Here is a 112483-nt window from a genome sequence, read left to right on the forward strand (position 1 = left end):
TATCATGAGTTTTGGTGGGGACAATCTATATTCAGGGCTGGGGTTGTAACTCAGTGGTAGAGCACTTGCCTAGCACATGTGAGGCACTATCCTCAGCACCAAACAAAAATAAATAAATAAAATAAAACTATATTCAAACTAGCACCAGTATATGGGAGCCTGTAATTTTCATCATAAGGACCCTGCCTGCAACTAGCTAACAGCATATATCCCCACCACCCCCTGAATGAATTACATATTCTCCTAACTTAGTTCTGGCAACTCTTAGTTGTGATTTCTCAACAAACACATACCCTCCTGCATTTCACACCCATCTCTCAATACATACTTAAGAAGTGGAAGGAGGCAATGTGGACATTCAAATAGAAGACATGGTGTGTTGGTGGCAAATATAACCCTGGTGACCTGGCCTGAGTCTGAGGAGGGCCAGGATGGAGAGTCCCATCACAGCTCTTCCGAATCCTGTGAACACCCTCAGGGAGGGGGAGCCCCATTATAGGCTGTCAGGAGCTGCCACATAGGAACCGAGCGCCTCTTAGCCCTGAGTAATGAGAATGTGGAGATGTGGCAAGCCAGCCGTTGGCTGTGTGTGTGTGGACTATGGAGCACTGAGCGTACAAAGTGGCCTGTACTGACGACGTTGCCCCTCTGTTTGGGCAGGCCTCGCTCTGGTCTTTTTGCTGCTCTGCCATGATCCCCAGTCAGCACATGAAATGGGCATGGCCTTCCCAGATGTCAGTCCGTCTGCCGACAGCAAACATCACGAAGCTAGACTCAACCCCCTAAAACCTGACCCCTTGCCTCATTTGAATGGCTTCTTCCCAAAAAAAGCTTCAGCATGTGTGCCTCTCTCTCTTTCCATGGACCCCCCAAAGTCAGAGGAGCCCAGTTCACCTGGAGTGATCCTGAGTGTTTAGTCGTGGAACACGACAATAGGCAGGGTGAAGAGGGGTTTCCTCCATATATGGCCCACTGTAGGATCTCTGTTCTTGAGCACAGTAGAGCTACTCCTTGTTCTTTCCCTTGGGATCTCTGGGAAGGTGCCACCTCTCTTGGAAACCCACTCATCCCAGCCTCCAAAGCACCACACACTTGACCTCTTTTTTTTTTTTTTGGCCAAGGCCATTTCCTTGTAAGTTCCCATAGGTGAGATGTTTGTAAGTTTGTACTATGTTGAAAAAGGATCTAGAGGAGAGAGGAGTTGCCTCTGTGTAACAGCTGAGATAATTCTCCAGTGGAGAAGGAGAACATGCTATGTCCCTAATCCCTTCTATTTTCCTGGATATCTTCCCAGGGGCATCCCACAGTTCTCCAGAGCCTCAGGCAGTGGAAAGTCACACAACTGGTTAGACTAAATTAATGGCGATATTTCCTAATCAGGCTTCTTTTTTTTCCTTTATACCTTTATTCAATTCATTTATTTATTTATTTTATGTGGTGCTGAGAATCAAACCCAGTGCCTCATACTTGCTAAGGAAGTGCTGTGAGATTGAACCCAGGGGCACTGAGCTACAGTCCCAGCCCTTAGGCTTCTCTTTTTCTGTCACTCCCTTCAATGTTGGGCTACCAGGCCCTGAACACTCCCCCTAGATAACCTTCACCATTCATATTCCTGTGCCTCTCAAATCTTCAGCATCATCTCCATCTCAGATCCCTTCTGCCCATGTCCTGGATACCTCCATATACATGTCCCATGAATACCTTAAACTCAACATGTCCTGAGCAAAGCATATCATCTTCTTCCCAGAGTTGTCCCTGTCAGAGTCAATGAAATGATCATGTGTCCAGTGTTCCAAGGAGGAAGCCTGGTCATCATCGTGGGTTCCTTTCTCTCTCTTCCTCTCCTCCCCACATCTGCTTCCTAGTGATTCTACTTCCTACAGTCTCTCAATCCTTCCATTTCTCTCCATTTCCAGTGCTACCACCCTGGCTAGGCCACCATTATTTCTGACTGGACACCAAATAGCTTTCTCATTGGACTTCCCACACCCTCTGTCTTCTTCTTTGTAGCCACAGTGATTTCTCGAAAACTTTGGCCATGTCTATTCCCTATATAAACCCCTTGAATGATGTACCCTAGGACAACAGCTGGTTCCTGTTAGGCCTCTCCTTTGCTTGTCCTCTTATTTGTACTTACTGTTCTGGACAGCCTCACTTTGGTTCAGTTCCTTAACCCACCATGCCTCTCGCCTCTGAGGCTTTGTAAACTTGTGGTTTCCCTGGAATGCTACCCCTGCCTGTTTATGTAACAAACTGCTACTCATCCTTCAGGTCTCGACTCACCCAGAGGGTCCTTTGCTAATTCCAAAAGTCTGGGCCACATCCCTTACTACAAACACCCAAGGTGCCAGGGCTCCCCTAAAAGGGATTTGTTTGAGATCACTAAATCTAAGTCTTCCTCCCTCACGTGTGCCCCCAGGGCCAATCCCTTGACAATTATTACCTGGGTGGCTCTTGGTTTCACAGCACTTTGTCCTGTTCTGTAGGCTCCCCAGACCGACAAGACAAATGGAACTACATGAGTCTATGACTGCTTGGGCTAAGAGGACCCCATGCCACCGGCTCTGGGCATTCTGAGCGGGCTGCTTCCTTGGAGAGATTTCCTAAAACCTCAGACTAAACACCAAGACCTTCCTTCCCACCTGCCCTGCCCCTGCTGCAGTCCTTGGGCCGCCACCATCTGGCTGTTTACTGCCCCCAAGTGTCCAATGACATAATGAAGCTTTCTTAGGTTTCTGCCAAACAGTCTTGAATACAGTGGGTGCCAGGGAGATACTATTAAACTGACCCTGGGTCTTTGGTGGCACAGCTTCTGGTGGCGACATCCTCTGCTCCGCTGTTTATTGCTTTTTTCCTGGTACTGGAAATTGAGCCCACAGGCAGTCTACCACTGAGCTACACACACCTATTTTGAGACAGGATCTTGCTAAATTGTCCAGGCTGGCCTTGAACTTGTAATCCTTCTACTTCAGTCTCCCAAATTGCTGGTATTACAGACCTGTGCCACCACGCTCAACAAAACATTCCCTTTTGACAGGCTTACAACTGTCTGACACCTACCTCCTTCCTTTCTAGTCTCTGCCACTTTTCCATGCCCTGGTTTGGGTGTGGTTTCCCAGACACAACATGAAGGGAAGTACAGTGAGGGACTAGCATAATCGAGATCAAAAGGTTCCCTGACTGGTGACCTCCCTAGAGAAGGCAGCCCCCACCAGGTGGGCCCATCTGGACCTCTTGTTCACATGCTTCCAGCAGCTGCCTGCTGCCAGGCATAATAGCGCACAACTATATTCCCAGCAGCTTGGGAGTCTGAGGAAAAAGGATCCCAAATTCAAGGCCAGCTCAGCAACTTAAAAAAAGGCTGGGTGTGTGGCTCCGTGGTTAGGCACTCGGAGTTCAATCCCCAGCACCTGCCTGCTGCCTCCCTGCCACCCCTGCCAGTGGTACTCCTTCCAGCAATGAGGCACAGAAGGAAAACAAAACAATAATGTGTATTCAGTACTGTGTTGCTTTTTCTTCTGAAAATTGAAGGGCCCTGTTGGCTGCCAGGCAGGTGTTAAATTAAGAGGCAGGCAGAGCAGCATATGCCTATAATCCCAGCTCCTCCCAGTTCCTTAGGAGGCTGAGGCAGGATTGTAAATTCAAGGCCAACCCTAGCAATTTAGTGAGACTCTCAGCAACTCAGCGTGAACCTATCTCAAAAAAACAAAAAGGACCGAGGATGTAGCTCAGTGGAAAAGTGCTCCTGGGTTCAATCTCCAGTACAAAAAAAAAAAAAAAAAAAGAAAGAAAAAGAAAGGAGAGAAGGAAAGAAGATTCTCCCTGTTTCTCCACCACCACCCAATATTTTTCATTTGACCTGATAACAAGAAATTAAAACTCTGAATGGCTGGACAAAGGAAGAGGAAAGGGAAAAGCTTGAGGGAAAGTACAAACCAAGACATAAACTCAATCTCTAAATTCACTCTTTTGTGGGGAGTAGGGGGAGGAAAAGGGGTTTAAACGCAAGAGTACTTTACCACTGAGGTACATTCTTTTTTATTTTTTTTTTAGACAGGGTCTAAGTTGCTGTAGCTGTCCCAAACTTGGGATCTTTCTTCCTTAGTCTCCTGAGTTGTTGGGATTATAGCTGTGTACCACTGCACAGTTCACTCTTTTATTAATGAAAATAATTTTGTCGACTTTCAGCCATTTCAACATCATATTTATTTATTTGTTCAGTGGTCTCCTAGTCGGTGCCAGGCACTGTGTTAGGACACAGTGGGGAGTAAAAACAGAATTAACCCTGTATTGTGGAGACAGATCAATGTAAGACTGAAATGGTGAAGACATAGAGCAAATTGGGCTGAGAGGCACATTGTGTTACTGTGACAGCCCCATCTAACCAGCGATTATTACTAGAGCTGTTGGTTCAGCTGATACCTTAAGGAAGGAAAGGACTTGCTTATGCAATTTGGATGTTTTTGTCAAGTTTTTGGTTTTAAATGTCAGGTGTGGAAAGCTGAGGTCACCAGATCCCTCCACTCACAGCACACAACTGTTAAAGTTCACTTAGTATCTTTTATCTCTATTTCTCATTCTGTTTTCCCCAAAGGCAGATAATAATGTACTTATCAGACAATCTGCTATTTTCTGGCTTTCAGACAGCTGATAGGTTATCTTGCCAAATGGGTATGATGACAAGATACTGGATCAAGTAAAAGGGCATTGAAAGTTGGACAAGGGAAAAAAGGATGAGCTGGAGATCTAGTTCAGTTGGTACAGTGCTTTTCTTGTATGCCCAAGGCTGTGTTCAATCCCCAGCACCACAAAAAAAAGGGGGCGGGGAAGGAGAGATGGATTGGGGGAAGTAGTTATTGGATTTGAGATCCTGATGACTTCTAAGCAGCAAAGAGGAAGGAACAGGGATTATAGTGGAAGAGATCTTGGTGATGACAAAATCCAAGATGAGGTTGGTAAAGCAGAATAGTGGTCGCTATAGAGATGATCAGGGCGTTGGTCATTGCCATAATCTAGAATACTTTAAGTCCATTAAGTCCTCAAATCTCTATAAGGGTAGAGAATAGGAGTCAAGGGCTAATACACATGAAGAATAAGGGAGTTAGATTGGGGATGTAGCTCTGTGGTAGACCACTGTCTAGCACATTTAAGGCTATGGGTTCCATCTTTAGCAGCCCCCCCCACCTCAAAAAAAAAGGTGGTGGTGGTAGGACTATTTGGCTGTAAGGGATAGAAAACATCTTATTGGGTCACAGTGGTGCATGCCTGTAATCTCAGCAGCTTGGGAGGCTGAGGCAGGATGATCATAATTTCAAAGACATTTTCAGCAAAAGCGAGGTGCTAACCAATTCAGTGAGACCCTGTCTCTAAATAAAATAGGGCTGGGGATGTGGCCCCATGGTCAAGTGCCCCTGAGTTCAATCCCTGACACCCTGCCCCCCCCAAAAAAAAAGAGGAGCTAGAAAACATCAAAATTAATAGGACTTAAGGCAAAAGTTCTTCTCCTACACTTACTACAAACAGTAATAGTCTGCCCAAGGCCTGAATAGCCCTCCTCAGTGTCAAGAGATAAGTCTGCTTCTCCCTATTACTCTGCTTTGCATAGCAACAATTCTCCAAGCTACCTCATGGTCCAAGGCTGCTGGACTTCTATTCCAGAGAGCAGGAAGCAAGAGAACGTACCTCGTTTTAAAGAACACTTGGAAACTGTATATATGTCATTTCTTCCATCAATTTTGTCACAGCAGCCACAATCCCAGCTAAAATTCTGTAGGTTCTATTTCTAGAAGGGGGAAACCAGATATTGGGGACCAACTGGCAGCCTCTTCCACAGGGAATGATGGGGCAGTAGAACAAAGAACAGGGTGATGGTGATATAGCAGAATGGCAGCAGCCTTAAGTGGAAGGGGGATGAAGTCTAGAAGTGGGATACATAGGAACCTAACCTTCAGCTCCCAGTAAAAGCCACCCCTGGGAGGGGCTGCAACATGAAGGCAGAAGCACAAAACAGCTACCCATAGTGGTTTGCTAGAGGACCTTTGGGTTGGGGAAGGGACATAGGAACTGGGTCAGGACCAGCAAGGGCAAGTTTGTAAGACTACTGGATGAAAACAGGAATGAGGGGCTAGGGTTGTAGCTCAGTTGTAGAGCACTTGCCTTGGATATGTGAGGTACTGGGTTCAATCTTCAGCATACTAAAAAAAAAAAAAAGATATTAAAAAACAAACAGGATTGAGAAGTTAAATGGTCTTGGTATCTGAGACAGGTAGGTCTTGCTTGGCCAAGGTGATCCAAACTAGAAATGGTTCCACCTCTAAAACCTCTAAAACCACAATTTTAGGGACTGGATTGTGGCTCAGCAGTAGAGTGCTCGCCTAGTGTGTGTGAGGCCCTGGGTTCGATCCTCAGCACCACATAAAAATAAAGGTATTATGTCCAACTACAACTAAAAATAAATATTTTAAAAATATATAAATAAATTAAACCACAATTTTAGCCATTAGAGCTAATCAGCAGGCTACCTCACAGGTTGTCCAACTCTTGTATCACCTGACCTCTAAGCCTCGGTACCATCCCCAAACTGCACATTCGATGTTACAAGGTTAACAAAATATTTATTCCTTCCCACAAGTAGAAGGAATGTTCAAATGCCAAAAATGATCCATAGGAGGGCAATACAGCTTAGGGCAGGTCACTGTGCAAAACAATGAGAAAAAGATGTTACTTCTACACACACACACTTTTTTTCAGTGAGGGAGCGGGTGCGGGGGAACTCATGTAAGGCCAGTGCTCTTCCATTGAGTTACATCCCCACACTCACAATTTACACCATCAATCTCTTCTTTAGGTACTATCCCCTATCAGAAGCACATGCCCAGCCTTCTTCCTCTCCCCACCCACCCTGGTGCTCTCAGAAATCTAAGACTCCAGTCTTTTTTTTTTTTTATTGTTGGTTGTTCAAAACATTACATAGTTCTTGATATATCATATTTCACACTTTGATTCAAGTGGGTTATGAACTCCAATTTTTACCCTGTATACAGATTGCAGAATCACATCAGTTACACATCTATTGATTTACATATTGCCATACTAGTGTCTGTTGTATTCTGCTGCCTTTCTAAGACTCCAGTCTTCACTTTCAGGAAAACTCCTTTAATTAAGATGCCCAACATTTTAGGGGGGCAAATGACCTATATCAGAAATGTCAGTGAGCTCTACATGTGTGTCAGCAAAGGGAACAAGGAACAATGGAAAACAGCTGCCAGCAAAAGACTGCAGGATGGTAGGAAGCAGATGAAGCAGAGTGAGCATGGCCCTGCCCGCCCCCCCCCCACAAGTTATGTGCCAACTCCTTGCAATTTAGTTATACTTTGCCAATTTTTTTGAGAATTAATGCAGATACACAGAAAATGCCCAGCACCTGTTCAGCTTGGTGGTGCTATATCCAGGTATTATCATTTTGGGCAATACTGGGGAATGTAGGGGTGCTCTGTCACTGCAACAACATCCCTAACCCTTTATTATTATTTTGTAAATATTCATTTTTTCAGTTTTAGGTGGACACTGTATCTTTATTTTCTTGTGGTGCTACCCAGTGCCTCGGGTATGGTAGGCAAGCACTCTATCACTGAGCCAAAACCCCAGCCCCAGACTGTTATTATTTTTTAATGTTCTGAGACAGGGTCTTCCTAAGGTGTCTAGGCTGGCCTCAAATTTGTGATCTTCCTGCATCAGCCTCCTGAGTCACTGAAATTACCAGTGTGCACCACTACACTTAGCTTATTTCAAGTTGTTAGATCATAAAATGCTGCTTGGCACAAAAGATAATCAACAAACATTAATAAAATGAACAAAGAGGTAGTATTAGAATAAACTAAGGGCTCTGATCTAAGGATGATAGTCACAACTGCTATCAGAGAGCTAAATTAGGAGAAACATCAAGAATACTGGGTTTAAGGGAAGGCAGGTAGAACACATTTGTAATCGCAGCAGCTCAGAAGGCTGAGGCAGAAGTATCGTGAGTTCAAAGCCAGCCTTAGCAAAAAGCAAGGCACTAAGCAATTCAGTGTGACCCTGTCTCTAAATAAAATACAAAACAGGGCTGGAGATGTGGCTCAGTGGTTGAGTACCCTGGAGTTCAATCCTTGGTACCAAAAGAAAAAAAAAAAAAAACAAGTACTGAGTTTAGAGGGTGGCACCAGGCCAGCCCTGAGACACAGCCAGAAATCCTGTCAAAGAAAATTCTGTAAGCAACAATTCTCACAGCACAGCTCACTTGAAAAGGAATCCAGGAAGCTTCTGCTACTAACAATGATAATGGACAGGGCCCATTGCATGCTGTTCCCAGATCCTACACCAAAATGAAAAAAGGGGGACATAAACTTCCCTCAGAGCCCAGGAGGGAAATGAGGCAGGATGCGGTGATTGCTGAGGAAGTGGGAAGGCAAGAGAACCCCAGCGCTTGCACCCTAACTTTCGCTTATCAGCTCTTTGCCCCAAGCCACAGGCTGCTTCCTAAACACAAGGAAGGGCAAATGATGTTAGAAGATAGAACTAAGGACAGCTCTACAGACAAGTTTCCAGCAGGCAGATGAGTAAATCAGCTGAGCTTTTCTTTGCATTTTGGTCCTTGTCTGAGATACTTTTGGAAGTCATGAAGGGTAATCCTGAAGGTGACAGAGCAGCAAACACAGAGGGATAAGTTGTAAGGGCAGGTGAGCCTGTCCAGTTGGCTCAGTAGCCTGCTTCCTGGGTCCAGTTTCGGGCATTGATGAAGAGCTGAAGCCACGGGGAGGTGGTAAGAGTGTCAAATGGAGGGGGTCGCCATGCCCACTGCCATGGCCTCACAGCCCTCTCAGGATGAGGCATAAGAGCCAGGTGGCGGCCATCATGGGAGCAGACACCAGCCACACCCCTTGGAGAACCATTGGGATTCAGTGGGTATTGCTCTGTGGGGTTCCCCTCATCATCGGCCCAGTGCAGGGGAGCCAGGCCTTTGGCCTCAATCTGGGCTTGGAGTTCTGGAGAAGAAAATGCCATGTAACCTGGGAGGGAAGAAAGAAAATGAAAGTCAAGTTCCTTCAGGCCCTTTATCCATTCCCAGCTCTCAGTCCTCTCCCCGCCTTCCCAGGCCTGACCTTCTCCATGGGCGCTCCATACTGGCAGCACAGCACCTTCCATCCCTTGAAGCATCAGGGCTGGCCCAGGCCCCACACGCACAGTGGCCCAGCGAGACTCAAAACGCCCAGACAGGTTGTGACGCAGCATGAGGCCGGGCTGGGTTGGCCAGGAGTCATGATCCATATCCCCGACTTCTTCATCAGGGTTGCCACCCACCCAGCCCAGCAAAGCCAGCAACTGACAGCCATTACACACGCCCAGGCTAAAGGTGTCTGGCCGCTTCCGGAAACGCCTCAGCTCAGCCCCGGCCTGTGAATGAAAAGTCACAGCAGCTGCCCATCCTAGAAGGGAACATGGAAGTCAGGTGAGATGTGGGAGGCCTCAGAAAAAGAGAAGCCAAGAATGAAGGGAAACGGCTGCTCTTTGACTCCAGCAGGTACCCCTCTCTGCAGAGCCTGGGGCATGAGAGGGAAGAAATGGGCTTGTCTGCTTAAATCTGATGTTACCAACTCCTGGGACACAGATGGCCAGTGATTTTCTTTTTGCTTGGCCAACAGAACATTAAAAGTTTTTACTTGGGTTGGGGTTGTGGCTCAGTGGTAGAGCGCCTGCCTAGCATTTGTGAAGCCCTAGGTTCAATCCTCACTAGGTTCAATCCTCAGCACCATGGATAAAAAGACAAATAAAATAAAGGTACTGTGTCCATCCAGAATTAAAAAAAAAAAAATGCATCATATATGTTTTTATTGAGTTGCTCAACACTTAAAAATAAGATCTCATACAAAAACCTGAATTTTCAGCTTTTCTTTAAACAGTAAGGGTCTGGTTATGTTGAGCCACCTTTTCAATAGCTGCTTCAGCCGAGCAGCAGCTGCCCCTTTAGATAGGACATAAATTGTCCAGATTAGCAAGACCCCACCCAGATAACCTGCCCCATTTATTAACCTCAGGCCTTCTGCTGACACCTGACAACTGAACTCATTCGCTCACTCTCCCCTTGGCTTTGTGGAGGTGAGAGATTTGAGGAATGTGGCAGAGGAGCACCTACCTTTGGCAGAGCCCAGGACGTCTGCATAGCTGAAACCACCCACAAAGGCCACACCACGGAATGTGTCTAGCCCAATGGCCCCAGAACAGAGGTCCTGCATGGTCACGTCCCACACCTAGCAGGTCAGAGAAGGCAAATGTCAGGGTACCCAGTCCGAGGCTAGATCAAGGCCTCTAGCTCTGTTGGCCAACCTACTCACCTCAAACCCAGCCAAGTGGAAAGCATCAGCCATCTCCCGGTCTCCATTACTACCCTCTTCTCGCAAGACGGCGACTCGCGGGGCAGGACCACCTGGAAGGAGGAGTGTCTCTGGTCTAGACAGTTACCTCCCCACCTGAACTCCCCAGACACCTTTTCCAGAGCAGGCCCAGGCACCCAGGTCTTGGGCTCCACACCCAGGCTGACGGCCTAGGAAACCAAATGTTGTTGTGCACACTCCCTCACCAAGCTCATGGGGCACAGAGGCCTTGGGGAAAGAGGGGGGCAGGCAATAGCTGGGCCCCATCCGCTCCCTTAGACCCTGTTCCTCTTCTGCCACATAGTGTGGCTCTGCCTGCAGCCGGTCCAGTTGGAAACTTGTTTCCTCCCAGAGGGCTCGCAGTTGCCCAACTGGCTCCTCCACAACCACAGTCCCGTTCACTGATACCCGAACCTGAAAAGGGCAAGTAAATCAAGAGCTAAGAGAAAGGACAGCCCCTCCATGGCTGGCAGAGAGGCCTACAGCTTCCTCGCTCAGACTGCCCACTAAGCCCCACTCTCCCTGGCTTCCTCACCATGGCATGGGGACCAGCTTCGCCTGTGTGGCCCAGCTCCAGGCAGTGGAGGCCAGCATTCCTGTAACGCTGCAACACTCCAGCCAGGTCTGGCTTCTGCACCTCCAGCACCAGGCCTGGCTCCTCAGAAAACAGCACTGGCAACGCTGGGAGAGCAATGGAGGCAAGTCAGGGTGTTTAGGGTGCTGCCAGAGATTTAGAGGCAGCAACCAGAGCTGTGGTGAGGACTTGGATGGTGGGAAGAGGAAGTTGCATCAGGGACTGTGGGGGGTCTTCAAGGGGTGCAATAAGGAACATAGTGGGTGCCATTTAGTTCAGCTGTCAGGAGATAGCTCAGAAGAGACAGTCGAAGAAGACCCAGGGAAAATGGGTTGAGGACATTCTATTCTTTATCAGGAGATGAGGTCTGCAGGGTAGAGAAGGCAGCCAGACCTGACTCTAAATCTAGTTTCTTACCATCGACCCCAGGCGCAGCTACATCCACTTCTATCCCACAATTCCCAGCAAAGGCCATCTCGAGCAAACAGGTGACAAGGCCTCCATCGCTGACATCATGGCCTGAGCAGAGGAGGCGGTCTGAAGGAAAGTAAAAAAAGTTCAGTGATCTTGGGGCCCAGCCTGATGGCTCCACTTAACTACTTCTGGAGAGTCCATGACAGTGTGTGAGAAGGTAACACACATGGGGAACAGAGAAGGATCCAAGTCCCTAAGCCCCACGTAGTTAGCTGGTGAGCACCTGCTGCCATGTGCACCACCTCTCCAGCCTCACCTTTTAGAAGCCCCTGGGTGATCCTGAAGGCATGAACCAGGTTCTCAGGAAGATCCAGGTTGGGAGGCTGTTCCCCGAGCTGTGAAAAACACTGGGCCAGAGCTGTGCCCCCCAGCCGGTGCTGCCCAGGGCTCAGAGGCACATACAGCAGATGGCCTGAAGAGACAGAGATGGGGGGAGATGGATAGTTCAGGAGTACCCTTCCCTGAGGTGCTCATAGCATTGCCATTCCCAACATGCAAAAAGATGCCCCAGACCATTAGTTCCAGAAAGTACCACAGCCCAGTGCTGAGATGAGGGAGCCCCCAAACTAAGACCAAGGTCAGAGCACATTGCACATACCTCTCCCTCTAGGATGTTTGAGGTCTGGGGTCACAGTGGCTGTGATATCTGGACAAACAGCATAAGCTGAGATGACCAGTGACCCTACAGAGCAAGGAAGACCAAAAAAAGAGTGAGATTCCAGCCCAGCCCAATGGTCCCTTCTCCATCCCCCTCTCCTGAGGACCCCAGCCTCACCAGGAGCCCGCACAGTCTCAGTGCCGACCCGGGCAGCCATGCTGAGGGAATCCTTGCCACCATCCACTGCCACACCCAGTGCTGCCATCACAGCCACCATAGCCTCACAGGCATCAGCTAGAGCTGCACCTTCCCCTGGGAGCTTGGCTGCCCACATCCAGTTCCCACTGCACTTCACATCCTAGGAGAGTAGAGATAAACATCAGAGTGGAAGAGACATGCAGACTGGGGTATAGAGGGACTGGGTGGTCGTGAGCATGAAATGAAAGGCAAGCGATGAATGTGGAAGTGTCCCAAAGGCCTGGAACTCTAGGGTAGAAGCTGTCAGGGAACTCACCCGGAGATCAGTGACCAGAGCAAACACCAGGTTGGTGAGGGCTTCAGCCACAGCCAGCCGGGCAGCCACCTTGGGGTCCAGCAGGCTCTTGACTGGCTGCTCTCCCAGGGCTGTGGCAGCCCCTATGAGTTCCTGGTGACTCAGTGCTACGACAGCTACATCAGCCAGAGGAGTGTGCAAAGGCCCAACACACTGCTGTTGGGCCACCAGGCCACCCACAGAGCGGTCCACCTGTGGTATGAAATACAATTGGCAAGAGGGCAAAGACCAGAGAGCTAGGGGCTCGGGTTGTATGTAGCTCAGTAGTTGAGGGCTTGCCTCGCATGCATGAGTCACTGGGTTTAATCCTCAGCACCGCATACAAAAGTAAATAAATAAAATAAAGATATTTTTTAAAAAAGAACAGAGAGCTCAGGTTGTCCATTTTTTCCTGAGGGAGACAGAACAGTGGGAAACCTGGCTTCCCTCCAACATGCAGATAAGAGCTCCACACAGAGGGTAGGCAGCAAGAAGACCAGGGCATGGGGTGGAGGTGAAGGTATCCCTGTTCTTCCCCCAAGATTCTAGGGCTGTGGTGGTCCTAAGGGGAGGAAAGAAAGCAGAGGGCTGAAGGGGTGAAGCAGGGGTGCAGGGAAGACCTTGGTGGTGAGATAGCGCTTGCTGGCCACAGAGGGTAATCTCAGAACCCGCTCCAGAGCCTGGCGCACACTCAGCCCCTGAGGCAAGGCCAGGGGCTGCAACACAGGAGAATCCCTCTGGAGGAAGAACTCCTACAACAGAAACGGCAACAGGGGAATGTGAGTACCCGCGGAAGGCTGGGTGCAAGCAGATGATGAGGGTCCCGAGAGGAGGGCCACAAGAGAAACACATCCCATCCCACATACCTTCTGAGGCATCTTGCCCAATACCCATTCGAGCTCCAGGTCCACAGGGGTTGGGGGAGGTTTAGGGGGGGCATCCCCCTGGCCATTTCTCCCCATGGGACACTCACGATCATCCACCAGCACGATCTATGGACCACAGGGACACCACCCAGAGGGAATGAGACTATGAGCACCAGCAGGGAATGCTTCCAGAGATTAGGGCAGAGATGGTCCTTCCACCCCTTGTTTATCTTCCTCTGTAATTTCTACCTTCCCCCTGCTTCCTACATCTGTTCCCCATACGTTCTTTGTCACCATCTCCCATCCTTCTCCCTTGACAGTTCTTGCTCTAGCCCAAGAAGCCAGGCAGCTTGAACCTACCAGTAATGTCTGCTTTTGACTCTTGGAGCCAACTCACCCTCTTGTCTCCAGTAATGGTACCCACAAAGCAAGCCAGACAGCGTTCCCGGGCACTGACACGACTCAGGAAGTCCCGGTGGGGGGGCCTCAACAGAAGTGCATTTGACTCCTGGTACTCGGCCCCCCAGATTTCCAAGGCATTCAGGGTTGGGTCACCCAGCTACACAGACATAGCAGAAAGCAAAGAGAAGAATCACTAGGCCTTCCCCCACCTCACACTGTTGCTAGGAATTGGGGATCATAAAGGAAGGATGTCTGGGGCTGGTAGAGGGGGGACTGCCAGACTTCAGGGGATGAGACCAACCTGGAAGCGGCTGGTGTAAATGATGGCCCCTGCTGGGTCACTCAGTTCCTTTAGGACATTGCCTGGTGAAAGGATTGCAGGGAAAGGTGGCAATCTGGTCATGGTCAGCTCCAGGCAAAAAAAGGGCAGTCCCAAACCTCCAAAGGAGCACCTAATTGTGTCCCTGCAGGAATTGCTGCTATAGTCTCACTACCAATTGTCACAGGGCAGCAGGCTCCACCCACTCCAACCCCGAACTGGTCCAGAACATACAGCATGAAGGACTTAAGAGCTGGGTGGTTGGTTGCAGATGCTCAATGTCTCTCCCTAAACCAAATTTGGCAGGAGTTAGTAGGCCCAGCACTTTGTCCCAACTGCTTCCCTCACCATTGCCACCAGCACCCTGATCATGGAGGCTGCAGATGGGGTTTTCCATGGGGGCTTCCACACAAGCCCGGATAACACGGTTCATTTTCTGTTCCATTTCTGGGTCTCCCCGCTGCACAGCCCCAAAATCCAGGTCACTGGCATTATCTCCCTGCACCTGAAGGAACATAAAGCATAGCTCAGCTCAGGGAGGCTGGGCTCCCTCAAATCCCACACACATAGGACCCAGCAACATCAAGGAGTCTGAATCTTTAGCTATTCCCACTCACCTGCACAGATGAAGCTGCTCCACCTCCAACTCCAATCCTATAGACAGGACCCCCAACCTTTACAACATCCATGCCTGCAAGGAAGAAGCGTAGAAACAGAACACAGGGAAAACCATCACAAGCCTCTAAAGCAAGGTAGTATAAGGACAAAGAAAGTTTATGTGAGGGGTACATGATCTTAATACTCCACTGGGCTGATGGGAGACTGAATTAGAACAACATCTACAGAGGATAATGTGGCCCTAACAATCAAAATTACAAATACATGTAGCTCAGTGGTAGAGCACTTGTCTAGCACGGACAAGGTCCTGGGTTTGACCCCCAGTACAGCAAAAATAAATACATACATACATACATACATACATACAAATGCTTCTGTTCTTTGGGAAAATACACTTCAAGGAATATTTTTTTTTTTTTGGTACCAGGGATCGAACCCTGGAGACACTTAACCATGAGCCACTCCTCAGCTCTTTCTATATTTCATTTAGAGAGAGGATCTCGCTAAGTTGCTTAGGGCCCCACTAAGTTGCTGAGACTGGCTTTGAACTTGCAATACTCCTGCCTCAGCCTCCCCAGACACTAGTGTTTCAGGCAAGAGTCACTATGCCGGGCATACTTCAAGGAATTTATTCTATGAATTTACTCATAAGGATACAAAATTTGCCTACCTATAAGAGTAAACATTGTAAACTGGGCGCAGTGGTGCATGCCTGTTATCCTAACAGCCTGGAGATGAAGGCAGAAGATCACAAGTGCAAAGCGAACCTCAGCAATTTAGCAAGGATCTAAACAACTTATAAAAACTCTGAGACCTTATCTCTAAAAAAAAAAGAAAGAAAACTGGAGATGTGGCTCAGTGGTTAAGTGCCCTGGGTTCAATCCCTGATACCAAAAAGTAAATAAGTAAATAAATAAAAATTTAAAATAAGGGTTGAGGGATGTAACTCAGTAGCAGAATATCCCTGGGTACAATCCTCAATAAGTTCTAGATGAAGTAAAGAAAAGAAGAACAAATATTCATATGGATCTACTTGCATATGCAGCAAACACTTCTAGCAGGATACAAAAGTAACTGAATAAAATTGATTGTCTCTAGAGAGGGAAACTGGGGTCTGGAGGTCAGGGGAAGGAGTTTTCAACGCATAACATTCCTTGCCTTTTGAGTTTTGAGCCATGTGACCGGATCACTTAGTCAGAAAATGGGACCTGGACTTTTATCTTGATTCCACCATAGCTCTTAGCACAGTGCTCTGCACACAATGAGTACTCAATAAATGTTTGCTTAATTGAACTGAACCAGCAAATAAAAGTCCCTGGCATATAGCAAATAGCGAACAAACATTAACTGCCTCAATTTAGCAGGGTGTGATCCAGAAGCATAGGGGTAGGGGTGAGAAGGGCCTCTCCCCTACATAAATAAAGTAGGGAGGAGACAGAGACAACAAAGGCTGAGACTGCTTGCTAACATAAACTACTCTCCTGCCTTGAAAACCTGTACTGGAGGAGAGACATGAACCAAGGAATTAAAAACTAATCAATAAATGTCCCCTCAATTCCCTCCCTGAAACTTTCCTGTGCTGACCGAATACAGGGAAAAGTAGCAGGTTTTTACCTGGCTCTGGAGGTTCCTTGCCCACATGCTCAGCTTCCATGGACCCAATGCCCCCACTAAACATAATGGGTTTGATCCACTCACGCCGCTGACCATTAGGGAGCTGGAGGCCGAAAGAGCGGGCAAAGCCTGGAGTGTGGACATCAGAAAGAAGGGGTTAGGAACCAATCACACAGACCCCTAGCCTTTGCCCAATACCACAGTCCATGGGTCACACACTCACCCACAAGCCCTTGGGGGACTACGTGTTCATTATCCCTCTACACGCCCAGCCTTACCAGCCAACACTGGTTCCCCAAACTTGTTGCCATAGTCAGATGCCCCATTACTGGCTTCGATGGCAACCTCCAAGGGCCTGGCAAAGTTCCCAGGGTACTGGAAGCTTGAATCCTCCCAGGGAAGATTATAACCTGAGAGGAAAGAAGAAAGTTGAATGGACTATAAAGATATAAGATGGAGTTGGGCATGATGGTGCACACCCATAATCCCAGCAACTTAGGAGGCCTCATGAGAAGAGAAGTTTGCAAGTTCAGGGTCAGCCTTGGCAACTGAGACCCATTCTCAAAAAAATAAAAAAGATGAATTGGGGATATAGCTCAGTTGGTAGAGTGCTTGCCTCGTATGTGCAAGGACCTGGGTTCAATCCTCAACACTACAAAAATAAATAAATAAAAAGGGCTGATAATGTAGCTCAGAGATAGAGCACGCCCTTGGCTTTGATCCCCAGTACCTAAAAACAACAAAAAAGAAGCAGGATGGAAGAACCAGCATCATTGGGCAAGTCTAAATCAGTAAGGACCACCCTCATGGTTGGAATGTCCACTTTAGCACAGTGTAGAACCTGTAGTTAAGTGCTAGTCTTTTTCTCCACCTCCCACATCAGCCTTCCCTCTTCTCAGTGTCAGACTTCTTTTTCTGTTATAGTACTGGGGATTGAACCCACCTCTCCCCACATGCTAAGCAAGAACTCTACCACTGTGCTATAGCCCCAGCTCAAAATATCCAACTTCTTAAGCTTTTCTGGATTTTGGAGAAAAATAGTAATTAAAACACAACCCAGGGCTGGGATTGTAGCTCAATGGTAGAACACCACTTGCCTAGGATGTGTGAGGCACTAGGTTTAATCCTCAGCACCATATAAAAATAAATAAAGGTCTACTGACAACTAAAAACAAACAAACAGAAAAACTCAAAAAACAAGACAATCTAGATGTGCTCAGTAGTTAATGTGGTTAAGTGCCCCTAGGTTCTATACCTGGTACTGAAAAAAAAAAAAAAAAAAAGACAAACCAGCATCATGTTTTCTGGCTGAGACAGTAATAGCTTCTAAAGTAAATCATCATGGTTAGCGACACATGCCTGTAATCTCAACAGATATAATCCCAACAGCCTCAGGAGGCTGAGGCAGGAGGAATGTGAATTCAAAGACATCCTCAGCAAGAGCAAGTTAGAGTGGCCCTAAGAAACTTAGCAAGACCCTGTCTCAAAATAAAAAATAAAAAGGGCTGGAGATGTGGCTCAGTTGTTAAGCACCCTGGGTGATTCAATCACCAGTACCAAAAAAAAAAAAAAAAAAATTATGATTCTGCAAATCTAGGCTGGCACCCAACATCTCCAATGGCCTACATACCTCATGATCAGGGTCAATGAAAAGCCAGCTATTCAGGAGTTCTTCCTCCCCACAAAAAGACACCCAGATGACCCTTTGGTCTACAAAATGCAAGGATTTGGTGCCGCCAGGACAAAAAGTCTGGAGGCAAGGTGGGTAGAGAGGAAGAAGACTGGACCTGGGATATGCAGGTTTCCAAAACAATAGCCAGCAGTGCCAGCCACCACATGGGCCCCGCGGCCCGTGCACTGGATGTCCCGGATTCGGCCCCCTGTGCCCGTGGTTGCACCACTGAAGGGGGCTACTCCTGCAAAAAGAGAGTGGGGGAGGCATGAGTGTCACAGAGACAAACCTCATCCCTGACCACCCCCATGGAAATAAAGACAACAAGCTTTCTCTTTTTTCCCAGCCTCAGCCTAGATACCTGGGACCTTTGCCCTACCCTACTCTCTGATCTCCATCCCTCTCAGGAATACAGCTCACCTGTGGGGAAGTTGTGTGTCTCGGCTGTGAAGACAACATGTCTTAGCCCCTGCCGTTGCTGGAAGCAGCTTGGCTGTGAAGGATCCTCAGGTCGTAGGAATCGGACTTCCTTCCCCTGGATTGCACTATGGACATGTCCATGCTGGACCCACTTCTTTCTCGAGATCTGTACTAACCCAACCAGGTTCCAGGGCCTCCCCCTCCCCAGACCCAAGGCACAAGCAACCTGCTGTTGTCACAGAACTTGAGGACATTGTTAGGATTTGAGGACATCTGGGTACTCATGATAGACTCAAACAGCGAGTGTGTCAACTTCTTTCCATCCACATGGAGCTGGCCCTTGAAGAACCAGTGTCGGCTGTGCTCACTGAGGGAATTACATGGAGAAAGGAAGGCAGAACAAAAATAGGAGTCATTCCTCAGTGCCATGTCCTCTCAATAGCATTCAGCAGCAGTTATGGCTTATTCACACTTAAATAGGTCAAAATACATTCCATAAGGTCAATCATCAAGCATTCTGTCACTGTGGATTATCCAGAGCCAAAGTAGAGATGAAACTAAGATCTGAAGACAGATTCCTGGATGGTTAGGGGGAGCCCAGGCCCTCAAAGACTCAGAAAGGCCATTACACCAAGGAAGAACTATGAAGCCAAGTCCCCATGGTCTACCCTTTTAACCTGTAGGAGCTCATGTATCAAAATGACCAAATTTGTCCTCACCTATTGGACTGAGCCAAGTCAAAGGCCTCCACAGTGCTGGGATTCCGCTGTAGTTCCTGGAAGCGCTTGGTATAGAAATCCAGGTCCCAGGAGTCTAGAGCCAGACCTATAATACAAACCCCAGAAAAGTTTACTATATGGCTCAGGTCACCTTATTCCAAGTCTCAACGTATCTACTGGCATTCTAGTATCCTGGGTCTTTCCCTTCCATTCCCACAGACTCCTACTCACCTAGCTCCTGGTTGGCCTTCTCCAGGGCAAGCCGACCCTCAGCTAATATGTTGATGGGGCCATTCAGGGGGGCTGGGATGCTTTCAGGGGAGAAGCTCTGGATGGGATGGGGAAAGTGCTGCTCTGTCATCCGGTCATGCAGGGCAGCCAGAGCCACGGTCTCCACCTCAGCTGAAGGGTGGTGGGCAAACTAAGAATGACACACACACAGAAGGCAAGGGATGAAGAGTGAACTGAAGAATGGAGGGAATACTCCACCCTTGGCTCTCCAAATATACAATGCTAGTCCACTGCTACCCTACAGCACCCCCCCCCTTTTTTTTTTTTTTTTTGCAGTGCGGGGGATTAAACCCAGGGCTAGGCATCCCCAGGCCTATATAGCACCTGTGTCTAGACAACAAAAAAGAAGACTCCCCTTCCAGGAATGAGTCCGTGCTATGATGCATAAATTAGCAGAGGAAACACAGACTGGATTTCTATCCTATTCATCCCTTGATAAGGAATCTTTGGATAGTGACTAATTCATACAATAATGAAGAACAGGTCCAAAGCCAGGAACTCTTCCCTTGCTTCTCCCATTATTTCCCTAGATCTTAGGATCTAATCTCTTCTAGTACACCTCCTCCTAATCACCCATTGCCTCACCGAGAGCCGGTAGCGTCGGGTAATCTCCACACGATTTACAGCTCCCAGCCCTGAGGCCTGGCACACAGAAATGATGTTGGTGGATGTTGGAGTACAGAAGTTCAGCCTGCGAAGTGGGCCAAATGGTTAGGATCTTGCTAGAAAGGCAGATCCTATCCATCCTGTCCAGCCAATCTCCCATCACTATTCCCTCACCAATGGTCTCCAACCTCAGACTGGGCTCCAAGAAACCTGCTTTCAAGTCACTCAGATCAAACTATAACTATCCTCTAGGCAACTCAGTGAGACCCTATCTCTAAATAAAATACAAAAAATAGGGCTGGAGATGTGGCTCAGTAGTCGAGTGCCTCTGAGTTAAATCCCTGATACCCCCCAAAACAAACAAACAAACTATAACTATCCTTCTAGCAATAAAACTGCTGCAATTTAGGGGCTAGAGCTGTAGCTCACCAATAGAATGCTTCCTTAACATGCACAAGGCCTTAGACACAAACCTCAGCACTAAAAAGTCAAAAACTGCCACAATTTTAACTTCTCAGAATACAAGTTATTTTACTTTCAGAATATATCTGAGAGCTGGCTCAATCTATAAACGCATGTACCACATGGAGAAAATATGTGCAGTTTCCAAGGAAGAGAGTAAGATGTAATGAAAGCAAAACAAACTCCTGAGGATCACAAGAGGAACTTACAATGGAAGTGGAAGGGATATGCAGTGAATTCAAAAGAAAAGCTATGTCCTAGTTAGTGAAACAAACTGCCCCAGGTTAAAACACATACCTGGGCCCAACTTCCAGCAGCAGGTCATTGGAACCTGGAAGGAGCCAGGACTTTTGAGCAACATCATCCAGCAACAACGGGCAGCCAAACAGCCATTTCAGCTTCTTTATTTCCTCAGCACTTGGGAAGGCCTCAGCTACAGGGAGACAGAGCAAGGATACATTAAGATACTACATGTGGCACTATAGCACTTCATTCAAGCATCCAATACGTAGGCCCAACCTGTCCAGTCCACATTGTAACAGAGTTCTGTCTCAACACCCTGCAGCTCTGGTAGTTGCCTTTGTACTTTCTGTAGAGTGTGTCCAGTCGCTGCTCCTTCATGGCCAGAGGGTCGGACATAGAAGTGAAGGACTGGGGCCATCTTTGCAGGTGTCCTTTCAGGGAAGAATTAGTTTCCTTTAAAAAAAAATTAAACAAACAAAAAAAAAAAAATTAAGGCTGGGGATGTGGCTCAGTGGTTAAGCACCCTGGGTTCAATCCCTGGTACCAAAAAAAAAAAAAAATTTAAAGCTTTCTTGTTGAACTAATTTCAAGTTTCAAGGACAGTCGAGACATTAGTATTAGGTTAGGGGAAAATAACAGGGGCACTCAGAGAAAGGGTAACCAGGAAAAGGTAGGCTTCTAATCTACTTCACTCATTCAACCATGATCACACTCGGAGCTCACAGATATACACTGCCTCTTCCCAAGAAGTGTGAGAACACAATGTGGACAACTCAAACTTAACTTATTAAAAACTGAATTCAGGACTGGGGATATAGCTCAGTTGGTAGAGTGCTTGCCTCACATGCACAAGGCCCTGGGTTTAATCCCCAGCACCATAAAAAAAAAAAAAAAAAAAAAAATTCACCCTTAGCATGCTAAGGCCCTGGACTTGATCCTTGGCACCACAAAAAGAAAAAAACAAAAAACTGAATTATTTGACTACTACTTATGTCCTGGACATAAGGACCAAGGATTGTGATATTGCCAATCTAGAGGTCACTTTAACAGTTCTTATCTTACTAGACGTCTCAGCAACATTTGACTTACTCATTCCCTACTTTTTGAAACAACACCCTCTCTGGCTTCAGTGACACCACACTTTCCTGGTATCTTTCCCACCTTCTGGTTGCTCCTTTTGGGTCATTTTTGCTGGTCATTTGGGTGCCCAGGGCTCTCTTCTTACTTCTCTTCTATTTCTTAAGTGACCTCATCCAGTCCTAATTTTAAATATTATCTGGTAGAATGAACAAATGAAATTGCCAGCATTCAACAATTTTTGGCCAAAACAGTAATTTCTTATGGTTCAAGTTAATATTTGCCAATGAATTCTATAACTTTACCCAACACAAACGATTCCTGAAATTCCAGATAAGTACATTCAAAAGCTTGTGGTATCTCCACACACTGATGTCTCATAAACACAGCAAATATCTGTTATGGCCAAAACAGCAATTCTTTTTTTTTTTTTTAGTTGTTGATAGACCTCTTATTTATTTAATGCAGTGCTGAGACTCGAACCCAGTGCCTCACACATGCCAGGCAAGTGCACTACTGCTGAGCCACACCCCCATCCCCCAAACAGGAATTTTTATTTATTCTCCAGAGTTGCTATTCCCCATGTCAGTAAACACTACCATCATCTAATTAATTGCTCATCTAATTAATTAATTTAATTAGAGTTGACCTAGGGATGTAATTCAGTGACTAAAAAACTTGCCTAGCAGGTTTTTCCTTCAGTCTCTCTAATCTATTTCCAAATAGCCCTCAAATCTCATCTGGACTACTTCACTCTAGTCCAAGCCTCCCCTCTCCACTCACCTGGATCAACGTACTGGCTTTGGGAACAGAGTCTGATTCCACCTCTGCAAAACCACAAACCATTTGCCACATGTCAGCATAAAGATGATGGCTTCCCATCACACATGGTATAAAATTTCAACTCAGTGCTCTGGATTACCTGGTCTGGCCACCTCTTCAACCCTATCTCACCCACTCTGCAAGGATCCCACTAGGTTCTACTGTATTCCTCTAACTTACCAAGCTCGGTACTAAAAGGCATTTTTTCCTCTAACTTACCAAGCTCAGTACTAAAAGGCATTTTTTTTTCACCCTTATATATGCATAGCTAGTTATTTTTTCTCTTTTGGTACCAGGGATTTAACTCAGGGGCACTGGACCACTGAGCCACAGCCCTAGCCCTATATTTTTGTATTTTATTTAGAGACACAGTCTCACTGAGTTAGTGAGTAGCTTTTTGCTGAGGCTGGCTTTGAACTCAGGATCCTCCCTGCCTCTCCTCCCCGGAGTTGCTGGGATTAGAGGCATGTACCACCCCGCCTGCATGGCTAGTTCTTTATAGTTATTTAGATTTCAGGGAAAATTCACCTGCTTGGAAAGGCCTTATTGGACTAGCCAATCTTAAATAGCCACTCTCAGATGGCTCTGGTTAACTTCTTATATAGTATTCACCCCAATCTGACATTTTTATTTACTTTTCACTCTATATTCCCCCCTAAAACAAAATCTGTCTGCATGTGCTGAAGCTGCTTCATCTTCGTTTAATCACCAAAGCTTGAGCAATTCCTGGGGCTTACTTTTTTAACATAAAGCTTAAAAAGTAAATAAATGAAAACGTGTTGCCTGAGTCAATGAATTCTTGGTTCCCACCACTCCTCTGTCCCTCTCTTCTTTCAGGGCAGTCTTCCTGAAACCATTTTATTTAGCTTTTCATAGGAGGGGCGCGGTGGCAGATGCCTGTAATCTCAGGGGCTCGGGAGGCTGAGGCAGGAGGATCCTGAGTTCAAAGCCAGCCTCAACAAAAGCGAGGCACTAAGCAACTCAGTGAGACCCTATCTCTAAATAAAATACAAAATAGGGTGGGGGATGTGGCTCAGTGGTCGCGTGCCCCTGAGTTCAATTCCCGGTACAACCCCGAACCTCGCCGCCAAAAAAAAAATCCCAGTGCAATATTCCTAATGATTAGCATGGTGCCTGATATAAAACAGGTGGTTGACAGATTTTTTTTGCTGAACTAAAGACTCGGGAGCCAAGTCTGAGTGGTCAGGCACCCACGTCCAGCGTCTGCGGAACTCGCACACGAGGGGATGAAAGGATACCCCTACTACAGCAGGCACACGGGCCCCAGCTGCACTCAGCTCGGCCTGGTGGGGATACTGAAGCGGCCTGGACTGGACTTGGGATGGGTGACAAAGAGCTGCACCACTAAATGGCCTTAAAGCCAGCATGCGGTACATATACTCACGGGAAAGCTGTCCACGCTGCGCCTATGCCACACGAAGCTTGGCGCGTTTCGCGTCATCTATGTGCGACGCCTGCGGGAGGAAGTGAACTGGAAATGCCCCCGCACACTTCCTCCAGTAGTAGGTGAGCGGCTTCGCAGCCCTGCAGCTGTTCTTGACCCAAGCTCTTTGGGGTCGGATTGTCTTCCTGGTGGTTTCTTTTTCTTTTTCTTCTTTCTTTCACTCTTCTTTTCTTTCTCCCTCCCTCTCTCCCTCTTTTTTTCTTCTTTTGCGGTACTGGGGATTGAACCCAGAGGAGTTCTACCACTGAGGTACATCCCCAGCTCCTTTTAATAATCATTTATCTTTTTTTTTTTTGTTGAGACAGGGCCTTATTCAATTGAGAAGCAGGCCTCAAACTTGTGATGCTCCTGCCGCAGCCTCAGCTGGGATTAAAATCGTGCATCGGCCATCGAGCCTGGCTCCCATTTGGTCTCTTCACAAATCCTCCTTGAATTGACATTTGTAAAAACACATTCAGTTCCGTGTCCTCGACTCTGTTAGTCTTTTTTTTGTTGTTGATGTTGGTCTTGTGCAAATGACAAATATTTTGAACGCAGGAGACGGAATGAGAAGCTTTTTCTGCGTCCAGGATTCAGTTTCCCTCCCCCTTACCCTTTGACTTTCTTGGGATGAAAGTATGTATATAGTATGTGTGTATTTTGAATAAGAGAGGCTGAGGCAAGAGGAACTTCATAGCCAACCTCAGCAATTTAGTGAGGCCCTAGGCAACTCAGCAAGACCCTGTCTCTAAATAAAATAATAAAATATAAAATATGGCTGGGGATGTGGCTCAGTTATTAAGCGCCCCTGAGTTCAATCCCCAGAACTGGGAAAAAAAGAAATGATATATGGATGTGGAAGCTGAGGCTTGTTACAATGGCTTGTTGCATAGTTTTGTAATAGAAATGCTTAACACTTTCTACCTTTGAACAGTTTTTTTTTTGTATGTTTTTAAAACCTTAGAAAGCATGAATATACGTTTCTATTAAAACCTATCATCTGGGCACGGTGGTCGCTCACCTGTAATCCCAGCGGCTCCCAAGCCTCAGCAAAAGCGAGGCACTAAGAACTAAGTGATACCCTATCTCTAAATGAAATACAAAATAGGGCTGGGAATGTGACTTAGTGGTCAAGTGCCCCTGATACCCACCCCCCAAAAAATGACCTATCAGAAGCTGGGTGCAGTGGCACACACCTATAATCCCAGCAGCTAGGGAGACTGAGGCAGGAGGATCTAGAGTTCAAAGCCAGGGCTGGGGATGTGGCTCAAGCAGTAGCGAGCTCTCCTGGCATGCGTGCAGCCCGGGTTCGATCCTCAGCACCACATACAAATAAAGATGTTGTGTCCGCTGTTCAAAGCCAGCCTCTGCAATTTAGGGACACCCTACCTCTAAAAATCAAAAAGGGGTCAGGGACTGGGGATGTGGTTGAGTGCAGGGGGTTTCAATTCAATTTCCAATACCAAAAAAAAAAAAAAAAAAAAAAAACCCAACTATCAGAAAACAGGAACCAGCAATGTATGGTGGCTGCTACTGAGTAGAAAGTTGATACAAGTTGATACCCCTTCTAGGCTTGAGAAGATAAAGGGAGGAAATAATGTTAACAGGAGCTGGAGGCACCCCACCATCACAAGTACAGTGTTAAAAGAAAATAATTACTGGATTCTCTCTTCCTTCTCTCTCATCTCCATGTAAATTTTGTTTTGTTTTGTTTCCTTTTTTCTTTGTTCCTATTCCTGTGCAAATTGTCTTTGTCTCTTGTTAGCCAAACTTACCCTATAAATAGCCTAGTTTCAGCTGGGCTTGTTGGCCTAGAACTGTAATCCCAGGGGCTAGGTAGGCTGAGAGAAAAAGATCACAAGTTCAAAGCCAACCTCAGCCATTTATGTATGTATTTATGTGTGTGTGTATGTATGTATGTGGATTGAGGGATACCAGCAATTGAACTCAGGGTCACTCAACCACTGAGCCCCAGCCCTATTTTGTATTTTATTTAGAGACAGGGTCTTAACTGAGTTGTTTAGTGCCTCACACTTGCTGAGGTTGTTTACCGGTGACAGTCCTTGCTTCCTGAATGCTGAAGTATAACACCAGAGAAGCACGCTAAGGCAAGTGTAGAGTGGAAAGTGGAAGGCTTTATTAAAGGACAGCAGAAAAGACTTCTCCCCGAGGAAGAAGGGGACCCGAAAGGCTAAATCCGTGGAAGGGGGAGGTCTTCCCTTTTAGTCTTCCCACATTCAAATCTTTTGTTTCTCTTTATCCTGCAGTGTTAGAATGCAGGTGGGAAGGCTAAAAGGTGGGAGATAGGTGGACTGAAAGAGTAATCTGGGCAGGAAGGGCCTGGGGTGGTTTGATTAACACTTCCCTGTTTGCTGGGAGCTGTTTCTTTAACAGTTCCTTAGGAAGGGTTCTGGTCTTGGGGACATTAACATTTCAATTTCCCCAAGTGCTGCTCTGGTTTCCTGGACTCCATTCTCGATAATGGCCTCCATTTTATTTATCTTTCTCTATATTAGAATCGATTTACCTAACTACACTAACTACCTATCTTTAAATCTGGCTTCAATATCATGTGTCTATCAATATCTCTCTTTAATCTTCTTTTATTTATTTAGTTATTTTGGAACCAGGGATTGAACCCACAGGTGCTTCACCACTGAGCTATGTCCCCAGCCCTTTTTATTTTTTATTTTGAGACAGAGTCTCACTAATTTGCTTAGGGCTTTGCTAATTTGCTGAGACAGGCTTTGAATTTGTGATTCTCCTGTTTCAGCCTCTTGAGCTGCTGGGATAACGGGTGTGCACCATACCTGGCTATATGACAAGCTATTTCTTGTTTTGTTGTTTTTTGTTTGTTTGTTTTTGACTGGGGATTGAAACCAGGGGTGCTTAACTACTGAGCCACATCCCTAGCCCTTTTTTATATTTTATTCAGAGAGAGGGTCTCACTGATGTGCTTAGGGCTTCACTAAATTGCTGAAGCTGGCTTTGAACTTGTGATAAACCTGACTCAGCCTCCTGAGCTGCTGGGATTATAGGCCTGAGCCAGCATGCCCCACCCCACTTTAAGCTTCTTTTAATCAGTATAAAAATATATTCTGTAAACTAGCAAAGTACATAGACACTAATTAACTGGATTTACAGTACTCTAAGATTAACTGGACTTTTTAAGAATTCAGATCTGGAAGAAAATAGATGTGGGTGTGAAGGTGAGGTCAGTCATGGAGTTTTTAGATTTCAAGCTCTAGTTCCTCTTGCCTTCCCTATTTATCTTTTTACCTATCCTGATTTCTTCCATCCTACCTCCCTCCCATGGCCTTGAAAACTGATGCACTTTTTAAATCCTAATTTTCTGGTATGACTGTTAACCTTATAAAATTCATAACTATCCTGGTGCAGTGGGGTGTATCTGTAATCCTAGTGGCTCAGGAGGCTGCGGCACAAGGATCATGAGTTCAAAGTCAGCCTCAGCAATTTAGTGAGGCACTAGGCAACTCAGTGAGACCTTGTCTCTAAATAAAATATTAAAAAGGGCTAGAGATGTGGCTCAGTGGTTAAGTGCCCCTGGGTTCAATCCCTCATACCAAAAAAGAGAGGGAGAGAGAGACTGAGAACTAGCTTGGCTGTCTTATTTGTCCCTTAATTCTAAGAGGCCTTGTTTTTCATGGGAGTCCTTGACTATCATTAGAGCACCCTGGGTTCTTCCCCTAGCACTGCAAAAAAATAAATTTTAACTATGGGGTGGTGGTGGATTCAATACAGCTTTCTGCAACCACTGTAGCCCAAATTCAGCTCTTTCTTCTATAAGCCATCAAAAATAAATCCCAGGGGCTAGGTTTGTGGCTCAGTGGTAAAGTGGTAAAGTGCTCGCCTAGCATACATGATCCTCACCACCACATAAAAATTAAATAAAGATATTGTGTCCACCTACAACTAAAAAATAAAAATAAAAAAAAGTAAATCCTAGGCCAGGTGTGGTGGTGCACACCTGTGACCCCAGATACTTGGGATCTAAGCTGAGGCAATAGTCTTAAGTTCAAGGCCATCCTGGACAACTTAGTGAAACTGAAAGGATAAAAGAAACTGAAGTTAAAATGTAAAGGACCAGGTATTGTAAAGTTTCTGAACTGCACTCAGAACCTGAAATTCCTGTGGCAGTTAAGACAATTCCCAGAACTGCCCATTAGATATGTGTCGAAATCCCCCCTGACCACTTAGTTGCTTAACAACCTGGACCCTGTGCAGCTCGGCACATAGGCACCTCAGGGCCCAAACCAATCAGTTTAAATGTATCCCCCTCCTTAGGACTGACCTATCACTTTCACCCGACCTGTTACTGCCAATGAATGTGCTAATCATGTCTGAGAGTTGTTGTTTGATTTTCCTGCACCTCATGATGATTTGCTCTGATGTATGCAAAGCCCCCGCCCTCCCCAAAAAGTGTACTTAAGCACTGCTTAACCCCTGCTCTGGGCTCTTGGCCGCTCTCCTTTCTTGAGTGAGCACGGAGCCCCAGCGCGCTGGATTTTCAATAAACCCCCTTTTGCTGTTGCATGAGTCGGTCTCTTGGTGGTCTCTTCCTCCGTTGTTCGCCGGTCCCTTACAAAACCTCGACTCAAAGTAAAAATTAGAAAGGACTAGGGATGGGGCAGGAGTTGTAGCTCAGTGGTAGAGCACTTGCCTAGCATATGGGCTTGATTCTCAGCACACATATAAATAAAATAAAGGTCCATCAACAACAACAAAAAAAAATTTTAAAACATTATTTAAAGAAAAAACAAAAAAGAAAAAAACTAGGGATGTAGTTGAATGCTACAGTACCTACTATATGAGGCCCAGGGCCACTAGAGGAAAAAACAAAAGGTAAATCCCAAGATATGAGGCACATCCTTGTATTTATAATAAATAGAGGAGAGTCTGTCAGAGTTGAGAAAATACTGAAAGCGAAAAGATTAGGTTAGGGGCCTTGGCTAGGTCCAATAAATGCTTTAATAAAAAGGTCAGTGGATAGTGGCATGGGAGAGTTTCAGTTTCAGCTTCTAGCGGATTGATTGATTGATTGATTCATTCATTCATTCTTCTGCTTCTTCCTCCTCTTCTTCTGGTTGAAAGCTAAGTAGCATATGTCTAATGTAATATGGAAAATAATAAATAATTATAAAACAAATATTCATTTGATGTCCAGTAAGGTTTTGTTTTTATTTTATATTTATTTATTTATTTGTTTATTATTTATTTATTTTTTGAGATGAGGTCTCACTGTGTGGCCTATGCTGGCCCTGAACTCCTCTCCTCTAGCAATCCTTCCAGCCTTGGCCTCCCAGTAGCTGGGCCTACAGGCACATGCCACTGCACTTGACTCCCAAAATTTATTATATAAAGAACTTGTCATCACAGTGCATATCTAGTGCATCAAATATAGAATAGAGAGAAGATCTGCACCAAAAGTGAAGTTAAGGAGCTGGGGCTGTAGCTCAGTACCGAAGCACTTGCCTCATATACATGTAGGCCCTGGCTTAGAGTCCCAGCATTGCAAAACAAAAATAAAGTTGAACTGGTTGTGGTGGTGCATGACCATAGTTAAAAAAAAATTTTTTTCTTTTAAATAAGTCGAGTCAGTCTTAGTGGTGCTTGCCTGTAATGCCAGTGACTGGGAAGGTTAAGTATCACAAGTTTGAAGCCAGCCTCAGCAACTCAGCAAGACCTGTCTCACGATAAAAATAAATGGCAAACAAGTTGAATGAGGAGATAGAATTAGTTGGTTTTGTAGAATTAGTTTTTTTTTTTTTTTTGGCACCAGGGATTCAACCCAGGAACACTTAACCAGAGTCCTAGTCCTTTCTTACATTTTATTTAGAGATAGTCTATGCTAAATTGCTGAGGCCGGCTTTGAACTTGTAATCTTCCTGCCTCAGTCTCCAGAGCTCACCACTGCACCTGTCAAATTGAAGGCTTTTTATTCTCCCATTAAAAAAACCAGAGCATTCTTGTTATCTAAAATGTTTATACTATTTTATAATTGAGGCTTGTTCTCATTCTGAAAATGATTTGAAGCAGGCTTATGCTTACTGCAGCCTTAAATGCCTCTGTCAGGTAGCTGTTTAATCTCTACTCCTCCCCTCCAGCCTCATTGACTTCCTTCATTTCTTCCCACCACAGGGTCTTTGTCCTTGTTCCCTCAGTTTGTTCTCCCTGACCCCCAACATTCATATCCTTCATCTCCTTCAAATCTTCAAGTTTTTTTTCAGTACTGGGAATTGATTCCAGGGGTGCTCTACCATTGAGTTACATCCCCAACCCCACTTTTGTTAGTACTGAGGATTGAATGTACCCATACTTAATCACTGTGACACAGCCTCAGCCCTTTTTATTTATTTATTTTTTGAGACAGGGTCTTACAAAGTTGCTTGGGGCCTCCTTAAATTGCTGAGGCTGGCTTTGAACTTATGATCCTCCTGCCTCAGCCTCCCAAGCCTCTGGGATTACAAGTGTACACCCCTATGCTCGGCCTCCAAACTCTTTTATTTATAAATAATAAATAAAATAAAAAATGTCGGGCACATAGCCAGAACAGGGCCGAGCCACCACCCAACAATGGCGACCATGCCTAGGGCTTTAGGCTCTAGGCTTCCGGGTTCTTCTTCCTGTCTAAGAGAAGGGGCCTGCCAAAAGAGCCCAGGAGCCCAATAGAAAACTGACAACAGGTGCACCAACCATAACCACACACACTTCCCGTGGGGGACGTTTCAGTCCCTAAAACCCACACTGCTGCTGCTGCAGACGCTTTTGCCTCTAGTGTAGCCTACGCTGAATAAACTGATCTCTGGACGACCTGGTGTGCTCCTTCACTGAGTGGTTGGGGTCTTCGAGGGTCTTTCAAATAATAAAATAAAAACAATTTTTATTTTATTTTTTGGTCCTGGGAATCGAATCCAGGAAGGCTTCACCACTGAGTTATAGCCCCAATCATTTTTATTTTTAAATCTGAGACAGGGCCTTGCTAAGTTGCTGAGGGTCTCTATCAAATATGGATACTAACCTTCAACTTTCCATCCTCATGCCTCAGCCTCCCCAGTCACTGGGATTTCAGGCATCACCATGCTCAGCCCTTTTTATTTGAGACAATAATTCCAGGGTTTTGCTGAGCCTGGCTTTGAACTTGCAATCCTCCCACTTGAGCTTCCCAAGTAGCTAGTATTACAGGTGTGGACCACTGCACCGGCTTCACTCAACGCTTTACTTTTTTTTTTTTTTTTTTAGTCTTTTCAGTAAGACTTTCATTATGCAAATGAAACACATCACCCCCTGCATTTTCTACTTTTCTTTTCATAAACTTATTATTAACATTTTACATATTTTGCCTCTGTGCTCTCGACGGTCTACAAAGCTGTCCACTGATTGGCGGGTACACTGAATTGGAAGATCAGGAAGTTTTCATTAATCCACAATTTTTCGTCAATTGTTTTTTTTTAAAGCAACAAGTACTATTCCTGACACCAGAATACAAAGATAGAACAAAGTTCTTGACTTCTGGGAGCTCACAATCGAGTGGGGGAAGAGTTAAATTCTATGTGAGTTAAGGCCATGACACAAGTATGGACCACGTGATCTAATTGCATTAATGAGGAAGCTCTTCTCCGGCAAGATCAGGAAGACTCAAAGATGCTTAGGAATTATCAATCATGTGGGCGGTGTCTGAGCTTCTGAGCTCTCCCACAACATCCCACGTGGAGGTCTAAAAAACGCCAGACAGGAAATCACGGTAGTACTGAGACGGCGAACTTGGGGAGCCCAGGCAGAGGAACTAAGAAAGATACTGAGGACGTGAAGTGGGAGGAGCCAGGACGCGCTCAGATGACGTCATTAAGAGGCCTCCGGTGGTCTCCTGCGCCCCGCGTTCGCGCGTTTTTCAGGGGCGGAGCTTTGGCGCATCATGGCGGCTGGCCAGGCTCAGGCTCCTAGCTCCGTGAGTGCTGCTTTCTGGTCCCCCTGCCCCTTTTTTCTTGATCTAGATTTTATTTCCTCTCATGTTGCTTCCATTTTGTCTCTCTGCCCTCTCTACATTGCTGGTCGTGGTCGGGGGGTGGGGGACTGTCAGGCAGTTTGCTCCTACTTCTCTCACTGGTTCTGCAAATATTTTTAGGTTATTGGTGCGGCGCCCGCTGTGAACCTTTAGCGCGTCCCCATCCACTCTCTAGTGGCAAATCAGGAGCAGGTTAATGGGGGAGCTATGGGGATGTGGATTTCTGAAGGAGACCCCTGACGCAGCTGTACAGGAAAAGGAAGAAAAGCTTCAGTCTAGCAGTGTGTGTAGGAGTAGTTAGCAAAGCAAGACAGCACTGCAGACGTTACAAGGCGGACGGAAGTAAATACTTGTTGAACAGCAAGAGAGAGAGTAGGTGTCTTTAGAAAAAATAAGTTCAGCTGGGAATGGGCTTTGGAAGGATCCATGTCTTGCTGAACAGCACTTTTTACTGGGAGTTGTTTGGCGGATTTGGAGCAGAAGAGTAGGTGAGATTTGGGTTTTACTTTGCTTAAGTTGCAGTGTGGAGAGTTGGAAAGCTATGGTTGAAATGTACTGAAAAAGGATGGTGGCCCCAAGGATGGCAGCAGTGTTGAAGGTTCCAGAGGTGAAGACAGGATAAAAAAGATAATAAAGAGAATCTAAAGGACTGATCTTGTTTAGGGAAAGGAAAGACTTAAGGAGCACATTCTGGTTTCGGATAAAACAACATTTTTTGTTAGTTCTGTATGCTAAATTAGTGAACAGAGCATTAAAGAGTGCTAGAAGAGCTAGGCTAAGTGATGCATGTCTGTAATCCCAAGGACTGGGAAGACTGAGGCAGGAGGATCCCAAGTTTGAGGCCAGCATATTTTTTGTGTGTATTTAGCTTTTAGTAACTCAAATCCACACAACAGGAAAAAGAAATGATTAAAAATTATATTCTGCTTATGTCTTTTTTTGTGTATTGTCCACTATCAGGAGGCATATTTTTATGTATTATAGGATAGTATGTCCTTTCCTTTTGTTTTTGTTTTTGTTTTTTTCTTCAGTGCTAGGGATAGAATACCTAGGGCCTTGCACAGACTAGACAAGTGCTCTACCAGGGAACTACATTCTTGCCCTGAACTAAGACTTAAGGCTTCAAGTTCTAACTTTACTTTTGATCTTCATTTCTTATGCCCTCTGGATTTTTTCCCCCTATTCCTTTATTACCCAAAGATTCCTTGGGGCCAGAATAGTCATTAAAATGTTATAATCAGATTTACTTTTCCTCAGGAGCAAGCCTGGCTTGAAGCTGCCCAGACCTTCATCCAAGAGAGCCTTTGTCCAACTGGCAAGGGACCTAATGTCCAGTTCACTCAGTCAGTGATTGACTGTGTGAAGACTGTTTGGTTGTCCCAGGGGAAGAACCAAGGTTTTACACTGCCCCTCAGCTACAGGTATGAAAGTGGAGGTTGGCAGGAAGAATGAATTTGGGATTAAAAAGGAATTACCTATAGTTATAAAGAGGGGACGTGAGAAGAGTGAGTGGAGAACACAGTGGTCTACATACAACCTCTTCTATAGAACTTTCCTATTCTCCATCTAACATTCCTTTTCCTAAAATTCTCCTAAATTGGCTTAAGTCAAGTTTATGGAAAAGGAGAGGAAGAAAGAAGAAGTGGGAAAATTAGAAAATTTGGAAAAAGAGCTCTCAAAGTGGGGAGAGAAGCTGGTATTCTTTTCATTTTGTGTATTTGGAAACTTAGATACAAAGAAATGTTGACTTTATGAAATATGGATTATTGTTTTTAAGACCTGAAGTTAGGTCTTCTGAGCTTTTTTAAAAATTAATTTGGGTTTTCTACTACACTACCATTTCATAAACTGTACTAGGCAATGTTAATAAAATACCACAAGAAAAGAATTTCATGGCCAAATAAATTGAGAGGTTCTGAATATAATAACATTCTCTGGGAGAGTCACAGGGCTTATTAATATATCCAGGGCTCTGAAAAATTCTGCAGAAAGAAACTTTTTTACCTCCTCATAGAAATGACCATTATCTTGGAGACAGGTTCTGTTATCCACATCTATAATCCTAGCTATTTGTGAGGCTGAGTCAGGAGGATCACATGTTTGAGGTCAGCCTTGACAACTTAGCAAGGATATCTTGACAACAATTGTCAGCCTTGACAACAAGCAATTATATCTCAAAACAAATACAACAACAAAAACAAACCCCTTGGGGCTAGGGTTGTGGCTCAGCTATAGATGGCTCGCCTAGCACATGCGAGGCCCTAGGTCTGATCCTCAGCACCACACAAAAATAAATAAATAAAATAAAGGTATTATGTCCAACCACAACTGAAAAATAAATATTTAAAAAAAAACTGTCTTAAACATGAGGTATATTATTCCCATGAATATGTTTACATTTTTACTACACATACATCTATCCCTAAGTAGTCTATAGTAGAGTTTTGTGTATCTTTAGATTTTATAAAAAGTGGCACTGAACCTTACATTTTCTCTCTAATTTGCTTTTTGTGCTTAACAATATGCTTCTGAGATTTATCCATATTGATCCATGTAGATCTAATATTTATTTTTACTGTTCTATGATATTCTGTTGTGTAAATAGACATTTTACTGTCTATCATTTAAAAAAATTAAAAAAGTAAAAATATGTTTGACTTCATTTGTCATTTCCCAAATTTACCTGAGCATAGGATACTCTTTCCCTGGCATTCCCTTAAACTACCTGTGGCAGTATGGGACATTTCCCACAACCTGGCTATGTGTGTGTTGCTCAGTAAAGGAAAAGAAACTTTGGTGAGAAGATAGCTTAGTTATAATTTATTTTCTGAAACATAGTTTTAATAATTCTGTATAATTTTCTCATCCACGGAATTAAACCAATGATACTTAAAATGTTGGTCTGCTGGAACGTGAATCAACACACTGCTTCCTTTGTTGAGAAGGCATCTGTGTGTGTGTATGTGTGTGTGGTGCTGGGAATCCATAGAGGAAAGTCTTGCCTGTGAAAAGATTTAGCTGATAAAAAAAAAAAGTGCTAGAGACATTGTGTTTAGTCATATACTTATTACTCAAGGTTAACATTTTGCCATATTTGTGTTAGTTATTTTTTGTATGATATAAAAGATTTAGTGAAGTCCCTTAATAACCATCCTGATCCTGTTCTCCTATAATCCTTCTTTGAAAGTTACTACTGTTCGTGCCATCAATCTTTTTTTTTTTTTTTTTGGTAGGGGGGGTACCGGGATTGAACTCAGAGGCACTCAACCATGAGCCCCAGCCCTATTTTGTATTTTATTTAGAGATAGGGTCTCACTGAGTTACTTAATATCTAGCCTCAGTTTCCCAAGCTTCTGGGATTACAAGCATGTGCCATGCACCCAGCTACACCATTAGTAGTCATACCAGCTTGTACACATTACCAGGGAATAAATATGGGGGCACTTCACCACTGAGGTACATCTCCAACCCTCCTCATTTTTTTTTTTTTTTTTTAGGTACTGGGGATTGAACTCAGGGGCTCTTGACCCCGAGCCACATCCCCAGACCTGTTTTGTATTTTATTTAGAGACAGGGTCTCACTGAGATGCTTAGTGCCTCACCATTGCTGAGGTTGGCTTTGAACTTGTGATCTTCCTGTATCAGCCTCCCAAGCTGCTGGGATTACAGGTGTGCAGCACTGCATCTGGCCATCTCCAGCCCTTTATATTTTTTATTTTGAGATTTTTGAGACAGGATCTCACTAAGTTGCTTAGGTCCTTGCTAAATTGCTAAGACTGACCTTGAACTTGTGATCATTGTACCTCAACCTTCCAAGTTGCTAGGATTACAGGTATGTGTGTACCATTGCACCCAGCTTTTTTTTTTTTTTTTTTTTTTTTTTTTTGGTGCTAGGGATTGACCCCCAGGCTTTATACGTGCTAAGTACGTGCTATACCACTGAGCTATACCCCCATTGATAATTTAACTATTATTTGTATCATATCCAGTACGCACCATCTCAGCCTCAGCTTCCCAGCTGGTCTCTAGTACTGTGATATTCCATACTATGCAGGAAACTTGGCTGGGGCCATTGGAGTTCTTTATGGAGCTAAGAGCTGAGATGCTTTCAGGGGAGCTATTTGTGATATCTGTAAAGTATTCTCCACACACTCATTTCTTCAGGGCCCCCTCCCCCACTTTCCTACTTCATGTTCTCCCTGGCACCATATTGTTCAAAATATTCAGTGCAGACTTTCTTCTTGCATTCCCTGGATCTTTTCCAGTCACTGGACCCAGACCTCATACTTATTTTTTCTTAGAGCTTTCCCCCCTCCCAATGTCCTTTTCACTCAAGCAAATAAACATGAGTTTATTTGTTTATTATCATGTCTAGTCATATTCCCTTTCAGTCCTTCCTTTCTCTTGGGGATAAGTCAGGGTTGAGGGTATCCTAGACTTAAACTTGTTTTGCAAAACCTCTGCTTTCTTCACTCTCCAGCTTTGTCTCAGTACAGAACCTCAGGACCTATCAGCGTCTCCCATGCTGCAGCCATCTGTCCTGGAGCAGCATTGCATACCAGACATGGGCCCCAGAGGCTAGGCCAAATGGGGTCCCTCTTCCCCGGGAGCGACTGTTACTTGTAGGAACATTAACAGACCTATCAGAGGACTTGGAACAAGGATGCAGGAATGGAAGCCTCTACGTGAGAGATAACACTGGTAGCCTGGGCTGTGAGGTAAGCAGAAGGGGAAGGTCAGATACTTCAGATCCAAATTAGAATGGTGCCTAGGGAGCAAGGTAGCTAATATATAGAAGAGGTGGATTGGATACTAGGGTCCAGGTTAACCTGTGCTCTTGTTTTTTTCCTAGCTCATAGACCTGGACCTTTCTTGGTTGGGCCATCTCTTCCTGTTCCCCAGTTGGAGTTACCTCCCTCCTGCCAGGTGGAATTCCTCAAAGGAAGGGCACTTGGAGCTCTGGGAAGCTCCTGTACCAGTATTTCCTTTGACTATCAGTCCTGGCCCTCTCACACCCATCCCTGTCTTGTACCCACAGATTGCATCCTGCCTGCTCAGGCATAGGTAAGTCTTCCCCTGTAGAGAAAGAAAAAATATTGTAAAGCTTGGAGGGTGATGGTGATTCATTGAAGAGAGGGAAATAATAGTTTTGATAATCATATAAATGGAATGTTCCTAATCAAGGGAACAGTGGAGGCTTAAAATATTAAGACTTAAAATATTAAGAGGCTTAAAATATTAAGTAGGAGGATTCTTTGAAGGCAAGCAGAATTTGAAGGATTTAGAATAATACTTTGGGCTTTGGCCGTTTTACCTTTTACCAGATTGTTCCTTACAATGAGGGAAGACATTTGTATAAAGGGAAAAAGAAAAGTTGGAGAGGACGGACCTTCATTCTTTCCTTTCTCTTCCTTCTTAGAAGCAAGCTCAGAGGTGAGAAGCAAAATCTGGCCGGGAAGCTGATTCGATTGAGTGCTGTGGTGAAAAGTAAAAAGAAAGCATACTTTATCCTCTCTCTTGGTGAATTATCCCCAACTGTTAGCCAAGCCATCAACCATGTGTCCATTATCGTCCAGGTGAGGATTAGGATCCATTCAGGGGCCTTTCAGTATGGAAGGTGTTCTAATAGAAATCACATTGTAGCAGGAACCAGAAAGGAAAGGAGGACAGCCGGGGAGACTTGTTTTCTGGAACAGTACCATAGAAGGAAGATTCTAGATAGTGTTGTTGTCTGTAAGCAGGTAGGGAATAGATTTTGCTGCTGTGCAGTTCATTTGAGTAGGTGGCCTTTTCATTGTATTTGACATTTTTAAAAATTACCAGGGGCTGTTATTATATTTCCACAGTAGAGTATAGGTAACTATACTCTAACATTCCTAGCATGTGTAAGGCCCTGGGTCCATTTCCATACTGAGGAAAAAAAAAAAAATTCCCATGAAAAACCCAAAAAATTACCAAAATCACTTATTTTTCTCCTGCTTTAGGATGACCAAACAAAATTCAGTGCTGGGAATCAAACCCAGGGGTTGGTGCATATGAGGCAAACACTTTACTACTGAGCTATACCCCTTAGCTCCTGAAGCAATAGTTTTTGGGGAGGGTTGGAGGGGTACTGGAGATTGAACTCGGGGACTTTACCACTGAGCTACATCCCCAGCCCTTTATATTTTGAGACAGGGTCTCGCTAAGTTGCTTAGGACCTTGCTGAGTTGCTGAGGCTGGCCTTGAACTTGTGACCCTCCTATGTCAGCCTCCTGAGGTGCTGGGATGACAGATGTGTGCTATCATGCCCAGCAAGCAATAAGTTTTAAGTAAGGTCTAGCAGTACTTCGAGATGTGATGTCCAGGGTCTGATTGGTGATCTTCAGCTGGGTTTTAGTTTTTTTGTTTTGTTTTGTTTTGTTTTTGGTACAAGGGATTGAACTCAGGGGTACTCTACCACTGAGCCTATTTTGTATTTTATTTAGAGACAGGGCTCACTGAGTTGCTTAGTGTCTTGCCATTGCTGAGGCTGGCTTTGAACTCATGATCTTCCTGCCTCAGCCTCCCAAACTGCTAGGATTACTTACAGGCTGGTGTCACCCCGCCACCCTGCCCAGCTTTTTTTTTTTAATGTTTATTTTTTTATTTTTTTAGTTTTTGGCGGACACAACATCTTTGTTTGTTTGTGGTGCTGAGGATCGAACCTGGGCCGCTCGCATGCCAAGCCAGTGCGCTACCACTTGAGCCACATCCCCAGCCCCGCTTTTTTTTTTTTTTTTTTAATATATGTATTTTTTTAGTTGTAGATGGACACAATACTTTTGTTTTATTTATTTGTCTTTATATGGTACTGAAGAACAAACCCAGTGCCTCACACATGTGAGATAAGCGCTCTAGCACTGAGCCACAACCCCAACCCCTCAGCTGGGTTTTGAGTAGAATGGAGTTCTGTGAAGTTTAGCAAGATGATTGTGAAGTTCAAGTGTAATGAGTGTGTTTTGAAGCCTCTGAGAATGGCAGCAGTGCTTTTCTGCCTATGGGAGGAGCATGCCCTAGAAGATCATTATATTCATGAGCAGTTTTATCCATAAGATTCCCTGAGGAAAAAGTTTTTTCAATTTCTTTAACAGTTGCCTTTCTCTAGTTCATATTATGCCCTGCATGGCATTTCTGGACTTTTTTCATCGTGGCGCTCCTGTTTTTTTTCCTCCTATAACCCCAAGAACATTCCCTTTTCTCACTTCACCTGTGTTTTCACTGCCCCCAAATTGTGCCTTGTACATTCAGAATTGTGAGCATTTTTTATTGTTGCCTCCTCGTTCAAGCGCTAGTCTCTTCCTTTTCCATTTATAAAAACCATGGGTAGACCATTCCATGTCTGAAATCCAAACTGCTCCAACATCGGATTATAAGTGGAATATTCCATACCTGACCTTATGTGATGGGTTGAAGTTAGAACACAGGTGCACTAAAAATATCAGATAAAACTACCTTCAGTCTATATGTATGAGGTATATGTACAACATAAGTGAATTTAAAGTTTAGACTTGGGTTCCATCCCCAAGACATTTTTTTTTTTTTTTAGAGAGAGGGAGAGAGAGAGAGAGAGAGAATTTTTAATATTTATTTTTTAGTTATTGGCAGACACAACATCTTTGTTTGTATGTGGTGCTGAGGATCGAACCCGGGCCGCACGCATGCCAGGCAAGCGTGCTACTGCTTGAGCCACATCCCCAGCCCCCCAAGACATTTTGTATATGAATATGCAGATATTGCAGAATCTTAAAAAAAAAATCCAAAATTTGAAACACTTATGGTCCCAGGTATTTCAGATAAGGGTTACTCAGCTATATTATTCTTCAGGGCCCAGTTTAATTTATCTTCATTCAATAGGCTTCCCTGGTCATTCAGTCCATCCTGATGATCTATCGCCCCCCTCACCCAGCCTTTTTTTCCCCTTAGGGTGTTAGGGGTTGAACCTAGAGTTACTTTACCACTGAGGTACATCCCCAGTCCTTTATTTTGATTTGTTTTGAGACAGGGTCTCACTAAGTTACCAGGCTGGCCTTGAACTTGCTTTCCTCCTGTCTCAGACTTCTGAGTAGCTGGGATTATAGGCCGTGCCACCACCATGCCTGGCTTTTCCAAATGCATATTGAAACCCTATCAAATGTGTTATTTTCTATACTTGATAATATACGGCTTTATTATTACTTTATTATTACTCTGTCTGTGTTTACCAGAGGTTTGAAATATGGTTGAGAAAAGGGAATTGTTTATTGTACTTTCCTAGACGTCTATCCTAATACTAGATATATATATATATATATATATATATATATATATATATATATATATATATATATACACACACCTAACACATATTGTTAACATAAATGAAATATTATGAAGTGGAAGAGGGGAAATGCTAAGAAGGGTGTATGTTTATCAATAGAGTATTTATGTAACCTACTTTTATATATAATGCAGACATTAATGTATTGATAAAAATTAACATATTGATCTAATGGTTAAAAAAGGAATAGTTATTTCTAATTAAATTATGTGTATTCATTCTGAAGCAAATGTGAGGTGGAAACTATATTGAAAACAAACTATGTTTCCACATAGAGAAACACTGTGGAGGGCTGGGGTTGTGGCTCAGTGGTAGAGCACTTGCCTAGCCTGTGTAAGACACTGGGTTTGATTCTCAGCACTGCATATAAATAAGTGAATAAAATAAAAGTTGATCAACATCTAAAAATTTAAAAAAAAAAGAAAAACACTGTGGATATGATTAAAACAAATACTAGTATATTATATTTATGATTAAAATATCATGATAGGCATTGACATAAATGATGTATTTTTCTTAAAAATGTTTTCTTTTATTCTTAATAAAGTACTGATAAAAACAAAGTATAATATATTATCAACTATGTGGTATTTACATTTCTGGAAAACTCAGTATGTAATAAAAATTAAAAACTTCCTTATAAACAAACAAACAAACAAATAAATAAATAAATAAAAGGGGCTGGGGATGCAGCTCAGTGTTAGGGTACCCCTGGGTTCAATTATTAGTACCTAAAACAAACAAAAAACATTATATGTTAATGTTAGCACACATATATTTAGGAAACCTGTTTTTGAAAAAATTTTTTTTTAAAAATAAGAGTATTTATGTATTCTAAAGGAAGTTTTAGGGATGATTTGTATCTTGTGGAAGGAATTAGGAAATATTTGGCCTCTCCTATGAGACAGGAGAGACCCTGAAAGTTCTGTGGCTTAAGATTTAATTGGTAAACAGGGAAAATTAAGAGAGAAGTCTCAAGAGAAACAGGTCTTTGAGGTTAAATTATAATAGGAAGGGACTGACAAAAGGATGGTGCTGTAGGGAGCATCTCATGTGCCATGTTGCCTACCTCTCTGTATGCCAGATCCCTGCCCAGCTGGTGTGGCACCGTGCTCTTTGGCCTGGTAAGGCCTATGTACTGACACAACTGCGAGTATCCAGGATCCCTGGTTACCATTACTGTGTTTGGATGACCAGTTCCTCCTCCCATCTGATGCTGCTGGAACCAGGACGTGTACAAGAGCTGGAGCTGGAAGGACCCTTCTTGGAGGTTGATTCCAAATCACTTCCCACATCCAGCAACTTCCAGGACAAGAAGGGACCAAAAGGTCTTATGCGGGATTCTAGACTCTTAAATTATACGGTAAGCCTGAGGAAGAGATAGATCCTACAGCTTGTGGGACAGGAAATGTGGTTATACAAGAGTAAGCAGATGGTGACCAACTGGACTTCTGGATTCTTTGCAGGGAATAGTCACTGGTGTGTTGAATGAGCCTGCTGGCCTCTATGAGCTGGATGGGCAGCTAGGGCTCTGCCTTGCATATCAGCAGTTCCGTGCCCTCAGGCGGGTGATGCGACCAGGGGTCCGCCTGGAGGTATGTGAGAGATCAGGGCTGATTGCAAAGAGACCCTCCCAGTAACTTTTCTTACCTTCATAGGCTAGTCTTTTTTTGCAGCTGGATGAGAAACTCTGTTGCAAGAACATACAAATAACAAGTATTTGAGGGAATACTTTTCTTAAAAAATGATTTGGACAAGAGCTTAGAAAGAAAAGGAGTAATCTTAAATTCTGGGAGGAGGGGTTGGGGTCAAAGCAGCTTCTTCACAGAAGGCCTTCTGATTAGGGGAAGAGATGGCTAAAGCACAAGTCTAGGACCAGGAGCCTAGGAAGAAGACAGAGCCACACCTATCCAGCCAGGGGTTACCTGGTCCTCAGAAAGAGCAAAGGCTTACTAAAGCACATGGGAGATGATGCTGACTTAGGGAAATGGGTTGTGATGGTAGGAGAGGTGTGAAGTCTGAAAGGAAATAGTAGCCAACATAGGGGAAGTCGTGTTCCTTTCTCCTGAAACCCAGGTAGCAGAGACTAGTTACCCTGCCTGGGGTCACTGAGTTCAGTCTTCATTTTTTGCTTTTTCACTTTTTCATTTTCTTGCAGCTCCAGGATGTTCACCTCCTCCAGTCGGTGGGTGGAGGGACAACAAGACCAGTGCTAGCATCCTGCCTCCGTGGAGCTATCCTGCTTCGGGGTTTTTCCTGTCAGAAGCCTGGAAGACAGTCGTCCCACCAAGCTCATGGGGCTTCCCTGTATGAGCAGTTGGTGTGGGAATGGCAGTTAGGTCTTCCCCTCTACCTGTGGGCTGTCAAGGCCCTGGAGGAGCTGGCCTGCAAGTGAGAACGATGAGGGTATGGGTTTGGGAGTAGGATACTTTCTCTGGAAGGGAAACAGGAACCTGGAACAGGGTCTTTGAGGGAAGTGACTGTGCTTCTTTCCCTGGTCAAGGCTATGTCCCCACTTGTTAAGACACAAGCAGTTCCTGCAGCATTCCTCTCCTGGAAACCCCAGTCTGGGATTACAACTCCTGGCTCCCACCCTGGATGCTCTAGCTCCGTCCAGCAGATCCATTCGGAATGCACATACAGAGATCCTTGAAGAGCCACATCACTGTCCCCTCCAGAAAGTATGAGGATGCAGGGAAAGGTGGGCGGCAGAACCAATGCACTGAAGGACCCCAGGGCACAGAGGACACAATTTGATTTCTCTTCTCCTTGACAGTATGCTCGGCTGCAGATTCCCTACTCTTTCCCAGCTCTGGACACTCTGGAAAAGGAAGGACAGTGTAGGGCTTGGGCCTCCTTTGACCCAAACATACTTCTGCCTCTCCCAGAGGCTGCCCACCTGTCCACATGCCAACTCAATAACCGCCTGGCTTGGTCCTGGTTCTGTCTGCTGCCTTCTGCCTTCCACCCAGCCAAGGTAAGAGGCTCTAAAGGCTTAAGAAACTACCTCTTTTTGCCATCCTTATTGCCCTGTCCTAGTCCAGGTCACTGTCACTTTTTGTCATTTAGACTATAGTCTTCTAGCTGCCCCATCTGTTCTTGGCCCCCACCAACTTATCTTCCCTGTGGCAATTCAAAAGAGTGAGGTAAGCCAGGCACTGTGGCACACACCTATAATCCAAGCAGCTCAGGAGGCTGAGGCAGGAGGATCAAGAGTTCAAAGCCAGCCCCAGCAACTTAGCAAGGCCTTAAGCAACTCAGTGATATCCTGTCTCAAAATAAAATATAAAAAAAGTGCTAGGGGGCTGGAGTTGTACTTAGTGGTATAGCACTTTCCCCGCATGTGTGAGGCACTGGGTTCGATTCTCAGCACCATGTATAAACAAATAAATAAAGGTCCATCAATAACTAATAAAATATCTTTTAAAAAATGCTGGGGATGTGGCTTCGTAGTTAAGTGCCCCTGGGTTTAATCCCTATGACCAAAAAAATATAAATAAATAGATAATAAATAAGGGCTAGGGATATGGCTTAGTGGTTGAGTGCCCCTACTTTCAACCCCTGGTACAAAAAAAAAGGAAGTGTGAGGTAAAAATGTAACTTAGAGCTGGGTATGATGACACATGGCTGAACAGTTGGGAGGTTCAGCAGGAGTATCACAGGTTTGAGGCCAGCCTGGTCAACATAATGAGATCCTGTCTCAAAATAAAAAGGAGCTATGGATAAAGCGCAGTGATGGGGCACTTGCCTAGCATGCATGAGGCTGTGGGTTCACTCCCTAGTACTAAAAAAAGAAGAAGAAATTTAACATGGACTATAGGATTATCTTGCTTAAATTCTTTTCTGGTTCTCCTAGTATTCATAAAGTAAAACCAAACTTGTCCCAAGAGGTCCTGCATGGTCTCTTAACTCTAACCCCTATTTATTGCTACTAAATGTGTGACTGCTTGTGGTATTTTTTCATGTCTTCTTTGAGTATAGATTCTTCGTGGTCGGAGACCATGTGCTTTTTGTTCATTTTATAGTGCTACCATTTAACACAGTGCCTGGCACATAGTGAATGTTCAATATTGGTTTAATTAAGTTTTTAATATGTTGGCCTTCCTCTTCCTGCAGGCTTTAGTTGGGGTTCTGGTGGCTTCATCTCATAAAGGTTGTCTGCAACTTCGGGACCGAAGTGGTTCCCTCTCCTGCCTGCTCCTGGCCAAGCACTCACAACCCCTCACTGACCCACAGCTTGTAGGTATGAAGCTCAGAGTTAAAAAGATGGTGGTATAGGGTAGAGGTTCTCATAATCAAGGGTGCCAGGAGGAAGCTTTTGCAGGAGTTTGCTAGAGATCTGAAGTAACATGACAATTAACAACTTTGATTAGAGGCCAGGCACAGTGGTACATGACTATAATCCCAGCCACTTGGGAGTCTGAGGTAAGAGGATTACAAGTTTGAAGACAGTCTGGGCAACTTGGTGAGACCATGTTTTGAAATAAAAAGGACTGTGAGTGTAGCTCAGTGGTAGAATGCCCCTGGGTTCCATCCCTACCAACCACAAAAACAAAAAAAAAAATAATAGTTTTGGGGTGAAGTTTGGGAGACTGATATGGCAAGTAGAAAAAAGGAGCCAGGGAACCCCTAGCCAGAACTACAATTCCCAACATTTATTTCTGCCTCCATGGCTCCTAGCACACACCAGAATTACAATTCTTGTTTATAATATTCTTAATTTGGAAAAATAATGGTTTTATTTGGCTTACTGGAAATACATACAGGGCAACCCTGGAGAAGAAAATTTGTTTGGCATTTTCAAGATTTGTGTAAAAGTACAATCAAAGTCTTTTCAACTGGAAGGCCAGGGACAGGATTGTACATGCAGATGGGATGGTTTCTCCCTGGAGGTATCACCCCTCTAGGGAGTTGGGGACTGGTGGTCACTTGTGGACCTTCACAAGTTAGGGGAGCAGTTCTCTTTTCTTGCAAAAATAGAGACTTTCTTCTAGGCTGCCTAATACGGACAGAGAAGTTCCAGTTGGTGGTAGAGAGGGTCGTCAGAAGCAACTTCCCTTCCTGGAAGGAGCTAGGCATGACTGGTTTCATCCAGAAACAACAGTCCAGGTGGGCTTCTTGGGTTAGTGACTGTCCTCTTAAGTCTGAGAGGAAGGAAGGGTCTGGTGCAGGTTGGGGAATATTGAGGCCGAAAACACCCAATGGCTGGGCATAATGGCACAGATCTGTAATTCCAAGACTTGGGAGGCAGAGGCAGGAAGATTGCAAGTTTCAGAACAGCCTCAGCAACTTAGTGAGGTCCTAAGCAACTTAGCAAAACTCTGACTCAAATTTTTAAAAAGGGTTGGGGGACAGTGGGAGTATAGCTCAGTGGTAAAGCACTCCTGGGGTCAATATTCAGTACCATTTCAAAAAAAGAGAAAAACATCCAATGCCTACATCACTATTTCTCTCTGTCCCAACAGAGTCTACGTCCAGTTCTTTCTGGAGGATGCCCTGATCCTTCCTGTGCCCAGATCCTTTCATCACTCCTTAGCACCTCCTCAGACAGAGTCTACCGGCATAGAGGGACCCCACATAGGACAGAGCCGACTATTCTTGCTGTCCCACAAAGAGGCCCTCATGAAGCGGAATTTTTGTGCCTCCTCAGGAGCCACCTCAGGGTTGCCCAAGCCCACCCTCAGTTTCCATGTATCAGGTTGTTGGCTTGGGGGCACCCAGAGGAAGGAGGGGACTGGATGGGGCCCGCCTGAACCCCTGACAGATGAGAGCAAGGATCAGAAGGTAAACTGGCCTCTAGGACTTAACTTTCCCTACCCTGAGCTCTAGGCTGGGACTCAGCACCCTGTTGTCCTTCCTCACAGGTTCTTCTCATCTTCCTTGGCTCTTCGGTCCGCTGGTTTGAGTTTTTGCACCCAGGGCAGGTTTACCGACTTGTGGCTCCTGGCCCTGCTGTGAGTGCCCTATTTCATCTTACCCTTCCCTAGAAAGTTGTGTTTGGGTTGGAGTTAAAAGGGTATACTAGTCCTTCCAGCTCTCCTAGAAGAAGGCTGGGTTTAGATGACCTAGAAGGCATCTCTATGTTGAGATCCTTTCCTTCGCCAGGCTCTAGAAAGAAAGCAACATTGGAAGCTTTTGTGAACCATCTCTTGCCCAGCACATACTCAGAGGCAGTCTTCCCATTTCCTGGCAGACACCAAAGTTGTTCGAGGTGGAAGGGTCATCCTGCACATCTCAGCGTCCTCTGGAGTTGGCTGGCTGTGTGTCCTGCCTCACCGTCCAGGATGAGTGGACCCTGGAGCTTGAGAGCTCTCCAGATGTTCTGGGAATACCCAAAGCATTGCCTGAATCCTCGCTGACCAACTTGCTTAGTGTCAAGTAAATGTCCACCAGCCCCTTCAGTTAATTTGACCATGCTCCATGTTTATTGGGTTTGGTAAATAGTCTGTTCTCTTTTTCAACCTAGAATTCCTGAGCTTAAGTGGTCCTCCTGCCTGACCCTCCTAAGTATCTGGGATTGCAGGTGTACCATCACACCCAACTAACATGTTTTGTTTCTTTTCTTTTTTGGTATCAGAAATTGAACTCAGCAGCACTTAACTACTTTTTATTTATTTATTTTGAGATAGTGCCGCAGTCCGGCTGCAGCAAAATAACCGGGGGGTGACGAACAACTTGTGTGCATTGATACAGCAGGAGTAGGAGCCGTTTATTGCAGGACAGGAGCAGTATTTATACATTCCACAGAGCTTATCTAATAAACTAGATACATCAGTCAACCAATAAGGAATCTCCACACTTAGTAGCTCGCTTTTGTTACTTCTCAAACCACTCCCTCTGGCATTTTGCCAGGCACCATCCAGACTTGTTTACAGACTCTAACAAGATAGGATCTTGCTAAGTTTCTTAGGGCCTTGCTAAATTGCTAAGGCTGGCTTTGAACTTGTGATCCTTTTGCCTCCCTAGCTGCTGGATTACAGGCATGTATCACCATGTGGGGCAACATGTTTCTTTAATGTGATTTATGTGGTAGAGGGGTAATGTCAGTGCAAGAGGGAAATTGTGTTTCATACTGAGTTTTTCCCCAAGTGCATCAGATTTGGAAATGATCACAAGCCAGGTATTCTTACACTTAAGGAAAAGCTTTAGCAATATGAAAAACCTCCAAAAGTATAAGGAAAAGTGCTGAAAATACAGAGAAGGACCTTCATTTAGTACAAGAAGTGGCCAGCTGACGGCTGCACGAAAAACAGTAATCCTGGTATAAGCTTTGTGGGGCAATTGCAAGTACAAATGAAAAAGCTGTGGAGAAATTTCTCCCTGTATTAAAAAAATCCCATTGGGTTGTCTGTAATTTTTGTGAAATTAATCTATTAGAAGTGAATGTTTAAAGACAGTAAAATGAACCAGATGTAACTTTCCTATGTTCATATACCACCTGTGAAACTCCACATCATGGAGATCCATAATTAGAATGGGATCCTGATTAGAATAAAGTACTTTATTATATATGTATAATGTCATATATGTCTAAAAACAACAACCACAAAACATCCCAAAAAACAAAAATAAGAAGTGAATGTTTTGAGCTGGGCATAGTGGCACATACCTATAACCTCCAATGGCTCAGGAGACTAAGGCAGGAGTCCCTAAGCAACTTGGCGAGACCCTGTCTCAAAAAATAAAAAGGGCTGGGGATGTGGCTCAATGGTTAAGTGCCCTTGTGTTCAGTCTTGTTCTATATGTTCTGTACCTCCTGCCCCCCAAAAAAAGAAGTGAATTTTTTGAGATGAGGATGAAGCTCAGTAGTAGAACATTTGCCTAACAAGCTCTGGGATCAATCCCTGGTACCACACCAAAAAAAGAATGTTTCCAAGGACCTATATTTTTAGGGAGGGGGCCTGAGCCCCAAGGCTCAAATGACAGACTGAGATTCTAGATGGAAATACAAGTGGTGATAGAAGGAAAAGTCTTTGGTAAAGCCTCTGCTTCCAAAGTTATGTCAGTTTCTTTCTTTTAATTAAAAAAAAATTTTTTTCCCATTACTGGGATTTGAACCCACGGGTCCTCTACTATTGAACTGTATCCCTAGTCTTTTTAAATTTTCATACAGGGTCTTGCTGAATTTCCCAGGCTGGCTTGGAACTTGTGATCCTCTTGCCTCAACTTCCTAAGTAACTGAGATTACAGGGGTGCGTCATCACAGAGTTGTACAGGATTTGAATGCACTGCCACAACCCTGTTTTTCCCACACATCTTGTTTTAGTGAAGAGTTTGGCAGAGCTCAAGATATTCTAGGGATATTATTTGTAATATTTCAGCTGATACTGTCACTCCTTTTTCTGTTCTTTGGACTGACCCTTTATGTCTTATATCGTCTTGTACCTCTGTTCCTAGCGTATTTCTTTTACCTTCCAGCCTCACTGATTCCTTGGTGTCTTTCTCAGCTACGATTTTGTCACGGATAATGTGTGAGTCACTTCAGCCCCTTTGTCACGCAAAGCCTGGTAATGACTGCTCCTTCAGGAGCAAAGTATGATAAAATGATGGGACCTTGTGCCCTGACCGATCCCACTAGCCACCCTCCCCTTCTTCTGTAGGGAACACTGAGGATGTAAGAAGGTGTGTGAAGCTAACTGTAACTATAGAGACTGTTGACTCCGAATTCCCCCCTCGCCTGGACATATATATCGAAGACCCACACTTGCCTCCCCCACTAGGACTTCTTCCAGGAGCTCGAGTCTACTTTTATCAACTGGAGAAAAGGGTTTCCAGGTGAAAATCTGTGTTGTGTGGTCACATCTCCTCTCCTACTTAGGTGCTTCTCTTGAACACTTAACCTCCACAAACTATGCATAAGGACAGCTTCTCTTTGCCATTTCTTTCAGTGTTAGTCTGTCGTAAATGCCCTCCACCTTCTTGAGATATTGCAGACCAGTCCTCCTCTTATTCCTCTTGCTTTGGTAGAGCTGGATCCAGGGTACATCCCTGGGAGTCGGGGAGTAGCCCACTTGTAAGTTGTGATCCATGAATCCCAGCTCCCATCCTATTCTGATTACTTTCTCCTCACCCTCACTATTCTTGCAGATCCCACAATGTTTATTGTTGCTTCCGGTCATCCACTTACATGCAGGTCCTGAGTTTTCCCCCGGAGACCACAGTCAGGTCAGTATCTAGGTCCTGACTCTTAAACTTCATGACCTCACACCCACATCCCACTCATGTCTCTGGCTCTGGAACTTCTGCCATTATCACAGTCTTCTCTCATTATAGTAGACTGTTGAGTCAGAAGGATTCCTTATATCCCAAATAAAGAATGCCCAATACCTGTCATTTTACCTAGAAAGATTTAACATTCTAGACTTTGGAAGAATTTTCAGTCTAAAATGTAAATATCTCTTTCTTGGCTAACATCTTATGTTCAAGACTAATAAATAATTGGTGACTGTTGGAGATGAGGAATCAAAATTGGGATGGGGGCCGTAAGGTTTCCAGGAGAACATGGAACCCACAACTATCTCCATCCCCATGGCTGCTAATTTCTGCCTGTTTCTTTTTTCTTTTTATCTCTCTCTCTTTTTCTTCCCCCTGGATTGAACTCAGGGTGCTATACAACTGAGCTATATCTCCATACCTTTTTATGTTTTATTATGTGACAGGGTCTTGCTTTAAGTCGCTCAAGTTTATCTTGAACTTTTGATCTTTCTGCCTCAGCTTCTATCTTGCTGGGATTAAAGGCACATACTACCATGTCTAGTTCCTTCTGCCTGTTTCTTTCTTTCTTTTTTTGAGAGAGAGAGAATTTTATTATATATTTTTTTAGTTTTCGGCGGATACAACATCTTTTTATGTGGTGCTGAGGATGGAACCCGGGCCGCACGCATGCCAGGCGAGCACGCTACAGCTTGAGCCACATCCCCAGCCCTCTGCCTGTTTCTTGATCCATCTCTTTCTCTGTTTCCATAGTGCTCCACTACCTCACATCTACCTGGCTGAACTTCGGCAGAGTAGCTGGGGCCCATTCCAGGCCACTGCCTCTTGCCATGTTGTTTCTGTTGTCAGCCTCCAGCTCCGGTGGGTGTGTGCTCATTGTACCAGTGTCTGCCCCCAGGTATGGATGGGAACAGGTTGAGCTGGGTGTGCAATGTCAGAGGGATGTGATGGGACAAAGAGGACTTTTCTAACCACTTTTTTCATCCCAGGGAAAGTGCCTTCGTCAGGGTCCCGCTTGCTTCACTCAGACGTCTATAAGCCAAGCCAGCATCAGGTGAGCATCTATCACACTGTTTTACTCCCTTGTTAAACAGCTTCATCTGAGTTAGCATAATTTCTAGCTCATGGGAATTGTTTAATAAATATTTTTAGAATGAATGAGGGTACACTGAGCTAAAGACTGGGAATGATGGGGAGGGAGATGTGTTGGATCCAGGAGATTGACCACTTGGGAGTTTTTTATTTCTCCCCCAGGCTTCTGGTAGAGGATGGGACTGCTGAAGCTATGGTTACCTGTACAGATTATCATGTGGCAGCAGCACTAGGGTTGTGTGCTAATGAGTGGTCCTCCCTCCTAGAGTTTGTCCGAAAGCCAGGGAGAGTAGTCTTGCAATTTATGGAACCTGGAGCCCAGCTAGAGGTGAGATGTGACTGGAAGGTAGGGGCTCAGATACCCAGCTTCCTGGGACTTTGGTAAAAGGTTGGGAGCTTGAGTTCTGACTAACCCGGAGTTTCCTTTTCTAGTCTTCAGCTAAGACTGAGGATCCTTTGACACTCTACCTCCACACACTTTGTACCAGCCCCTCTGTCCTCCGCCCCATTGTGCTTTCTTTTGAGCTTGAGAGGAAACCCTCTAATATTACTCCATTAGGTAAGGGTGGTGCAGATAAATGGGTCCCAGGGAGGAGGCATAAAGGGTCAATAGGGAATTTTTGGAGTTGGGGAGAAGAGTGGTGAGTGGATACTAAAAACCACATGTGTGGTGTTTGTTTTTCTTCTCTTCCAATCTCAGAACCTCCTCGGCTACAGCGGTTCCAATGTGGAGAGCCTCTCCTGACTCGGGTGAATCCCAGGCTCCGACTGGCCTGTCTTTCTATCCAGGAGTCAGAGTACCCCATCTCCTTGGGGGCCTTTGCTTCCTCTTGTTAACCTGAACTACAAGAATCATCAGAAAATTCTTCCTTAGGGAAGGATTCAGGCCTTTTTCCTCCTGGAGTGGTTGTGGCCACTCCCCACATCCTTGGATTCACCAGCTGCTACCCCACTGTAATTTCTTTTATTCTGGTGCCAGCCTGTCTCAGGAACATTGTGGGAACAGCAAATCCTGCGCTGTTGATATTTCCTTTGCTTGGGAGTCAAGGCATCTGCACTCACAGGTGGACCTAAGCATTTTGATCTTCCTTTGTGGCAGGAACTAGAGGAACAAAAAAGGCTTGCTCCTTGTGAGGATGTTGTGATAGGTCCTTTGACCTGCAATAAAGCACTCTGGGGACATTTCTCATTTAGGTTCATCTCTACAGTCTCAACCTCTCTGACTCCCTGGTGGCTAGCGCCTTTGTTCATCATTTCAACCCTTTGTTTACACTACTGTGGAAAGCTATTTGTAGAAGAGCTTCTGGTCCAGCAGGCTGATACCAAAGTCAGGTCCCACAGGGAGTAAATTGAGGAGTGGAGGGCAGTTGGGAGAATATGGCTATGGTGCTCTCAGCAAGGCTGGGCCTGGGAAAAAGTGAAGTATGAGAGCCTAGAGACACTGGGAAGTACAACATGGGTGTGGGGGAGGGAAGCACCAAGCGCTAGGAGGAGCATGTGAAGACTCTGGATTCCTCCACTGTCAAGACTCCACACAAAGGGTCAGCACCGTGGGTTTCCCCACGGCCAGGCCTAAGTATATCATTTGACCCAAGATGAGATCAGGAACATCCAAACCAACGGATAGAATTATGATCTGCACGTGTTTTGTTGTTCTCTCTTTTCAGCTGAGAGCTGCTTGCTTCTAGGTGGAGAGGTAGAGCAAAGCCCCTTTACAGCACTTAAAGAGCATTTCTTCTTGGCTGTTAGAGATAGGCTTCAGTCCGCATTGGGGTATCTTAATTTGACTCGTCAAGGTTGTAGTTTCCATGTTTTGGCTAGGTTCATTCCCTCCCTCTCAGAATACCAGAAATGGAGAAGCGAGGAGCAAATCGGACGTGTCTGGCCGGTTAGCTCAGTTGGTTAGAGCGTGGTGCTAATAACGCCAAGGTCGCGGGTTCGATCCCCGTACGGGCCAGAGTTTTCTGATTTTTCTCAATCTTCGGCCCTGAAATACTTCTGCCCCACGTCGGAGCTTTTTGATCACCGAACGTTACACCTACTGTTTCTGAAAACAACTTCTTACAGTTCTCCAGGAACTGGAAAGAAACCCACACAGGCATCTTCGCGTCCTCTTCCGGGAGGTACAGTTATCTGAAGCTGTTGGGAGAATAGAGAAGATCTCTAAAAAGGCGGGGCCGGAAGACAAAGGCTGACTCCAGTTCTATTTAATTCTGTCGTTTTCGCGGTCCTATCTCAGTCCTAATAGGCTTGGAATAAAAACAGTAAGAAAGAGCATCCTGCTTGTGACGTGGGGAAACTAAGAAAGGCACAGAAAAAACTTTACATAGTCCTGTAGTCGTGGCCGAGTGGTTAAGGCGATGGACTAGAAATCCATTGGGGTCTCCCCGCGCAGGTTCGAATCCTGCCGACTACGTGTAGTTTTTGTTCTCGATCGAGAGACCCTCTAATCCAGTCGGCACTCTCCAAATACCATTATCTCAGAATTCTAGAATATGAGAAGTCCCCCAACTACGCACTTCTTGCTATGTTTGAAAGTATTTCCCTGCCCTTTCCGGAATCAGGTGGAAGTAATATGTTCCCAAAGTCCAGTTGATTCCCATTGAGTTTGCATAAGATGTATAGACGCGAATGCTATATTCCTGTAGTGCTTATTAGGGAGAAGCAGTACTATCCCTGGCGCCGTGGCTTAGTTGGTTAAAGCGCCTGTCTAGTAAACAGGAGATCCTGGGTTCGAATCCCAGCGGTGCCTTTATTCAGTTGGGTGGGAGGGTTTCAGGTTTTGTGACTTAAGACTTTTGTCTCCTCAATACCCTAAAGGACTGTTTTTCTATCAGAGAACTCAAGGGTTTCAGAGCATCCCGGTGCCCTGGTGGGCCGCCGCTCCCAAGCTGGCCCTCTCACCTGTTGGCAATCCCGCGCAGCCCGCCAATCTTTTGCCTCGCGAGTGCTACAGCCCAGTGGCGGGGTGTGCTAGCCTGGCAGCTCCCCTACCACCCAAATTGCTTCTACTATAGGAGGTCTCCTAGAATTTGAGCCACTTGGTTTTGTTTGGTACTAAATTATATTTCTTTTGTCTTGAGGCCTCATTATTTTATATATTGTAAATTATACATATTTTAAATATATATATTTAAAATGTGGTGCGACTTGTAGGTAACTGGGCCTTTCACGTGTAGTTACCTCTGTCACTAGCTCTCCAGAAACAGAAAGTCTGGGTCCACTAGCAAGATTTCCTTTGGCCCGGAGCTATCTGGGTTTCCTAAAAGAAGTCCTCGAAGAACTGGAACTATAAGGAGTGACAGTGGCCCACTTTACCTTTTGACTTCTTTTTTTCTTTTCCTCTTTTCCTCTCCCACTCCCTAACTTGGAATCCATCTCAAGGGAATCAGATTACCTTGAGTTATCTGTTCTCCACAGGAAAGAGATGTCATCAGAAGAACTAGGAAGTGACTATCTCCCAAATTAACTACTGTAGCCTACCACAAACACACCATCAGGGTGACCCAGGACCCCAACAGTTCTGGAATGTAGCCTTTGAAGAGCTTTTTTAAAAAGTTCTCTGTTTTCTTTCCCTGATGGGCAGAATCACTGCCTCAGGGACTGGATGGAGTCCCCTGTGTTTCTCTGTTGCTAGCAAAGCAATAAAATTTCTTTTTCTTTTTTCTCAAAACTGTGTGTTCATTATTAAATTGGCATGAATTGGCCTTGTAACAAGGAAAGGGAGTAGAAAACTGCCTTGCCAGTGCAGTTTCCAGGGAACCTGGTGTGGACAGCAGGACACACTCCTGGAGCCCTGAGGCAGGGCTGGTGAAGGTAGGAGTGAATGGTGGCAGGACCGAGAGAAGGCAGACCTGTGGTGTGTCCGAAGGCCCAGCATTTCCTTGGCCCAGGATCTGTTGTGAGATACTGAGTAAAAATGTTGACCTGGAAGAATTGCTGTCTCCACCTCAAGCGAGATATCCAGACCACATTTGTATGCAACACTGGCAAACACTGAGTAAACACATGCATAAAGCAGACCCTTTTCTCAGAGCTCTTGAGAAGACAGCAATCACAACATAAAGTGCTAAGGGCAGGGACAGTGAAGCCAGATTTGAGGATAGGTAGTTAGTGTAGTTAGGTAAATCGGTCTAATATTCAGTAAGATAAAGAAAATGGAGCACATTATTGAGAATGGAGTCCAGGAAACCAGAGCAGCACTTGCTGGAAATTGAAATGTTAATGTCCACAAGGCCAGGAATCCATCCTAAGGAACTGTTAATGAAGCTCACAGCAAATGAGGAAGTGCTAATCAAAAACTGCCCCAGACCCTTCCTGCCCAGATTACTCCTTCAGCCCACCTATTTCCCACCTTTTGACCTTCCCTACCTGCATTCTATCACTGCAAGATAAAGGGAAACAAAAGACATGAATGTGGGAAAGCTGAAAGACCTTAGCTATAAAAAAGGGAAGACCTCCTGCTTCCACAGATTCCACCTCTCAGGTCCTCTTTTTCCTCCGGGGAGAAGTCTTTTCTGCTGTCCTTTAATAAAGCTTCTACTTTCCACTCTTCACTTGCCTCGGCATGCTTCTCTGGTGTTATACTTCAGCCTTCGGGGAAACAAGGACTCGTCACCGGTAAACAGCGGAAATAACAGGGTGTTCTCAGAATAGGGGAGAAAAGTGGCATTTCCTCCAGTCTGAGGGTAGAGGATAGTCAGGGGAGGCTTTCTGGAGGAGGTGAGCCAAGTCTTATGACCAAGTAGAAACTTTCCATTACATAGTTACAGCAAAACAGGCAGTGTTGTGAGACCTGGGAATACAGCAGGAAGCAAAGAGAGGAGACCTGCCCTGCTGGAGTTTATGGGACTGGGATGACACAAAAAAACAACATATTTCACTAAATTATATAATATGCTACATAAATGTTACAATCAGAGCATGTGGGGTGGGGGCAGGTGTTGCTTACAGAAATGTCCAAAGCTTGCAAGGGCAGTTGTAGAGATGACTTCAAGACATTAAGGATTTTGAATAATAGGCTTCAGTAACTGACAGGATGTGGAATCTGAAAAGGAAAAACTTCAGGAGGATACCCGCATCCTCCTGGGAAGCACTGGGGTCAGGAGCTTTGAGCTCCTCAAATATCTTCTCTTTCAAAAAACTGTGACTGCCTGAAGTTAAATCTTAGAATTGGATCTTTCAGTGTAAATTTCTGACTTCTGTTAAAATGCGAAATATAAAAAGAAAAAAAAAAAGTAAACTGCTTCCAATTGAAAAAATGACCAGTTGTTTACACCTTACTCTTTGGATTCTGAAAGTGGGGTCCTTCCCACTGTTGAAACTGAAGTTTTGAGATGAGATTAGATTCATGGCTTTGCCAATTTCCTCTGGGTTCTTGTCTCACAAATTTTGAAGAATAAAATTCACTGACAGGGCTGGGATTGTAGCTCATTGGTAGAGAGCATGTCTAGCACCTGTGAGGCACTGGGTTTGATCCTCAGTACCACATAAAAATAAATAAATAAAATAAAGGAATTGTGTCTATATACAACTAAAAAACAAACAAAAAAAATTCACGGACAATCACTGAGGGCCTAGTAAACACAGTTGGATATATTTGAAGAGAGAAGAGATAGAACCCCCGCCATAAGGTAGGGGGCTTGAGAGCAGAAAAGCCCATTTTGGTGTGCCAGCTTAGGAGTTTAAATATGGTTCAGGGTAGAGCATGGAGCAAAATGTATGTAAAATAGGCATTGAAAAAATATCAAGGCTATATCATCTTTCTTTCTATCCAGATTCACCCCCATCTTCCTTCCTATAACTTCCACCTGAGTTCACTCCCACCTCTGGTTTTTCCAGCTCTGAGACAAAAGAGTTGGCTGGAGGTGTTCCCAAAGTGGAGCCTCAAAGTCTTTTACATTTGAAATAGGCCTTGATGGTGCTCATTAAGGTATTTACTTGTTAGCCTGGGAGTGTGGTTTCGGTGTATGAATAAAACTGACCATGGATATTCTTATTCACTAAGGTATGCATTTTTCTAGGAGGAGGGAATCACAACTTTTACTATTGGTCTTGAAGGATTTTGGTCTCTTCCTTGCGGAGATTCAGTGCCTGAGGTCAGGAGAGGGAAGGAAGACTGGAGAATTTAGCTAGGAAGCCCGGGAGCCCAGCGAAGAAAGACCAGAATGGGTGGGAAAGTGATTAGGGAGAGCAGGCACCAAGATCACTGGGAGAACCTCGAGAACCATCTGAAAGATTTGCAACTCTAATGGGAAAGATTAAGCTGAGTGGGGACATCTGAGAAAGAAAAAACCAAGACCTGAACCCTTCTTTGAAGTCCTCCCCACCAAAGTGTCTGTGGGTTGAGCATTAAGAAGGGCGTGGCCCCACAAATCACAGGACTGGCTATGGAACAAGCAATGGATGCTATCAGGTTGGTGCAGGGCCGCTGAAGGTCAAAGTCGGGCCTAGGGGATTCCCTGGGACAGGCACTGAGCTGGAGGAAGGCCCAAGAAGCTGGACTGTAACTGACCCCGGTTGATCTGGCTGAAACTCGGAAGGAGCAGTGGTGAGTGCACCAAGAAATCAGAGGCTCACTGAGCAGCTCAAGGGACACTTCCAGGCATCAAAGCTGGGCTTCCTGGCCTTGGGCTACACTTGTGTGGTACTTGCCTTAGAGCTCTTTACCTTCTAGAAGTTTTAGGTGACAGGCAGAGCCATTGCTAGATCAGAGGTTAAGGGGTAACCTGATCCTACAGGCTGAAAGCCCTAGGATTAGTATTGGCAAGGGTGTCCAGGGAAGTTTTGGTTTGGTTACAAGACCTGGTATCTCACCCCACTCTGGAGGTTGGAAAGCCAGACCCGCCAACCACACCAGCTCTTATGAAACCTCTTCCGTCAGTCTTCTTGGCCCCAGGAATCATTGTCTTTGTCACCTGGGCCCTGTCACCCGTGTAGGGACACTGTGGGCCATTGACGAGTCTAGGCCGGGCCATGTCCTGCCGGCCACCCCAGTAAGTTACACGAAATGCAGGAAAGGCGAGAGGGGCTGGCTGGTGCTCACTTAGGTACTTTAGTACTCAATAACTGCCCCAAACCCATCCCGAAACCAGGCTTGTCCCCAAAGTTCTACAATGGGGAGGTGGGCCCGAGGACTGCGGCTGCGGGAGGAGGCGGGAAGGATGGGGGATGGTCCTCAAATATCTTCTCTTTCAAAAAAACTATTGGTGACCACCAGGACCTGGAACCCATGTTCCAGGCAGAACTTGAAAGCAACTTCGGGTCGATGCAGAGCACACTCCCTCCCACTTCCTCAACGCTATTTCCTGGGAGGAGTCGGAGCTCTTGGGCCAGCAGCCAAGAGATTTCTCAAACCCTTGTCCTAGAGTACTGCTTTGGGGAGAATGATTCCTAGCAGCACGCCTGCGTGTCTCAGCCACGGATGATGTCCTCGGGACCGCAGCAAGTGTGATACGACCTCTAAGGGCGGTCGCGGGCAGCATAGTACGTCGGCTCGTTGGTCTAGGGGTATGATTCTCGCTTCGGGTGCGAGAGGTCCCGGGTTCAAATCCCGGACGAGCCCTGTCTTTGCCTTTTTGCTGCCCCTTGTGGCTCCGTTAACTGAACTGGAAAATGATCCGTGTCGACTGCTCTGTGCAGTGAGTTCTTTTGTTCTGAGTGGACACCCGGTGGCAGGAAGAAACTTAGTGCGTAGTCCTAACTGGGCTGTCAGGGACAGCAGAGGTAGTCCAGACTTAGACAAAACGCAAACATTCTGCTGGCTTCCCGTTTTTCAGTTTGTTGCCTTACCTTGTCCATTAGAGCCATCTTTCAATTTGAATGATGCCCATTAACCTCCAGTTGTGAATGACAGATTGAAGGAAATGGGAGCAATTCGGGGTGTGCTTGGACAGTCAGGTTCTATTTTTCGGTAACTCCTGCTTGTTTCCGCCTTTATAAAGACTCGTGTTCAGTTGAGGTCTAAACTGAAAAGGCAAACCTCCAAAACCCCTCCATGAGCATACTGAGCTCCTTCGAGATCCCAGATCAAGGATACAGAAAGGGTTTTGCGTAGCTCACTCCTCGTTAGTATAGTGGTGAGTATCCCCGCCTGTCACGCGGGAGACCGGGGTTCGATTCCCCGACGGGGAGAAGGTATTAAGTTATTTTCATGTTTACTCCGTTTTCTTTTCTATCCATGAAATCCCACTCATTTGGTAAAAATCCGTCTGTGCCCTGAGAATAAGACCCAAAGAAAAAGAGGAAGATCGTTCTGACTCCTGAGCGAATGTTTTAAGTGCCAGCTTGCATTTTACTCAAGTAATTTGCAATTTAAACGGACAGCTACATTAGCCATTATTCTCCCTACTCAATACGTGCATTAGGTGAGTTCATTGATGAGAACTTAGCAAACAACGGGCAAAACAGCATAAAACAGCTCACGCAATACTCGGTCAGACAGGAACCCCTGAACTTGCTTCCTACTTATCCAAATGGGCATCTCCAGTCGTAGCTTGTAGCTGAGCTGAGCAGTTTAGTTTCCCAGCCTCGGCGAGCCGCGCCGCAGGGTCCCAGAAGCCGAGGCTAGGTTTGGTTCCCTTTGGCCTCCCTGCGTCTGTATCTGTGGGTTCGTATCACGATCCGAAGTCTCCAGTCCCAAGCCTGCACAGTAAGTAGGGTCTTCTCGTGGGGAGGGAACTAGCAGGGCGTTGCGGCCAGAGTCCCAGGCCGAGGAGAGTGTGCCTCAAGGCCAACCCTAAACACCACGGTGATACACTGGGGAGCAAGGGGGTGAAATACTAATAAATAAATAAATTTAAAAAAAAAAAAAGTTGCGTTGGCCGGGAATCGAACCCGGGTCAACTGCTTGGAAGGCAGCTATGCTCACCACTATACCACCAACGCAGATACTAGTGTCTTGTTTTAGGAGTTTTTTAAGGTCTAATCGAGCCACCTGAAAGACGCATTCAGACCTAGAAACGGTAGAGCTGGCGCAGCGTTACTGTGCTGGGCGCGCACCTGAGGGACACTCGGTTCTGGTCACTGCTGATGCGCGCTTTCACCCGCGTGACAATGTGGAATTATGCCCAAATCTGAATTACAGATAAGGAAACCAAAGCCCAGAGAAGCTAATTAAAGCGGCTCTGTGAGTCAGCTGCAGAGCCAGGATTAACTGTAAGATTTCTTCAGGAGGCGAGGACTACCCTGACACTGTGATGACATGATTTCCAGAAAAAAAATTCCCAAACACATTGATATCGCTTCTCTGTTGAGTGAATTCAATGTGTCCCAAGGATAAAGAATTGGACCTTAAGCCAAACTCACTTGAACACAATTTGTCTCTTTTCATCAGAATGAGTTTGATTGCCTTGCGCGTGCGCGCTCATCTTGACCCCGCCCTCCCCCGGAGGCTGAAAGAACAGCACAGATTAAAATCTCAGAGGCGGAGTTTAAGGATAAAGCTCCGCCTTTCGTTGCTGACGATAAATCTGTTCACGATACCGGTCCGGCGCGGGGTTCTGGGAGGCCTCGTGGCGCAACGGTAGCGCGTCTGACTCCAGATCAGAAGGTTGCGTGTTCAAATCACGTCGGGGTCAACCAGAACTTTTCCAAATTAAGGAACATTACCCCTAATCATTGTATTAAATGAAAAAATAGATACATAGTCTTTTCTGTTACTCTTTTTCCTAAAGTGCATGAATGTCTCCTAAAAACAAATTTGGGCACTATAATTTCATTTTTACTGTTCTCATCAAATCGACCAACTAAAATAGTCATAATTTCATAGACATTTTAGGTATCCTAACAGAAATTGTTCACTAACAGTTTCCACTTTTGTGGCAATAAATGCTCTTTGTGGGAAAGAGTGTAGAAATAACCAATCGTTTTTAAAATAATGATAGTGATTTGTGGTCACTATGCTAGCCCATTATTTTCATTTGTGACAAGTTAACTTTTATTTGCCAGTGATGTCCCTAATCCTGTACTCCATTGTTATCGCTCATCATCGTAGTAGAAATATGACTCTACAGACTTTATCATTTTAATGAGTATCTAAAATTTGGTGACAATTCTGTAAATTATTAAGCAATTCTTCTAAATTTGGATATTTGAGTTATTTGATTATTTATTTGCAGTTTTTGTTTCTTCATTTTTTAAATATGTTGCCAGGAACATCATTGTGCTTTGTTTTTATTTTGTCTCTACTGAATTAGTTCTGTGACACCAATTCCTGGAAACTCCAGCTGAAAGTTCTCCTTCGCTACACTTCTAACTGTCCTGCCAGCTGACTTTCATGTACGACCGACCTTTCTTTGTTTTTTCTTTTTCACTAACTTAAAATGTTTTCCATCATCTCTGGTTAACTTGAGGGTAGAACACAAAAATGTTAAACACAAATATTACTTTTCTCCAGACTTAGCAGTCACTAGAAACCGGAAAACAACGTGCATTTTTGCTGCTTTTGGTGTATTGAAAATAATACAGAGAAATCCAAGCCTGCCACCTCCCCTCCTCACCTTCCCGCGGAGGCTTTTTATTTCCCCCTGGGAAATAACTTGACATATTTTTCCTCGAATAGATATTCCTTTCTTAATGTGACAGATTTGAGTTGCTGGTGATGTATTTGGACCATCTCACCACTATCCACAAGGCTGTCTCCACCTAGGCTAGAATCTTGTGCTGTGCTCTTCTCTCTCTGGCCCCTGCCTTCTGTCACTGTGTCACTCCGGAGAACAGGGAAACTGTTGACCACCCCTTGTTACAGAACTGAAGACCTGTTTGATGACTTAGCAGGGCCACTTGTTGCAGAGGAACTCTGGTGACCTAAGGTGAAGAGAGTTTGAAGCTAGCCGCAGCACAGTTGTGCTCAGCTCTCTGGCCGCCCAAACATAAGCATCGGCATTATTTTAATAAGAAGATGCAAAAATGGTAATTTTTAAACTCTACCTTTCTGTGTGTGTGTGTGTGTGTGTGTGTGTGTGTGTGAGAGAGAGAGAGAGAGAGAGAGAGAGAGAGAGAGAGAGAGAGAGAGAGAGAGAGAGAGAAATATTCATAATTAAATAGAAAGGAGGTGGTGCTCACCTGTAATCCCAGAAACTCAAGAGGCTGAAGCAGGAGGATCAAGAGTTCAAAGCCAGCCTCAGCAAAGGCGAGGCATTAAGCAACTCAGTGAGACCCTGACTCTAAATAAAATACAAAAAAGGGATGGGGATGTACCTCAATGGTTAAGTGCTCCTGCGTTCAATCCCTGGTACCAATAAATGAATAAATAGGAAATATGCAAGATGTTTATTAGTCCTTGTTGCTGTAACTGGTCACCTGGAGGTAATTAATATTTGTAACCACTGTTCTTTTCCCACTATCTTTTCCCTTTGCCTCCAGCAAACAGTAAAGGTAGTTGTAGGGTTTTGTTTATTTGTAGAGACAGGGTCTTCCCCGTATTGCCCAGGCTGGCCTCAAACATGAGATGGTCCTGCCTTAGTTGCTGGGATTACGAGCTTGGGCCAATGTGTCAGGCTGGTGGGACACAATTCCACCCATAGCAAGAGTAGTGGAAAATGCAGGAGAAATATACATAGGCCTAATTCTTGACATTTTAAACTGGAGCGCCACCTGTAGTTCTTTTATCTAGTATAAAAACAAACAAACAACAAAAATCAGCCCGTGTGGTGAGGTGGCACCTGCCTGCAATCCCATCCGCTCGGTAGACCAAGGCAGGAGGATCACAAATTCAAAGCCAGCCTCAGCAATTTAGCGAGGAGCTAAGCAACGCAGTGAGATCCTGTCTCTTTAAATTAAATGAATGAATGAATGAATGAAAATAAGGCTAGGGATGTGGCTCAGTGGTCGAGTTCCCCTGAGTTCAATCCCTGGTACCACCACCCCCTTGCAAAATCAAAGACTACTTTCAGGGATTATATCTATAGTTAATTACTATCGAAGTTTATCTGAAGTATAGAGCAACAAAAACCACGAGGAGAGATGCAGGTTCCTTACTGACAATGAAGTGGGCTCTTGAAAAGACCACATTTTGCCATAGATGAGAATTCTTCTTTCCTCTTCAGGAGAGTAAGAAGAGAATGCAGTCTAGGGAGTGGAGCAGAATACAGCAAAACCTTAAGATTTGAATAATCGAGTAGTAGTTACATAGGTGCTTTTAGGGTTTTATTTTGCCAGGTGGGGCAGGGCATACTGTAACCCCAGTGGCTTTGGGGACTGAGGCAGGGGAATCTCAAGTTCAAAGCCAGCCTCAGCAATTTAGTGAGGCCCCAAGCAACTCAGCAAGACCCTGTCTCTACATAAAATAGAAACAAGGGCTGGGGATGTGGTTCAGTGCTTATGCACCCCTGGGTTCAATACCTGGTACCCCAAAAAGAGAGTTTTTAGTTTTGTTTTGCTTTTGAACTCAAGGGCATTTAACCACTCAGTGACAACCCCAACCCTTTTTATGCCTTAGCTTGAGCCAGGGTCTCACTAACTTGCTTAGGGCCTCACTAAATTGGTGAGACTGGCTTTGAACTCCCAGTCCTCCTGCCTCAGACTCCCAAGTTGCTGGAATTACAGCCATGCACCATCATGCCTGGTTTAAAGAGTATTCTTGATATTTTAAGTCTCCTGGAATTTAATACCTACATGCCCTAGGCATGTAATACATTTTGTGTGTTCTTTTTCCTTTTTTTTTAAGTTAGTTCATAATTTAATACCAAAATATATTTAACATAAGATTTATCATTTTAATCATGTCTAAAACAATAATGTTGAATGAAAGAAGACACAGAATATATGTCTGATTCATTTGCATAAAGTACAAAGCAAACAAAACTGGCATATGGATTTAGAAGTCAGGATATGATTACTTTTTTTCTTTTCTTTCTTTTTCTTTTCTTTTTTTCTTTTTTTTTTTTCAGTACTTGATATTGATTCAGGGGCTTTCCACCACAGAGCTACATCCCCAGGCTTTTTTATTTTATTTTGAGACAGGGACTCCCTAATTTGCTGAGGCTGGCCAATTAGGATAGTCCTGCCTCAGCCTCCAGAATTGCTAGGATTCCAGGTGTGCACCACCACACCCAGATAGGATATGGTTGCTTTTGGAAAAAGTGGGTAGGGGGAAGGAAAGGAGAATGAGTGGGCCTTCTGGGGCCTCCATTTGTTTATCTGGGTGTTGATTACATAGGCTTGTTCAGTTTGTGAAAATAAATCCAGCTCTCCATTTCCTATATGAAGGATACAGTAAAAGGTTAAAAAGTGTTGGGTGTAGTATAGAGGCTTGCTGTTCAGTCACCTGGGAAGGGACACCTTCTGGCTGACTGATTCATCCTGGGATGATGCATAAATGTCCTATGGTCTGGACCTGGACATGGTCTCAGTTCTCTGTCATGGTGGCTGGAACTTGTTTGGTTCAGGCCTGTGGTTTTCACCAAAGACAGACGCCTGGGCTATGATAGCCAAGAGCAAACTAAGATAGTGATGTCCTTTGACGTAAGGATGCTCAAGTGAGTCTGGAGAGGACAAGGATACCCCACTAATTCCACAGCGTTGCCTCAGCTATCCTGAAAAGGAAAACTTAGTGGAAAGACCTAGGGGCATCGACAGACTTCCTCAGCAAGAACCTTCCAAAACCTTCTGAGCCTATCTTTAATTTCTGGCAGGGGGTTTGTTGGTTGATGATGAAAATTCATATCTTCACATTTTTTATTGGAATATCATCAGAAATAAAAGAAACTTGCCAGGCACAGTGGTGCATGCCTGTAATATCAGAGGTTTGGGAGGCTGAGGAAGGAGAATTGTAAGTTCAAAGCCAGTCTCAGCAATTTAGGGAAGCCAGCAATTTAGTGAGACACTGTCTCAAAATAAAAAGGGCTATGATGTGGGGATGTGGTTCAGTGATTAAACGCCCCTGGGTTCAATCCCTGGAACAAAAATGGAAGGGAAGGAGGGAGGAAGGAAGGAAGGAAGGAAGGAAGGAAGGAAAGGGAACTGAACTGCCAAGCATGTTGGCACACAACTATAGTGCCAGCTACTCAGGAGGCAAAGGCAGAAGGATCACATGAGCCTGGCCAACAGAGAGATCCTGTTTCTTAATAAATAAATGAAAGAAACTGACATCCTGGCTTTCCAAACATTGTAGTAATCTAGACATCCTGCCCTGTCCTTTGGAACATGAAACAGTGCTGACCCTTCCTACTCATGTGAAAGATCAGCCCCCTGACAGAAGAACAATGACATCCCCCCTCATCACAACCTTTCATTGCTTCTTGGACAGTAGAATCCATCCCACATCTAACATGATCCAAGAGATGAAAATCAAGAGGAAAAACAAAAGTTACACCAAGAGGAAATTGCTACTTTATATCATCAGAAACTGGTGAAGTTTTTGTTGTTGTTGTTGTTGTTTGTTTGTTTGTTTGTTTTGTTTTTTTAAGAACAAAATGGTAACATATTTGCAGGAAAATGGATTTCAAGTGTTCCTGACCAAGGAGAACAGAACACAATTTTAAACAGACTTGTATTTATTGCTGTGGTGATAGATAGGTATATATTCCAAGTGTGGTCCACAGACTGGTGCTACTTTTTTCTTTTTTTCCTCATCCAGGACAAGTATAGAATTTAAAGTAAGCATTTAGAAACTCTTATAGCATCTGTCAGAGCACTTTTTTATATGTCCTTTTTTTATATGGGCTTATGAATTTTTTGGGGGGTGGTGGTGGTGCAAGGATTGAACCCAGGGCCTTATGCATGTAAGACAAGCAGTCTACCAACTGAGCCATATCCCCAGAGTGGGCTTGTAATTTTTATGTTGTTTCAGATTTAACTTTCCAAGGCATATATATGTATTATATTTTATGAAAGTATTGACTTGTGAGAAATTGAAAATAATCAAGACTGGTCCTCCTCCACAAATCATTTGAGAAGCACTGAGGTAGATAACAGGTTTTATTCATTAATTTGGGCAGACAGGTGGGAAATTGATTTATGAAAGATGCAAATCTCAATCCTATGCTGGCCCACAAACATTCCTGAAAGGCCCCAAACTGTTCTAATATAATGTGCAAGTAGAAATTTAAAGATTCCAGGGGATAGAGATACTGTATTGGATCTAGAGATACTGTATTGGATCTATCAGGCATAATCCACCTCTGTAATCTGTCCCCTGACAGGTTTAACAAATGTCTTCCTAAAGTAGGTCATGAGGAATACAGTATACTCCAAGTAATAGAACTTTTATAAAAAATGCTTCCTTAGCTGGTCTCTTTATGCCTAATGAGTTGGTAAAAGAGTTGCAATAAAAATAGAGTCCCTGATCTTGGGAAGTGAGGTTGAGCTGACCCTAAGTAAAAAGAGTGTGTACCTTCAGTAGTGAAATGGTGTTTCACAAATGGCAGTAATGATGGCCTTGATCATCAACTCTTTGGAAATGCTTCATCATACACAGATCTCTGACTTTTCAAATTAATCTTGGGCTCCCTAGAACAAACCTGTAGGCAATTGAGGCATACACTTATTTCTACCAGCTTCCCCTTGCTTTTTTGAGGACAAGCTTGATCCTTGTCCTCAGTGCCAATTCAGGCCAATTTAATAATGAGGACAGAGAAAAGGGAAAAGAAGTTTTATTGCTTTGCTAGCAAAAGAGAAACACAGGGGATTCTTGTCCCTGAGGCTGTGATTCTGCCCATCAGGGAAACAGAGGGCTTTTAAAGAAGCTCTTCAAAGGCTGCATTCCAAGTGTGCCCTGACAGGGGGTCCCAGGTGCACTCTGAAGGTGTGTTGAAATTCACTTCTTAGATCCTCTGGCAGATATCTTCTTCCTGTGGTGGATGAGTTCAAGGACAATTAATTAGGGGAAGAAAAGAAAACACTTTCTCCCTAATCTTGTTAGGGATAGGGAGAAGAACGTCTTTTTAAAAAGAAACCTCAGAGCAAGGAGGGCTATATTCAAATGGTAAAGTGGACCACTGTTACACTTTCACCCTAGCAGCTGGGAGAGATGCTGACTTTACCAGCCTCCTTTGCAGCAGTCTTGTGACACAATTCTCACCAACAAGGAATCTATTGAGTGCTTCTCAAAATCTGCTTTTCATAATAAAAGGAACAACCAGGCATGGTGGCACAGGCCAAGCAATTCGAGAAGCTAGGCAGGAGGTTGGCAAGTTCAAGGCCAACCTCAGCAATTCAGCTACACCCTAAGCAGTTTCGTGAAACATTGTCCCAAAATAAGAAATAGAAGGGCTATGGTTGTGGCTCAGTGGTAGAGTGCTTGCCTAGCATGTGCGAGGCACTGGGTTCAAGTCTCAGCACTATATATATATATAAATAAATAAATAAAGGTCCGTCAATAATTAATAAAAAATATTATTAAGAAATAGAGCTGGAGATGTAGATCTGTGATAAAGTGCCCCTGGGTTCAATTTCCAGTACCTAAATAAATAAATAAAAATAAGGAAAATACCCTATCTTGCAAATAAGGGAAGTGTTAAGAGAATTCTTGAGTACAAAAAAGGCCAATCCAGGTCTCTAACCTTGTTCAGATTACAGACACACAGTACAACTACACTACACAGAATGGGGAGGCAGGTGGTTCCTCCAGGAGAGGAAAAAAAAGGGAAGGCTGCTAGATAGGGCATACAAATATACACTAGGTATTATTTCATAGAAGGCCCTGTTTTGTTTTTTTCTTTTTGTAGCCGAGATTGAACCCAAGGGCCTGTACCACTGAACCATATCCTCAGCCCTTTTTATTTTGAGACAGGGTCTCAATAAATTGCTTAGGGCCTCACTAAATGCTGAGACTGGCCTTGAGCTTGCAATCCTCCTACCTCACCCTCCAGAGTCACTGGGATTACAGTTATGCACCACCCAGCCAGAGCTAATATGTTTTAATTTAACCCATGAATGAAATTTGAGGGTGAGAAAAGGGTGGGGAGCTGAGGGGGGAAAAAAAAAGCGAGGCAAGAAGCAATGAAAATGAAAATAGACCCAAGCAACATGCCAGGTATCTGAGGACCAACAGAGAAAGATCCACTGGTGGAAAATTCCTCCTAGGAACATAAAGGACTTATTAGATCAAAATAGTAAATCCATAAGAATAAACAAACACACAAAGGGACAGTGAGAGAGCCCAGAAATAGAGTCAAGAACAATTGATACTCAAATAACCATAGGTTCTGCATCCAGGACTCAAACCAATTGTGGATCCAAAAGAAAAAAAAATCTATACTGAATATGTACAGACTTTTTGCATCATTATTCCCTAACCAATATAGTATTACAACTATTGACACAGCATTTATATTGTATTAGGTTTCTTAAGTAATCTGGAGATGATTTAACCTAGACTTCAGAATGTGTAGGTTCTATGCAAATATGACGCCATTTTATACAAGGATGTCTAGGCAGCGTGTGTGTTTTTGGTGTCCAGGAACCAATCACCCACAAATAACTAGAGACGACTGAATACACGATGATTTTTATTATTAAGGGCAGCATTTCAAACTATTGGGAATAGGGTAGTTTGTTTTAACCAATGGCGTTGGCATAATTGGCTCTCTCCATCTGATAGAAAACAAAGACTCTAGTTCCTACAGAAAGGTAAATCCCGGTCGTATTTAAAATTTTTAAAATGAAAGAAAACGTCTGGGGAGACGTCTCGGGAAACTTTGCTAAACTCGAACCCAGCGCGCGGTAGCTCGCTCATTGGCTGCTCACGCCTACGTCACAGGACGGACGTAGCCAATGGGGCCGGGGCGGGAGATTTGAAAGTGCCTCGGCAAAGCTGCGACCAGGCAGATTCAGTCGTTTTTTGCGGACGACGGGGACAGTAGCTGTGCCACGGGCTCCGGGTGAGCTGCTTTCCTTTCGCGGGCCCTGAGCTGGGAGAGGGCAGGTGATGAGGCAGATCAGGCGGTCCGTTGGTGGGCCCGCGCGCACTCGGCCAGGCTGCTGAGCGTTCAAGGATAGAGAGAGGGTCCGGAAAGTGGGTGGGACAGCGAGCAGGGCGCGGGCGCTGAGAGCGGAGCCCAGAAGCCTAAAGGCAGACCTCCCTTCCTCCAGCCCAGGCTAGCATTTCCGGTTAGATCGGTCCGACCTCTCTCTTTTCCTCTCTCACTCTTTTCTCTGCTTTTCACAGCTCTGTTTTCCCTTCTCCACCCAGCTCTCCTCCTACTTTCTAAGGATGGCCCAGAAGGAGAATGCCTACCCCTGGCCTTACGGCCGGCAGACGGTAAGGCCCTTTCCACCTTTCCGGCCACTTCCCCACCCCCCATTCACACTCCGGGCTAGGAGAGTTCCTACTTGGAGAGTTCGAGTCCTGCAGAGGACGATCCTCTAAGCCCTTTTCTTCCCTGTTGCGCTCCTACCTATGAGCCCCAAGAGTTTGCTGCATGCAGGAACTGATCTGGTCATTTGCCAGCCAAATGTTGTCAACTTCAATAGTGACTCTCTCACCCCTTGAGGATTTTTGTAGAGCTGAGCCTACTTGTCACAGGAAAATTATATCTGGGCCTGAACAGGCAAGGTTTGGTCTGCGGGCCATGATTCCCCGTCATCATCCTGAAAAAATAAACTGGGCAGAGAATTGATTCTGGAAGAACATAGATAAAGTTATTGTTTAAAATGTCCAGTCTAAAAATAATCCTTTGGAATTTATTTTCAATGGTTGTGATTGAACCCATGCCTCAGTGTATGCTAGGAAAGCACTCTATCACTGAACTACTTCCCCAGCCCTTGAATTTGCTTTAATGATAGGTATGAAGTAAGGATCCAAATAGATTTATTTTTCAGTTATCCAAACATCTTTCATTGAAGAGTCTACCCTCTGATTTTATTTTTTGTTTGTTTGTTTTTGATACCAAAAATGAAACATAAGAGGACTTTATACCACTGAGCTACTTCCCCAGCCCTTTTTATTTTTTGTTATATATGACAGCAGAATGCATTTCAGTTTGTAGTACACAATTTTTCATGTCTCTGGTTGTACGCAAAGTAGAATCACACCATTTGTGTCTTCATACATGTACTTAGGGTAATTCCCCCCTGCCCCTTTAATTTTGAGACAAACAGAGTCTCACTAACTTGCTGAGTCTGGCCTTGAACTTGTGATCCTACAGGTATAGCCTTCTAAGTCACTGGGATTAGAGGTGTGCATACAACCAAATCTTGCTTACCCTTTGATTTGAAATGTCATATAATATTTCCACGTAGATGTGAAAATAGTCTATTTCTGGACTATATTGTGTATAGTACAGATTGACAAATAACCAAGCTGATAGTTGATAACCAACTATCAGCTTGGTTATTTGTCAATCTATACTAATATCACTGGGAACAGACTTTTAGGGTCACTGGAGACTTTCTTCTCTTGGCTGAAGAAGGAAAGAGTCCTGCACAGGCTTTGCTCCCTGGTGTTGGAACTTGGCATCCTAGAGAGTCCATGTGTTCCCTTGCCACCTGCTTATTCCCTCATGGGATACAAAGTAAGGCTCACAAGAGTGGAGTCTGAAAGAGAAACCATTGTCACTTTTGCCTTAGTCATTCCCAAAAGAAAGTGTGTCTCTGACAAGTTAAAAGTGAAGAAGTGGTCCAAGGCCATTGGAATAGACCATGGTGTCTCTAAAGCCTATTGTAGAGAATTACATACTGATGTTTGCTGCAACATTCAAGTCTTCAAGGACCTTATTCAAGCCTTAATGGTCTGAGCTTTTTAAAGGACTTTGAGAAAGCCTCTGTGTTAAATTCATTGAATTGTGGATGTTCATTGACCCCGCCCTCTGCTGTCCCATGGGATTGGAGGCTGGGTGAATGAGTATGATGATACAGACAGGACTATACAGGTTGGACAGTTTTGTGCTTCAGAAAGTAATGTGGACCAAAACCAAAAAGGTGAAATGTTTGATGTTAATCTTAGATTGTTTATTAGTAACCCATTTTACTTATTTATTTATATTTATTTAATTAGTTAGTTTTCAATCAATATTTATATGTGGTGCTGAGAATCAAACCCAGTGCCTTACACATGCTAGGTAAGTGCTCTACCACTGTGCTATGAGTCTAGTGCCTTAGTAACCCATTTTAATGTGCAGCAATAAATAGAATCTTGAAACTACGGAGCCAGATTGTAGTTATCAGTGTTTTTCTTTGAACTAGGGGTGGAAGGGTGGGTGGCTGTTTAGCAAGTAGATGAAATGCTGCTTGCAGCACATTCCAGCCTGGTCTCCAGGACAAAGGCATCCTCAGAGCTACCCCTGCTCCTTCTCAGTCTCAATCGGGCCTGAACACCCTACCCCAGAGGGTCCTCCGGAAGGAGCCTGCCACCCCATCTGCACTTGTCCTCATGAGTCGCCCCAATGGCCTGCCCACAGGTAACTGGGAAAAGGGGAAGAAGATTGACCACAGGGGCTAGATCTGAGAGGGTTTAGGGGTGAGAATATGAAAAGAGGGCCTCAACTTACCTGCTCTCTCCTTAGCTGCCCATGGCCAGAAGGTGAGAGAAAATAGCATTGGCGTGCGCAACTCCAGGTAAGTTCTCAAGCCTGGGGGTGGAGGGTGGGATGAGATGGTGAAGAGGCAGGAAATGGGGGAAGTAAAACCTAAAGGCTGGGGGAGTAGTGATGAAGAGAATGGGGTTGAGGGAGGGAGGGAAAGCATACACCTTAGAGGGTAGACAAGTGAGCACTGAGCTGCCTGCCCCCCCACTTTCTCATAGACAGCCCCTCACAATCAACGACTTTGAGATTGGGCGTCCTCTGGGCAAAGGCAAATTTGGGAATGTGTACTTGGCTCGAGAGAAGAAAAGTCATTTCATTGTGGCACTCAAGGTCCTCTTCAAGTCCCAGATCGAGAAGGAAGGTGTGGAACACCAGCTGCGCAGGGAGATCGAAATCCAGGCCCATCTGCAGTATGTTCCCACCTAGGAACCTAACCCCATTTGTGCCCTTACCCCAGATTGCTGTCTCTTAGCTGTGACCAGTGAGCCCCCTTTAGTTCTCAGTGTGGGTCAGCTATCCCAGCTCCCCCTATCTACTCCTATCCCTGGTCCATGTGTGACCCTAGTTCAACCCATTGGGTCCTGTCTTCTTACCGGTTCTCTTCTCGCAGGCATCCCAACATCTTGCGGCTCTACAACTATTTTTATGATCGGAGGAGGATCTACTTGATTCTGGAGTATGCCCCCCGGGGAGAGCTCTACAAGGAGCTACAGAAGTGCCGCACTTTTGATGAGCAACGAACAGCCACGGTCGGGGCGGGTGGGCACCTGCGTCTCCAGCCAGGGGTTTGGAGGCTGGGGATATGTGGCTTATAGCTGGAGGCCTAACTGCCTGTTGTTGACCCTCTCAGATCATGGAGGAGTTGGCGGATGCTCTGATATACTGCCATGGGAAAAAGGTGATTCACAGAGATATAAAGCCAGAAAATCTGCTTTTAGGGCTCCAAGGTGAGCTGAAGATTGCGGACTTTGGCTGGTCGGTGCATGCTCCCTCTCTGAGGTATGATGGCTGGGGCAAGGGTTGGGGGAGCCCTGACATAAGGCTGCAGCATTCTACATAAAACCCCTTCAAATCTTATTACCCAGATGTTGGGATTTGTCCTCACATAACAGACTCAAACAGTTTGGTTGTCCCCATGACAAAGGTTTTCTACTTGATATATTGGGACCCTTTTGCCATATCACTGAGAAAATTCTCAAACATTTTTTAGGGCCTTACAAATGCTAGGCAAGCAACTTACTACTGAGCTACATTTCCAGTCCTTTTTATTTTTTATTTTGAGGTAGAATCTCACTCAGTTGCTCAGGACCTTGCTAAATTGTCAAGTCTGGCCTTGAATTTCCCATCCTCCTACCTTAGCCTCCTGAATCAGTGGGATTGCAGTCCTGCGCCACCATGCCTGACTATGCATTGTCATTGTTCCTGATTTCATGGTATTGCATAGTAGAGATGTAACCTCAGTTATTTAAGCAGAACATTCTTGGTGGGCATTAGAGATGTCTCCATTTTTTCTTTAATTTCAAGATGAGTATTGCTTTTATGTCAGATTATTTTATTAGGATACATCCCTCAGTGTGGCAATGAGGGGCAGTGGGTAGGCCAACCTCTGGTGCTTTGGTTTATTTCATCACCCAGCTCTACCCAGTGTTGCTGTCTGGTTTGGCTGGAACACTCTCCTGGTGCATCTGGGTGACAGTTGGTACCCAGCCATCAGGCAGCAGGGAGAGGAAAGTCTGTCTGACCTGAGACTCATGCCCGCTTTCTTCATCCCCCCAGGAGGAAGACAATGTGTGGTACCCTGGACTACCTGCCCCCAGAGATGATTGAGGGGCGCACACACAATGAGAAGGTAGATCTCTGGTGCATCGGGATACTCTGCTATGAGCTGCTGGTGGGGAACCCACCCTTCGAGAGTGCCTCACACAATGAGACCTATCGGAGGATCGTCAAGGTAAGAGGGCTGCCTGGGGCTCTGTCAGCTTCAGAGGCTGGGACTGACTGTAGACAGAATGGATGTACTCAGCCCTGCGCAAGTCTCTGAATAGAGTAGGTAATCAAGGAAAGTAACCATGGTGACAAATGCCATCTTTTTCCTTTCTCCACACTTGCAGGTGGACCTCAAGTTCCCTCCTTCTATGCCCGCAGGGGCCCAGGACCTCATCTGCAAGCTGCTCAAACATAACCCCTCTGAAAGGCTGCCCCTGGCCCAGGTCTCAGCTCACCCTTGGGTCCGGGCCCATTCACGGAGGGTGCTGCCTCCCTCTGCCCCTCGTTCTGTCCCCTGATCATCTCTGTCATTTACTTGGTTGTATCTGTTTGTATGTCTGTGTGTGTTCAGGGGGAGAAGGAGCCCTAGCCTGTACCCTTATCTGTCTTCTACCTCCTTTTTATTTAATAAAGGCTGGAGCTTTTTGTACTGATGAATGTAGAGGTTCTGGGTGGAGGCTTTGCTGTGGAGGAAGCTGTCCCTTAGGGCAAGGAGGGAGCACCTATCCTGGGTGGTAGGGAGTGACACTGCATCATTATCTCTGGTAACTTCCCACCCTCCCAGCTCCCAGCCACCCCCACACACCCACTTCTTGGCCCTACTTTGATTTGCAGAACATGGGGGTAATTAGGGGACCTTAGCTCCCCACTGCTACACTTGATCTCTACCTGCCTTTTCCTGACTTGTAGTGTTTTCCTCTCCTGGCTCATTCATTGCCAACTTAGGAGTGAACTGAGTATGTCTGTAACCTATTATTTGTCAGTTTTTGTTTGTTTTACTGTGCTGGCTATGTCTCTCATAGGAATGAATAGAAGCAATATATGTTTTTTTGTTTGTTGACAGTGCTGGGGATGAAAACCAGGGACTTGAGCCTGGTAGGAAAGTCCTCTACCACTGAGCTAGTCCTTGCCATAGGGTTTTGTTTGTTTTTTTGTTTTGTTTTTTTGAGACAAGGTCTGGCTCTGCTGTCCAAGCTGGCCTTAAACTCCTGGGCTCAGGCAATCCTTCTGCTCCAGCCTCCTAAGTAGCTGGGACTTATAGGGCTTAACTCTGCCCAGTTATTTTTTTAGGTTTTTAATAGACAATCCTTCATCAGGAAGGAAGGTCTAGTCTACTCTAGTTCACTAGTGATCTTTTCTTTAAAGCAGATTTTCTGTATCATGAGTCAGAGTTGATTTTTTCCCTCTTTTTATTGATGCATTATAATTATACATAACAGAGGGATTTGTTATAATATATAAATATGTACACACAATAAAACAGTATAATTTTAATCAGTTTTATTCCCCAATATCTCCTCTTTCCCACCTCTCCCTCCCCCTGATCCCCTTATTCTATTCTCCTGATCTCCCTTCCATTTTTTTAAAAAATTTGTTCTAATTAGTTCTATATGACAGTAGAATGCATTTTGACACATTGTACACAAATGGAGCACGTCTTCTCATTCCTCGGGCTATACAGGGTGCAAGTCACACCAGTAGTGTAATACATGTATACAGGGTATAATGTCTGTCTTATTCTGCTTATTCTGGAAATTAAAAAAAAGATTTTATTCTTTCATCCCACTACCACCATCCATGTGTACATTTTCTGTCACAACAGCCTTCTGATGTAGTTACATCATAATTTTGGTTAGATTTATTTATTTGACAATAGTTACTGAGTACATTCTATGTTCTAGGCACTATTCTAGAGGCTGAGAGTGAAGCAATGGATAAAAGAAGAAATTGGGGACAGAGCTCAGTGGTAGAGTGCTGGTCTAGCATGCTCCAGACCCTGGGTTCAATCCTCAGCAATGCAAAAACCAATAATAATCCTTTGCTCACAAAGCTTACATATTTAAAGGGCAAATGCCCAGTGTTTATATCATCACTAAGAAGTTAACAGGCTGACACAAGCAGCATTATATTGTTGACCATCCCTGAAAGTCAGTTATCTGGTTATCATTTGGTCAGTAAATATATTACTAATCTATCTACAAACTCTCCCCCAGTCTAAGCACCCAAAGCTATACATATTCATCAAAATATTCCCTAGTGGCGGGCACCTGTAATCCCAGGAGCTTGGGAGCCTGAGGCAGGAGGATCGCCAGTTCAAAGCCAGCCTCAGCAATTTAACAAGGCCCTCAGCAACTCAGTGAGAACCTCCCTGTCTCTAAATTAAATACAAAATAGGGCTGGGGGTCTGGCTCAATGGTCAAGTGCTCCTGGGTTCAACTCCTGGTACCCCAAAAAAGCAAAATATTTCACTGTACCACACAGGCCTAAAATATAGTGTATTTTGTTATTATTCAGTTCTCAATATTCTTTGCTGACTATTTGACTATTGCCAGTTCCACTGATTCCGGAATGTTTGAAAGGTGTTTTTTTTTTTTTTTTTTTTTTTTTTAATTTTTTTATGTTAATGGAACTTTATTTTATCCATTTATTTATATGTGGTGCTGAGAATGGAACCCAGTGCCTCACACTTGCTAGGCAAGTGCTCTACCATTGAGCCACAACCCCAGCCCTTGAAAGGTGTTTTAAATATTCCAGACACAGGAGACTAACCCAACCCCCACCCCCAACCCACCCTGCTTTGTGCTCTATTCCCATTTTCCTTTACCCTCTCTACCAAGTCCCTTTAGCAGATGCCCTGTTCTTGCCACTCCTCGTCTCCATGTACCCTGGGACCTCCTTCTCCAAAGCTTGGATGTCAGCCCAGGATTGTCTCATTATTTTTTTTTTAATTTATATAAATTAAACAAGTGGATTCTCTTATGGGTGCTATGAATAAGATAAAATTCCACTTTCCAAATATCCTAATATCAGAAACATAATATCAATTGGTTTGGCAACATCTTTCTAGCCCTCTTTCTTTGTATTTATATTCATATCTATATACTTCCAGAAGACAGCATATTTTTAAAGGTTTTATTCATTTTATCATATCACCCAAAAATATTCATACAGAGATGACTGCAAATTAAAGACAGCATATTTTTAGCACATGGGGACTTCTTTTATGTAAATTGCATTGCACTGTATGTAATTTTTGTCACTTGCTTTTTGCCAATTTTATCTTAGAAGGTTTTGACAGTTTGGGTACATGTACTTTTTTTTTTTTTAACATTTACTTTTTAGTTTTCAGGGGACACAACATCTTTCTTTGTATGTGGTGCTGAGGATCGAACCCCGGGCCGCACGCATGCCAGGCAAGCGTGCTACACCGCTTGAGCCACCTCCCCAGCCCTATCTTTTGTTTTTAAAAATTTCTACACTACAGTACTTAATGTGGATATTCCTAGGTTTTTAAGTTGTAAACTTGGACTCCCTCCCCAAATTCCCAAGGCCTGGGGAACCTACGGTCACTCTATCAATGAACTGACTACATCCCTAATCCTTTTATAAATTTTGAGACAGACTATCTCTAAATTGCCCTGGCTGGCTTTGGTGGTCCTCCCACCTCAGGCTCCCAAATAGCTAGGATTACAAATAAGCACCACCTCACCCAAGCTATTCTAGGTTTTCTTTTTTTAAAGAAGCTACTCTATTGATGACATGTAGATTTCTTTCTTGCTTTTTTTTGTGTGTATGTGGGCGGGTGGTACTGAACTCAGTGGCACTTGACCACTGAGCCACATCCCCAGCCCTATTTTGTATTTTATTTAAAGACAGGGTTTCACTGAGTTGCTTAGTGCACTTTTGCTGAGGCTGGCTTTGAACTCAGGATCTTCCTGCCTCAGCCTCCTGAGCTGCTAGAATTACAGGTCTGCATCATCATGCCTAGCTATATAGATTATTTTCAAAGCTTTGCCCTCTGGCCAATGTCTGTTGCTTGCACCTATCTATGTAAGGACTTCTTTAGGGCACAACTAGAGAAAGGCATGACAATTCTAGGTTGTAGGCTACCCGCAGAGCTAAGTGCTCAGTAGATATTGCCAAATTGCCATCTAAAGTGGGACAGCTTGCACTCCCATCAGCAGTAATGAAGGGTACCCATTTTCCTACACCCGTAGCACTAATACTCCTACAAACTTCCCCATTTTTGGAGGGTGGCTTTTCACTCCTCAGGATCCCATAGCTCCCCGCAGGCCCCGTTCTTATGAGTACCCTTTACACTTCAGAAACAGCAGGAACAGGCAGGGTTTTTTCCTATTCTAATCACCAGCTCTCAAGAGTGTTATTGCCTCCTAATTCTCACCTTTGTCAGGAAACCCCTACAGGTGTGCTCTGAACCCAGACCTCACTATTTGATAGTTTCATTCCAAGCAATTGTCCCCTTTCTCTTTTCAACCATTAATCAATATTTCTTTCTTTCTTTCTTTCTTTCTTTCTTTTTCTGGATGATTCTTATCACCATATAAAGATCTGGTATCAAAAGAATAGGGACAGGGGATGTAGCTCAGTGGTAGGAGCACTTACCTAGTTAGCATGTGTGAAACCCAGGGTTCAACTCCCACCAGAGCAGGAAAAAGTTTGTTTGACCTTCACATCCTCCAATATCTTTGAATTTCTGGGCTCTGCTCACAGCATAATGGTCTACACTGACTTCTTTACCACTCATTCACCATGGCCTATGTCCATCCCCTTATTCCCAAACCTCTACCCATCAGTAACCAAAATTGCTCCAGCCAAATCTGATGGGCCCTTTCAGACTCTATCTCCCAGTCATATTCAACATGAATGACATTCTCTTCTAGAAATACCCCGTTCCTCACCTTCTGCTTCCAGGGTATTGCTCTAAATCCCTTGAGCTGGGTCCTCTTCTGAGCCCTGATGGTCCACTGGGTTGTCTTTTGTTCCCCAGCTATACTTATTAATCTCATTTCATGGCATGGCTTTCAGTACAACTTCCACATTTTTATATCTCACCTTGACCTCCCTACCGTGCTGGATATTGACATTTTGGCATCTCCACTTAATGTGTCTAATGGGCTTCACAAAGTTGGAATGTTTGTGGGGTTGGGGTTGTAGCTCAGTGGTAGAGTGCTTGCCTAGCACATGTGAGGCACTGGGTTCAATCCTCAGCACCACATACAAATAAATAGATAAAATAAAGGCATTGTGTCCATCTACAACTAAAAAAAAAAAAAGTTGGCGTGTATAAAATAGTACTCTTGACAGTTGCTGTGGTACACAAAAATCCCAGCAACTCAGGAGGCTGAGACAAGAGGATCACAAGTTGGATCAAAAAAAAGTGGGGGTTGGGCATGGTGGCTCATGCCTGTCATCCCAGGGGGTCTGGAGGCTGAGGCAAGAGGATCAGGAGTTCAAAGCCAGCCTCTGCAAAAGCGAGGCATTAAACAACTCAGTGAGACCCTGTCTCTAAATGAAATACAAAATAGGGCTGGGGATGTGGCTAATTGGTCGAGGATGTGGCTCAGTGATAAAAACACCTCTGGGTTAAATCCCGAGTACCAAAATAAATAAAATAGTAGTTTTGATTCATTATTCCCTCCCTCCAAAATATCACATCTTTCCCCTTGTAGTCAATAACACCATTACTCATCCAGTTGCTCAGATCAAAAACCTCAGATTCATCCCTAGTTTCTCTTTTTCTTTTCGAGGTGCTGGGGATCAAATCCACAGCCTCATATATGAAAGTCAAATGCTGTATACTACTGAGCCATATTCCCCAGTGCCATCTTGTTTCCCTTTTGTGTTTCCCTACTCCACCTTCCAAATCTTTCCACTGCTAGTCAAATCCACCAAGTCTTGGCTCTACTTTCTTTGGATCAAACCCAGGGGCACTCTACCACTGAGCTACATCCCCAGCTCTTTTTATTTTTATTTTGAGACAGGGTCTCACTAAGTTGCTGGGTGCCTTGCTAACATGCTGAGGCTAGTCTCAAACTTTCCCTCCTCCTGCCTCAGCCTTCCAAGTTGCTGGGTTTACAGGCATGGGCCACCATTCCCACCTTTTTATTCTTTGAGATGGTCTCACACTGTCACCTAGGCTGGCCTTGAACTAGTGATTCCCTGGCCTCAGCTTTCCCAAGTACCCGGGAAAACAGGTATGTGCCACATCACCCGCTCCAGCCCCACTTTAATTATGCACAAACCCCATCGTTCTCATGCTGGTTCAAGGCACTGTCCCTTCTCTCTTGAGGATGGCAACAATCTCATAACTGTTCTCCCTCCTTCTGTTCCTGTCACTTCAAGTTTGTTAAATGCAAAGTCCAAGTCAGAGCATGCCATTCCCCTGATTAGAATCCTCCTTGGGGACTGGGGATATAGCTGAGTGGTAGTGCACCTGCTTAGCATGCACAAGGCCCAGCATCCCTCCAGCATCCTCCCCACTCCTCTCCAAATAAATAAATAAATAAATAAATAAGCTCTCCTTTGGTTTTTCAGTGTACTTAGAATAAAACTCACACTCCACATAGTTGGCAAGGTCTCCTATGAGGGGTTTTCAACCCTGGCTGCACATTAAGCACTCCCAGACCTCACCCAAAGAAATTCAGATTTAATTGTCTGGGTTGAGGCTGGGGCACCCACATATTTTAAACCTTCTCACGTGATTTCAAGTAAGCCCTTCTTCTATAATACACCTACCTGGCCCTTCTCTACCATTCCAAGCTGGCTTTGAACTACCCTTCTTTTTCTAACTGCTGAAACCCTGGCCTCCTTCCTGCTTCATGAACATACCCAATTAATTTTCACTCAGGGTTTTTCTACACATTCTTCCCACTATCTAGAACACTGCTTTCTGTCTTAGAATAATGAGAAGAATGGATGATCTGAGCCAAGACCTTTATCAGAGATCTGTGCTTGTTTCCTTGGAGACTTTCCTAAGAGCCTTCACCTCCTCACCCACAAGAATTCCAAGTATCTAGAGCAGGAGCCACCCACTAGTGTGATGCAGAAACATGAAATAATTCCACAGCCCACAAACTCCCTTGCATTCCACCCCACATCCCACTCAACTACATTCCAACTCAACCAACACAATAGAGTTTGTTGGGGTGAGGGGAAAAAACTGTCCTCATTGACATTTTTTCTGAGAAAGGATATCAGAATGCTGAGTCCAGCTGACTGGGGCATTCATTTATTCACCTTGGTTCAATCCCTGTGGGATTGAACCCAGGGCCTCACACATGCTGGGCAAGTACTCTACCACTGAATGTTACCATAGCTCCTTTTTAAATTTTTCATTTTGAGGCAGGGTCTGGCTAAATTGCCCAGGCTAGTCTGCAACTTTCGAACCTCCTGCCTTAGCCTCCAGATCCTCTGAGATTACAGATGTGCATAATCACACCTGGCTTTGTTACAGTCTTTTAAGAAAGAGATCTGACAATGTCTAGTGAAATGTAAAACATAATACTCTCTGACCTGCAATCCTACTTGTAGAATTTATCCTGAAAAAATAAAAGCACAAATTCATAAATATAAATGACTTTATTTGTTGTAATTTTGTTGGCAGTAATGAAGACTGGAAACCACCTGATTGTCTATGAAGGGAGGATAGTTGAACAAACTGGGAAATAACATCCTATGAAATATTAATTTGAGGTCAGCCTGAGCAATTTAGCAAGATAGTCTCTCAAAAAATTTAAAAATTAAATTTTTAATTAAATTTAATTGTTCTTAATCCAGATCTCTATCTACTGACTTGAAGGTTATATCCATGATGTATTTGGCAAGAAATGCTGGTTGTAGAGAGCACTATTTTTATTTTTTTATTTATTGGTACTAGGGATTTAACCCAGAGCTGCTTTACCACTGAGCTATATCCCCAGTCCTTTTATTTTATTTTATTTATTTTGAGACAGGTTCTCACTAAGTTGCTAAGGATCTCACTAATTTGCTGAGGCTGGCCTTGAACTTGGTCCACAATGTGGACCTGAGCTATGTGAACTTGCAATCCTCCTGTCTCAGCCTCAGGTACTTGGATTACAGTAGTGAGCCTCTGTACCCAGCTACAATACCATTTTTAGAACAAACAAGGGAATTTTATATTTGTGTGAAATGGGAGGGGGTGTCCATGGAAGAATATACACCAGGCTGTTAACTCACTCAGGCACAGACAGGCAGTAGTTCACCCATCCACAGTTATTCTCTGCTTCTTTTGGTCTGGTGTCCACCTCTCCTCCCATCCTGGCAGCTGAGCTCAGTGACTTATTTTTGTGTATTTTATTTAGAGACAGGGTCTTAGTGAGTTTGTTTAGTGCCTTCCTTTTTGCAGAATCTGGCTTTGAATTCTCGATTCTCCTGTGTTAGCCTTTTGAGCCGCTGGGATTACAGGCTGTCAAAGTGTGGCAGTTCTTGGCCTTCACCTGTTGCCTGGTGATGATGAACAGTGCCAGGAGTAGACCATCTTCCCAGCCCCTGTTGTCACCTCTGTTAACAAACCTAACACCATTAAGGAAGCTTGGGTTTTTGGACCCAGAGTTGTAGAAATGAGCACCAGACCCTGAAAGAATTTAAGTATAGGCTAGGATTTATTAGGGACTTTTGGTTGAGTCAGAAGGGAGTGAGCACACAAGGGACAGGAATCCCAGGCTGACTCAAGCAAAGTACATCTGTGGGGTAGACAGGGACTCTGGCTTTTGATGTATTCCATATAGATGGGTCCTTAGTTGAGCCTACACTCTTCATCCTTCTTTATGGGTCCCATGTCACATTACCATTTTTAAATCTCCACTTTAGGAGTATACTAATAAAGGTAACTGTGGGTTACTTTAGTAGCTATTCTATGCATGAATTTGTTTCTCACCTCATTGTCTTTATCATCTGAGAAATTCTGATATTATTTTCTACTTTGTCTGGATTTAGCTGATATTTCTGATGTTCAAATAAGCTCAGAAGGCTGAGCTGACTCTCTCAAACTCTCATGCCCTGTCGTGTTATCCTTCAAGATGAGTTTACTGGGTCGAACCCAAGGTTGCTTAATCACTGAGCCACATCCCCAGCCTTTCTTTCTTTTCTTTCTTCTTCTTTTTTTAATCAAACAACAACTCTTTTAAAAAATATTTTATTTCTATGTAGTGCTGAGGATCGAACCCAGTATCTCATGCATGCTAGGTGAGCACTCTATCACTGAGTCACAACCCCAGCCCAATTTTTTTTTTTTTTTTGGTGCTGGAGATTGAACCCAGGGCCTTGTGCTACATGCAAGGCAAGCACTCTACCAACTGAGCTATGTCCCCAGCCCCCTTCCTTTTTTTTTTTTAAGACAGGGTCTCATTGAGTCTGTGTCAGCCTCCCAAGATGCTGGGATTACAGGCAAGTGCCACCACACCTGACTTATTTTTTACTTTGAGACAGTGTCTAAGTTGCTTAGGGCTTCACTAGTTGGCTGGCCTCAAACTAGTGATCTTTCTGATTCAACCTCCTGAACCACTGGGATTACAGGAACATGCCACTACATCCAGCTTGATTCTTTTTTTAGTAGTTTTTTTTATAATTATTTTTTTGTATATCTCAACTGATTATGTAAAAGAACAAATCTAATAGAAGAGCTGTTCTGATTTTACAGATTGTTTTTTAATGGTATGGCATGAAACAAAATTGGGTGGTCATAAATTGACTGATGCACCTACTGACCTCTACTACCCCTGCTAAATTGTTCAGGCTGGCCTCAAATTTATGATCCCCCTGCCTCAGCTTCCCAAGTAATTGGGATTACAAGGATGAGCCACCTCACCTGGTGTGACTACAGTTTTAAATAGGTGGCCAGAGGAGGCCTCATTGAAAAGTTACATCTGAAAAAGGGCCTAAAGGATCTGGGCACAGGGCACAGGCCTGTTATCCCAGCAGCTCCGTAGGCTGAAGCAGGAGGATCGTGAGTTCAAAGCCACACTCAGCAATGGCCAGGCACTAAGCAACTCAGTGAGACTCTGTCTCTAAATAAAATACAAAATAGGGCTGGGGATGTGGCTCAGTGGCCGAGTGCCCCTGAGTTCAACCCCCAGAATGGAAAAAAAGAGGAAGGAAGACTACCCAGGTTGAAAATTATTCTCGGCATTAAAATAAATAAATAAGGCAAAGCCCCATAACAAATAAGATAATTAGGGGCTGGGGATGTGGCTCAAGCGGTAGCGCGCTCTCCTGGCATGCGTGCGGCCCGGGTTCGATCCTCAGCACTACAAACAAAACAAAGATGTTGTGTCCGCCGAAAACTAAAAAATAAATATTAAAAATTCTCTCCCTCTCTCACTCTATCTTTAAAAAAAAAAATAAGATAATTACACACAAAAGGACAAGTGTACAAAAGAGAAAGGGGCAGCCATGTCACTTGATGTACAAGTCTAAGAACTCCCAAAACAAAACAAAACGGAAGGTTAAAGCTGGTGTAATCCTTGCAGTGGAAAGACAGAGGAAGAACACCAAATGTTTGTATGTCTCCAGAGCAGAACAGAAAGGAATAGATGAGACCACAGACCTCACAGGCCATGGTGAGGACTTGGATTTTAATTAAGGAAACAGAGGCATTTTAAGGTTGTGAGCAGAGGACTGATATTATTATTATTATTAATTTTAATTTTGTTGTTGGGAATCAAGCCCAGGGCCTCATGAGTACCAGGCAAGTACTTTACCCCTGAACCATATTCCAAGTCTACATTATTTATAGTTTAAAAGATCTATAATTTATAGTTTAAAAGATCTCTCTGGCACTCTATTGAGAATAGACTGTAGAGAGGTGAGGGTAAAAGAGACCACTGGCAAAGCTACTTCAATAATCTAGGCAAGAAATGAGGTGGAGCAGGAGGAGTAGGAGCAGCAAATGAGAAGGAAACAGTGTCTATGTATTTTAGAGCAGAACCAAGCATTGGACATGAATTGTGATGAAAAGAGAAGAACCAAGAGCAACCCCAAGGCTTTTGAAAGATGGAGTTGCCATTTACTGCAAAAAGAAATCATTGTATGGCCAGGTGTGGTGGCATAGGCCTGTAATTCCAGAAACTCAGGCTGAGATAGGAGGATCATGAGTTCAAAGCCAGCCTCAGCAAAGGTGAGGCAATAAGCAACTCAGTGAGACCTGTCCCTAATATAAAATACAAAATAGGGCTGGGGATGTGGCTCAGTAGTTAAGTGCCCTGATTTCAATCCTCAGTACCAAAAAAAAAAAAGAAAGAAAGAAAGAAAGAAAAATAAAAAAGAAAGAAAGAAATCCTTAGGAAGGAATGAGGATTTGGTGGGACGGAGGTGGTGAAGGAACCAGATCATAGGAAGGATAAAGGTGGGGCTGGTCTCAGGCAGGCACAGGAATTCAAGTGCTTCCAAGATACATGCCTCTCCATCTTTTGTCTCTGGCTCTGGTTGTCACTTATCAGCCTCATTCTTTCCTGCAGTCTTCTCTTTCAGAGCTTCTACCTGGCGTGGAAGAGGTCCTGGGTTCTATCCCTTAGTGTAGAGGTGCAGGGGAGCACTGGGGAGGACTTTTATTGGTCATGCCTATGTTCTGTTCCCTTCTCTAAGACAATTTGCAGGTAGAAGTATTAAGTACTCTGATAAGCTTTGGGTCATGTGCCTATCCCTGGGCACAATAAAGGAGGCTGTCACCTCATTAATCCTCATGGAGTGAGGAATTAAAAAGTACACTTACACATTGGTTAACTGAGCACTTACCCACTAAAACCTTCAAGATGCATCTAAAACATGTTCACTTGCACAATTGTACTGTATCACACTAGGCTGAGCCATCATTACCTTATATTTGTAACCTTCTTTTCACTACCCTACCTGTCCCCGTTAGTCCCCCTGTAAACATTTCCTGCAACAGCCAATAATTCCCAAAAATGAATCCATCACATCATTCTCTTTCTGTGCTCAGCATCTCATTGTCAAGGGAGGTACTACTATCTTCTAAGGAATATACACCTATCCCAAATATATATATATAGCCTTTTTAAGACAAGAGGGAGGGTTTTTAATCAAGCAGCAGGTAAATAGAAGACAAAGACAACTGGTGTTTGTGAGTTCTTCAGGCCTAGTGAAACAGTGAGCTACTCTCATCAGAGTTGGCTGCCTAAGATGCTGGCGAGACCTGAGGGTGGGTACTGGGAAGTTCTGGCACTTGCACTTCTGAATGCAGGTGTGGCACTGCCTCAGTCTATCTCTGTGTCCATGATCAGATGACATCTTTGTACTTGGATCCAGAACTCATTTTTATGATGGCAAGCTTTGGCATGGTTTACAATTCCTTGGATTGTGTAAAGAGAAATGAACCACAACATAGGCTTGTAAGATACAGCCTCTTATAGGAAGACCTCAAGAAAACAATGAAAGGTGGGCTATAGGGGTAGGAAGAATAGTAGAATGAACTGGACATTATGACTCTATGTGCATTTATGACTAAATGACCAGTGTGATTTTACATCATGTACAACCAGAAGAATGAGAAGTTATACTCCATTTATGTATGACTTGTCAAAGTGCATTCTACTGTCATGTTATCTAATTAGAACAAATAAAGAAAACAATGAAAGGAATACAAGAACAGAATAAAGAAATTCAGGGGACTGCAAACTGCAAAGGGCAATGTTGGTGCTGGCAAAAAGCAGAAGTAAAGATTCTATAGTGACATTATCTGAGGAGATTGTGTGAAATTTTCACAAAAGGATTAGTAAACCATAAAAAAATATTTTTTTGAAAAAAGGAACATTCATATCCATTATCAGCTAAGGAGTGTTAGTGAGATGTTTTTAATAAACACCAATGTCTCAGGGTCTTGGTTATATTTTCCAATGTCTGCTGTACCATTGCACTTGAAAGAAATCTCATTTCCTAACAGGAACTACAGGGCCCCTCCCTGCATGAGGTAGCCTCTGCCTGTTTCTTCAGTTTGTGGTCCTAAATTCTCCCCCTTGATCTTTTTTTTTTTTCCCAACTGCTTCCTGCCCACCCCATCCCCAGTTCCTTGAATATGTCAATCTTTTTTTTTTTTTTTTTTTTTCCCTGAGATTTAGCACAACTCTTCCTTTTGCCGGGAAGGTGGCTAGCTCTTTGCGTTTCTTTTCAAATGTCTTCTCATCAAAGAGGTCTTGCTTAACTCCTTATCTAAACTAGTGCCTGTCCAGTCATCACAACCCTACCCTTTATATCCTCAAAAAGTAACTAGGGAGGGGTTTGGATGTGTATGTGTAGCTCAGTGACAGAACATGCTTATCATGCACAAGGCTCTGGATTTGATCTCCACACCAACAAAGCAAAATAAGTGCTTATCAGAATTTGTGATATTCTCGTTTGAATTTTACCTTGGGACAAAATCACACATCATCGTCCAGTGAGAGAGACAGAAAACACAGGAATGCTAAAAGTACGGGAAAGCCCAAGGGCCCCTGAATCGCTGTCCACAATGAGTTGCTCTGGGCAGTTCATCAGCTAGGTCTGTCAACCCAGGACAATAGAACCAATTATTCATACTCTGCTGAGAAGTCTGGTTGTATTTTTCTTGGTCAGGTGGGTACGATTCAATCCCTAGGATCCAAGCAGGATATACTATTTCCATTCCAAGGGTCTCGGGGAACCCCGAGTCTGGTCCTTACTTGGTGGGTTTGCTAAGCAATAATTATAAACGGGACAATTATGGGCGGAAAGAGAGCTGCACTCCTTCAGGGCTCCGGTATTTCGGAACCTTAATCTTGAAGACCTGCCCCTTCAACTTTCTGAAAGGGCGGGGCAACGAGAGCAGCTGTCACCTCCTTCCCTACACCCGGCTGGCTCTCGTGTGTGTTCAGATGTTCAATAACAGCTCTTCTTCCGGGACTTCCTGGTCACCACAACCAATCAAAGTGTTCTTCCTGTCCAACCATTGTCAGTTTGGGGCCAATCGGCGCGGTTCTACCAACGCCCCTTAAAGGCGCCGCGGCTGCCTCCTGAGCCCCGGCGGACCAATTCCTCGGTTCCGGCCCCCACCCGCAGTATGGAGTCGTCTCGGGGGCGGCCCGGGTCGGAGGCGGACCTTCTAGCTCTAGCGGAACAGCAGGCCGCGATTTTCTGCGGTGGGTCGGGTGGAACGCCCTCTAAGCCACCCTCAGGCCTGAGGGTGTCTGGGGAGGAAGAGGCCAAGAACGTTGGGGGCGCGAGCTGCCAACCCAGGTCGTCCCTGAAGACTTCGAGCATCAGCATAGTCCGCCGGCTGGAACCGGAGGCTTGGAAAAACGAGCCCGGCCCCCGAGCGACGCGGTCTGGGAGCCGGAGCCGCCGCGGGGAGCCAGGTCCCGAGTACGACCCGAACCTGTCCTCCCGACACAAGGATCCTAAGCCGTCCGAGGACAAGCCTGCATCCGAGAGGATCGACCGTCGAGGGAGCCCGGGAGGCGTCGAAATGAATGTGGAACAGCCGCAGCAGGAAGAGGAAGACATTGACGAGGAGGCGGCAGCGGCCGGCAGGGCTAGCCGCTCGTTCTCCAGTCGCCTTCAGGACAGCCGCAGTCTGGACGGGCTCAGTGGGGCGTGCGGAGGCGCGGGGTCGGCAGGGGGTGCGGAGTCCGGCGCGGGCGGCGGACGCCGTGCCACTATTTCCAGTCCCCTGGAGCTCGAGGGCACTGTGAGCCGCCACGGAGACCTCACTCACTTCGTCGCCAACAACCTGCAACTCAAGATCCGTCTGAGCGGCGTCGCTCCTCCCCTTCCCCCTGCTTCAGTGCGTCCCTGCCTAGCACCGGCACCCACTCCTACCATCCCGCCCATCGACCCTGACGTGCTGCGGGATCTGGAACGGCTGAGTCGCGATCTGGGCAGCCGGGTGGACCGCCTGCTTCGCGGGCTGGGTGGTGCGGTGCAGGAGCTGACAGCGCTAAGCGTGGGCTGCATTCAGACCTACCGCGATGCGGTGGACTCCTTAGGCGAAGCCGTGGACATGAGTATTAAGGGCATGTATACCCTGCTGGCGCGTTGCGAGGAGCTGGAGAGGGCTCTGCAGCCGGTTCAGGGGCTGGCGCGCCAAGTCCGAGACATCCGACGCACTCTGGAGGTGTTGGAGGCCCTGTGCAAGTGACCTGGAGAGATGAAGAGGCGGGGCCTAGCCCTGGCAGGGCCCAGCTGGATCCTAAGGACTTTTCCAGGAGCCTTGGTGGGAACTGCCCGCTGTGGGAAGATCTGGGTGTTGGAGGTTCTTCCAAATGCGTTTAGCTGGCCCGTGCCCTCTCGAAGGGTCTTAGGGAGGTGTATATGGGGGAAGTTCTCCTGGTGGGATGGGATGTTGCCTTGCTTCTATTCAGTTGGCCATCTGTAGCTACCCTGTTCTTTCCAACTCTCCTCCCTAGCTAGAACACCAAGCCTGGGAACCCAGAGTCTTAGTCTCGGTTTGAGAGTGGGAACATGATTCCCATACAAGATCACAAAAAGGGAACAGAGGAGACCCAGCCCCATTGTGGCCATTCTGACTCTGGTGGCCACATCTCAGGTTTCAGGGGCTTTGGGAGCTTGAGTGGCCCCTGGCCACACACCATGCAGGCAAGAATGGATACCTGCAGATGTTTAACCAGCTGCTTCTGCCCTTTGGTTCCCTACAAAACCACTTCCCCAGCCAGAACTGGGGTGGTGTGAAGAGGAATACATTGCATGGTGGAGGGTGAAGTGGGAGGTGTCTCACTGCTCTCAGGGTTCAGGTTCAATTGTTGCTGGTATTGAAGTCCACCTGTTGTGGAATGTTCTGATCCGTTTTGGCTTTCTGAGTTTTTGTGGAATTAAAGTGCTGCTGCTGCTAAGGCTGAGGCTGCATCTCTGTGGGGTGGCAGGATTCCATTATCCAAAGGAATGGGAATATGAGGGTCTTGTTCATGGAGCTACCCTTGGAGTGGGTGCTGAGAGTGGGGTGTGGGTCCCAGATTGGATGGGAAAGGATATGGGGGTTCCTGCTGTAGGCAACAGATCTGCGGGGAAATGTGAAACAGATAATCACACACAGTGGGCCAGAGAATGCAAGCAAGATTCTCTTGAAGAGGGGAAGCAATTATCTTCTTAGGTCTTAATGGACAGGCAGGGGCTGGCTGCTGGACATCTTGCCTGTGGAGTAACATGGGGAATACTTGACAGCTCTATTCCTGACCATTTGCCATACTCGTGTCCAAATGTAATTATTTGAGACAATTTTGTCCCAATTCTTGGCAGTCTTCTGTTTACAGAACACAAACTAAGGTCGCCGTACACATTATAGGGATGAAATTTAGGTATCACAGAAAGAATTCTCTTTCTCTGTATGTTCAAATTATCCACAATGAACTAAAGTAGAGTAGGTTTTGGGTATGAAGTAGTCCCAGGTCCACGATATCGCTATACTTGTTTACCGTTTCCCTATTAGAAAATATTAAGCACAGTGATTTCTTCCTGGCAAAAATTTGCCATCCTGGCCCGTACGGGGATCGAACCCGCGACCTTGGCGTTATTAGCACCACGCTCTAACCAACTGAGCTAACCGGCCACTTGGCAAACAGGTTAGAAAGTGAAGTTACATGAAGAGTTATTACTGATCATTTGTTCTAGGATACTCTTTCAGGGTGCAACTGCTTTAGAAAACAAAAAAGTTAACCAGCTGAGCACTTATGCAAGTTAACAGCCAAACTGCAATACTGACAAACACAGGTGATACGACTTCTGAAGCACCGGCTTCAGGATCAGGCATAAATGTGATGGGTACGAGGAGGAGCTCCAAAATAGGATTTACCTGGTAGCGCCTAGAAGATTCCGCGAAGGGGCCCAATGAACGTAGAGGAAATGAATACGGAGAGCTGGTCCATAAGGGGTTGTAACTCTTGCAAGGTCTGATATTTGTTTTAAAATACAAGAATGTATGGAGGCACCGCTGGGATTCGAACCCAGGATCTCCTGTTTACTAGACAGGCGCTTTAACCAACTAAGCCACGGCGCCGGCCGGAGGTATGCATAGGCTTACTTTCCTGGCCAGGTCAGTTCTGTACCGGATAAATATAAGGGTTTAATAATTTTTACAGCGCAGGAAATAGTAGTACAGAAGATTCTCTGGGGAGAGAAAGAATGCAGGGGTGGTGCTGAAACATTGAATCTAGGCCGATGAAAGGAGGTAAGAGAAATTCTTACCTACAGATTACAAAATTGAACGCAAACCTTGATGATCGTGAACCGACGAGGATGGGATTCGAACCCACGCGTGCAGAGCACAATGGATTAGCAGTCCATCGCCTTAACCACTCGGCCACCTCGTCTGTATAGAAAGTCACTGCCTTCTTCTCTCTGGGAACTGAATTCTTTCCTGTTCTTACTCCTGCAGCTGGATTATGGTTGTGTTGCAAAGAGAACACATTTACAGGAATCCTGCCCACCCCACCAACAGATTTCACAAAGACCCAGCCATACCCTCAGGTACGCGAGTGCTCACCTCTCTTCCTTCTAGGCTGAGTAGTCGAGAGCTGAATCTGTCTTCGGGAGCCCCCCTGTCACAGAATTTTCTGGATCGACTGCAAAAAAAATCCCAGCGAAATCACAAGGGTCCTCGGACGGGTTGGCCACGGAATTTCTCACCAGAAGCCTTCCCCTTCCTGCTCCTTTAAGAGATGTTTTTTCTCCGAGTACTGTAATTGGATCAAAATCGAAAGCAGGATTAAACTTTAGAAAAGCAACTGACCCCGACGTGATTTGAACACGCAACCTTCTGATCTGGAGTCAGACGCGCTACCGTTGCGCCACGAGGCCGGTCGCTCACAACGCTGGACAGGTCCCTTCATGACCATTGTACAGCTGGGCAGCCAGCAAATGGAGATTGATACACTGGAGTCGAAAAGCTTTACTGTGTTTCTGAAAACCTTTAGACTGGAACAAAGCTTCTTGAGCAGAACCTCGCCGGCAGCACCCAACAGAGCAATAGACTCGGCCTCATGACCGAGTCCGAGGTGAAGGTCTCCGAGCTCATCAAATGGGATATCAGAGCTCACAGTCCAACGGGGACGGAACTAAGTAGAACAATAAAGGAACCAGATGGAGCCGTGCCAGAAAAGGTGGGCGATCAACTCCTTCAACAAGACTCAGATACCCCATTAACAGTGTTTGGAGGCTTCCAAAATACCGAGCCCAGTCCACGGGTTCAGAGATTTTAACTTAACTCATCCAGAAAAGAACCATGGTATTTAATACTTTTGCAAAAATTGGTGCTCAAAATGTTTGAGGCATAGTTTATAATAAGAAGATCTTAAGTGTATATTTTGATAAGTGTAGACACATAAATTCACCCATGCAACTCGCAATCCTTTTAAAATTGAGGGCATTTCCATCAGTCCAGAAGGTTATCCCATAAACGTTTCTTCTCAGTGGATCCACAACCCTCCTTCCCAGGGAACCACTGTTCCGGTTTCCATCACCATAAACATCAGTATTTTTTAAAGCTCCCCAAGTGAGACAGGGCTGAGAACTTCTAAAGAGGGATACCCCAAACTGGAAGAGACCCCATTTGCTTCCTGAAGGAGGAGTTCAACAGGCCAAATGGGGAAGGAGGTCATACAGTATCTCACCTCTGCCCTTCTGACCCTCATTCCTGCACAGCAGCTCTCTAAAAAATTATCAAGGACACAGAGGTGTCAAAGCCCACAGATGCTTCCCCCGCCTGGACTTACCTGATTTCCAACAACTTCTCTAAGAGCACACTTCTTTGATTGTCTTGGCACTGGGCTGTTGGTCTTGACCTCCCCAACCAGTCTCTCTTTTTCTGTTCTTAAGTCCTTGTTTTTGTCAGGGTTTAGTCTTCTGTCCTCATGCTACAAATGTTCCCTGGCTTTTGCTGTCACCTCTATGTTCAGGGCTCTTGAATCCCACCCCCACCTCTGGATCCAAATGCCTAGTGCCTACTGGATACCTCCAGTTGATTGTGTCATCTCCCCTTCTCAGTCCTTCTGCACTTCCTCTGAGTGGCCAATATGAGGCAGAAAAACTCATCTTTGACTCTTCCTTCTCCCACATATCCCATTTCTAGTCACTAAATCCTGCCATTTCCTTAGTAATTATCTTGTCAGGCCCCATTTCCCATTCTCATTGTCCCCTTGGCCAGTCTTGCTGGCTTATAGTTACACACTCCTCTCTGACCACTTTGCCTCCAGAATAGTCAAAGATTATCATCTTTTAAAAATGCAAACATGGGGGTTGGGGTTGTAGCTTAGTGGTAAAGGGCTTGCCTGGCCCGTGTGTGGCACTGGATTCCAGCCTTAGCACCGCATAAAAATAAGTAAAATAAAGGCATTTTGTCCCATCTACAACTTTATTTATTTATTTATTTATTTTTTTAATGCAAACATTCTTCTGTCTCTCATTGGCTTAAAATCAGTCTCAGCTGGGGAGGTGGCACATGCTTGTAATCCCAACAATTTGGGAGGCTACAGGAGGGATGATTGCAAGTTCAAAAACAGCCTGAGCAATTTAGGAACGCCCTAAGCAATTTAGTGAGACCCTATCTAAAAATAAAAAAGGGCTGTAATTGTGGCTCAGTGGTTAAGTCTTCCTGGGTTCAATCCCAGGTACAAAAAAAAAAAAAAATCAGAGTCTCATCCCCTTTGGGATTAAATCTTACTTTCTTGTGTGGACCCACAGAGTCAAACAACAGAGTGCTACTGTTTGGGCTCTGGAACCTGGATGCCAGGGCTTATACACAGGCTTTACTACTTGTAGCTGTGTAGTTTGTGCTGCTTTTTTAGCCTCCCTGAGTCTATCTAGAAAGTGGTAAGATTCAAATATATTGCTACTAATCTATTTGCTACTCAGTATTCAGATCCTGGCTGGTAATAATCCTTCAATTATTATTGTTAGTAGTAGTAGTAATATCTAATCTTTGCTTGATTTTTCAGCCACACATCCCTCACCTCCAATATTACAACTATACTGAATCTTTTTTTTTTTTAACATGTGGAACCCCAGTGCATCACACATGCAAGGCAGGCGCTCTACCACTGAGGTACAGCCCCAGCCCAAGCAATTAATTTTTGTAGGTTGGTCTTACATCCGCTGACTTTTGTATTCATTTATTTATTCCAGGAGCTTTTTGATAGGTTCTTTTGAATTTTTCACATGGACAATAAAAGTAATCCATAAAAGTTAAAAGTGGGGCTGGAGTTTTAGCTCAGTGGTAGAGCACGTGCCCAGCACATGTGAGACACTAGGCTCCATCCTAGCAACACATAAAAACAAATAAATTGGGCTGGGGTTATGGCTCAGTGGTAGTGCAGTCCTCTGGCATATGTAAGCCCTGGGTTTGATCCTGATCCTCAGCACCACATAAAAATAAATAAATAAAATAAAGGTATTGTGGCCAACTATAACTAAAAAATAAAATAAAATAAAAAGTAACACAGAACCACTGAATCCAATGATATAAAAAGGTTTGTGGGTTAACTATCAGAAGAATTATTTAAAGCAGTTGTTTTGATTGTTCATCCCTGTTAAAATAGACTTTAAGGATAAGACAAATCAAAAAATAATAACAGCTTTGTGGCACACTCCTGTAATCCCAGTAACCTGGGAGGCTGAGGCAGAGCATCAAGGTTCAAAGATAGCCTCAGCAACAGTGAGGATCTAAGCAATTCAGTGAGACCCTGTCTCTAAATAAAATACAAAATAGGGCTGGGATGTGGCTCAGTGGTTGAGTGCCCCTAAATTCAATCCCTAGTGAAAAAAAAAAAAAAAGAATTGTAAGTATGAACTCAAGATGTATTTTCTCTCTAAAAAAGATAAAAAAGTATTTCTTAATGTTGTTTAAAAAAAGGACCTAGAGACAATCATCAATCCAGCAGCAAAGAGCACCCCTACTGCTCAAATGCTATTTCCTGTCCCTGAAATGAATCATTCCAGATGTGGGAAAGGTAAAGGGGAGAGAAGCAGGCTATGGATATGGGCTATGGAGATGGGAAGGAGAGAGCAATGACGGACATGATTACCCTATATACACGTATGACTACACGGATGTCTTGTCATATCAGATAGCAAGGAAACTATTGAACATGGTAATGTCATGACAATAATTCAGGGACCTGCAATAGAGGACATTTTCAAGAAACTAAAAAAGCAAAACAAAAAAGGCAAACAACTCAGTTTAAAAATGGTCAGAGAGGTGGGGGGGTGGAATTGGGGTTGGGGTTGTGGCTAAATAGTAGAGCACTTTAGCGCTCACCCAGGCACATAAAAATAAAGGTATTGTGTACAACTACAACTAAAAAATAAATAATTTTTAAAAAATGGTCAGAGGACTTGAATACACATTCCTCTAAAACCAACAACAACAAAAACCCCACAAATGGCCAATAAGCACATGCAAAGATGCTCAACATCATCAATCACTAGTGAAATGAAAATTAAAACCACACAGTACAATATAACCAGGACCTGGTGGTTTAGGCCTTTAATCCCAGCTACTTGGGAGGCTGAGGCAGGAGATAGAAAGTTCAAGGTCAGCTTCAGCAATTTATCCAGACCCTGTCTCAAAATAAAAAAACTAAGAACCTCTGGAGGTAGACTCAGTGATACAGCATCCCTGGGCTCAATTCCCAGTACAGTAAAAACAAAACAAAACAAAACAAAAAAAAAAAAAAAAAAAACAATGTGCTGGATTACAGATGGTACACATCTGTAATCCCAGCTCCTGGGGAAACTGAGGCAGGAGGATTGTGAGTTTGAAGGTTCAACTTAATGAGACCCTGTCTTTAAAGAAAATAAAAAGAACTGGGAATGAAGCTCAGCACTAGAGCACTAGCATGCAAGATAATTTTCAATTCCCAGTACTGCAAAAAAAAAAAAAAAATAGGGGCTGGGGCTGGGGCTCAGTGGTAGAGCACTTGCCTGGCACCTGTAAGGCACTGGGTTCTATCTTCAGCAACACAAAATATAGATAGATAGATAGACAGATAGATAAACTCACAATGTTAGCACTTCACACCCACTAGGATGGCTAGAATTTAAGAAGGAAAGGAAGAAAAAAAAAAAAAAGAAAGAAGGTAAGTCTTAATAAATATGTGGAGAAACTTAAACCTTCACATATTGCTGGTGGAAATGTAAAATGGTACAATCACTGTGGAAAACAATTTGCCAGTTACTCAAAAAGTTAAACAGAGTTGCCATGTGACCTAGAAATTCTACTCTGATGTTTATTCCTCAAAGAACTAAAAACAGGTACTCAAATACCTGTACATGATCACAGTAGCACTATTCACAGTAGCCTAAAGGCAGAAACAAATCCAACATCCAACTGATGAATGGCTTAAATAAATAAAGTGTGATCACATGCATGCATAGAATGTTATTCAGCCATCAAGAGGAATGAAATACTGACACACTATGTGTATGAATCTTAAAAACAATATGCTGGGTGGTGTGCAGGGGCCGATGCCTGCAAGCCCAGCTACTCCTATAGTCCCAGAGACTCCAGAGGCTAAGGCAGGAGGATCACAAGTTTGAGGACAGCATGGGCAATTTAGTGAGACCCTGTCTCAAGATAAAAAAATAAAAAGGGGTTGGTGGGGGGAATTAAGGGATTTTGGATTGTGCAGAGGGGAGTGAGGGGAGAGAAGCAGGCTATGGAAATGGGCTATGGAGATGGGAAGGAGAGAGCAATGACGGACATGATTACCCTATATACGTATGACTACACTGATTCCCCCTACTTCACTGTAATTTCTTAGCTCCAATCTGGTCTAAGCCTCAACCTGTCCTTTCTAGATAATTCTGTGTGTTTCTCATTCATCTTCTGCTTCAAATCTTAAAATCTATTCTCCACTGGGTATGGTGGTCCATGTATGTAACCCCAGCAACTCAGGAGGCTGAGACAGGAGGATCCTGAGTCCAAAGCCAGTCTCAGCAAAAGCAAGGCACTAAGCAACTCAGTGAGACCCGCTCTCTAAATAAAATTCAAAAATAGAGCTGGGGATGTGGCTCAGTGGTCTAGTGTCTCTGAGTTCAGATACCCAAAATAAAATAAAATAAAAAAGAAATAAATAATTAAATAAATATAAAAATTAAAAGGAGCTGGGATGTAGCTCGGTGTTTCAGTACCCCTGGGTTTTCTTTCTTCTTTCATCACTAGGCTTAAGAAACACTAGTTTCCTTTCTGTTCAACAAACACACTTGCTCATTCCCACCACCCTTGCCCTTGTTCTTCTCTCTGACTAAAATGCTCTTTCCCCAGATATTCACATGGCTGGCTCTCTTCATTTGATTCAGGGACCTTGGAAAATCTTGCAAAAGCAAATCCAAGATTTTCTTCACTCTTGCCCTATGACATAGCCTCCTTTCTTTGATAAGCTGTGACCAGGGGAGCTCAGCCTGGGTTTTTGATTCCTAGGAGAAAATGCATATATGTTTCTGACAAAAGGAAGAAAAACATAAACTCTTCAGTTTTTTTTTATCTTTTTTATATCCTAAGAAACTTTGCATATTTCCTATACTGTTAATTTCTGTGTTGGAAGATAAGAGACATGCATGGCTCATTGTAAATTAGATGTATCAGTGTCACTCATTTTAGGAGTCAAATGCAAAAGAGAAAAGCAGTTTTGTCCACTGTACATGATGGTTTTGTTTGTCTCTCCTGAGATGGGGGCGGTGTGAAAATATTTTCAGAACTTTGAATGGGTTCCACAGTCAAGAAGAGAAATTTCTTCACACACTAAAGTTGAAGAACCTGTGTGGGTAATATTGGATTTTCACAGTTTTTATTTTATAGGATTAAAGATAATTTTGGTGATAACACTGCCTCCATTATAAGGGAAAGGTTGTGCTGCCTTCTAAAGAGGTGGCTTTATATGAAAATGTCTTTAAATAATTTCAATATACAAGAATTTGGGGTAAATTCAATGGAAGAGCACTTGCTTAGCATGCTTGAGGCCCTGGATTTTACCCTCAGTATTACAAGGAAAAAAAGTTTCAATACACAAGAGTTGAAAATATAGGGGGCCTCAGTGATTATTCCTTTTGTTTTATGATGTTATTTCGTGTCTCAATAATGATACTACATAAGACTCAGAAGAGAGGCTGAGATGTACCTCAATGTTAGGTTGCATCATGTGCAAGGCCCTAGATTTAATCCTCAGCACCAAAGAGGCAAAAAGAATAAAACATTTTTAAATTTTATTTTAAATTTATGTATTTATTTATAGTACTGGGGATTGAACCCAGGGGTGCTCTGCCACTGAGCTACATTTCCAGTCCTTTATTATTTTTTTGAGACAAAGTTTCACTAAGTTGTCTAGGCTCTCCCCAAACTTGGGATGCTCCTGCCTCAGCCTTCTGAGTTGCTGGGATTACACGTGTAAGCCACTGCACCCAACCGCAATTTTTTAGAAAAGTGATTCAATTTACAGAAAAACTGCAAAAATAATACAAAAAAAAAATTACACTGCACCTTCACTCAGACCATCTTTTTTCATCATTGTCTTTCCATCTCGTTATATTTTTTTCGGAGCCATTTGAGAGTAATTAACAAACAGAATGCCCCTTTGCTCCTTAAGTACTTCAGTGTTTATGTTCTAAAGCCAGTGCAATAATGAAAAATCAGGAAACTGGAACTGAGGGAGCTCAGTGATACAGTGCTTGCCTAGCAAGGACACAAGAGGTACTGGGTTTGATCCTCAGCACCACAAAACAAATAAGTGAGGAAAGTAACACTAATGCAATACTATATTGTAAGCTACAAACCTTATTGAAAAAATGTCAATTGTTCCAATAGTGTCCTTTATAATAAAAGAAAAAAGTTTTTTTTTTCCCCTAATTCAGGATCTCATGTTAAAGTTGTGATGTCAAATTTGACATTTCTTTTTTAGATTCCCTTGACTTGGAAGAGCTCCTCAGTCTTTTCATTCATGACCTTGACCAAAAGGCTTTGATCTTTTTTCTTGGGGTACTGGGGGTTGAACTCAGGGGCACTCAACCTCTGAGCCACATCCCAGCCCTATTTTGTATTTTATTTAGAGACAGGGTCTCTCTGAGTTGCTTAGCGCCTCACTGCTGCTGAGACTTGGCTTTGAACTTGTGACCCTCCTGCCTCAGTCTCCTGAGCTGCTGGGATTACAGGCCTATGTGTCCAGCAAAAGCTTTGATTTTTTTTAGAAATTCTAACTTTTTTTCACCCACTGATTTATTATTTCTTTGGGGTCTTGAGAGTCAGAAACACATTTCCTCTCATTTTTGGCCTGATTCCCTAAAACACAATTTAAGGACAAATCCCTATTTTCAAAGAACCTCGCTTTGATCATATTATTCTAATGTTTTCCTTTAAAATTGTATTTATAACACCTTTTACCTTGTGGGTTTCCTATTTGTATACATGTTTGTGATTTACCTCCCTGCCTAGAATATAAACTAAAGGAAAGAAGGAACTTTGTCTTGTTTGCCAATGAACTTCAAGAGCCCAGCACAGTGTCTGGCACTTATTAGATAGTCAATAAATATTTGTTGAATAAACGAATCAGAATGTCTCTTGGGTTTCTCATTTAGTCTAGTTTAAAGGCACTGAAAGGGAGTGGGGAGGTGAGCGATTGTTCTCCTGAAATAGGCTCAAAGGTCCCTTAAGGATGGGACTCTAATGTGAACAAAGAACGTGGTGTGTCCCAATCCACGACTAAAACACCCAGGTCACCTCAGGTGAACTAGGCTGCACGAAATAATCACACAGAGACAGAAAAGTACCTTTTTCTTTGGGTCCTGTGATGGCTCCTCTGACCTTAGGGGTCCATGGAAAGAGCGAGAGGAGCGGGTGCTGAGCACTTATGGGGAAGAAGCCATTCAAATGAGGCAGGGGGTAGGATTACAAGGGAACTGGTGAGTGTAGCTCAACCCCTCTGGGTGCCGCCTACTCCTAGGGCCACGCTTTGTTAACCCTGCGAGGGAAAAGACCCCAGTCATGGCACTACCGAGCCAGAATACAGTGATCTTTCAGATGCCCCTGGTGCATCAGGATTTAAAGGTGCCTGCGTTTGGAATGGTTCCCCACAGTGGTGAGAACTTTCCAATCCTCAGGGATTCTCCTTGAGGCCCAAAGGTTACTCTGGTTGTCCTTAGTAAGAGGTTCTTGGACTGCTGGGAATCCAGCACCTCCAAGCGACAATGAAATCCGAGTTGGGTCTGAAGTAGACTTCTATTCCCTTCCTCCACTCCCCCCACTCCCTTTTTGGTCCTGATGATCCTCATTCACACTCTAAATCCAGGATATTGGCTGTCTCCTGCATCCCGGCAAAAATCCCTCCTCAAACTAAGCCAAGTTATCTGGGTGAAAGCAGAGCCTTCTTTAAGGAAGGCTCAGGTCTGGGGTCATTGACAACGAAGAGCTCCATGATAACAGATGACTACCGGACAATCTAGGGACACCAGACTCCTTACGTTGGGTTTCCTTGCTTTCTCGGGCCCAGGGCAGTGGAAAGCCAAAGGGATGCAGATGAGGGAAGGGGAGAGTATCCATATTTTGGCATGGTGGTGACCCAAGTTGGCGTAGAGGTGGAGCGGTCTCGGGCAACTCTTAGGCGAAGGGTCGTCCTGGGCTAGGTAAGGAGACCACACGGGTATCAGGATAGGCCGGCCGGGTGTTCCCGGGCGAGGTAAGGGCGGGTCTCCATTTGCCGGCCCTAAGAGGACAAATTCGGTGATGCGGGGCTTGCTACAGCGTGCACTCTCAGCCGCAGACTGCCGAACAGACGCTGGAGGGCAGCTGTAGCTGCGAACCACTGACATCCAGGTTCCCCTCGGCAGCGCGTGAGTTTACTCCTCTCGCGAGATTTTCGGAGAAAGAGGCGTGGCGCCGGCCTACACAGTTACCAAGACGACTGGGTGGCGCTAGAGCGCGCGCGAAGTAGGCGTAAGCGGAGATTTTTGCCCGCTAGCAGAGACTCTAGGAGTGATCCTCTTTATACTCCCATCCTCTAAGGCCGTGCCCCTGTCCCCAAAGGCCATGGGTCGGATCTCAGGGCTCGTGCCTTCTCGCTTCCTGACACTTCTGGCGCATCTAGTGGTCGTCATCACATTATTCTGGTCCCGGGTAAGACACACAGCTGCCCTCCCTCCTTTCACCCCCTTTCCCATCTCCGAGTTGCCCCACCCCAATCCTGCCTCACCCCTTTGGGGCCTTGCCCCTTTGTATCCTTCCATTCCCCGCAGTCCACCCATCATTCATTTCTCTTCCTTTCTTCCCTGCTTCCCAGGACAGCAACATCCAAGCTTGCCTGCCTCTCAGGTTCACTCCCGAGGAATATGAGAAGCAAGACATTCAGTGAGCTCTTGGGGCCGGGTGGTTTGACCCGAGTTGGTGGGAATGAAAGGGTCTTGAAGAAGTCCAGAAGTTCTGAGCCAATCCCTTTTCTCTTTGCAGGCTGGTGATAGCACTGTCTGTCACCCTGGCCCTCTTTGCAGTGGAGCTGGCCGGTTTCTTCTCAGGAGTTTCCATGTTCAACAGCACTCAGGGTCTCATCTGTATCCTTTCTGCCTTCGTGATTTCCTTCATTTAACAAGTCCTTTCTAGCACAATTGTCCAAGCCAGCAAAAAGAATCCAGCTGAAATCTTCTAAGGCAGTGCAGGGGATTTAATACAATTTTCAAACATTTGTTGGGGCTGGGGTTGTGGGTCAGAGGTAGAGCACTCCCCTAGCGTGCGTGAGGCATTGGGTTCGATCTTCAGCACCACATAAAAATAAAATAAAGATATTGTGTCCACCTATAACTAAAAAATAAATTATCAAATTGTTAAGCCCTGTTATGCACTGGGCACTGAAGATTCCCACATGGAAGGAGGCAGACACACAGACATGCATCTGTAAGAGTAATAAACAATTCCAAAGGAGGGTGTAAAGATATAAAGCCAAGGAATTGAGGCACATGGATTAGGGAAGCTCTTACTTTTGAAATGTGGACCAGGAGGATGATGGCTCTGGAGGGTGATGCCAGCAGAGTGTGGCCTGGGGTAGGTAGAGAACCTACCTACCTTACCTCACCTAAAGGGTCCAGGCTGATCCCTAGGTGTGCAATGGTGGCCACATCTGGCCAAGCTCAGCTCTGGCCTCTACTCACATGACTGTCCTAAAACTCAGAGACAGGGCTGCTGACTGTGGTCTTTGCAATATGATGAGGAAAGAGAGAGATTAACTCCGGTTCAGGTGCCAGCCTCACTGACAGCCATTTCGGGTCCATTACTGCCTGTGGATCCAAAGACTTTCCTTGACTCTGGTGCATTTCCAAGCTATTGGGGCTCACTGTAGTGCATCTGTGGCTCTATCCTTCTTCATATTCGAGCGCTGGGAGTGTACCACATACTGGTACATTTTTGTCTTCTGCAGGTGTGATAGTATTCAATATTTGGGGAATGGGGGAAGAAGAAGGATTACCCCCAATCTGAAGGTTTCCCCTATATAGGGCTTTCCTCATGTATGATATACCATATCCACTCAACATCTTGTAGTCTTTTGAAATTGCATCCCTCACTCTCATCCCACTTCCTTAGACCTAGGGGGTGGAGTTTCTGGTTTGAAGATTTGGGTGTTATATCGGAAGGGACCCTGAACTCATTTCTTACCTTCCACAGTGCCCTCCCAGCTATCACTGAAGTGGCTTTATTCGTCGCTGTCCTTGGTCTAAAAAAGAAACCTTTCTGATCACCTTCATGACGGGAAAGAAAGTAGGGACGAAGGATGGAGGAGCGAGAAGCTGCTAACCGTTCCTGGAAGAAGGAAAGCATAGGCTTCAGTTTCTTCTCCCTCTCCTCTCAAACTATTTCTGGTAAAGGATAGCAGTGGGATAATTATCTCCCGAATACGAGATTAGCGTTTTCCTTAGTGCCTTGTAATAAAATATATTTTATAGTAAGAGCAAGACTTATGCAATTTACAGGAGACAATTGGGGTAGTTAAACTGCTGGAGAAAAGAAAGGCTGTGTTTCAGCCTTACAGACGGTAAGATAACCAGTTTCGCTTCTACTTTGATTTTTACGGTAGATGTCAGGCGGAAGGAAGTGGGCGGGGATATGTAAATAATGATGTGTTCAGAGCTCCGTACGCGTATTGAGCAGAGCATTATGGGAGCAATTAATTTCTCCCTTTTTGGCGCGGAAGGAAAAAATTTACTTTAAAAGGTTTTCGAATAAATTCAGCGTTTGCATTAAAAGATCCTTAAGTAGCTGAGTTGATCAGGTTAGCTTGTTATATATTCACCGTAGTTTACAGCGGAATCTATTCTACTGAGTACGGACAAGGCAACGGTACTTTGTATCGTCAGGTGGGATAATCCTTACCTGTTCCTCCTTTGGGAGGGCAGATAGAACATGATGATTGGAGTTTGCATGATACGTGATTAACGTCTCTGCGTAATCAGGACTTGCAACACCCTGATTGCTCCTATCTGATTCTTCCTGGCGATCTGATACGTTTTAATTTGCAGTGACAGAGAGAGAGAAGACTTGTGTTAGTCTCACTTCTCGAGTGAGATGTTGTGTGGGTTGGGCTTGTTATTCAGTTGTGTTTTTTTTTCCCTTGATTTAAGATAATGCTTTCTTATATTTTATGGTTATGTACTGGGGAATTTGCTGTATTTTTTTTTCCGGTGCTGTATATCACGTTTTCTATAAAGTTTTAGTCATACTTAGTGTTGCAAGTAGTATGTTGTCAACCTTCAACATTAGAGGACTACTTGCTCAGGATGAGAGCCCGTTAGAAGTTGGAGTAACCACTCACAAACCTAGTAAAATCCTTGTTAAGTCTGTAGTCTGATGAGAACACTCACACTCCTTCGTGCCTTTGCTGATAATAACATAGAAACACAAATTACGAAAGTCAAATGTTCTGTCTTGTCACAAAATGAATATTCTTAAATTCACTGTAGGTTGGGAAGGTTCTCTGTACACTTTTCAGTCCTGAATGGCAGAGACCGCACCATTAAAAAAATAAGCAAAACTCATACAAGGAGATACTCTCTAATGATGCTTTACATACACATAACTTTTCTGTCTATCCTTATAGCAGGCCTTCATTCTTAGCATTCATTCAATACTTACTTATTGAGCTCTTACTATATGCAAAGTGATGCAACTAGGACTAAGGGAATAGATGTGAAAAAGACCCATACTCAGCTTTGACCATTACAAATCTTATGGCTAATACAGAAAAGAAACAATTTCTAGTTCATCCAGAGTGATTTAATTCTACAAATTGTGAAAAGTCCTACAAAAGATAATTAAAGGTGCTATGGAGTAGAGATGAATTTGCCCAAGGTGTGGCAAAAAAGATTGCTTCTTAAACTCCTGGAGCTTAGCAGGAGCAAAGAGGGGAAGCCAGGAAGATGTGCTTTGCTGGCCATGGTTAATGCCTTGGTAGGAAAGGTCTATTTCATCCCCTTACAGTCTGCCTCTGTTGTCCCCCAGTGGAGTGTTCCTACTGACTTAGGAAAGGTGATTATCAGCTTACCATTATTAAAGGTCATGTAAACTTACAATTAAATAACCTATAGTTAGGCTGAGGCATAACTCAGTGGAAGAGTACATACTCAGAGACCTTGAGGCCCTGGGTTCAACCCCTGGCATCAAAAAAATTTTTTTAAATAAGTAAAAAAAGTAATATAAAAAGAGGTAATAAGTACCAAGTGCTTTCTGCCTTGGTGATTTTTTTTGTTATACATTCCTGTGATTATTTCTGTTTATTGTATCTGTATGGTAGAAATAATATATAGTGATGTTCTAGCATGCATCTGTTCCCAACTAATTTATTGACTTTTAGCTGGTTTGAAATAGACATTAGCAGGAATTTTTACACTATGGAAACTGGCAAATGCTACAAATCACGCTTTTTTATTTGTCTACATTTAAGAAAGTGATACAGAAAATGTTAATGGGGATTAAATTTAAAAGTGTTATGTCTGCAATTGTTACATTGTGAATAGCACAATCCAGATATTCTCAGGATGTGAGGTGGGTGCTATGGCCACACCTGTAACCTTAGCAATTTGGGAGATTGAGGCAGGAGGATTGCAAATTCAAGCCAGCCTTGGGCAACTTAGTGAGACTCTGTCTCAAAAAAAAAAAAAAAAAAATGGTGTGGGTGAGTGGCTGGGGAGGTAGCTTAGTGGTATAGCACCCCTGTGTAATCCCTAGTACTGCAAATATTCATAGGATTTGAAAACTGTTATCTGATTTAACAAAGAAGTCACTCAAGTCATTGACAAACCAGTGGGGTTTCAACATGTATCTTTATTTTATGTTGGAACTATACTTGTAGTTAGGCTACAATTCCATTTATAAAATCACAAATACAGGAATGGAATTTATGGTAAATAATATTATATATTTTATTATTATCTATAAATTTTGTGCTATAATACAGTAAAATTTATTTAAAAACTTGTCCATATACATAAATGCATATTTTAAAAAACAAACAAAAAATGCATACTCTTTGGGGGTAGAGTTGGTTGTTGAGCATTTACCAGACCACACTTGTTCTGCCATCCCAACAGACTGCTTAACACCAATGACTTCCTTGTTTGGGAAATGATCCAGGATCACTTCTTGGGCTTCAGTTTGACCTCTTTTCAAAATGTAGTATGTTGACTGCTCCCTTCTTCTTTTTTGGTACCAGGGATTGAACCCAGGGGTACTTAACCACTGAACCACATCTCCAGTTCCATCCCCCCTTTAATACCTTCATTTGTTTATTTATTTATTTTTATGTGGTGCTGAGGATCAAACCCAGTGCCTCATACATGCAAGGCTACCACTGAGCTATAACCCCAAACCCCAGCCCTTTTTATTGATTATTTTGAGATAAGATCTTACTAAAATGCTTAGGAACTACCCAAGTTGTTAAGACTGGCTTTGAACTTGCAATCCTCCTGCCTCAGCCTCCCAAACTGTTGGGATTATAGGCATGCACCACCATGCCAGGCCTCCCAGCACCTAACTTCTTACCAGGCAGTAGGGGTGTAGTGTGGTGTACTACTGACATCTACCAAAGGGACCAAAGTGTCTCAGCTCAGTTCACAGAAGTATTTCATGGGATTGTTAAGAGATTGATTGAGATAATCCAGGGATTAGGCTGGAGTGTTAGTAGGGTGTTGGACCTCTGATAACTGGTAGGTGCCTGTTCCCTAAGTTGACTTAGATTCTGAGACTTTCCCATCATGGTGGATATCTGTTATTTTTGCCTGTTCAGTATCCATCCTTTTTACTGGTAATAGCACCTTTCTTTTCCTTTGGGAGGCCTTCCCCCATTCTTAGTCCTCAGGGTTAGTAAGAGGCTGACAGCCACTCCCTCCCATCCCTCTCTCTGCTTCAGGGGTGGCCTTGAGGTCCAAGCCTGGCCAATAAAAGCATTCCATTTTTCTAGCCACAGCGTTTGGTTCAGACATAAAGCCTGATAAACCAGGACTTTTAATTTAATTTAATTTTTTCTATCTGTCAGTACTGGGTGTTAAACCTAGGGGCACTCTATCACTGAGCCACATCCTCAACCATTTTTACTTTTTATTTTTGAGACAGGGTCTCACTAAATTGCCCAGGCTGGCCTCAAACTTGCAATCTTCCTTGCCTAAACTCCTAAGTTTCTGAGATTACAGATGTGTGCCACCATACCTAGCAAACCAGGAAAAGAGAAGCCTGGTCTCTGAGAAATAAAAGCCTGCTGTAAAATACAATGACTAATCCAGTGTAGTACTGTTACATAATTAGATAGGCCAATGGAACACACCAGAGAGTTCAGAAATAGGCCTAAATACATAGAATTCAGTGGATGATAAAGACATCATTTTAAAACAAACATGGAACTTTTATATATACTCAGAAGAATTGAAAGCAGGGACTTGAACAGATTATTTGCACAAATATGTTTATAGCAATGTTATTATAAGACTTCAAAGCAGAAGCAATCCAAGTGTTCATCAATGGAGGAATAGATCAACAAAATGTGGTATGTACCTACAGTGGGATATTATGCAGCTTTGAAAGGAAGGAAATTCTATGGGGTACAGGGGGTGGAGAGAGGGTAGACAATGAGTACAGGGATAGATAGACAGCAGCAATAACTTATTTATTTTTTTATTTTTGGTATCAGGGATTGAACTCAGAGACACTCAACCACTAAGCCACATCCCCAGACCCCTTTTGTATTTTATTTAGAGAGAGGGTCTCACTGAATTGCTTAGGGCCTCACTAAATTGCTTAGGCTGGATTTGAACTTGTGATCCTCCTGCTTCAGCTGCTGGAATTATATGCATGTGCTGCCACGCCCAGCCATGAGCAATAAGTTCTAATGTTCCATAGCACAGTAGGATAATTGTAGTGAACAACAATGCATTGACTTTCTTTCTTTCTTCTTTTATAATATTTTTAGTTGCAGGTGGACATAATAACTGTACTTTATTTATGTGGTGCCAAGAATCAAACCCAGTGCCTCACACGTGCTAGGCAAGTGCTCTACCACTGAGCCACAACCCAGCCCTGCACTGACTTTCAAAACAGCTACTAGAGAGAATTTGGAATGTTCCCATCACGGACAGTAGAGCTGGGCACAGTGACACACGACTGTAATCCCAGAGGCTCTGGAGGCTGAGGCAGGAGGATTAAAAGTTCAAAGCCAACCTCAGCAATTTAGCGAAGCTGCTAAACAACTCAGTGAGACCTGTCTCTAAATAAAATACAGAAAAGGACTAGGGGTGTTGCACAGTGGTTAAATGCCCCTAGGTTCAATATCCAGTACCAAAAAACAAAATATCTAAAGCAGTAGATATGCCAGTTACACTGATCTGCTTATTACACATTGTAAGCATGTATTGTAATGTCATCCTGGATCCCATAAGTATGTATAATTACTATGTGTCAATTAAAAATAAAAATATATTTTTTAAAAAGGGCCAGATGTAGTGGTGCATGCCTGTAATCCCAAGGATTTAGAAGGCTGAGGCAGGAGAATTGCAAGATCGAGACCATCCTCAGCAATTTAGCAAGGTTCTAAGCAACTTACAGAGACCCTGTCTCAAAAAAACAATAACAAAACAAAACAACAACAACAAAAAAAACTCAGTGCCTCTGAGTTTAATCCCCAGTAACTGCCCACCTCTGGAAAAAAAAAAAAAAAGAAGGGAATTCTGATGTATGCTACAGCATAGGTGAGCCTTGAGGACATTATGCTAAGTGAAATGAGCCAGTCACAAAAAGACAAATACTGTATGATCCCACTAGCATGAGGTATCTAGAGTAGTCAAATTCATAGAAACAGAATGGTGAGTAGGGGAGATAAATAGTGTATAGAGTTTCAATTTTGCAAGATGAAAAGAGTTTTGGAGATTACACAAGAATATTAACATACTTATTACTGAGCTGTGCACTTAAAAATGGTTAAGATGGTGAATTTTTTGTATTTTTACCACAATTTAAAAAAATAAATCATTTAAAAATAAGTCAGTGGGGAAAAAAGGATCAGTCAATGAAAGTTATTAGAACAACTGAATAGCCATCAGTTATGGAATAATAAGGATCAATACCTTGTACCAGTATTATTTATAGATCAAAGATTGCCGTATGGGGTTAGGTTTGCAGCTCAGCAGTGAAGGATTTGCCTTGCATGTATGAGGCACTGATTCGATCCTCGGCACTATGTAAAAGATAAATAAAACAATAAAAGGTATTGTGTGTGTGCATGTGGGTGTATAAAGATTGCAGTGTGAAAAATAAAAAGCAATCCAGATGCTTAAAATCCCAGTGACTCAGTGACTGGAGGCTAAGGCAGGAGGGTTACAATTCAGGGAGGCCCTAAGCAGTTTAGCAAGACCCTGTCTCAAAAAAAAAAAAAAAAAAAAAAGCTGGGGGGTGGTAGTGGAGTTCTGGCTCAGAAGTAGAGCATTCTCCTAGCAAGTGTGGGGCCCTGGATTCAATCCTCGGCACCACATAAAAATAAATAAATAAAATAAAGGTATTTTGTCCAACTACAACTAAAAAATAAATATTAAAAAAAAAAAAGCTGGGGCTATAGCTCAGTGGACAAGCACCTCTGGGTTCAATCCCCTGCCCCACCCCCCAAAAAGTAAATGGTACTCAGAGAAACCTTAGAATTTTTAATCTTATTTTGGATAATTTTAGACCTATAAAAAAGTTGCAAAAATAGTGCAACATGTAACTTCTTCACTCAGTTCCCCAAATGTTAACATCTTTCATAACCGTGATTTATTGGTGGAAACCAAGAAATTTGCCTTGATACCACACTATTAAATAATCTACAATTTTTATTTGGATTTTTCTGTTTTTTCCCATTAATGCTCTTTTTCTGGTTTCAGATCTAATCCTGAATTTCATTGCATTAGTTGTCATTTCACATTATATTTTCCCAGTCTGAGACTGTTCCTCAGTCTGTGTGTGTATGTATGATTTCTTGAACATATTTGAAGAAAAATGGTAAGTTATCTCTCCTTCTCCTTCAGAAACTGTCCCTCCATTTGGATTTGTTCAATGCTTTCTCATGAGTATACTGAGATTATGCATTTGGATTTGTTGTGTGCTTTCTCATGAGTAGAAATGGGGTTATGCATTTTTGGCAAAAATACATAGAAGTAATGTGCCCTCCAAGAGAATTTTTTAAAATAAATTTGGGATGGGGAAGATATTTTTATATATGATAACAAAACACAAAGTCTGGGCTGGGGATTTAGCTTAGTTGGTAAGAGTGCCTGCCTCACATGCACAAGGCCTGGGTTCAATCCCCAGCACTGCAAATAAATAAACCACAGAATCCATAAAAGGAAAATACTGGTATATTTAAAAGTATATTAAAAGTGTGGAAAGTTGGGGTTGTGGCTCAGTAGTAGAGTGCTTGCCTAGCATGTATGAGGTACTTGGTTTAACTTTCAGCATCACATATAAATAAATGAATAAAATAAAGGTCCATCAACATTTAAAAATATATTTTTTAAAGAAATGTGGGATCTGGGTACAGTGGGGCATGCCTTTAATCTCAGTGACTGCGGAGCCTCTGAGGCAGGGGAATCCTAAGTTTGAGGCTTGTCTTAACAAATTAGTGAGTCCTTAAGCAACTTGGTAAAACCCTGTCTCAAAAAAAGTTAAAATAAATATAGAGGACTGGAGATATGGCTCAGTGGTTCAGCCCCCCGGGGTTCAATCCCCAGTACCAAAATTAATTAATTAATTAATTAATTAATTGGGGACTATGGGTGTAGCTCAGTGATAAAAGTATGAACTTAGCATGCATAAAGGCCTGTGATCAATTCTCAGGAAGGAAAAAAAATATTTATATCTATCTATCTATCTATATATATATATATGAAAAGCCTGAACAATCCAATAAAAATGTACAAAAATTTTCACAGACATTTCACAGATAAGAAAATACAAAGAGGGGCTGAAGTTGTGACTCAATGGTAGAGCACTTGCCTAGCTCGCATGAGGTGCTGGGTTTGATCCTCAGCACCACATAAAAATAAATAAATAAATAAATAAAAATTGTGTCCATCCACAGTAATATTGAAAAAAAAAAGAAAGAAAAAAAAATACAAAGAGCAAGGTGTGGTGGCGCACACCCGTAATCCCAGCAGCTTGGGAGGCTCAGGCAGGAGCATCACAAGTTCAAAGCCAGCCTCAACAATTTAAGCAACTCAGTGAGACTGTCTCTAAATAATACACAAAAGGGCGTAGGGGATGTGGCTTAGTGAGTGCCCCTGAGTTCAGTCCCCGGTACCCCCTCCCCTCGAAAAAAAGAAAATACAAAGAACTGTCACACATGAAAAGATGCCTTACATTCACAATATGAGAAATACAAGTCATGTCTAATTTTGTGTGTGTGTGTATGTGTGTGTGTGTGTGTGTGTGTGTATGACCTAAAAGTTTCATAGGTAAACAGGCCTCACCTGTTTGTTGGTGGGACTAAAAATTGGTAACACATTCATAGAGAGCAATTTGGCAAAGTCCATCAAAATCAAATCAGTCAAAATTACTAACACCCATATCTTTTGACTTAGGATTTTCATGTCTAGGAATTAACCCAACATTTTCACAGGGGTGAAATGGAAATGTGTAGATTAATCTTTGCCTTCACTTGTGTTGGCAAAAGATTAGAAACATCCTAAATGAGTGTCTACAGGAGATTTGTTGAATTATGATACATCCGTGCCATGGAATAGTATGCATCCAGAAACTAATTTGTGCACTGTGATGTAAAACTCTCCAAGATATATTAAGTGATAAAAGCAAGGTGCAGGGCTAGGGTTGTGGTTCAGTGGCAGTGCACTTGCTTAGCATGCGTGAGGCACTGGGTTCGATCCTCAGCACCACATAAAAATAAACAATTAAAATAAAGGCATTTTGTCCTTCTACAACTACACACACACACAAAAAAAAAAAAAAAAACAAGGTGCAACTGAGAGTGAGGGCTACCTGGGCAGATTAGCCAGATCCTGTCTCAAAATCAAATGATCAAATGTTAGCTGGGAATGGTGGCTCACACCTGTAATCCCAGTAGCTCAGGAAGCTGAAGCAGAAGGGTCACAATTTCCAGGCCAGCCTCAGCAATTTAGTGAGGCCCTGAGTTAGTGAGAGCCTGTCTCAAAATGAAGCAGGAGGATTGAAAGTTCAAAGCTAGCCTCAGCAATTTAAAAAGGCCCTAAGCAAATTAGTGAGACCCTGTCTCAAAATAAAAAATAAAATGGGCTGGTAAAGTGCCCCTGGGTTCCATCCCCAATACAAAAACAAAAACAAAAATCAAAAGTTAAAAGGGATTGGGGATGTAGCATATAGCTCAGTGGTAGAGCATTTGCCTAGCATGTCTGAAGTCCTGGTTTCAATCTTCAGTACAGAAAAACAAAGTATTGTAGGGACAGATGAGGCAAGACACTGAAGATAGCAGGAAATAGTTTTATTTGGCTGCAGCCAGGCTCAGAGGGCCACAGCTTTTGCTGTAATCCATCAATCCCCTGAACTCCAAGTTCAGGTAGTTTCAGAATTTTATACCTAGAATGTAAGGGGAGGGGCTCAGAAGTTCACAGTCTGCAGAAGTGCACATAAAAGAAGCTTTTTCTTTCACTGTTCTGGGCAAGTTAACCCTTCAAGGACAGCACCTGAGAAGGGGAGAGCTTTTTCTCCCCTTTCTTTCCTCCCCCTGCCAGCTGTTACCATGGAGCCCAACTGGTAACTTCTCTTATCTTAGAAATGTAGACATTTCTGTGAACATCTCATGCTCAAGGCCAGAGGCGTTGTTTATATATCTCTACAATCTACTGTACTGGATAAATGTTTGTGAAAAACTTCTAAGGGGGTGTCTAGCACCTGGAGTGGCGGTTTCTTTAGGCTAGTGGTCAAATAAAATACGGCAACATGAAAATAGGAAGTTTATCTACATTGAACTCTTTTGTAGAGACTCTTTCACTGACAGTCCTAAAATCAGCCATGGTGAACATTTCTGAAGAAGCCCAGTTAAGATTTTTGTGGAGGAGGGGGTACCACTACAAAAAAGCAAGGTTACAAGGAGTCAGCTGACATTAGTATTAAAAGGTGAAAGCTAGGGCTGGGGCTATGGCTCAGTGGTAGAGCGCTTGCCTAGCACACGTGAAACACTGGGTTAGGTCTTTAGTACCACATAAAAATAAATAAATAAATAAATAAATAAAGGTATTGTGTTCATCTATAACTAATAATACTTTCCACTTTTTGAAAAAGTGGAAATTATAAATATGATTGTATATACCAAGAACATTTTTGGTTGGGCACAGTGGTGCACACCTGTAATCCTAGTAACTTGGGAAACATCACAAACTCAAGGCCAGTTTCAGCAACTAGAGACCCTGTCTTAAACAAAACCAGGGGCTGGGGTGTAGCTCAGTTGGTAGAGTGCTTGTCTTAGAAACATAAGACTCTGGGTTCAATCCCCAGCACCAAAAAACACATACAAAACAACAGTGAAATTCCTGGAAGGAGGCACAAGCAATTTTTGAGAGAACTGGTTGTTGTGAGGAAAAAAGATGTTGCTGGGATACAGGAGAAGACTTCTTCTGTTTTGAACTATATGCTTTTTTTTTTTTTTTTTTTTGGTGGTGGTGGGTTGGAACCCAGGGCCTCCAACATGTTAGGCAAGTGCTCTACCAGTGAGCTGCATCCCCCAACCCCCTATATGCTCTTTTGAACTTTTGAACATAACTTGTTTTTCTTTAAAAAAAAAGATATACAAACAAGCTACAACATTTTTATCAAATGTGAGCCTGCAGCTGCTTATGTTGCCTATCTAGAAATGAAGCTACGTCAGAGGAAAGCAGAGCTGAGGAACAGAGAAACATCTTTGATGACATCATTCCAGTACCCAGATCCTACTGTTTCTA

General features: G+C 44.1%; 5 protein-coding genes, 12 non-coding genes and 1 pseudogene across 28 annotated transcripts; 12 read left to right on the forward strand and 6 right to left on the reverse strand.

The window, feature by feature from the left end:
- Positions 1-8623: 8623 nt before the first annotated feature.
- On the reverse strand, positions 8624-24254 carry Pfas (phosphoribosylformylglycinamidine synthase). 4 transcript variants are annotated; one of them, XM_046422177.2, is made up of 30 exons: positions 24124-24161; positions 22680-22723; positions 21981-22095; positions 21096-21272; positions 20874-21009; positions 20094-20199; positions 19449-19638; positions 19218-19323; positions 18725-18865; positions 18499-18623; positions 18194-18322; positions 16685-16816; positions 16407-16535; positions 14792-14865; positions 14523-14679; positions 14157-14218; positions 13851-14012; positions 13454-13579; positions 13208-13339; positions 12570-12800; positions 12233-12413; positions 12056-12139; positions 11714-11869; positions 11401-11520; positions 10945-11090; positions 10616-10823; positions 10371-10462; positions 10172-10286; positions 9141-9464; positions 8624-9047 (listed from the first exon to the last, which is right to left on the reverse strand). In XM_046422177.2, exons 4-30 carry the CDS (start codon positions 21235-21237, stop codon positions 8737-8739), a joined length of 4017 nt encoding a protein of 1338 aa, XP_046278133.1. In that variant the 5' UTR covers positions 21238-21272; positions 21981-22095; positions 22680-22723; positions 24124-24161; the 3' UTR covers positions 8624-8736. The 4 variants fall into 4 exon arrangements, with proteins under 4 accessions (XP_046278133.1, XP_046278132.1, XP_058428027.1 ...); XM_046422176.2 differs by lacking the exon at positions 21981-22095 and having other exon boundaries at positions 24124-24200; XM_058572044.1 differs by lacking the exon at positions 24124-24161 and having other exon boundaries at positions 21981-22078; positions 22680-22695.
- Positions 24255-31767: 7513 nt separating this feature from the next.
- On the forward strand, positions 31768-52021 carry Ctc1 (CST telomere replication complex component 1). Of its 5 annotated transcripts, none has more exons than XR_009224693.1 (23): positions 31768-32128; positions 33443-33606; positions 36666-36903; positions 37038-37249; positions 37605-37761; positions 41608-41886; positions 41990-42118; positions 42682-42914; positions 43027-43204; positions 43300-43500; positions 44640-44766; positions 45518-45632; positions 45989-46307; positions 46388-46477; positions 46717-46901; positions 48942-49030; positions 49124-49298; positions 49611-49688; positions 50490-50634; positions 50726-50790; positions 51095-51156; positions 51261-51387; positions 51529-51550. XR_009224693.1 is itself a non-coding variant. In XM_046422180.2 (23 exons), exons 1-23 carry the CDS (start codon positions 32096-32098, stop codon positions 51663-51665), a joined length of 3642 nt encoding a protein of 1213 aa, XP_046278136.1. In that variant the 5' UTR covers positions 31770-32095; the 3' UTR covers positions 51666-52021. The 5 variants fall into 5 exon arrangements, 3 of the variants coding, with proteins under 3 accessions (XP_046278136.1, XP_046278138.1, XP_046278137.1); XM_046422180.2 differs by having other exon boundaries at positions 31770-32128; positions 50991-51156; positions 51529-52021; XM_046422181.2 differs by having other exon boundaries at positions 31771-32128; positions 48942-48994; positions 50991-51156; positions 51529-52021.
- A 690-nt stretch (positions 52022-52711) lies between these two features.
- On the forward strand, positions 52712-52785 carry Trnai-aau (transfer RNA isoleucine (anticodon AAU)). The gene has a single exon. It is a non-coding gene; the product is annotated as a tRNA-Ile (tRNA).
- A 377-nt stretch (positions 52786-53162) lies between these two features.
- Trnas-aga (transfer RNA serine (anticodon AGA)) lies at positions 53163-53244 on the forward strand. The gene has a single exon. It is a non-coding gene; the product is annotated as a tRNA-Ser (tRNA).
- A 262-nt stretch (positions 53245-53506) lies between these two features.
- Trnat-agu (transfer RNA threonine (anticodon AGU)) lies at positions 53507-53580 on the forward strand. Its single transcript has one exon. It is a non-coding gene; the product is annotated as a tRNA-Thr (tRNA).
- Positions 53581-58320: 4740 nt separating this feature from the next.
- Positions 58321-58392, forward strand: Trnap-cgg (transfer RNA proline (anticodon CGG)). The gene has a single exon. It is a non-coding gene; the product is annotated as a tRNA-Pro (tRNA).
- A 497-nt stretch (positions 58393-58889) lies between these two features.
- On the forward strand, positions 58890-58961 carry Trnad-guc (transfer RNA aspartic acid (anticodon GUC)). Its single transcript has one exon. It is a non-coding gene; the product is annotated as a tRNA-Asp (tRNA).
- Positions 58962-59642: 681 nt separating this feature from the next.
- Trnag-ucc (transfer RNA glycine (anticodon UCC)) lies at positions 59643-59714 on the reverse strand. Its single transcript has one exon. It is a non-coding gene; the product is annotated as a tRNA-Gly (tRNA).
- A 620-nt stretch (positions 59715-60334) lies between these two features.
- Positions 60335-60406, forward strand: Trnaw-cca (transfer RNA tryptophan (anticodon CCA)). Its single transcript has one exon. It is a non-coding gene; the product is annotated as a tRNA-Trp (tRNA).
- A 2302-nt stretch (positions 60407-62708) lies between these two features.
- Positions 62709-62909, forward strand: LOC124077711 (small nucleolar RNA U3; annotated as a pseudogene).
- Positions 62910-68554: 5645 nt separating this feature from the next.
- Aurkb (aurora kinase B) lies at positions 68555-74554 on the forward strand. Of its 5 annotated transcripts, none has more exons than XM_046422165.2 (9): positions 68555-68650; positions 68938-69030; positions 71004-71167; positions 71273-71324; positions 71512-71703; positions 71904-72042; positions 72144-72292; positions 73070-73244; positions 73405-74554. In XM_046422165.2, exons 2-9 carry the CDS (start codon positions 68999-69001, stop codon positions 73576-73578), a joined length of 1077 nt encoding a protein of 358 aa, XP_046278121.1. In that variant the 5' UTR covers positions 68555-68650; positions 68938-68998; the 3' UTR covers positions 73579-74554. The 5 variants fall into 5 exon arrangements, with proteins under 5 accessions (XP_046278121.1, XP_046278123.1, XP_046278126.1 ...); XM_046422167.2 differs by having other exon boundaries at positions 71065-71167; XM_046422168.2 differs by having other exon boundaries at positions 68587-68650; positions 68962-69030; positions 71065-71167.
- A 12493-nt stretch (positions 74555-87047) lies between these two features.
- Borcs6 (BLOC-1 related complex subunit 6) lies at positions 87048-88917 on the forward strand. The gene has a single exon (XM_046422172.2). The coding sequence runs from the start codon at positions 87129-87131 to the stop codon at positions 88203-88205; it is 1077 nt and encodes a 358-aa protein (XP_046278128.1). The 5' UTR covers positions 87048-87128; the 3' UTR covers positions 88206-88917.
- A 639-nt stretch (positions 88918-89556) lies between these two features.
- On the reverse strand, positions 89557-89630 carry Trnai-aau (transfer RNA isoleucine (anticodon AAU)). The gene has a single exon. It is a non-coding gene; the product is annotated as a tRNA-Ile (tRNA).
- Positions 89631-90003: 373 nt separating this feature from the next.
- Trnat-agu (transfer RNA threonine (anticodon AGU)) lies at positions 90004-90077 on the reverse strand. The gene has a single exon. It is a non-coding gene; the product is annotated as a tRNA-Thr (tRNA).
- A 231-nt stretch (positions 90078-90308) lies between these two features.
- Trnas-gcu (transfer RNA serine (anticodon GCU)) lies at positions 90309-90390 on the reverse strand. The gene has a single exon. It is a non-coding gene; the product is annotated as a tRNA-Ser (tRNA).
- Positions 90391-90805: 415 nt separating this feature from the next.
- Trnaw-cca (transfer RNA tryptophan (anticodon CCA)) lies at positions 90806-90877 on the reverse strand. The gene has a single exon. It is a non-coding gene; the product is annotated as a tRNA-Trp (tRNA).
- A 9062-nt stretch (positions 90878-99939) lies between these two features.
- Tmem107 (transmembrane protein 107) lies at positions 99940-102766 on the forward strand. The gene is made up of 5 exons (XM_046422150.2): positions 99940-100175; positions 100339-100406; positions 100506-100606; positions 101370-101466; positions 101712-102766. The coding sequence occupies exons 1-5, from the start codon at positions 100089-100091 to the stop codon at positions 101779-101781; spliced, it is 423 nt and encodes a 140-aa protein (XP_046278106.1). The 5' UTR covers positions 99940-100088; the 3' UTR covers positions 101782-102766.
- On the forward strand, positions 102394-102528 carry LOC124077712 (U8 small nucleolar RNA). The gene has a single exon (XR_006846707.1). It is a non-coding gene; the product is annotated as a U8 small nucleolar RNA (small nucleolar RNA).
- Positions 102767-112483: the final 9717 nt, after the last annotated feature.

The sequence above is a fragment of the Marmota monax genome, unplaced genomic scaffold (assembly GCF_021218885.2).
Source record: "Marmota monax isolate L192 unplaced genomic scaffold, Marmota_monax_Labrador192_F-V1.1 WCK01_AAM20220418_F8-fsc00243, whole genome shotgun sequence".
Taxonomy (NCBI): domain Eukaryota; kingdom Metazoa; phylum Chordata; class Mammalia; order Rodentia; family Sciuridae; genus Marmota; species Marmota monax.

What these genes read in the sequence shown, in the direction of transcription:
- Ctc1 (XM_046422180.2), top strand. Translation starts at nt 32,096, where the DNA reads ATGGCGGCTGGCCAGGCTCAGGCTCCTAGCTCC. An exon ending in CTGCCTTCCACCCAGCCAAG is followed by an intron (nt 43,501 to 44,639) that starts GTAAGAGGCTCT and finishes CTCTTCCTGCAG; the next exon opens with GCTTTAGTTGGGGTTCTGGT. An exon ending in CCCCCGGAGACCACAGTCAG is followed by an intron (nt 49,689 to 50,489) that starts GTCAGTATCTAG and finishes CTGTTTCCATAG; the next exon opens with TGCTCCACTACCTCACATCT.
- Borcs6 (XM_046422172.2), top strand. Translation starts at nt 87,129, where the DNA reads ATGGAGTCGTCTCGGGGGCGGCCCGGGTCGGAGGCGGACCTTCTAGCT.
- Aurkb (XM_046422165.2), top strand. Translation starts at nt 68,999, where the DNA reads ATGCCTACCCCTGGCCTTACGGCCGGCAGACG. An exon ending in ATTGGCGTGCGCAACTCCAG is followed by an intron (nt 71,325 to 71,511) that starts GTAAGTTCTCAA and finishes ACTTTCTCATAG; the next exon opens with ACAGCCCCTCACAATCAACG. An exon ending in GTGCATGCTCCCTCTCTGAG is followed by an intron (nt 72,293 to 73,069) that starts GTATGATGGCTG and finishes TCATCCCCCCAG; the next exon opens with GAGGAAGACAATGTGTGGTA.
- Tmem107 (XM_046422150.2), top strand. Translation starts at nt 100,089, where the DNA reads ATGGGTCGGATCTCAGGGCTCGTGCCTTCTCGCTTCCTGACACTTCTG. An exon ending in TATGAGAAGCAAGACATTCA is followed by an intron (nt 100,407 to 100,505) that starts GTGAGCTCTTGG and finishes TTCTCTTTGCAG; the next exon opens with GCTGGTGATAGCACTGTCTG. An exon ending in CAGCACTCAGGGTCTCATCT is followed by an intron (nt 100,607 to 101,369) that starts GTATCCTTTCTG and finishes TGCATTTCCAAG; the next exon opens with CTATTGGGGCTCACTGTAGT.
- Pfas (XM_046422175.2), bottom strand. Translation starts at nt 21,237, where the DNA reads ATGGCCCCAGTCCTTCACTTCTATGTCCGACCCTCTGGCCATGAAGGA. An exon ending in GAGCAGCTTCATCTGTGCAG is followed by an intron (nt 14,680 to 14,791) that starts GTGAGTGGGAAT and finishes ATGTTCCTTCAG; the next exon opens with GTGCAGGGAGATAATGCCAG. An exon ending in ATGGAGCGCCCATGGAGAAG is followed by an intron (nt 9,048 to 9,140) that starts GTCAGGCCTGGG and finishes CTTCCCTCCCAG; the next exon opens with GTTACATGGCATTTTCTTCT.